This window comes from Melozone crissalis, unplaced genomic scaffold (assembly GCF_028551555.1).
Source record: "Melozone crissalis strain CALT ecotype California unplaced genomic scaffold, PUWL_Pcris_2 ptg000045l_1, whole genome shotgun sequence".
NCBI lineage: Eukaryota > Metazoa > Chordata > Aves > Passeriformes > Passerellidae > Melozone > Melozone crissalis.
In genome coordinates, this window is record NW_026535823.1 from 11,968,351 (window position 1) to 12,112,529 (window position 144,179).

At 40.0% G+C, this 144,179-nt stretch overlaps 1 protein-coding gene and 1 long non-coding RNA gene across 2 annotated transcripts; one reads left to right on the forward strand and one right to left on the reverse strand.

The window, feature by feature from the left end:
* The first annotated feature begins 14,558 nt into the window (after positions 1–14,558).
* Positions 14,559–98,777, forward strand: NR5A2 (nuclear receptor subfamily 5 group A member 2). The gene is made up of 8 exons (XM_054286061.1): positions 14,559–14,622; positions 24,232–24,369; positions 26,725–26,843; positions 28,055–28,196; positions 30,919–31,565; positions 63,007–63,126; positions 74,007–74,154; positions 98,530–98,777. The coding sequence occupies exons 1-8, from the start codon at positions 14,559–14,561 to the stop codon at positions 98,775–98,777; spliced, it is 1,626 nt and encodes a 541-aa protein (XP_054142036.1).
* On the reverse strand, positions 66,810–68,682 carry LOC128943204 (uncharacterized). The gene is made up of 3 exons (XR_008483679.1): positions 68,613–68,682; positions 67,843–67,931; positions 66,810–66,893 (listed from the first exon to the last, which is right to left on the reverse strand). It is a non-coding gene; the product is annotated as an uncharacterized LOC128943204 (long non-coding RNA).
* Positions 98,778–144,179: the final 45,402 nt, after the last annotated feature.

Here is a 144,179-nt window from a genome sequence, read left to right on the forward strand (position 1 = left end):
TGGGAAATGCTAAATTTCCTTGCATGGGTGCCAGCCAGCACAGCTGCTAGAACAAAAGTTAATGTTCAGAACAAAATCACCATGCTGTGACCTCATTCTGAACATGGCCCTTTCCAAATTGAAGGAATAGATAGACAAAAAAAAAAAAGTCAAGAGTAGCCATAGGTGCTACTAGTAGCTACTATGCTAGTAGCCATAGCCTGCTCCCACCTCTGCTCTGGGTGAAGCAAAACTGTGCCTGCTAATCCAGATTAAAGAAATCAATGCCACTACACATATGGACAAACCTGAAAACAGATTTTCCTCAGCTAAACTTATTCCTGTAGAATTTTAGGAATAGCTATTGCAAGCAGAAGTAATCCTCAGAAACTGCATATATACCAGCTTTTACCAGTTTAATTTACTTAAACAGAAACCTTGGGGAATGCTGGCACGAGAGAAAAGTGCAAATACAGAAACTTAGGGGCAAGAAAAATATTTTGGCAGAGTTGCCTTTTTGTTTGCTCACAGAAAGTTTTCCCCAATATTTCTGGCTTTTCCCCTTTGACTCTAATTGAGATCACTTCCTTGTAAGGGTGACTTGGTGCCTCTTTATCTTTAGGAATCCAAAAAAGACAAGGAAGTCCCTGGTTAAAGAAGCCTGGCAGTTAAAATCATGGGCTTCCTTCCCCAGCTTGTCTTATACATCACTTAATGTTTGACAGTCTTGTTCACTGCTTCCCTTCCTATTATGAAGTTTTCAGTGATTTAATTAAGTGTTCACCAAGCTGTTTACAGTCTTCAAATCAAGGCCCAAAGATGTCAGTTAACAACTCTTAATGGTCAGGGTTGACAAGGATTTGTTTCATCTTGTCTCTTTCAATAAAATCTACATCAGTGACAAGACAGATACATTTCCACTCACCTTGCTTCAACTACATTGAAATAAGGATCATATACATAAATACCATTTATGATACTATATGCAAATGAAACAGAGCTTGTTTCTAACTGCAGGTTTTGTTGCGCCTTATGTAAAACAAGCAATTCTACATTTCTGCAAGAGCCTCAAATCAATGTGAGGGATTTTCACTCAGATTCTGTTCTGACTGTATGCACAGGACTACGTAATGCTTGTTCCATACTCTAACAATGCCTAACAACAGCTCAGGTGCAATGAGCCACAGACATTTGCACCTATGAGTATCAGCTGCTACTTTTAGCTAGAGAACACATTTCTGCCCCGTCAATCAGCAGGACCCAGCAGGACACACACTTGGATTGCACAAGACACCTGCACATGCCCTGTGGAGCCAGAATGGTGAAATCCCAGCAGACAGAGATAACCACCCAATGGAAACAGTAGCACATTTAAAGCCCTGCCTGCCTACGATGAGGCAGCTTTATCAGGGAAAACTGAGTTTTTGCCAGGACATCCTAGAGCACAGCACTTCCCACCCCCTCATTCCCCAGTTTAACTTCTGCATGCCTACACTTTAAGGACCTCAGTCAAAGATCACTGATGTCAATAAATTAGAAACAGAAAATTACTTTTCCATGAAGGATCAAATCACATCAGATATTGAACCACCACAGGTTTGCTGTTGGCTTTGTGCACATATAAGTCAGTTACACAGATCAGCTGTTACAGTTTGCTTTTTCCTGAGGTTATGGAGTCATACATGTCAGAAATCAAAGTTTTGGCTTTCATTTAATGGTCTCAAATACAAGTTCTGCACAGTGAACTTAAGCTCCTGAGATGCAGTCCACATAAATCAAGCAAAATTGCTCAGCTCTTTCCATACCTAAGGCATTATTCTGACATTGGCTCCTTCCACTTGGACTCTTTCTAGCTTTCACTGTCTCCTCACACGTTACTCAAGAGCCAGTTTTCCTTTTCCCAGACAGCACAAGCAGGCAATTTTTACCCCTCATCAGTGTAACCCTCTCAGCCTCTTCTTGCTCCAGTGTGTATAGACTAGCAAATAACAGCAAGCAAACCTCATTGGAACAACCACACAGATAAATTCACAAGTTACTTAACAAACAAAACATTCAAGGAAGGCTTTTCCATACCTTTAATGGCACTAGTCATTCAGACCATAATAATATGATGTTAGCTTTTATTCCTGGGCCTTTGAACTCCTTCTCACCCTATTTGTCAGATCAGTAAGCACTAAAAAAGATCATATTGGGTAGCCCTTTTTTAAATTTTTACCTCCTTAAATCTTCAGTTCTCATCTCTTGGTAAAATCCATTTAAACAGGGCCCACAAGTTAATAGTTAAACTTGTTGTTTGTAGTACCATTAATATAGGTCAAGCAGCACAATAGTTACAACTGCTGAGGGGGAAGGTACATAAAGACACAGTAAGCAGTTCAGGACCTTATTACAACATGTCTATCAAATGCACGGTTACAAACAATGTGCCTGATTCATCAAAAAGATAACTTCTGCTGACAGGACACGCTGTTCCCTGGAGTCTCTTACACATGGCTCAAAAATTAAAATTGGAAATGTAAACTACACAGACACATTCTTGCAAATGTGAGTATGTTTCAGCACAGTGAGCGCTTCTATGCAAAATAACAGATACAAGCAGTGGGATGAATTCAGCCCTCATTTGCATCACCAAGCACTGGAGAAACCAGCAACAGCTATGACTTTACTCTGCATTTTCTCTCAGGTAACCAAGGGAAGAATTCGTCCCACCAGATTCAAGGACACACATTTTTTACCATGGGATGCACATGCATAATGCCTACAAGAGGGATTATCTTACGCTTTATTCAAGAATATTCAAAAGGACAGACCTCTATGTCTCAAAAGTTAGTATTTCAGCAGTACTGACAGTAAGTACTGTTTCAAAACTGATGGCACCCTAAAGTTTCACTTAAGCTCAACATCAGTCATGCAATCTCTGCCAGTTTAAATACACACCATTCCTGATTTGGGTCCCAAGACCCCTGGCCAAGGTTCCCAAATTAAATTCCCAGGTACCTCGCTGGGGCAAAAGCAAATAGAATAGCCAAGTTTCAAGACTGACAGCACTCACCACGAGTGACACTGAGACACCTTCCTCTTCTCAATGATTCGTGTCATGAGAGCATGTAGAGAGATCAATGCAATTTACAACATGAGGTTAATTTCCCCCAGGAAAACCAAATATGAAATAAACAGCTTTTCTGACCAAGTCTTTGGAAAGTACAAATAGCATTTCAAACAGTTTTTCACTTTTCAACAGAAATACTTCTAATGATTAGACTGAGGCAAAAGAATTTTAAAAACCTCTATTCATGCCCAAAATCTAGTAACTACAATTCCAAGAGGACAAGTTTGTCTATTGTTAATCTGGAATGGAGAAACCAAATTAAATTTAAGCAGGATAATTTACTGTGTATAACAATTTACAGAACTGATACCACACAAACAGAAGTTATTGCATATTGATGATGTACACAGTATTTTCTTTCAGATTTCTGTGTTTTCCATTGTTAAAAACTGAAGACAATTCTCTTCCATTTATCTCACTGATGGAATACTTTGCGTTCTTGTGATACCTGCTATCCCTTATTTCAATGTACTTTACGAAAATTGGACTAGATCTTCAGCAAGTGTGAATCACCATAGCTCAATACTGAATTTCATAAAAGTGTTTTAAATCATGCTACCTGTAGAGTGAATAAGTGATGTTGCACCCTCCTGTAGACAGAGAAGGGACATATCACAATAGCATGACATTAAAGCAGCAAACCTCAGGCATGAGGTTACGAATATTTTATAAAAACATCCTGTTGAATTGCAACTTTAAAAGTTTTAAACTTAAAACTTTTAGAACTTTAAAACTGATTAAAGTTCACCAGAAGTATTTAACAACTTTGTGGATTTTATAGACTATAACGTATGGGGTGTTTTCCATTAATTCAAATTACGTCACACAGTTAAAAATGCACTTTTGGCACTTTTCAAATTAACTCCACTGCATTCTATATATACACTACATAATAAAGACAGACCAACAAACCACTCTGCCTTCTCATTTTGTTCATGCTGGTAGGGCAGCCCAGGTTGTAAAATTATTTGCCTCAACACAAATTCCAGCACAATAAAGGGATTGTTATGCATTCATCTGGCCATCTTTTCTATTCCATATTATAGGTTCTCTCTAATAGCTTCATATGTTGCACTCACTTTGGTGGAATGAGATGTACTCCACTCTAGCACAGATGTACAGGAAACCCTGCTACAGAATAGCTCCTATTAACAGAGCTGAATCCTTTCTGTAAAGAAATTGTTTATATTAATGAAAACACCACTGCCTCACACTATTGTCTTTCCTGAACATCAATAAAGACTTGATTGAATTCATTTGCTAATTAAAAAAAAAAAAGGAGAAATAAAGCAATGCAAGGTAAAAAGAAAGTTCACAGAAAGTTAAGGATAAGAAATGTAAGAGTCCAGAGAATGCAATGTAATTGCCTGTAAAAACACACACTGTAGGAATATGACTGCTTCTTTAGGTACTCAAGGGATCTCTGCCCAGTCAGCCAGGAAGCACGAGGCAGCTGTGCCCTGCTGATGTTCAGTTTCCTAAGGGAAGAAGGAAGGGGTTTTATATTCTCCCACAAACCACCACAACTTCACCTGAAGTAGATATCTGCTGAATTTCAGCTAACATTTTATTCCATTTAAAATTGAGAAATAAGGCGTTCATAAATCCAGCAGAAACTAATTTAGCTAGACCAATTCTATTAGCCTCTAAAACATTGTTCTGATAATGAAGATCTGTGTTATATTTCAGTGAATTTCCCTTTCTGTTATAGTAACTGTCCTGTTTAAATGCAGTTTTAGGATGGATACTACTTAAGCTGTTGATGTTGCTAAAGCATTTGGTAAATGTTGACAAATCAGTACAATTCCACAATAATACTTTCAATTAGGTTAGCTGGGAGGACAACAATTCACTATAGCCCTAATTTAACACCACTCTTTTGTGAAACTGGTGTTAAATTCTGAGGACCATTAAACCCTAATTAAACCATTTAACAAAACCCAGTTCCTTATTAGTGAATACATGTACCCACTTCTCTAGCAGGAGGACAGCCCTGGAAATGAGACACTTGGCTGTGAAGAAATGCAGCATGTACTGGTGCTGCCTTACCCAAAGGCACATGCACACTGTGTGGGGAGGGTCCCAAGGAGCTGCATCTCAAAATCATAGAGTTTAGTAAGGATTCTCCTCTTGGCTGGCATGCTTGAAATGTGAGAAACCATTCCAAAACTACAAGTAGCAAGCTATCCTTTACAGCACTTCAGTAATATGGTAGGACAATAGGGCCTTTGTGCTTCAGAGTGACTCTAGGGCTGAATCATATCATCACAGTGGTTCAAAACTCTCTAAATGGCTTCTCAGAACAATTAAATGGCTTCTCAGAACAATGGCATAAAACCATTTGAGGCTTAAGGAGAAGCACCAAGTACCACACACTGCAGATGGCTTTCAACATTGTGAGCACTGAAATCAAATAAGATAAAGTGAGGATCACCTCTTTCACTAGCCAGCCACCTGGGTCTGTCTGCTTTAAGGATGGCTCTTTTTACCTCCCACAAGCAGAAAGCTGCAGGCTTTCAGGTCCAGCCTGTGAAACTCTGCCAGGTCTTAGATTCCCCTGTATATGCAGAGGTCTTGCATGAAAGACTCAATTTTCTTGAAGGTTTCATTTTAACATGTGTAACTTGCATTTTCTAATTAGCTCATATCAAAGATGATTTGGCAGAATCAAAAACAGCTGTGGTACTTGTGGGGTGCTTAGCTTTTGTACAGGTTACTCAAACTGCCATACAGGCCATTAGATGTATTGACATGGTTGTATTGAGTTGAAGACTTCCTCAACAACCTTTTGCTAAAGGATCAGGATTAGTTTAAAATCCTATAAAAATCTATTATTTTTATATAGGATAGAGAGCTAAAGCTTTCTAGCATTGCTGTGGAGTTTGAGATGTTTACCAACCAAAAAGTTGTTGGTTATTGTAGAGTTTTTTTTAAAGCAGGCCAGGGCCTTTCTACCTTGCAAACCACTCAGGCTGTAGCGTCACAAACTGTTCTGCTCAAACAGCCCAGACCAGGAATGGGGTCCCAATACCCTCAGTACCCAAAGTAGTCAGAAGGACTTGAAAACCAAAACATCGTGGATTTCATCTTTCCAGCAGAACCAAATGCCATACTGCAATTAAGGCAACCACAGGAGGTAAAGGAATATACTATAAATTCAAAGGTTAAAAGCAATTCTTACTTTTCCAGACTACAGTGCAAGAGCTCAGACTTAGACTGCTAGTACTGCCTATTGTAGTATTGCATATATAGACTATTTACTGTACCTTTTTATATAATCATTTCTAGTAACAGCAGCAGTGCTATTACTGCAAACAGCAAAAAAGTCTAACACAGAAAATCTTCAACATCTGTATAGCAGAAGGTTCTCTGTGCAGGTACCAAGATTTCAGACATATGGGAAGCAGCAGCCAGAGCAAAGCTGTCCACAAGCAGAGATAGTGACAGGCTAGGCAAAGGGAAAAAAATAACATCTACAGCCAAAAGGGAGGGGGAATAAAATCAAACAGCAACAGAATAAAAAAAGTAAAGGATTAAAATGTTTGTGTTTGAAGTAACAACCTGTGCTTTTTATTCATGCTGTGGAAACATTGTTAGCTAAAACTATTTCACTTGAATTCTGCAAGTTTCTTAAGTTTGCTGATACTACAGGAGAAATTATATTAGCATTCCACTTAACTTGCTGCCAAAGTCCTAGGATCTGTTGCAAAACTACAATAATTTTGCAAACTTCTGAAATTTCAAAACAATATCTCATCTCTTCCCAATATTTTATACAATTATAGTGCCAGTGACTTAACTAAAACAGATCTTACCAGGATAAGTTAGAAAAGGATTCTAGGTCAATATTTCTTCTTATAAAGAAAACCACAGAGCTTGTTGAACTCTCCACAAATGAAGCCAGTGTCTCTCTGTACTTGCCTAAACACTCATCTCCAATCAGAAAGAGCTTCCACTCTATTCCAGCCCTCTTCTGTTATTCATCCTTTGCCATTTTCCTCAGCGTGTTTTGGTCAAAAAATTGATAAAAATTTATTATTTTAAGCTTAACAGATGCTTGCTCCAAGACAAAAGCCAGCAGAAACATACACATATATTATAGTTTGGTGCTTTAATGAGAGAATCCTATACAAGGTAAGAGTCCAGGGAAGGCAAGGAGACTCCTTCCACAGCCAAGCAGGAATGTCTATACTAGCATCCTACCCTCACTATCAGACTCAGAGCTTGCCATGCCGTTAATATGAAATGAAAAATCAATAGCTATTGTTCAGCCACTATCTCCCATCAACTGATGCCCATGTCAGACATGGCAGTGGGTTAATGGTAAAACAAGGCACACAAGCTGCTTTTCAGAAGCTCAATTGAGCTGCACATTACAAATGTCCTGGCCCTAGCTTCTCACCTATCAAGTGCTCTGTCCCCTCTTGGGACACTAGTGAGCAGCTAGGATGGGCTATGCATCCACACAGCAACCACCTGGCTTGGAGCTACTGCCAGCTTTTCATAGGTAAGATCCTGTGAGGGTCAGTGGGTGTCCTGTCCAGGCTTCGCTAGAGGGAAAGAGCACAGCCATCTTAACTGCCTCTCATTGTGAGCTATCAGAGCAAAAACTTTCCCCCTCAGAAAAGAAAAACAATGAATTAAACAGAAAAAAACCCATATAACTATATATCTATAGGAAGAAGCCTAAGACAATCCAACTGCTCTGAAAACCCTCCACATTCTAACTGAAAGCCCCCAACAAGTCCCTGTCCTTCCTTATAGGAGTACCTTATTGCCAGATTGTAGGAAGAGATGAGGAGAGCACCCACAAAAAGCTTCAGGGGAAAGCAAGAGGCAGTTGCATCCTAAGAGGAGGCAAACTTGGAGCTAAAGGCAACAAGAACATAGACTGGGCAGGGAACTCACCAACGGAGCACAGTCCCGCAGCAGGAGAGGCACAAAGGAGAGCAGCACCAACTCCTGTTGGTGCTCCTGTGGTCATTATGCAGAAGCAATAAAAGCAGCCAAGGTCTGAAGTCATCCCAGAAAATCCACAAAATAATTTTGAGAACACACCCTCAGCCAGCACAGCTCAGAGAAGGAGCTGCGTTCCCAGCTGGAGCTGAAATGAGCAGGTGGCCCCGTGGGCAGGAGCTGTGAGGGGGACCCAGGTGAAAGTGATCAGGGCCATCAGGGCCCATCAGTGACCTGGGGCTCTGACAAATCTTCCCTTCTTTTAGCACCCTAATGTTGCTTTAGTAAAGATCTCTCAAGTGCACACACATCTTTGTAAAACAGTATTTTCCAGAGGCTGTGAGCAGTTCTCCCTCTTAGCCATATACGCTGTTGTCTGGGCCACTGAAAAGCGCTTCAGTCTCATTGGACTGTTGGCAGCAGTGACCATAGGAAAGAGTAACAATTTTAGGATGACAGTGATGTAAGTTTGTGGTTAGTCCGGGTACCTGAACATCTCTTCATTTTTCTTTCTGAGATAGAAGTACCCAGAAGCCCCAGTCTGAGACACAGAACTTGGTGTAGGCACTATACAACAAGATTTGCATGCCATTGCAAATGCATTAACAGTCCAATTTAAAGCTGGATTCTGAAAGTCAGGACTTGTCAGAAGTCCCAGGTGCTACTGCTTTCCCCAGGATTACAGGTACTCCAATTCCAGAGCCATCTGCTTTTTTTTTAACTGTGATCTAAGCACATGAAATAAGTATACTGTCCAGCAAACTGTGAGCATATTGTATAAAAGATACAAAAAAAATTAATGTTATACTAATCTATTATTCATTTAACTGCACTAGGGAGACAACGTTCTTGAAGGAATTAGTATTTCTCAGATCTTAAGTCTACTTGGTCTGTTTTGTAGGAACTGCAATATTTACCAAAAGTGGTGCCTAGATGACTTGGAAGACAATGAAATAAAACATGTTATTTCAGTGCTATATATGCTCCTGAAATATATCCACTGGACAGAATATATACAGCCTTCTATTATGAAGTTTACATGTAAAGTCGTTTTCGTTCAGATTTCAACACATGCCTCCAGAAACCAACCACCTTAAGTTTCAAATTGCCAAGAGACAGACTAGTGCTCTGTTTAATTATTAGTGCTATAAACCAGAACAATATTTACCTGCCTATAACAGAGCTTAGGAAAATCCACTTATCTCTCTTGCCAGTTGCTACAATTCTCACAGTTATTAATAAAATGATCAGAAATCCTTATTTCTGAATGGCCTTTACCCTACTTTTCTCTCCTGCCCAGTGTCCTTCCTGATGAAAGTCAGCTTGGAAATTGGAACAAATTCTGCACGTGCTCATTGGGAAGACAGAAAGAAGTGGGAGTGATCCTGCACACCAGATCTGAGGAGCCACTCAAGCCTTGATTTCTCCTCCCTCTGGCTGGAATGACCTGTCAAGTGTGTTACATGTGGTTCTGCAGTTCATCAGCCTCCTGACATCCTTCTGTTCCTGGTGCAATAAATGAGTTTCAGCAAGGACACCCCCTCTGCTTAGACATGAAATGCCACTGAACTGCTCTCCTCTGCCAGTCTTTCACCTTTCAGTAGCATTCAGCTTGCACTTACTTCATGGTCTGAAGCAAATCCAGTCTGTGTGGTGAAGCATTCATGCAGCTTCCTTGAGGAGCAGAAATTTTTCAGAAACTCATCAGAGCACTCAGGGTTTTTCACAAATTAGTTTCCTGATGTAAGACTCAGTATTTCCATCCCACCTCCAACTAAGGTTTTGGAAGGTTTTTGTTGTGTGGGAACAGGGGTGGAAACAGAGTTATCCCTACATCCTCTATATATATCTTTTAAAAAAATATTTATCTAGATACCAAGTTCAGTAGGTTTTAAGTTCCCCTTCAGATTCACTTTAAGACTCCCGCTCACCTCTTTCTCCTCTCCTCCTTTCAAAGTAATAAATTCCTGATATTTTATAAATAGCGTTTTAAGAAACTGTTGTCTGTTCCTGAGTGCTGTGTGAGATGATGGATGAGTTCACAACACCTGTTACTGCTACATACATGGAAGTCATTTCCCCCTGCCTGTTTCACTGAAATCTGTTCTTTTCTCACAAACACTCTGCTCCCATTACCAGTAAATATCTCCTAGATAAGCTTTGTAAAGGTCCATAACTATTTAATAACTTTCTCTTTGTACACCAATAAGATAGATTAGTGGAAAAAAAAAGGTGTACAACCAATTTAAATTGAAGCTATTCACACAGATAGACAGACCAGCAGATGAAACTCCTCATGCCATGAAAAAGTTTTATCTTTCAGTGCAGAGAGTTAGCACTAAATGTGAGTCCTAACAAAGCTCATGCTATTCCTATAATTAAGGCTAAAAGAGAACTTTTGTGATCCACAACAGTATACTTCCATCTGCACAGAATTGAGTTTTCTTTCTAAGCAATCCTGGAGGTTACCTGATTGCTCAATTAACCTTAAAAAAATGTTTACAAATGTCTGTACTTACCTCCTCCTCTAGACTAATTTATCATCAGAAATATTCACTGAAATAAATTTTGTAATTAGTAAGAAAAAATCACAAGAAGTAATTTTATAATTCCTACATTTCATTATTCATCTCCAAATATGGTTTATAATAAATTGCATTCATCTAAACAGAGAACAGAAATATGAGAGACTAATATATACTGATAAATGTAATCGAGGAAAAAAGTTCATATTTGGACACCCATAAAGAAGGCACCATACAGAAGTTTCTCCAGAACTCCTTTCCAATAAGTTGAAAATCTTGAGTAAAGGAGTAGCAGACACTGAAATGTATTTTAATGCAGTTGCATTCGACTAAGATAATAAACATCGTGTGTGAAATACATACAAGTAAAAAACCAAAACTACCAAGATATTTTAATAGTGCAGTTGCACCATAAGACCAAACAGGAACTAAGGATCAGCTGATGAAGATGCCTTAATAAATTAAACATTCTATTTCAGTACTGTAACCACTGAAAAATGCAAAGGGTAAAGAGCATCAAATATATCAGATTCTCACAATTTCTTTTACAGAACTACTAAGGAAAAGGCATAAACCTGCATTTTAATGACTTAGTTTTGCATATGTGAAATGAAATTCATGAAGGCAGAGAAAATACACTGAAGCATCCAAAAGAATTTTAAATGTTTGTGATAGATATGGAGGAACACTGGAACAACTGAAATAGAGAAAAGTTTTAAACGAGTGATTTCTAGATCAAAGAACAGAGTTTGCAAATCTCTTCCCACGTATGCAAAGCTCCAGCTGAAACCAACTGGACTACTCTCAGGACCAGAGAACTCACGCCTGGAGGGCACCATGCCAAGATCAATGCCACGTTTGCCCTGCACTTTAAGTAGAATGAGAATCATGTCCCTCTTTTGACGAGTGTTGTGCTGAGCACATATATTTCTGAGTTGTATGGATAATAAAAACAACAATACTTTGACATGGTGTAGAAAATAACAAGGAACATGCCGAATTCAGATAAGCAATATCCAAAATGTTACAGGAAAATTACAAAATCATGACTGAGCTCACTAAATTTACACTAAGTTATACAAGTCGAGGAATAAAGCTCTTTGAAAAAGTAATTTTTAATTTCAGTCAGTCCATTTTCAAGGCTTATTTCTTAATATTCTTATGTGCCCAAATGAAATGCCACCTATGGAAATGCCCATGAGAAGAGAAACTCCTTTTGACTACATTTTTGTGGTAAATGGTTGCAAAATAATTTGATGTGCAAGAGTCAAAGGAGGGATTGTTGCCAAGCTTTTGAAATCAGAAACAGTTTCTTTGAGGGACATTTGTTAGAGGGACAAACAAGGGACAATTTCATCACACAAGAATTGGCTAAACAAGAAAGAAACTAAAAGTTTATCAATTAATTATCTTCCTGAAAGATCTGAGACAGAAAAGCATATTTGAAATAAAATTAACTCATCTCATCTTCTCAGGATGAAAAGGGGGAAGGAAAGGCAGAGGGAGTACTGAAAAACAGGGAAATACAAGGTGAGTCTATAATGCTCCAGCCACAGCTAGGAAAAGCTGTTCTGGGTGAGGTTGGTGGCTGCCTTAGCAGGGACTTACTCGTGAAAAGTTACAGTTCCAAATTCCTGACCAAGCAAAGTAATGAGCCGTGAACTCAGGTACTTTGGGGGCACAACTCCTAAGCCTCATTATGGATTCGTTTCACTTGGACTCCAAATGGATCCCTGCTAAACACATCGAGCTGCTGGATCACAGGCTGATATAGGCTGTCCTGGAGTTTCCTTAGGAGTTTCTTTTCCCCTACTGGACTAGGTATAAAGAAAGGCAAAGCAAGTCTGTCTGGTTATGCACCTGGCATACATTCCTCTGTCCGTGGAGACAAAGTATCAGAAAGGGAAAAATAGAACATTTTTCAGTGACCCTGACATTTGATACTGATGCAAAAAAGGAAAGGAATTACAGTGTTTGAAGCCAAAAGCATGAAGTTTCTCTATATTTCCTATGATTTAATATCTCTCTCCCCCACATATGGCAGATTCCTTTATAGAAGCTCTTGAAGATGGGCCAACAGTGCTCCAGCAATGTCTCTGATGATACAATGGAAAGTTTCTAACCACAGTATCATTTGCAGCATTTCTCATTTATTTTATCCCCAGTCCCCAAAGACATGTCTTTTCTGATAGAATAAATGTTTCTTTCCACTTTTTATGAATAGAATTGAAAATCTATTTGATAACCAAATGAATTAAAAGAGACAGAGTCCAATTATTTAGGTCTATATGAAATCTGTTTTAAAAGCTGGCTCCCATCTTTTACTCAGTCCAAAAGATAAAAAAATCAGTGATGCTTAAAAAACACAGTACCTGTTTAAGCAGATTTGTAAGTTTATTTTTTTTTCAGTGACAAATATGAAGGTAAGAATTTGAGACATCAGACCTTCCCTGTACAGCCTGTCCTCCTTACTAACAGGGCCTCTACAGGAGGGCACTACTGCACAGACCAAGCGATAATTCAGGGTTCCTGGCTGTAAGGTCCAGTCACTGCTTGGTTTGCCACACCAGCCCCATTTTCAGACCAGCTCTCAAGCTCTCATCCTGGCCTAGAGAAGCAGTTCAGTTTGTGCAGGAGTTAATCTGTTTGCCACTGTATCACCAAAATCTAACCACCATGACAAAGTATATAAAAAGGCACATGCTGCTTTGCAGCCCTCTGCAAGTTTAAAGAGAAAAAAACTCTCACTGACTTCAAGAGACTTCAGATCTAACCCACAGTGGAACAGCTTCACTCCTTTTTTCAAGAGAAATGAAATGTAAAATATCATCTGATTATTCAGGCTTGAGTCTGATCTCACAAAGAGTATGCAGACAATCTATTGGGCTGGAGCTGCAGAGGCTGGCGGTGGCACTGCAGAGCAAGGCACACTGTGCTCAGGCTGGGAGCTGGCATGCCCTGCCCTTCCTCTGGACAGGAAAGCAGAACCTGACCCACTCCCAGCTGAGCTGAAGCATCACCCAGTCATCTGCATAGATGCTCACTTTCATAAAAATTGTTTAAAGCCAAACACTTGACAGCCATTTGACATGCTGTGGGTAGGGTTTGTGCCTCACAGCCTTAGAGGTGAGTGCAATACTCTACGTATCATAATCCTGGAATATCAATGTTTAACCATGTTGTAAAGCTCTTTAGTGAGAAAGTAGTATATGCTTTCAACTAAATGGCTACAACCTGGAGCTACTCTCCAGCCTGAGGACTGGGGCAATAAAATGGTTTTGTGTGACAAACTATCGGGAGAGATTTGCTGGTGCTGTTAGTCAGAGTGCAGAATGCCCAGTGCATTCAGAAGCCTCCCTTAAGGAATTAATGCTTGATTGTTTTGCCATCCAAAGAGTGTTTACAGAAGCCAAAACAACCATGCTTGCTGTCCACTGTGCAAAGAGGTGATGACATCAAGAAGACAGGTCACAAGTCTGAGTTTATAGACATTACACTCATGTTGGTATGGCTTTTCATCCACTCAGTATGATCTTATGACCCCACAACTTTACAACCTTCCCCTCTCTGGGCTTCATAGCACCTCTCCACTCTAGGTTAATCATTTCTCTGCCATTATCTGCCAACAGTTCTTATCTCTTTTGCTGTCACTTTATAACAGGGTCTCTTATCAAGCTGTACTAAATCACGTGATGGTGCCAAACCTATCACAAGTTGCAATTCTTCTGATTAGAGACTATCATGAAATGGGATACATGGTTTACAGCAGGTCACTAATGCTGGAAAAAGTACAGAGTCCACTCAAAGACATGCTTGTTACTTTCTGAATTCTTGGATATTTTTTTTGTTGTTGTTCATCACGCCGACTTTCACTGAAGGCTATCATAGCCTGAGTCTCAAGGCCAGAAAAGTTTACAGGCTGCACCTCTCCTGTACTCAATGCTGTACCCCTTGTACCCAAGGGTACAGTATATTCACACCTAATAATGTCTTCTGGTTCTCACACAGCCACCATACAGGAATCTATAAAACATGGACTTACATCAGCTGGTAAGTAACAGTTTTCTAACTGTTTTGAAGATTCTGTGTAAATATATTAGATTTCTGGGTATCCAAACTGAAAAAATCACTACCATTGGGTGAGCCTATGATTAATTTGCACATATACTTAGGCTAGAGAGAATATTACAAAACCATGTAAAAATATAAGAAAACAGATGATGATCCATAGAGTAAGAATTTTCTCTAGAGATAATGCAATTATCAAATATATATAATTAGATAATTAACAGTATTTTTATCCATTATGATTTATAATAACTGTGAAATTGTGCATGTGCATGTAGAAACATTTGCAAAAATTAGATTTAAATTGCTTCTGGCCAGATAATTCATATTGAAGAAAACCACAGGAATGGTTTTGTCTTTGCAGTGATACTGTGGTTTCTGTCAAATGCGGATTCTTTCTTATAGCTGAAAATGTCATTCAGTGGGAGTGGGCTGGGTAATAGAAGTCAGTTAAGACTTCAGAGCAGCAAAGTGAATACTTTCAGTAGCATATGGAAACAGCACCCGCTCCCTGTCAGAAAGCCATCAGGCACAGGTTGCTCTGGCTTGCAGGCACAAGGGGCATTGCACAGCCAGATGTCCCAGGCTGTCCCAGGCTGTGGTGGCTGTGGCCGAGCCCCAATGGGTGTATGTCCCCACCACCTCCCTGCCCTTCTGCACACATTTCCTGTCTCAGGCCACTCTGTCTCTCACCACACACCTGGAGCGAGGTGTCTTTCCCTGTCCCACCAGGCTGTGCCCAGGCTGAAACTGGGGCCAAGCATGCCTGCAGAAGGCTTACCAGAGGAAAACTCTCCTTCATGGAGCAGAAGGCACTTCACAAGCCAAACTAGCAGTGCTGCAGGTTCCACAGCCCAGGGTTTTGCAAGGCTGTGCCTCAGCACAGCATTTCCTGGCAGGGATGAAAGAAGGGATCTTTGGCCCACAAGCGGAATCAGGGCACGCTTTCCTCCTCTTGCCCCAAAGTGCGTCATCACAGGGCAGGTGAGGAGTTCACCCTGATGCTGGGTGTGATGTGGGCACCTTGCCATCAAGGGAGGCTTTGGGACCGTGGGGATGGAGGGCACAGCAACAGCTGCAGGAAATTGCCTCAAACATAACTGATCTTTGTCTTCTGGGTAGAGCTGCTGCTTCTCCCAGAGAAGGGCTCCCACTTTGGACCCAAGCGTGTTTCAGCGAGATGTCCCCTCAGAGTCCCTGTGCCTCCCTACAGGTGTGGGGTACTCCTCTGCACAGCTCTGCCCCCAGAAACACACGGAAAAGGTGGCAAGTCAGCTTCCCCTCCAGGTCTTTCTCTAACTTTTCCTCTTTCTGGTTGCCACAGAGGGCCCCTCTGCCTCTCTTTCCTGAGGAATAGTAAAATAATTATACATCTCATTTATCTGAAGAGTGGTTACTGAGACAAGGTTTCTTAAGGTGAAAGGATGAAACCCTAGGAGAAGGGAAAATAAGACACTCACCTGTGATATTTAGACCAATTAAATGCCATTTTCATAGTTTCCAGAAGACTGGCAGGTCTCAGTTCCCAAAATCATGTGGATATGAGAAATGACATTGCTACAGGCAGTAGCAGAGACTCTTGTCACCATATCACTAATACATGTGCTGTGTCACAAAAATACCAGGACAGATTCATACAGCATGGCCCAGAAACAAGCAGGCCTAAATCTTGGGAAACTTTCAAAAATCCTGTGTACTCTGATTCAGGGGAAGGATTCTGTCCTTCCATGACACTGCTGAGCCAGAACCCATGGTAGCATCCCTGAAAAACTCACCTAACTCAGCATTGTGAACTGATCACCACGTACCTGTAAGGGTTAAATGGAACCCACACCAAGGGTTGGGTTCCATTTAACCCTTACAGAGGGCCTCTGCTTGGAGCTGGGGGAACCAAATAGGAAGTAGCCAGATTCTGTTCTTATTTGCGCTGGAGAGTAGTTCTTTAGAAAAAAAAGCTGTCCTCCCAGGTTAGACGTACAATAAGCAGCAGGGTCACAGGCTCGTAAGAGTAAATCCTATCCCCAGGCTTTTGCTTTTGTCCTGTCCTTTCTGGCATTCTCCTTCACTTTTCCCTTTCTAACCAAGGCAGAGTGGATGGGTTTCTGAGAGGCTGCCACAGCCTCTGCACCCTCATCCCACCAGCCCCTCAGGGCAGGTACACTTGCTGCTTCCCACCACAGGGGCTGAGTCGCCCTTGTCAGGGAGCATTCTGTGCATTTCCCCATCTGGCAATAAGTTAGTTTTTGTTATAAACCACTGACATGTCACAGCTTCCTCCCAGCAAGGAGGGCATCTTCCAGCTCCCATGAATGCAAATCAGACTCCACTGGTATAAATAGCAGTGGACCTCTCCCTTGGAGGGCAAACACAACCAGCCTGGATCTGGAGTGTGAGTGATTGTTGACACCTGCTTTTAGGTTTATAGTCATACAATCAAAAAGGCAACCAGAATTCACAAAATCTTAATGGTATATCCTATCTTCCAGATGACAAACACCATATGGACTTATAAATGGTTTTATGGAAGTGCCATGATTTTTTTTCTTCTACCAGATTCTGAGGCAATACAAAGATACTTGACTAGTTTTATTTTTCCTCGAATCAGCCTCTTGTCTTAGCATCATCAGGGACATTATGCAATTTTTAAAAGCATTAGCTATGATTATTTAACAGAAATAACTGTTTCATTTACTTTTTAAAATGGTTATATAAGAGGAAAAATAATCTACTTGTAGTTTACAACTGTGATATTTTTCAGCTTGTAGAATACTTTCTGCCGTCTTCATTTTAATGTATGTCCTCAGGCAATTAATAGTATTCAAATTAGGGCTCATGAGTTTGGCAAAGTTAGTTTTTATGTTTAGTAGTAATAGGAATAGTAGCATTTTGATGTGATTAACAAAGACAGCATATACGATCTTAAAAAGTTTGGATCAGGATTTTGGCCAGCATTTATGCAGACAAAACTTTCACAGAAGTGAACAGTTTGAGCTGTGTGAGGACTGTAAGATATGCCATAAGTTGTTTTCTTCTGTCATTGGACTTTTGCTGTTACTCTTTTATCAATTTTCTTCCCACTTTTCCTGTCCTTATTTGCTTATACTGCAAATGAGCTATCTACAAAAGGAGCAGCATTTACATTTACATCCAATTTTTTTCTGTTAGTCTGATTTTAAATACCACAGTACATGACGCAAAGATGATGCCTGTGTGAGGGATCGCTTCACTACTGACAAAAGCCTCAAGCTTCTTCTCTGTGAGGGTAATTTAAAGGTCAGCTCTCAAACTTGTCTTATATATATAGGGTGAAAATGAAGAAGTGTCTGCAGGAGGATTTGTGTGCATCTGTCTTGTGGGGAAACCCATTAAAACTTCTCATGATAGATCATTATTAATGTCTAGAGTTTACTCACATATTACATGAGTACATATATATATTTATAACCTTATATATTAACATATATTGTTAATACATCCTTATGTGCAATGAGCAGACATGCAAATGTACACAATCCTTATCAAGATTTCTCAGTGTAAACTATGCCTAGTTTATCTTCTCATAGTTATTATTTTACATTATGTGCGGATAAATCTTGGGACAAATAGCTATGTATGAGCTTAAACTTTTTTCATTATAAAGATCAGCTATAAAAAATATTTTTAAATAAAGTTTTCCAAGCTTTGAAACATGAAGGGAGGGGGAGGGAAGAAGCAGACCTAAACCATCTCTTTTTTCCACCAGCAGATCAAGGTCAATTGCCTCAGCAAAAGAAATTTCATTTTTAAGCCTGTCTGTGCAGGATAGAAATCAATTATCTCTTATGATACAGAGACCGGCGCTCAGCCCTGACGGGAGCCTTGCGGTATATACAAATATATTTGGAGTTCTATTCCCAGACTAAGCTCTAGCTTTTTAACTAGAGGTTCCACACTCGGCTCCAAAAGGGTAGCACAGACAGAAACAGAATCGCCTCATCAGAACCGTAATGATCAGTGCTGGGAAGGGGCGATGGGATGGCGGCGGAGGGGAGCGTGGGGATGATCCGGGCAGTCCGTCGGCCGCCGCGGGCCAGCGGCTCCGCTCCCGGGCGCGGAAAGGAGCCCCGCTGATGGATTCGCCTCCCCGCCTCCGGCTGCGGGGGAAGCCGCCGCCCCCGCGGCAGACAGCGGCGATCAGCGAGCGCGTTTCCCCGTCGCACCATTAGCGGCAACACCATTGCCCAGGCAGTGCGGAACTAAAGGCGTTTTCCATACAGAATTCATGTCATTTCGGGGCGGGAAGGGGAGGGGGGAATTTCTAATAGACTCCCTGCTTGCAAAACTGGATCTTTAAGTGTTGAATGAAAGAGACCTGATGATGGGATCGATCCAGGGAAGCCGTGCCGCCAGCCCTGAGCACGGCTCACCCCGTCCCCAAGGGCGCCCGGGCATGCCTTAGCCCTTCCACGCCTTCCAGTTAGTTCAGCACAATGTCGGTGGGAAACTGCCTTGCAGCAACAAGTGCCGGCCGCCCCTGCCCCCAGGCGTGCGGGCCGCCCCGCGGATGGGAGCGCGCCCCGGGCGGGCGATGCTCACCGGGCCACGGCGGGGCCCCGAGCCGGGCGGGAAGGAGCAGACGGCGGCAGGACGCGGTGAAGTGTTACGACACCTCACTGATGACTCACTTACCAATAAAAGAAAGGCAATCAGAGCGATGCTTTACCACCCACTTGGCCCTGCTCGCTCCTCTCTCCGAAGTCTCCTGTCATTCTGCAGCACGCTGCTGCCAGGTGCTCATAAAAGCAGTGCATTCCGACGGGCAACAGGAGCTTGGCCGAGCTTGAAAAATGGCTTTTCGGTCAATAATTGACCGTTTGGAAATGGCTCTCTATGCCGGACCAGAGCGGAACGACGTCTCTGTAAAGCAGAAATGAATGATTAGCTGTATAAAATGAAGGCAACAGGCACAGACGTGGTCCTCTGTGGCGTGCGTTTTACTACAAAAATATTTCAGTCTGAGGCATTCACTCTGTTTTGCTGAGAGTGATCAAAACCAAACTAAACAAACAAACAAACAAACAAACAAAAAAGAAGAAGAAGAAACTGAAAAAATGAGGGGGAAGTGGGAAGTGTATTTTTGTGTTTGGAGTGGGTTGATTTAATACATTAGGGATCTTTTTTTCTGGGTTGTTTGTTGTTTTGTTTTTTTCTAGAAGGCACAGTTCCTTTCCCAAAGCCTGAGTTGGAGGCACTAGCAATCTCCATTTAATGAATCCCAAGGAACTGAATGCAATATCGCCTGGGCAAAATGATGAAAGGAGATCGTTGGCTATGAGGTTCGGAAGGTTTTGAGGTAGTCTGCTCTTTGTACTGTAGGGATGATCTGCTTATGACAGGAGGAGAGGAGAGGAGAGGAGAGGAGAGGAGAGGAGAGGAGAGGAGAGGAGAGGAGAGGAGAGGAGAGGAGAGGAGAGGAACTTTATTTGCCATGCTTTTCCTGATGTAAATAGTCTCGTAAAGTTGGGCGTGACAGGTGTGTGAGGTCAAGCAGCAAAACCGCGTTCGGAGCTTCCCCAGCTGCACAGATCCCGTGCCGGCCGCACTGCCGCACGCTGCCTTCGCCGGGGCGCTTCTCGAGGCAGCGCCACTGCGTGCCCGTGGCAGTGACAGCCTGTGCCCGACGCTGCGTGTCTATGCCGAGGACAGGATGCGTGATGCTGACTCCTTCCCCGAGCCTGGCTGAAGTCACTGTTTGCACTGAGTGATGGCTCAGAGCGGCTCTGCACCGGCGGCAAACGGGAATGTTCAGCGGGAGAGAAAGGGAGACAGGATGAGGATTTCCCTCCTTAAATACTTCCCTTTAAGTCTTTTTGATTGGTTTTGGATTTAGACTTCCCAGCGGAAGAGTTTCAGTTCTCCGCTTATTTATCTATTTCATTTGTTTCTGGGAAGTTTTTCTTGAACATCCACCACCCCGCCTCCCCCGCTCATCCCACCCCACAAATGCTCTCTTTCGCTTCTTTGCTGGGAAGGTAAATAAAACCTTCTCCGGGACACCTCCCGACACAAAGCTGGAAGAGATCATGCTATTTGTTTTTCATCGAGATCACTCCAAGCTGGAAATGTCTCTGCTTAGGGAAAAAGACTTGGAAATTTGCTGAGGTTCTGTGCCTTCTTGGAAGCTGTAAGCAATCGGAGCTTGCCTTGAAATATCATCACACGGAAACCTCTGCTTTGGAAACAGAGGTGGAAAAGCTGCAGATTACTTAACATTACAGAATGGGGTTTTTAAAATGTAAATGTACATACATTTAAATAGGGAAGTATAAAGTATTCCAGGTCTTGCTCCTTGTACTAATCAAGGCTGCTGGAAGCTCCCTGAGCCATCATCTTTTCTAATTATAATTACACGCGTCAATCAAGACCTTCAGGCAAAGTCAGAACAAGGCAGGCAAACTCAGGAGAGAAATCGCATTAAAAAAAAAAAGTTTGGAGAACTTGGTAAGGAATGGAGAAGAGATTAGAAGAAAGGGTAATTAAGGTTGCTCAAGGCAATCGTGAGAGCTAGAACTCCATGTTAAATTAAATGTAGCCACAAGGGACCAGGTATCATTTATAACATGTACTGCCCTAAACTGTTACTTCGGAGAAATGTGGATGTGTAATAACCACTCCAAAGTATTTTCATCCATAGCGATAGCTCGCAGAGTTACTTTGCCATGTACAGTTGGAACTCCCTCCAAACAATTCCCTGGCAGAATGGCACTAAGCCCCTGAGTAGGAGGGAAGAGCCCGGGGACCGGTGCTAGGGCCGCGCCCGCGGGGGAGTGTTGCCCGCTGGGGCACTTAGCCGCGGTGCCCGCGGGGGCCGCGGCCCGCCTGAGCTCCGCAGCACTCGGGCTGGTTTCGCCTGCCCTGTCCCGGATGCGGCGTTTCCTTCCCCGGCTTTTCCCCAAAACGCAGCTGCCTTCCCGGAGCAGCAGTAACGAGAGCGGCAGCAGGGAGCGCCCCGTCGGGGAATCGCCAAGCGGCGTGACCCACCCGGCGGCGAGCGAGAGGGAGGGGACCGGTTGTCCCCGATGGAGCCCAGCGGGCTGCAGGACCCAGGTCCGCAGGTGTCCTGATGGTCTGCTGTAAATGCGCTTGGAACTGTGCCCTGATGACTCTTCTCCTGCGGGGCAGGGCTGCGAGGAGATGCCGCTCCTCTGCGAGCCGCCCCCGGAGCGCTCCGGCCGCCCGTCGGGCCCAGGCGGTCCGGCCGCAGCTCGGAAGGCCGGAGGGCCGCGGCCCCGCCGCGAAGTGGAGGCCCCCGACCCGCAGCCCTCTCGGCGGGCGCCCGAGGGAGGGAGCGGAATCGGCGCTGTGCTGCTGTCGCCGCCAGTGTTGAGCCGCCCGGGATCAGCGCAAGGCGATGCTACACGGTGGCGCCTGACAGAGGGAATGTTTGTAACTAATGCACCTGGGAATAACTTCCCAAGGGCCGAAGGAGGGTCTCAACTCGAGCTACTTCTGCCCAGAAACGGGGTCATTCTCTCTAGATGGTTTTCAGCCAACCCGTCTTAGCCGTCGAACTGCTCGGTCCCGCATCTCGCCATGTTGCTGTCCTAAAACTTATTCGCAAAGGGCCTGTTTAATTGTAAAATTATAACTTGAGTAATAACGTGTTGGTATCGTTCGCCCGCTCGTGCTCCCGCCCGAAGGCGAATGGCGGAAGGTGAGAGTGGAAGGAGACAGAGAGGTCCGGGCCTCTCTGAGCGTTGGATCCATCCTCCAAATATCAAACGCTGCACAGAGAAGGGAAAAAGACATCTTCTACGCCGGTGGTGCTGACGTTGGGTTGGCTAGGAATTTGCGTTGAGTTAGCAAAGGTGTCCCAGCTACTGGTTGCAAAAAGTTAAGAGCACAGCCGAGTTCGCTCTCTGCATGTGGAGCGCCTGTGCCAGCGCGGGTTCACCCTGCGATCATCAGCACTGCTAAATAAGTTACAACAACCGCCAGTTTTCACTATCGCTCTCCCAGCCGATGGGAAATGCCATACTCCGCGATGGAGATACTTCCGCGCCTCACTTTCCATCGGAAGCAGTTTTCACCGCCAAACATTTTCAGCTTCTCCAACACTTTATACAGATTAAAGAGTCAGAGGAGAACGGGCAACCGAGCGCTCGGACGAAGGGCTCGGATGCTTTCCAAGGTGCAAATATCGCTCATCCCACACCATCAAACCTATGCGGCGCAGTAGGAACGGCGCGGAACCCCCCGGGCCCTCCCGGAGAGCGGGGCGAAAAGGCCAACGAGGGCAGGCAGACCTCCGGCCCGGCTCGCCGGGCGGTCGGCACCCAGTTGCCCCCGGAGCCCCCGCAACGCCGCGCCGCGGGACCGCTCGGCTCTCGCCGCTGAGGCACACACTTGCGAGAAACGAGTTCTTTAGGACAACTTGGAAAATAATGCCGCTTGCTGCACTGTGAGCCAGGGAAGGGGGGCTCAAGCGATGACTCTGCCAGGGCTTTGGCTTCTGTGCAAGGGAAGAGACTAGCACTGACCGATTTCGCACGACGCTTAGGGAAGGGAGACCCAAAAAGCCTGAATAAGCACAGCGAGCTCCAACACGGTTCCCGCTTGCTTGTTTCAGACTCCAGGGCTGCGCGGCGGCAACGTGTCCGCAAGGGCAGAGGTTTCCGCTGTCCACCCCCGCCCTCCCAGAGGGAGGGCGAGGGCCGGGGTCTCCGCAGCCGGCGCTGGCCGGGCGGAGGCATTGCCCCACCGGCCCCAAGAGAGATTGAGCGTGGCTGCCCACTGGCAAAGAGACACGGCCGCTGAAGGCAGTGCAGGCTTAGCCCGGCTTGGCGAGGCTGGTAGCCCGTCGGGCTCCGCTGGGGTTGGAAGGGGAGGCAACAGGCCAGACCCTCACACCGCAGCCCCGTTTAAGAACCGGGTAGGGGTGACTGCGCTGGGCCACTGTGTGTGCTCTGCACTGTGTGCGCTGGGGGTGTTGCTCATCCCGCCTCTCCCTTATTGGCTGCAGCGGCAGTGTCGGGGCCCCCCTCCGCCGGAGTCCTCGCTCCCCACAGCCCCCGGGCTCCCGGAGCGCCTCCCCGCGGGCCCGGGGCTAGAGGTCCCGACTCGGCACCTCCGCACTTGTACCGGGGGGAAAAAGGGGAGGAGGAGGGGGAGGGGAAGGAGAAGGAGGAGGGAGGGAGGAAGGGAGGAGGGGGACGGGGGTGGGAACCCTGGCCAGCAGCACCAGCGGCGGCAGAGTGCTCCTGTGCACTGTGCCGCTCCGCATGGATAGGGGCGCCGGGCTGCCGCCGTGCTGAGCCCCGGGCGGAGCTGCTGCGGGCTCCCGGGGTTCCTCCTTCCTCCCCAACACCCCCTGTCTTCCTCCTCCTCCTCTCTCCTCCGCCTCCCGCCGCCTGCAGCTCGACTACCACTCCGCGGCTCCCTTAGCCGCGGGCACCCGGCAGCTCCTCCCGGCGGCCGGGGCCGCTCGGTACTCCCGCTGCAACTGGGCAAGGGCTGGCGTGGAGCAGAGGGAGGGAAAAACAGGAAGAGGGGGAAGAGGCAGCAGCCGCCGAGCGCCCCTTGCTCCAGCTAAATCTGTGCTGCCGTGTCCAGGTGCTGGTGTCGCGGACGGACACGGAGCCCCCAGCCCGGCCCGCAGCCGCCTTGTCATGCTACCCAAAGTGGAAACGGAGGCCCTGGGACTCGCCCGGTCGAATGGGGAACAGGGGCAGATGCCGGAAAACATGCAAGGTAAGGGGGGAGACGCAGGGCGCTCCCCCTCCGCGCACGCTCGGGTTTCCCTCGGCAAAGCGCCCCTTCGTCCTGCCAAAAAAGTTTGAGGCAGTTGCTTGCGAGCTGCCCCGTCACCGCCCGCTCCGCGCCCCGCCGAGCCCCTGCCTTCCCGGGCCGGCTTTCAGGGCGGCTCGATCGAGGACAGGGGGCCGGGCTGCCAGGACCGAGGCGACGACAAAGCCCTGCTCAGAAGGTGCAAACGGGGCCGAGAAACTGCCAAGCATCTGGCCTGCGAGAGCCTACCCTGGGGTGCAGACGTCCCGTCGGACGCTGCCCGGCCCCGCTGCAGATCCAGGGGATCTCGGTCTAATCCCCATTCCGCGCAAAACTGCCTCGAAGTTTGTGGCAGGTGGAGGTACGCGTGGAAGTTCTGGCGAGCACCCTGCGTCTCACACGCCGTCCCGAAACGGGACCCGAGGGCTCTGTCTCGCGGGTGAGGCGCCCACAGGCACCGTGCAGGTGGTAGCGGCGGTGTAGCGAAAACTTCTCAGGAGCTCTGTGGCGGATTTGCGGGGTACCCAGGAAGGCAGAGGGATGCCCAAGCTGGGATGGTGCTGGAAATGTCTATGTCGGGCGGCGGGACCGGGCTGTTCCCGGTGCCATACTCGGGGCCGGAGCAGTGCGCGGAGGGAGGCGGCGCAGACCCCGCTGAGGGTCGGCTCCCTGCCTTGGAGCCCGGTATGGCCGCCCCGCCCCGCGCGACTCTCCCGGGGCAGAAACTCCCGTCCCGGCTGCTCTTTAGAAACTGTCCCATCTCCTCTTGGGAGCCTGCTGGCAAGGAGAGGCAGGGTGGGCCGGGGGTTTCGGAGGTGCTGGGAGCGACCCGACCGCCCCTTTTCTCTCCTGGGGAGGATGCTCCGTGCAAGGGCGCGGCGCTCGGAAAACCCCTGCTTTCCCACTCTTTCCTACGGGGAGGACAACCTCGTCCCAGACCCTGGAGCCGCGACCGCGGGAGCAGAGGGGAGGGCCGGGCCCTCCTCCTCCTCCGCCTGTGGCCGCCCCGTGTCCGCCCCATGCCGCTGACAGGAGGCGATCCCCGGCCGTGCCGAGGTGGCTCAGGAAACGTTTTGCCGGCAGTGTGACGGCGGGATAATGCTCCCGGGAGCTCCGGGAGCTCCCTCGAGCGCCGGGTGCAGCTCCTTGCCTTGGCAAGCCGGGCCGGGGGCTTCGGGCCGAGTCTCATCGCCCCGCTGCCCCCGAACTGCGGCAGCCGCGGAGTTAAAGACAAAGAGGCGACATCCTGAGCGGTCCCGCGGCGATGCTCAGCGCCTCTCGTCGTGTTCAGGAATCCTCCGCTGCCACAGTGCTTGTCGAAAAGGTGGGAGGTTTAGCGGCAGGGAAGGGGAAGGAAACCGGCCGTGCACTGACCAGCAAGGTTTTTTCTTAGAAGTAACCGGAGCGGCTGACCGGGCTCCTTGTGAGGGTTAGCCTGGCTCGAGTGGGCACGCTCCGGGCATTCATTCCGCATATTTTAGCCCCCCGTTCCCTCCTGACCGCCGGCTTCTCCCCGAGCGGCAGAAACTTCAGGCGGCGCCGGCGTGCAGGTTTCACGGCAGCCCCCGGTAGCGGGGGACGCCGGGTCCGCCGGCGGGGCAGAGCCTGAGCGCGTCCCCCGAGCACGGCGGCCCCGGCTCGCGTCTCTCTGCCGACACGGGAACAGCTAAAAGGCGTTTCCCCCGGACCGCGGAGCTGCCGGCTGCCACAGCCGGGGGTGCCAGCACGCAGCGCTTGCCCTGGCCCGCAGGGGTGGCGGTCATCCCGAGACTACGGGCTTGGGAGGCGCCGAGGAGGTGGTTTTAACCTGGTTTCGCGAGTAACTAACCTGGATTTCATACGGGGCAAAAGTGCTGGGGCCGTGAGATACAGCTTTAGTCTAGCTAAAAATTTGCTGGCTGATGTTGAAAGAAAACTTTAACGGAAAATAATTACTTTCAATATACAAGTGACAATCTTTTCGTTCTGCTTTTTTAAAGCTTACACCTGATCATTTTCGGATTTAAATGAATTCTTTCAGTTTGTGATTCCATAAAATAAGGACTAGGCACTAAAGGCACTCTATAAGTATAAATACTTAGAACATAAAACTTAGAAGCTGATGCATTTTACTACACTTGCTAAGTACCGTGCAGATTTGCTGATGATGGGAAGTTGAATGTCTCCATGCAATTTGTTTTTTTTAAATAAAACTTTTTTCTCCCTCTTTTCAGTGGTGTTCTTGTTTAAGTAAGCTTTGTCTCTAGATAAGAAAGTTGCAGAATATTTGAGTTAGTAATGTAAATTCTAATTGAATATGATATTTCTCCTTTCCCCCAGTGTCTCAGTTTAAAATGGTGAATTACTCTTATGATGAAGACCTTGAAGAGCTGTGTCCAGTCTGTGGAGACAAAGTATCTGGGTACCATTATGGACTTCTCACCTGTGAAAGCTGCAAGGTTCTGTACTAATCAGTCCATAAACACGAGTATAGCAAAACTGTTTCAAAGAACAAGCAGAAAAAAAGGATAATAAATAAAACAGATGTATAATATTTTGGGGGGTTTTTTATATGTTTCTTAATACATTCACGTTAAATAATTAACCACCAAAAAGCTTTAGGATGCAGAAGTCTCTTTGAGAGAGACCTCTGCACAAATGCAAATAACTGGGACTGTTTTGCATTGTACTTTTGTCACTGTTTTTTAGTATTTTGCTGTCGTGATGTAGTTCTAGAACAACTTTCATTGCTAACTGTGCTAAATACTGGTTTTAGTTGATTTATATTTCTTTTTCTGGAAGATAAAGTAGGAAGATTATCCTTCATGCAGATCAGCTTTGCAAAATCTAATGGAGCTTTCTTAAGATTTTTATTTTCATTCTTCACTATTGCAATGTCGATCTCTGTGATTATAATGACCATGCGCTTTTTTTCATGCAAACTCTGTCACTTTGACACACAAAGTCAAGTAACCAATTAACACATAGAAAGATGAATATACCTGTGTTGGTCTATTGTGCTATAAGGTTTAAATAATTGTGAATTTATGTCAGATTTTTCATGTAAAAATTTTTAAAGGGTATTTACAGTTACTTAAGCAGTGCAATGTAAGTGGAGTTCCTTTGCCAGAACAATGCAATTTAAAACACTCGGTTGCATGGAAAAATTAACTAAGCCCACTATATTTTCACTAAAAAAACAATCAATGAGAAGTGAATGACAAGCACGTACTATCCCTCCAGCATGCCCCACTGGGATGTAAAATAGCCAGAGGTACTCTGTACTACTCTTATCTTTGCAACTACTTATTTCATGTAAAACTACTTGAAAATGAAGACTTTAATAATTCTGCAATGATTTAAGAATGCGAAAGGAAGCGGTCAGTGTCACTATTTGTGCCACTGGTGTTAGAGGCATGGAAGGCTACAGCCTCCTTAAAGTCTCACCAAGCTTTGATATTAAGTCTATAAAACATAGCACTAACACAAGAAAACCTCCTTTGCAATCTGGTGGCTATCTCCTGGGCTCAGCTGGCTAATTTAAAATAAACTATGTAACTTTGTAAGTGCTTGAATGGCTTCTGAAAATTACCTTACAATGAGTTCCATGAAATGCTGAATGAAACACACGTTCAAGCAAAACAGGCTAATTTTTGTGTCTGTCATACAGGGATTCTTTAAGCGAACAGTCCAGAATAACAAAAGGTACACATGTATAGAAAATCAGAATTGCCAGATTGACAAAACACAGCGAAAACGATGTCCTTACTGTCGATTTCAAAAATGTCTAAGTGTTGGAATGAAATTGGAAGGTAAGAGCTATAGTCTTGTTGATATCTTCAACTATACTATAAAATTATAGGATAAGATGTTAATGCATTGTATTTTATATTAAAAAGTTATATAGTTATGGCTTTGAAATGTTAACAAAAGGTTACTTTGTATGGTCAGTGAAATTGTTGCTTTATAAAAAAAATCTAATAAGTAAATGGTAGATTACTACCATTAAGGAAGCAGTCAAAACCATAGTCCATTTTGTCATATAAGTATATAGTTTGATATTTCAGGCTTTTCAAGTTCGTGAATTCATGGATGTAGATTGAATAATTTTGCAGCTTTTAAAAAAGACTTAATTTAGATTAAATATAAAACAACTGTCCAGATTAGAAATAAAATTATTCATTTGCTATGGAGAGTGATCTGATTTTATTTGCATTTTATCTAGGGTTGGGTTGTTTTGGTTTTTTTACATATATTCTTCATATGTAAAAAAACCAAAGGGAGAACAAAAAGAAACAGATAAAATAAGGGTTTTTCTCAGACTGACTTGCCTTTGAGATTAAGGAGCCAAATAATCTCTAAAGTTGTGTCCTATATTTTTGTGATGCTGTACCTGCAAGGCTGTTGTGATTGAAAGAGGATAAGGCATTTTGAAGTATACTTTTTGACTTCATTTCACTTTGTCATCTACAGAGAACAATGAAAAGTGTACAATACCCTTTCAGATAACCAAATGCAAAAATATCATCAACGTGAAGTTGCGAATCATGCATGGTTCATTCTAACTTTGATATATAAAATATTAAAATTCAGATTTCACAGTAGATGGCATTTTTCCTTGACCAAGGACAATTTCTTAAATTCCTTACTGTTACGACTGTATGAAGTGACATTCACCCTAGACGCTTAGCCAGAAAAAAATCAGGCCAAGGAGGAAAACTGCAAGCCATGAAGGGAACCTGAAAGGACAAGAGGCAGTCACCAGGCTCTGGCAAAGGGAAGCTGTTGATACAACTGAAGATAAACAGAAAAATCAGCCTCCTGCAGTTTGATTGATTCAATAGTGTTGTATTTGCCCACAAGACTGAGCTAGCACTGACACACTGCACTAAACATCCTGAATCATTGCATGTGCTTCCAAATTCAAACAGTACAATTACAGGACATGTGGAATCCTTTTGTCATTGTTGGCATTATGAAGAAGGATAAAATACATTTGTCTACTCCTACTTTCAACTCTTCTCACTTGCTGACAATGATACAAGACTAAACTTTGTCTTCTGTCATTACACAAAGTTCACCTTAAATTTAAGTGGGATGTATACAAAAGCACTTCCTAATCCTATTTGGCTCACAGCTTTTAATTGCAGAGTACCTGTGGGGATACTGTGTATACAGATTTAAAATTAATTACATTTACTAGTGATAAAATTAATTTAATGCATTTTGTTAAAAGTCAGCATTCAGAAGTAGTATTGGCAGCTCATTTTTCCTACAAATTCAAACAAAACACCTGTAGTTTTAAAGGTACTGCAGAAAATGTACTTTAGCTTTCTTATCTACACATCCATACAACTTCTTTTCCGCTGTTTAGAAAATTGGAAGAACATGTGTTCTCTTAATTGTAAATACTTGTGACATTTATATATGTATTTCCCTGATAGTGATATATAAAGCCTTAAAAGTCGAGTTCATAAATTACCATGAACCAAAAAAATCATTAAGCGCTAAAGTCCTTACGTGATAAGGTACAGTATTATGCGTATCTAGCATTCATAATAAATTTTTAATGTCCTACTAATCCCTAAGATAAAAAGCTCAAGAACTTAACCTCCAGCAATCTCAGCAGTCTCAACATGTCACCAGGCTGTCAAAGGTTCCTCTTTCAATCTAATTGCCGTTGGGCAAGGTGGGCTTGGTGAAAGCTCCTCACTAGTCCATCACATATATCCCATGGTGACAGAGACTGCGGTGACAGAGACCACCAGTATGACTCCCAAGGCAGCTGTTAAGTAGGATTTGTTTTAATTATTTCTAATTCCAGAGATATTATAAGCCAGAACAGTGTCAATAGTTTCTGTTTCACTTCTATCTTCACGTAGAAGGCAGCAAGCTGACAGCTTTCTCTCTGCACATTCCAACTGCAGCTAAACATTTCCATAGAGCTCAGCTAACTAGAAATCTCAAAGTTTTACACCAACCTGGACAGAATCATCAAAAGGAAATGCTTCCCTTTTGCCAAGAGAATTGTATTCCTCTTTGTGACTACTGAACATTTCACAATTTACATTTCAGATGTTTTGCTGCGGTGGAAGGCAGTAATGGAATGATTATAATGAGACAATGTGGTCTGCTGGATACGTCTCAGACAAATTCTGGACTTCAGCCCTTGTTTCTTAATGACATATTAGCTTGATATAAACCCAAATGTACATTGAGATTTCCACATGATCCCATAGCAGGTGTGAAATTCCTGTAGCCATCCATTGTGTTTGTCCCTGTGTCCTAATCAATGTACAGAGAAGTCCTTCTTTGTTAGTAATATATGCATGTGACATTTAAATCACTAGAAAAAATTGACATTTTTAAAGTCAAAATAAATCCTTTTCCTTAGGAACAAAAGTGCAACTCTGAATTTGGAAAAAAAAAAAAAGAGTTAAATTTTTACATTTCTGCTCCTTCCTAATATCTGTTTGATTACAAATGTCAATTCCAAGTGTTAGTAATGATTTACTTCCTCCTTTCCCCTGACAGCTGTGCGAGCTGACCGAATGCGTGGCGGTCGAAACAAGTTTGGACCAATGTACAAGAGAGACAGGGCATTGAAGCAGCAGAAGAAAGCTCTTATCCGAGCCAATGGACTGAAACTGGAAGCCATGACTCAGGTGATCCAAGCAATGCCAACTGACCTGACAATATCCTCTGCAATCCAGAACATCCATTCAGCTTCTAAAGGCCTACCTCTGAACCATACTGCCTTGCCTCCTACAGACTATGACAGGAGTCCCTTTGTGACCTCTCCCATCAGCATGACAATGCCGCCCCACGGCAGTTTGCAAGGCTACCAAACCTATGGCCACTTTCCAAGCCGTGCTATCAAGTCCGAGTACCCTGACCCTTACACCAGCTCACCAGAGTCAATAATGGGCTACTCATACATGGATAGTTATCAAACAAGCTCACCAGCCAGTATCCCACATCTGATATTGGAACTCCTGAAATGTGAGCCTGATGAGCCACAAGTCCAAGCTAAAATCATGGCATATCTGCAGCAAGAGCAAGCCAACAGAAGCAAACATGAGAAGCTCAACACATTCGGGCTTATGTGCAAAATGGCTGACCAAACCCTCTTCTCCATTGTTGAGTGGGCGAGGAGTAGCATCTTCTTTAGAGAACTTAAGGTAGGTAACAATTTTACATTATATTATCATTCAGTCAAGAAAAAAATACTATTTCTTACAATCTTGTACTTCAAGCAGGAAAGCACGAGGTTTTTTTTCTCCCCCCCCCCCCCCCCCCAGCATCTCATTCTTTATTTATTTGGTTTGAAGTATGCAAGCTATTAGAAGGGAAACTTGTTGCTGACTTCCACCTGAGCCTGTAATTAGCTGTAGCAAAGAGATTCAATATTCAGTTCAGCTTTTCTGTACTTCAATATTTATCACAACTATTGTTAACATCCACAGGGCCTCACATAATCCTACTCCCTCCCTGTCAGCATCGCTCACTGTCTGGCTTGAACTCAGGGTTGTAAGCACACCTGTTCCACCATTCCACATTGATTTGTGTAATTATTTCATTACCTTATTTAACATATGGGGGAATGCCATTTCTGTCCACCTCCATTCACTTTATATAAGTCCATATTTGGACTATTCAGTTTCTCAATGGGATATTATTTTATACATTCCCGTGTATCTTATTAACTGCGCAGGCTGAAACCTAAGCAGGATACACACGGAACAGAAAGCAATGTGGAAGTAGATACCTCAAGGACTCCTTTTGATTCTCATCACCACTGATACATGGAGGATTCCTTTAGTCTAGGCTGCTACAATGCTCTTATTTTTGCTGGAGCACCCAGGAAATCCTTCTGCACAGCTTTCTGGTGGACAGAAATTCCCCCATTTACGTTTTTCAGGCTTATTGTTAAAGCAGCTTTGTGGTCTGAAATTTCAAATCAGAAATTTTAAGCCAGAAATTTGAGATCAGACAATAGGTATGAACTACAGTTTTAGCCACTGTTTCGATACAAAAATCAGCTCTGGAAAGAATAATCTTCAGTCTCAAAAACACCCTCAAGATGGTGAACTAAACTCACATCTGAGTTTCCCTGTTACATTACCAGGTACTGTGTCTGTCTGCTACAGAGAGATATTTTTGCCACATTTGCTACTGATATCTGTAAAGTTTTGTGACTGCCTGTAATTTCTGACTACTTTCAAACTAAGAGAAAATAACTCAGCTTCCAAATATAACAATTACTGTAGGATTTCACTGTGAATTGAATCTACTTGAGTTAAGAGCACAAAAGGAAGATCCATTGAAAAGCTGCACTCAGAGAGCTTGCCACAACAGCATGTCTGTCATGACCATAAGGACATGGACACATGACATAAAGTCAGATTACAAGAAAAGCAAGCTGTATATGCTGCATATGCAACTCCAGCTTCTTGCCATTTTTTTGGGAGAATGGTTGCAGGAATCACTGAAAGCTCAGTCTATTCAAAGAGAAAGAAGACAGGAAGTTTACTTAGAGAGGAAAACCAAAATGCCTTAAAGACAGTAAAAGACTCTCACATGTTTGCTATCTCAGTTGTATACCATTTTGTAGTCAGCTATAAGCCATGCTACTCATTTTAAATAATTTAAAAGTTGAAATTAAGAACATGTTATATTTCCAGTAGACTATGTGGCAAATATCTGAGACCAGATTTTTCTGTCCATACACTGGGGAGTATTTTAGTCTAGACTAAGGTACTCTAGAGTTAAAAGTGACTATCTTCTATATACCTTTCAGTGTACAAACTTTTAAGTTACAATCTACCCTAAAATTTCATTTATGATTAAAGTGATAAATTTTATAAGCATTCAACATGCTGTACTGGGAACGGTTTTAAATATGACTTTCACCTCCAACTTCAGCCTGGATTATGTTCTTCAAACAACCTATGTTTACTAGTATGGACACAAAAGATGCAGAAATTTGTTTATGAAAATGCTGACCAACTTCTCCTGGTTCTGAATGTATTATACATTACCATGTAAACACAAGGTTCTGAAAATACACATATTATAAAAATTTGCTATACAGAGCCTTTGGCTTATGAACTGATTTTCACACATTTGTAGAAGGCATTGCTTTCACCTTAGTGTTGGTACCCTTTGTAATTTGGAAGCTTCGAATTCAGACAGTCTCATACCTTCTGAAATATCCTGATTATTTTTTTCAGCTGGACAAGAACAACAAAATTGCACAGCATTCCAGAACAATAACAATTCATTAAGAAATCCATCCACATCCAAAATTTAGGGACCAGACTATACACAATGCTAAGAACTTTAAGCTTTTCAGTTTCAAAAGCATATTTAGATCAGACCCTACTTTTTTAACAGCACTGAGTAACAAAATTTCTCTTTTCAGTTGAGAGGACAAGAACAATATTAAACAAAAGATTTCCAAACCTTTCTTGAATGCAGTTATCTTCTATCCATCCACAATTTCAGGTTCTTCAGATCAAGGTAGCAAAAGCAGCTATTTCAGATTTCTCCACAGGACATGAATACCTGTGGGTAAAAAAAAGCCACCTAAGACTATGACATATTTTAAATGCAGAAGGAAGGGGAGACAATTGTGATAAAAATGCAATTATATTTTCAGAACAGCAAACTTTGTTCCCTATCTATTCACAGCTGAGAAGTAGGTATTTGCTCAGAACTATATTTTACTCTTATTCCTACCTGTCTAAACAATGGAATATTGAGATGTCTTTCAGATAAGACAGGTGCATCAGCAGATTTCTGGGACTAAAAATTTAAATTACTCAAATAATTAAACAGTACAAAATTGTAAATGTGGTTTGTGTGCAATTCATCTTGGCTTTGTCATGATGAGTGATGCCTCGCACAACTGGCTGTTAGTTACTAGGAGCATGTCTACAATTATTTACTGTATCTTTTCATTATAAATTTTGTCTTACACTCTCATCTCTTCTATTAATATAAAGGAGCAATCATTTTCCTTTCTGCTAAATGCAGAGATCTGTGGTTAGCAGAATTCAGGGGGAGGATATGATAAAAAATGCTGTCCCAGTCCATCAGTGGTTTAGGCCACAATTACCCTGGAGATAACAACAAAAACCCACCACTGAGCTGCAGCTTTTAACCTTCCCTTCTTTCTTCCCTTTTGACTGCAGATTTGGGTTTTATTAAAGAAATCTCAAATGAAAAAAAATCCATTTTAAAACTTTCTGAAGCTTTGACCAGTTTAAGCTCATCATAATCTTCTCACTTGTTGATCTACAAATTTTCATTGCCTCTTTTGGAATATGTTACAATTTGAGGATGTAAAAGGGAAAAATATGGACTGTGTAGAACTACCCACAGCATGTACTGCATTGGAATATCACCTGTATGGATTTGAGTATGTAATTTAGGGGTAATTTCCACACTTACTGAGGAGCAGATCCTCTCATCTTCATGTAGGATATCAGAAACTAATGGAAAAATTAAAGAAGCCAACTAGTCAGGATTAATAATCATTCAAATCAGCCAATTGCAATCCAGTAAATTTGAATTTAACATCTGCTAAAATCTCAAACATCCTTACATGTCATGTGAAGTCAGAATACCTTGTAAGGAATAATTAAGACATAAATTCTGGGGGTTAATGTTACATATTACTTTTTTTATCCATAAGGAGGTATATTTCTGTTTGGTTCTTTATACACAGACGAAATAATACAGAGGTTACATCCCAAAAGACTCAGGATAATAGTTATAGTAATAATAGTAGTAGTAATAGTAATAGTAATTAATAGTAATAGTAAAGAAGGCCTTTGTTTGCTATTCTGGAGTTTTTGAAAGATCAGTAAATATAAAAGTAAGATATATCCATCTTATCCTCAGCTAAGAAAACTCAGGAATGCCCTGGGGATGCTAGATTTGTCGCCAGCTGTCTTAGTCAGGTGAAAGGTCTTTGTACAAAGCTAAAAAGAAAATATTGCAAGAGTTTCTAGAGTCCAAAGGCTGCCTGGCCCCAAGGAATGATGCAGGCAGCTTCTCTGGACTGGTCTTTCCTCATCAGCCCACATCAGGGAAAATTCAAAGACTGCTTCCAGAGCTAACTATTACTGAACCCATAAAAGAAAGCAGTCTCTGCCTGGAGCAGGAGAAAAACAGGACCTGCATTGAAAAACAGTCCTCAGGATACTTTCTTCTGGCTGAAGATCAGAAAAAATCAACTGAGTGTTAATAGCTACAAAAGGCACTAAAAGAATGGTGACTCACAAAAAAACTACCTTTCCTTATTTGGCTGTTTTAGTGAGGATGTCATAGGTCAAAGTACCATGTGAGCACAAACCTTGTAGTGAATGATTGCAGGAAGAACCAGCGCACTTCACGGTAAAGAAGCTCATGCTACAATTATTCACTGAGTTTGCAAATCTAGACCATTCACTGATGTCAGACTGTGTCAGTCCCAAGCCAGATTTCTTGCTGTAAGTATAAATTTGCTCATGCTTACATTAGCTGTAGCCTTCAAACAAACAGTGGTTTATCACGTATCTCCAAAGGACCCTGTCTATAGAACTTGCACTATAGATATTTTGGCAGCTCATAAACTAACAAAGGCCTAGCTTTGTCTTACATATTCCCCAGAAGTGAAACTATATTATCAGAGTTTCAACTTATTTCTGTAAGTGCAAACTTAATGTGAATAGGATTAACAGAACTCCTGGAGGCTCTTAGTTTCTTCTGTGAAATCAATTTACATAGATGTAATAATGTAATTCTTATATACAAGCTTTAATTTCAAGTTTCAGTCCATATGTAGTTGAGTACCAAGGAATGCATAGAAAGTAAGGAATTATACAATGGAAATCCAACAATTAAATGGAATTACCACAGAATAGCAAAAATTAGTTTTGGGTTCTGTTGGGGTTTTGTTTTATTGAGAAAAATATCAGCACTGAAATACCTTAAAAATTTTCAGGATGATGAAAGGTTGATACGTTATTAAGACTTAAGTAATCAAGGGCAATTTGATAACTTGAAGTGCTTTTGGACTTTGTAGTGTGTGTTTATCAGGACAGGAAATGCAACTCACATAGCTGATGAAATAAAATTTCTGCAGTGTTCTTTCGGTTACGGAAGCTGCCAGAAACTGAGGTGCAGGAATACACTTGATTCCAGTAACCAGACTCGTTAATATGTTGGCCTGTGTAACTGCTGATTTGTACTCTGGCTTCAGTGTGTCTGGATCTAAGAAAAATATTCCTCAAACACTTAAAAATATAGAGGAACACATTGTTAGAATAAACTTCATGATGATCTGGCTCTTCTCTGGAAAAAGGCAAATTAAACATTGTATTTCAGCATGAGGGCATGTGATTTTGTAGCCTTTCTAAACAGGTTGTTCAGTGCTGGCACGTTTTTTGGGCATAAAGAAAAAGATGACATTCTCTTATGCCCTTCCATGTCAGAGCTGGTACTTTAGTTTCACTCTGGTGTCGGAGGTTATCACCCCTGATAGCAGGAGACTGTGTTTAGTCTCTCTGGATTCAGTAATTTTCTATCTATTAGCCAGTTAGGCATCATGCTGTGAGTAAGAATCACGTTCCATGTAGGTGTTTTTGGAAGCACTGCCACTTCTGCACCTGAGTGCACCTGCCCCCAGCACTTCACCAGCAAAGTTACCGTGAACAGCCGTGGTGCAGTAACAAAATTTTGTTACTTACAGAGAAAATTTGAGCGAGAAACCATTCAAAAAGCTGCCAGCCCCTAAGTAGAGATGCAACAGCCTGACATATGGACACCACGAATTACATAGCTACAGCCACTCCTGCTACAAATCCTGAAGCAGACACTGAGTTAATCTGAGTTTGAGGTATTGGTTACACAAAACAGAAGTTTAATATTACAGTTTAATTGTTTTCCTTCAAATTTTAAGCTTCCAATTAAAGTTTGACAATTGCCAGCAGTGACACAGAAAGATTACTTGGGTGTGTTAGCAAATGTATATCACATTGCTGTAGGGCGAGATGAAAAACCAGTGCTCTTTAGATCTTGCATGCTGAGTAGTCCAAAGGGATGTTAGAGTTAACTCCAACAATAACTCCTGTACTAAGAAACTGAACAGGGAATGCTCAGCCATGTTGACAGACTGTTGTATTTTCAGGCAATTTTTAGCTGTTACTTTCTGCTGTGAAGGCCTGATAATTTTGCCAAAAGATGGAGAGCTTTACACATTGAAAATTAAACAATTCCAATCTCTTGGAAAAATCAGATACATTGCCTCATTTCACCTAGTACGGTCACATTTTTATTGTCAGAATGACAGAGCTTCACTTGCAAAGATCTCCAGTTTTTGCAAGATTTGCCCAAAAGACAAATCCCAAAAAGAGCTGTTTTTTCATCTGCAAATTATGATATTTTATATAACCAGGCTGTAGATCTTAAAGCAGGAAGAGAACTTGTTCCATTCCGATCCAGAATTTTTGTATGGTATCTGTATCATTCAGAGCCAGCACTTGTATATTGTTATCTCTATCATATTTCTAATCTATGAGACGGCTCCCAGTTACAGTGGAAGTTTGCCTCTATAAATTTATCAAAGCTGGTCAGATTTAAGGATGTTCTTCTATCAACCTGTAGCCTTTAGGATCTCCTGCAGTAAGGATGACATCCCAGCCATACTGAAGTCACTTACAGACTTTCTACTAAGCCCTGCTGAAGCTGCATCATATCAATGGATGCTCTTCTACGTAGCCATATGAAAGCCTTGTAGAAGCACAACATCTGAACAAAACATACCTAGGAGAGCAGGAAACTGTGTAGTTCCTCACCATAAATGTTGGTGCTGCCTCTAGTAGCACCACAAATATGTTTTCCACAGCACTCAGCCATCAGACTCATTATTGGAGAGAAGGCCTAAAGCCGTGAGCTTTCAAACTGTGCTGCAGATCACAGGATCACTCAGAGCAGGTTGGACACCTTATAGAGCTGTATAAACACAGAACATACTAAAGGACTTAAAAGTATTTTTCATTCCAGCACAGTTTTATTCAGAGCTAATGCCACCTAAATCACAACACACCATCTCAGCCTATTACAAAATGGATTTGAAACGTTTTCTCTCCATGTGCCACAGAAACCGCCAGGCACAGCAGCACCATGGCCTCAGCCTCACTGAGGGGCAGAGCCGCCATCTTTCCACAGGACCATCCCACCCCACCTCCCTCCCTCCCTCCCTCCCTCCCTCCCTCCCAGAGAGCCTTGGGAGCCAAAAGGACATGGCAGGACTGGAAGGGACCAGACTCGGACACATACCTGCAGTGAGGGAGCCCAGGGCCCTGGCTGGAGCTTGAATGCCGCCGTGGGTGGGGCCCAGGTGGGGCCATGAGGGGGTGTTGGGGCTGACAGGTGAGGGAAGGGCTGTGCCCAGCGCAGGCATCAGCAAATAACACGGGAAAAAAGCTGAAAAAAGCGGCTAACTCGAGCCACGGCTCTGCTCCTCTGAGGCTGCCTCAGGACCGAGTGAAGGGGTCGGGGCTGGCAGCCCGAGGTGCCGCCCGCAGCTCTGCGCCCCAGCGCCGCTGCAGCGCGGGCAGGGCCGGGCAGGGCGTGCGGCGGGGTCCGTGCCCAGCCCCGGGCTCCAGCCTCGAGAGGCTGAGGGGCTCCAGCGGCTCCCCCAGAGAAGGGGCCGCTCACTTCCCTGCGTCCCCCCTGGAGCGGCTGCGGCGGGCACCGTGCCCTTGGCCAGCCCAGCCAGGGGCCCCTGTGTGAGGCGGGGACCGCACACGGCGGCGGCCCGGAGCCGCCAGGTGCTCTCCCTTACCTGAGCTGTGCGCGCCTGACTGCGGCCGCTTCCAGGGACGGGAGAAGCCTTGCTGCTGAAAGGTGAAACACCAGCCAGTCTTGCTCTAACATTTCCAACTGCTGTCAAGGAAGTTGAAAGGCATGCATCAGATTTTTCCCTAAAATGTTCTTTATTTGCCATTTTGAAATAGGGACTGACAGTTGTTGCTACTGGCATCACTACAGGCACATTTTCAGTGCAACCGCACAAGGAACAAAAGGGCAGATTTAAGAAGGAATGAAGAAAAACTAAGCAAGTGATGAAATATGATGCAGGTGGGAAAGTGAAGATGTAATTTTCTGTAGATGTTCTCAGTGTCTTTTTTCCACTTCTGCAACCTGTGGAATTTCAGTTATAGGTGGTTAGGAAAACATCAGGCTAGTCTGGTAAAAAAATATTTAACACTGTGTCTCAGAAACACGCCACTCATTAAAGCAACCATTACTGACAAAATTACTCATTACTGACAAAAAAGGACAAATTAGTAAAATAAAATACCAAGTAACCATACTGCAGTGAAAAAAGAAGTTTCATTTTGTCTGATTCCAGAGTTTTCTGTCATACTTATCACTTGGAAAGGGAAAGAAACTAAAATCTGTGTTCGGAAATTCAGAAATAGAAAAATGCTTTTTACATCTAAATACAGCTCTTGCATTTGTTGAAAGAAAAGTTACTTTGATTTTTGTTGCTAAATAAAATCTTGGATCAAGTAAAATTAATTTTAAAAAATTAGTTAAGGCAACAATAAACACAGGAAATATACATGAATAAAGTGTTCTAAAAGTCAGGCAACTCTTTTAAGACTATAAATATCACCTAAGCAAGGCCACTATAATTAGCAAAGGGTGAACAAAAGAAGACATCCAGAAATAGATGGGGAGGGGGGAGGCTGGGAGGGTGAAATGTCTTGGTTAACCTTATTTGAGTGTTCTTTCCATAGCATAGGAAATGGTTCCAGCTAGCTCATGAGTTCTATTGGCATTAACTGATTTTAAAAGGACATTTCCATGTTGTCTCGATGCCAAGGAAATTCTTTTACTGGCGTGTTTGCTGAGTACAGGAAACATCACCCTGACTAAGTGACACTGAATGTGAGGAAGAATTGTTTCTTTATTCTGGTGTTACAGTCAACACCATCCCTTTGTTTCATCTGGATACCTTTTGGTATTTATTGGGGAATGCTTACTGCAGTCTCCCAGTTTGTCCTGAGTAATGAGCACACTGGTGGTGCTGAGTCATAATCCCTCACTACTCAAGAATCAGCTTTCTGCATCTCTTGTGCAGCTGATTAGTCTGAGGGATGATCCAGCATTTTAGGGGAGGCAGAGACAGGGCTGTCTGGTCACATCTGCTTCATCCCTCTTCAAGGTATGAGCAGAAAAGACTAACACGATAGGAACCTTCCTCATCTCCATGCTATGGCCAGATTTCACTGTGCAAGGAAATAAATATGTACCTATAACTGCTTGCTCTCCTAAATAGAGAGCTGAACAAATCAGCCTTGTATATAGAATTTTTCAGTCTAAGTCAGGCTGTGCTTATGGACCCAGTCTTATATTGCATATCAGAAAAAGCTTTACTGTAACCAATAAAAATTTTGTCCAAGTAAGAAGTGCAAGTTAAGATCTTGAATACTGTATTTCCATTTTCATCATAGCATTTGCCAGTTTTCTGTTTTCTTCTGTAAAGCTGCTCGTGCCAAGCATTTAAGTTTCATTTGCCACATTACTTCTAAATTCCTTATTTGTTACCTACTTTATCTTCTTTTCCTTTCCCTTTCTTGGGAATTGTGCTAGTGCCATGCCCACTACATAGGCTGCAATCATTTGTGGCTTTGGGGTCCACTGACTTTTTCCTTCAATCAGTCAGTGGTTTCAGCAACAAGCCCTCAAAATCTTTGTGCACCATTTCTGGAAAAGGTGGAAATATTTGAGAAAAAGTTTCATGGTATGTGGATCATAAAGGCCAGCAGTCATCATATTGATATTTCTAGAGTTCAGTAAAAATCACAATAAAACTACAAAGTTATTTAATTTTAAGTATTAACTTTCCTTCATGTAACAGCTAAAACATGTAGAAAGAATAACCGTTGCCCGAAGTTTCTCTTTCTGCTCCTGTTTGTCTGTGCAGTGGTTTTAGGGCAATAACAACCCTGTCCCACAATCCTTAGAATTGTGGGAATGGCAGGGATGTATTAGACTGGCTGCCAGGAGACGTGAGACTAAATTAGGTGGTGGTGCAAATAATCCAGTGAGCAAGTGGAAGCCAAAATTGATGTGTGTAGCTCGCACCCAGGTCACTATAGCATAAAATAGTTTCAGTTTCTTTTTTGACAACTCCACAGTCACTGAGGTACCTTTAATCTACACATGGAGAGAAGAGCAGGACATGGAAAGCCAGCTGCTTACAAACAAATTCTACTGAGTATTGTTTGGGTTAGTACATATCATACTCATGAAAAACAAGAATAGGCAATTTTCTGCATCTGAGGCCAATATGTGCGTTGTCCTAACACTATTTGGAATATTTGCCATATTGCTAGATATGCTAAGATTTTACCTAGAATTTCAAGTCTTTGAGAAACCCAAAATTGCTGTAAGTACCACTGCCTTTCTGATGGCAGGACTTGGAAAATAATGGTTCTTGCTTTTAGAACAGTGAATAAACAATAAAAATTTTAACAACAGCAACAATAGTAACAACTTTAACTAGAAATAAACACATGGCAATTGCTTTACATTGTCCATGGCTTGGAACTATCATTTACAAGATAGGTTCTCATTTGGCAAGTGTGGTCAAGGACAATGCTGTCTCCTGACTAGGAATGAACTTGCAGGGAGAGTGTTCCCAGTAGGAAGGGTTAGACCTCAAAGTGTGTATTTACATGAGTAGTTCATTTGGTAAAGTTGAACCACATTTATTTTTAATTTGCATGCCTCTCCTTTAAGTCATACCCTTCTCCTCTTGACTTCAGTGGGAGCTCCACATGTTTTGCCTTTGATTCCACTGCATGCTGGCAACTCTAATTAGTGTTAACAGGAGTTCAGTGGAATTTCTTTCTCTCCTTTCTCTGTAAAAAAGTTTACAGATCAGTTATCCAACTGGTCCATGGTGCCTATCAAGAATGTATCTTCTTTTCTTTTTCCCAGCCAAAGTGGAACTTAACCTTTTTCTAACAATGGTGGTGTAACTATGAGAAAAATAACATTGATCATTCTAACAAGCTCCCCTTAGTTTCAAAAAAAATGCTTAGTTTTGGCTTCGATTTTTTCAACAGGTGTAATTTCAGCTAGTTAACACAGCCTTACTGTTTCAATTGCTACCATAGTAAATTGGTGCCGTAAATACGAGTTAGAACAGCTCAGTTCTCTGGGGCTAGAGCCTGCAATTCAAACTAAACCTCAGTCTGCTCTGCCCTATAGGAACTGCTTTGAACTCCAGAGGTATTCTGTATAGGGACACTGGTACGTATTGAGCAAGACTGGGACAATCCAGTCCTTTTTTGCAGTGCTGCTGGTTTTATTAAGAATAAACACCCCTCACCAAACCCTCGCCATCAAACATCGCATCTTGAAAACTGAAATACTGATCCATTTTGAGATTTTAATCTCAGACATTCATACCCATGTGTATGGGCACACACAATGAACAGGAGCCACTTTTCCCCTTCTTCCTAAGAACTGTCGCATGTGGCTTTCTGCGCTCACATAATCCTCCTTCCAATATTTCAAAAGACACAGACCTTCCCAGCATGATGATAAAGTTTTCCTGTGTTCCAATAATAAAAGTTGAATGTACCAGTAATTTCCAGTTCCTCTGTGGTTGGGCAGCCTGTGAAGACTAAATCAGAAGTAGCCAACCTGCAATATCAGTGTGGGAGTCGGAAACAGATGTTCAGCGCACAATACAATTTGTTGTCACTGTCGATACTATATGGCACTTTTCCCAACAGAAATTGTCTCTAGCTGGAAAGGAATGTAAGGAATGATTCATGCCCCAAATTATTATTATTTATATTACTGTTAATGTTAAATACTTCTTGCTTTACTTTGTTTCAAATGCCTGAATCAGAGAGGCATAGCCACTCAAAAATACAATTAACTGGGCTGGTAGCATGCATGTACTATGTAAACCAATTATTTTAAGGCTTTTTTCCTCAAGACAAGATATTCTGTTATAATATAACCAAGACTCAAATTCTCTTCTTCAGAATCAGCATAATTTAACCTTCAGTTTTATAAAATAGCTCAGCAGCTATTTACACAAAAAACACGTGGCAGGAGGTAAATAAGACAAATTATTTCATGTGAATCTGAGTGTGTATCTATAAAAATTAAAATTTACTATATCCATATAATAGTATTTTTATACATACAATAACATTTACAGTAGTTTATGTCTTGGAAATTCTAATAGGCCATTTGGGCATTCAAAACAGATCAAACACTCAAATGAGCAAAACCCTCTATTAGCATATGATGGTAGCATATGATGCCTAGCCTTGATTTCCAGATTTCATGAATATTACAAAAGCAGATGCACTAGATCATACTTACTGTAAAAGGAAATGGATTGGGTTAGGTGCTTTTGAAATTAAATATTAATTTTTTCAGGGATACATCAAATATATTAAAAAATGCAGAAAGCCTAAGTGAAACCAAAATTAAATAAAAATTAATATATTCAGTAGAAGTGTAAAAGAGCTAAAGATTTGACTGCCAGAAAATTTGATTATAACACCACTGTTTTACACAAAAAGTAACACTAGGTATTTTCAAAAATGAAGACATCTGGAATTTGACTTGGAGTTCAGTGAAACTGGTGACAAAACTGACCTGTAATTGCTGACTGTTGTGTCTCTGACAGACTTTCTTTAGAGATATTAAAAAGAAGAAAATGTGTGTTTAATCATATGGCCTGAACCAGAGCAAAAGATTGTAGCATTATAAAATCAAACAGCTGTCTTATTTTTACAAATGCATGTGGCAACACTTCAGAGTAATCTTTTTGCAATACTAATTTTACATTTACTGTGTTTACTGTTGCAGCATTCTGCACAGAGTGGTTTACTGCTGTACATCATGTTTTAGTCAACGGGAAACGTGAAATGATTTTCAGCTGTGTGTTTCTTTGTAACTGCTGCACGATTTAGCCTCAAAACCTGTCCATTGTCCAACTTTTCTATGCTTTTAGATGTAGTGAATTTAGATATATTTCAATAGTGGAACGCAAGGTGATTTTGAGAAAGAGTGTGAACATGGCAAAATTTTCCAAGTCCGCATGAGATGAAGCAGGATGAAATAGCTGATAAGGTAACACTTGGCACACTTGTAATCAATGTGCTAAATTTCTCTGTGTGTCTGTATATTTTTATATACATTCATGGGTTAAACTGAGTTTTTCATCAAGTAGATGTTGGCAAGTGCCAAAGTGATTTAGGATTAGAATGGGATTTAGGCTGATTTAGCTACAGTTGTATTTCTCATTTCATCATCATGCCAGGGATACTGTGACAGTTGTGGGTTTTCTTTAATTTATGAAATAGACAAAATTAAATGTCCATACCAGACATACCATTAGGTTACAGGGAGTGAAAGAGAAACACTGCATTAGGCCTTACTCTTTTGTCTGCACCCAGCAGAGTCCTGAATGTACAAAACAGCTGGGAGACTTCCTATATAGAACACAGCTTGAAAAATGAATTCAAGATTTTTTTAAAAAAATTACTCTGATTTGGTTTATTTCAAGTGACTGTTATTCTGATTCTGTAGTATATCTCTTTGTAAAATATTAATAGGTGCAGAAGTGTGCTATCTGGGTCTATTACATAATTTTAAATACTAACTCTACTCTCATTTTTACTGTCATGAGAGTTAAATCCCAATAAATGTTTGAACTTTGAACACTTTTTATTGCAATACTAGGGACATCATTGCTCATACAAAGTTTTAGTACTACTTAAAATTTCAAAAATTACTTGATTAAAACAGACCTATTTACAAAGGTGACTAATCCACTCTTTTCAATTATGACACATTTTTTTCATTAATTTTTATCCGCTGAATGACACTTTGCTGTCCCTCCTTGTCAATTTAACTATCTTTTTTGAAAAAGAGGGGCTTCAGAAGGAGACAAATGTTGATGTTCAGGTTACAGGAAAGATTTCCAAAGAGATGAGAGAAAAAGAGATTACTGAAATTAGCAGCAGTGTGTCTCGCCCGCTAGTGAGGGAGCGAGCAGCACTGGGAGGAGAGGAAACCCTTGGCCACCGCATAGCATGGCTGTGTACACCAGAGTTACTTAGAGTGCTCTGAATCTCATCTTTTGATCTCGGGCGATATTTTTCTCTGTTATGTCACAGAGGTCACCTGGCTCATGTGTGACAAACTGCCTGCATAAGTCACAGTGCCAGTGGCAGAGATTTGTAACCATGTCCCTGGTCCATTGCCTTTGAATTATTTCGCAGGCCCTCTGCTTTACATTTACACTCTGTCGGAAGATGAACAGGGGAAGGGAGTAAAATCAAGGGCAGGGTCTCATCCTGAAGGACAAGGGGAAACAGGTGGAAGGTTAATGGCCCTGGAGCGTATCCACAAGCCTCTCAGGCTTGATATATGGGCCTCAGGCCTAAAACGGGCATTGGCTTTCAAAGATATATTATTTCATTTGAGGAGAGACATTCTGGAGTTCCTGCATTTGTCTGCTGATAGATGATCCTCTGTCCACAATTGGTTATGGCGTGTGAGTTTTCCTTGGGCCTGCTCCCGTACATAAAAATTCTGCTGAGCTCTCCAACCTTTTGCATGCCTGTGAGAATGGGACGTGTGCGGGCCTTTTGGCAGGCAGCTGGATTTTTGTGGCTGCTATTTTTGTAATTCCTTTTGAAGCGCCAGGCAAGTGGGGGATGAAAGGCACTTCTGTTCATTCATACACGGCCGGGCAGGGGCAGCCTCGCGGGGACAAACACGGGGCAGAAGAAGACGTCAGGGACCCTAATGCACTCCTATGTCTGCAGCCCATGCAGAAGTCCCTCCTGCTAACCCTGCATTTCATCCTGGCACATGCCTGCAGAAAAATGAAAATGGGGAAAAAACTTGCATAATTTTTATGACCTCCCTTGGTTTACTGCATTAAAGTTCTGCTAGGGTTTTTGCATGTGCTGCAGCTTATGGGAAAAAATTAAGATACAAACTTCATATCTTGAAATTTTTGTGTCCTTTCTGGAATGTTTACCTCAGGCATCTCATGAAAATGTGATGCTACTGCCCATGTCTCAGCAGAGCACCAGAGGCCCCAGAGGTGGTTGTGCTCAGTGTGACAGGACTGTGCTGTGGGCAGGGCACAGTGCTAGCAGGGCCTGGCCCTGCCCCATCTCTTGTGGCCAGCTCAGAGGGGCACCTTGGTGTGCACAGAGAAGCGTGGTGGCAAAGGGCTGCATCCAGAGAGGGAGCAAGTCCCAGATTCACTGCCACAATGGCATTCCCATGGCATCTTCTGTCATTGTGTGACTGCCATAAAGTGTGGAAAATCTGTTTAAAAACCAAAGTGCTTGACAAAAATCCCCAAAATCTTAACATATATTTTTGTTTAACATAGCCTATATAAAAACTTGTTAAATTCTCTTAATTTTTATCTGATTGTTACTGTTACAGGATTGTGTATCTAAGGCCTATTACTCCACGACAGCATGATTTTAGCAAAATTGGGGTATATACTTTTACTACAAAAAATATATTCATTAATAATTGTTTTAATAAAAAATAACTGTTCCGTTTCAGTAGATAGAATTTGCTTGAAATAATTTGCATTAATTATACTTAAATATCTCCTGGTTCTACCTGGTTTTATTTTTTCCTATGCTACTAAAAAAGCAAAGTAAATGCAGGATATATGATGTGTCAATGCAGTTTGTTTGTTTTGTTTTTGCAACAGTAAAACTTGTACTTTCATAATTTGTAAAAGCATTGTATTGGTACCATGTTGTTTGAGTAATTAGGTTCTTCTTTTGCTGTCACTGAACTCAGTTGCTAAACTCTCAGCACTCCAGTGTGAGCAAGATAAGGCTCATTCTGCATTTCAGTCAGTTCCTGTAGAAAACGTGCTGGTGCAGTGCAATTATTCTTTCTTCCTTTAGTGTTCTGCAGAGTTTAAGTTAGACAAGTGAGCTAGAAACTTGAGAGATATTTAGTGTCTCCTGCAGCCGTAGGAAGGAAATCTGAGGACTTGTTAAAAGGAAAGATTTAGAAATTCTACAGAGAGAACAGAACAGAGTGTTAGCAGGCAGGAGGATCTGCTTTTCCACTTGTTGCTTTGATAACGGATAAAAGGCTGTCATGAACTGCAGGCTACCAGCTGGGAGCAGATAGAGTAATCCCAGCAGAGGGTTGGCCCCAAACTACACAGGCATTCTTTTAAATCTTCAAGACCATAGGAAAGTTGTTTTTCCCCTACCATTGTCATCATTATTCATGATGATGTTTTCCACCCTAGTTTAAAATGTTGGTCTAGTAAATCTACCTTACAATACTTTTATGTTGGAATTACAAGCAAATATAAGCAAAAACCACGTAGTCAGAAATATTTCAGCTATTTCATTCAACTGCCCGAAGATTCCCAGAATAAATTCCAGAGAACTGGATCTGGATGTGCTGTAAGAAATCTCTGTCATTTGATTGTAAAGGTATACTGTGCCCAACATGCAGATAATCATAGGAACAATTTGTAACCTATGTCTTCCTCGTAATCAACACTTGTGATAAATGAAATCCAGAGGCTGTGTTACTTGTAAGAGAATAGCAACAGAATGTCATTTGTTAGAAAAGAAGCCTGAGTGACCCCTGCCCAGTACAAACACAGGCAAACACAGTGACAGACAGAGCCTGGCAGCCCCATCCATGCATAGCTGTGGTGATGTGCATTGTGCCACCAAGGTCATGTTACCAACATGCTTAGATACATGCTTGGCTGGGCCAGGTGCATTTGTAAGCATGTTACATATGCTTGACAAGATGGGGTGTTTCAACCTGCCTTATTGCAGAGAAAAAACAAAAATATTTAAGCCCTAGTTGTCCTTCTATACTGTTCATTTTAATTATATATGTAGGGGTCTAACTCACTTTGTATTCTTATGTGTAATTACCCATATAAAAAAACACTACTCATTAGTGTTCTGTTCCACTGACTTAATTATACTCCTTAATTAAATCTTGACTAACTGGGGGTCACTGCAGTGTCAGTGGGATTTGTCACTGTTTGTCAGCAGGTGTCTGGTCACATCTATTTCTGGTTTCCCTGTTGCTGTATGCTGTTTAAGAGCATGGTCTTTTTTTAAATGCAAAGGACAATTATGCCTTATTTTGTTGTGGTTTGTGCCTTAAAGAAACATAAGTGAATCCATTCTGTAATACCAGTGCTGTCCCAGGCTTTACATACAGGAGATGGGTAGCAAGTAAAAACCTTTTCAAAACACAATTCATTACCTCACTGGTGCTCATTTTCAAAGGCTTCTTCCTCCTGCAATCAAAAGACATGGTGTTACTAATTTATCAGATAATCTTGTGTTCAACAGGCATAAAAATATATTGCAAATATCAATCCAGAGATACTAGTCCTTTTCCCTATCTCCCAAACATGAAATGAATTTGAAACATGACCAGCAAGAATGAGCTAAATCAATATTACATGCATAACAAATACTACATGGCATGTGCTGCTATTGCTGTGCTGCTCAGAGTCAGAAGATCGAGGCTCCCGATTCACTGTTCCCTGAATAATTCAGTGGGAGTTCTGCATGTGCAATAAGGGCATAATAGTGCCATTTCTGTCTCTTTCAAATTTACATGTTTTGGGTTTGTTATTTTAGAAAGTTACTTAGGGGAAATATAATTCCCATGTTTACGCATATAATAGGCACCTAATGTTCATCTGAATAATTGATTAGTCAAGTCAGGCTTTCATAATTAGCTATTGGCTTTCCAGTATAAGCCCACAATGCACTTGTCAATCTACAGGCATTTTTAATTTATTAATATATATGTTATCAAAAGAGCTGCAGTACTTACCTAGAAAGCATTATTTATTCTATCGAGGCTGGGGAAGCATTTAGATTCTAGACATGTATTTTGAATCTATTGTAACTTTCCCAGAAGATTATTTTTCTGTTCTGAAAGTTTTCAGAAATGTTCTCTGCCTATAAGCTCTTGCTTGCAGTGGAAATTGGAGTGGGTTTTTTTCAATCCATTCCTGTGTTACAAAGAACTTAGTAACATGTCTTACTGACTATAATGTGTATTTCTTATTTGCACTCAGATACATAACAAGCATCTAGATAGATGCCACTAGCAGATACCCCTAATGCAGCCATAGATTCTGTGACCAGGCAGATGCATCTGTTGATAGCACATGTGTGACAGTGATATTGCAATTATGAGTTGTGAGACTGTATGGTAAATTGCAGAATCGTAAGATAAATTGTATTTCTCATTAACTTCACGACCTTGTTTGAACTCTAGCACTATTCCAGTTTTGCTTCCTTGTATTTCTGACCAGTTTTCAAGTGGTTGTTTTTAAAGGGAAAAGATAACTGCCTTACTCAAGACGTACATTATGAGCCCACTGGAATGAAATTCATAAACCAAAATATTTGATTGTGAAATCCAGAATGAAAATTGTTCTTTTCTTATGAGAGGTAGGTTAAAACAATTGGACTAGAAATTCTATAGTTGTTTTATTGGGAAACAAACTTTATGTTTGCATTGGGAGGCAGCATTTACTTCTAGCACTTGTTGAATGTGAGGCACTGAATCTTAAAAAGCTAGTGTTAATATTATTTCTGGAAAAGGTGTTTTGGTTCTGTATATGCTATAAACTTACTTACCCTTGGCCCTGCTCAGGAGAATTGCTTTCATTTTAGTGAAAATATTTAATCACCAGCTTTCCATCAGGGAGTAAAGGACAAGAGCTTTGCTGCATCAAAGTCTTTCTGAGACTTGTACTGTTGGGTGTGTATTAGCTTCCTTGCTTTATAAGTGGAAAGATACAAATATAATATCAGGATTTTAAACCCCTTCTAGATCTAAAACCCTTCTATTATAGAATAGCTTTTTAGTTTGTTTGGAAAGGACATGATGTAAAAACCACAATTTAGTGGTAGGAAAAAGTATGCCCATTTTGGTGGTGAGATTTATGTAACTGTGGCTCACCACTATGAATTATGTGGTCTCACAGAATTCAGACAAGTTCTTGAGCAGCATCTTGTGCACCACACATGTTCTGCATACTCTCAGTTTCTACTAGAAGGTAGGAAAAGTACCAGAATCATTCTCTTGAAGTTTGGTAACATACCTCCAATTGAAAAAATGCAAATATGTTACTAAGGGTGCCATTATAAAGTCCCTCCTCTCCAGTATATCCTGTACTAATATAACCTTCTGTTATCTATTTTTATATCCATTCCCAAATAATCAAAATATAAATGCTATGTTGCAAAGATCACATAGTTAGTGTCTCTGTAGGATTCAGAACCAAGTTTGCAACTGCCATACAGTTTTCTACATGACATTTGTACAGCATTCACATTTCAATCAGTGTTATACCAATATGAGGATTTTCTACTGAGATATCTTTAAGCATAGTAGTTTCTACCTGAAAAGTGTTTAGAATTTAGGCTGGTGTGCTCATTAAGGATTTGAGCTATGTGAGCATTGAAATGTTCACATTCTCACTATTAATGTGCAGAGTTCTCATTGGTTTCTCTATCTGTTACCCTGAGTCCAGAAACATTTCCCAGTGGTATTGCATTGCTTGGTTCTTCCATTTAGACTTTGAAAGAGCATTGTTTTCAGTAAGTGTTTTACAAGGGGAAATAGATGTGTCTGCTAAAGAGATTCATATTTGCTTCGTTAGACAGGTGTTCTGATCACAAGGTGGAAGAGAGATCATATACATAAACAATGAATTAAAATCCTGAATAGGATTGCTAGGGCTGTTTCTCTAGGTTACACTAAATGAGGGCCATTATGTGGGCTTTCAGATAAACTCACAAAGCTCTTATCTGTATAAACCTGATAGATCTGCCATTATTCTCAGTGACTAACAGAAGTTATATCATTTAGTTTCATTAAAAATGCATTAATCCTTTTTTAGTAATCTTTTCCTAATTCATTGATTCAATTATACAATGAACAATAAAAATGTTTGGTATAATAAAAATACAGTATTAAAAGTGTGTTATATACATAAATGTTTCATTGCAATGAAATTATTCAGAGTTTAAAAATATTAACAATATTAATATCATGCTCTGAGAAAAAGAAGTGTACTTCTTTTTCAGGATCTCTGAAATTATATATGAAAAGAATGAGTCTTTAAAATGAGATGCCCAAAATGGTTGCTTATAGTACTACATGTGGTCACTTCATGTACAGACTTCCTGCAGAGCTGCTGATGTTTACCAGCACGGGTTGATTGGGGGACAGCAGAGCATTATAGAATGTATGCACATATTGCTCACGAATTTTGTGAACTAGGCTCCTCTGATCAGATCAATTCTCCCCAAAGTCACTGGCCTCTGGCCTTACTGAAAGCAGACTGACTCCCAGGGCTGGACCTCAAGTTAATGCAAGTATAGGGAACATTTTGCTGGGTGAAGGAACACTCAGTGCATAGCAGCACTACGAGCAACTTCCACAGCAGTGGCAGCTCCTGCCATCCCACTTACACCAGCTAAATAATTCAGACCACCAGGACTCCAGTCCAGCTCTCAGTCTGGCAGTTCAGCCAAGACTTTAAGTGATTTTGACAGAGCTAGTACTTGTTATCCTGTTGTATTTGGTTTCTGGAGAGCACACTCTCAGAGGCTGTACTGAACTGTTCTCCCAAGCGCCGACAGCCCGGCCTGGCTGAGCAGGTGCCTGTGGGACACGGCCAATGCTGCTGGCTGCTGTGATTTCTGCAAGCATACCAAGACTAGGGAAACAGAAAGCACTTCATATTTTCATTAGTCATCCCTTTACAGATTTACTTTTAATTCTTTCAGCAAAGCAGATTATTAAAAGCAATGACCTGAGGTCTTCATTCAGATCTCAGACTTGCAATCCTGTATAATGTGCGCCGCAGGGCAGAGGTCACGCTGACAAGTCTGTTAATGTAGTCACTCTGGGATAAGATCAATCTCCATACTTCACCATATTGATCTAATAGCTCATTGGCACTTCCCTCTTTGAATTGATTAGCTCATGTGTGAAAAGAGATTGATGGGTTTGTGACCCTGAGGAGTCTGTCAGGGGCACACCCATGGCAGGGGAAGTGCATGTTTTCACTGCTTCATTTGGGTGGCTCATTATCTGGGTGCCTCACGGGGAATAAGGGTCATAACATTGTTTTATGAATTATTTACAACAAAATATCACATTTTTCCTTCATTTGGTGCTCTGCCTGTACTGAATCCATGCTAAGCAGAACTGGAAAAAATACACATAAATGGCCAAACGTACCAAATATTTGTGTAAGGGGAACCATGACATAAAAGTGACCTTAAAAAGTAATTTTACTAATATAAAGTAATCATAATAGATATGAGGGTAGGAATAGACTTCATGGGTCACCTAGTCCATTCTCCTTATGCAATGACAGAATATTGATGATATCTAGAAATTAATTACATTTTAATCGCATATTCTGGATAAGTACTTACAGTGAATCTAGTTCAGACATCTCAGAGAACTTCATATGCACATTGCACTGTAGAAAGAGGCAATTTGAATGCAACATGTGAGCTACAAACTAAACTATGCACATTCTTCATTTGCTAAAAGTAACAAAAAAAACCCCTTTTCAACTCCATTTATCAAATAGTCATATATTTGCAAAATGCATAAATTTGATACAGTATATTGGATTTTGGTGCAGTGTGTGCTCATGCAAGAGGAAATACAAAAGGAGCTGTCTTATGAAGCTGAACGTAGAAGTTGGCTTATGTTAGGGTGTACTTTAAAAATGTGTGCAATATCAAAGGCTTTACAGATACAAAGCAATAAAAGTTAGGACTGGCTCCTGGAAGCCCTTTGTTGAAAGCCAGGCATTTTTGTATTTCTGTCTGCATATGAATTGTAGAATCAATATTGAAGACGTTCATAATGTAAGAATTTCTTGTGAATCATCCACGCTCAGGATTCTGTATAATGACACAACTATTGGTATTTCATGGTTACATAGGATGTCAGGTTATATGATTATGCCACAGTGCAAAAATTACTGAGCAAAATATTCTCGGGGTGTTGTTAAGCTGATGGTCATATTTATGTAAGGAGTCAGTGAGTTTCACTAATAATATCTTGTTGCATTATATAACTGGACATTGTGTGTTTGTTTTGGAAGCTGGCAGTTTAGATTGAAAGACTGATAATTTTATTTACAGAGAAGTGTCCATGTATGTTCCATGCAGTCAGGCAACCCTTTTCTGCTATTTGATTTATGGTAACATAGACAGATACTGCCCAAAGACAGTAATAGGCAGCCCGTCCCTAAAGACCTTATACTCTAAAAGAAACAGACCCTCAGGCAGATTAGCCAAAGACAGAATTCATTCCATTACCTGTCAGTGACCCAATGCTGAATATTTGTATAATCTTGCATTCATTTATACTTTTAAATCATTCAAGCTATTCTATGTACCAGGAAAATTGCCCTGATATAGGTTTAAGTAGCCATATTTTAAAAAGTTCTAATACAGCTCAGAAAAACTTATTAGAGGCAGAGTCATCATGCACTCTACTTTGGTAAAATTGGGCTAAACCTGGGAATAAACAACAAAACTTCTTACGTTTGGGTGTTATGGTAATCTTTTAGTCATGTCAAACCTTCAATAATATAATTCATATTAAACCTAATTACAAACCAAAGTAATTGATTAATAGCAGATTGTCAGATACTTGCACATAAGCAATGCAAAAAAAGATTTTTTTAAGAAAATGTTTCCATTTTATTGGAAGCTGTTGCCCATTGGCCAAGCCTCTCCCAGTCTGAAACTTAGCTCCTGCAGCAGAGGTGTGTGGTGCACTCATGGGAGAACAGGAAGTAATTAGAGCAGCCTGATTTTGTTGTTCATCATCCCTGCTGTCATTCAGAAACAAGCTAAGAAAAACCCAGTAAGTTAGATGTACATACTCTCTCAATTTTTCCAAACACACTAATCAGCTAATCTTCTATTGCATGCAGACATGTAGGAACCCAATTTAGAGACTCACAGTTTGTATACCTGCGCCTGGCTGTGACAGCAGAGAAAGTCAGGCTGACTGATTTGTGTCACAGTCTACTGTCATTTTTGCTTATAAGGTTCCTACTCATTCTGTGCTCTGTACTGCAAAAGTTCCTCTCATCAACATACCAAACAACCCAAGTAAAACCAGTATCTTCAAAGATATTTTAAAAAATTAATATTAATCCTAATTGCAGAGCTAATGACAATATGGGACCTGAGCAGAGCTGTGACAATTGTATTTTAATGATACTTCAGAGATTTCCAAATTAGACTACAGGAAACAGGAAGTAGAATAAATGAAACAAAGCCAAATGAAAGGATGAATGGAAAAAAAAAAGATTTTAATACACACTTGCCTGTTCCTTAAACATTCATTCAATCAGGACTTCCTGTGATTTTTAATAACATGGCTCTGTCTGCTCTTTCACACTTGGCTCTGTTGGGAAAGGAGGCAATATTTTGAAGGCAATGTTCCTAGTTAAAAGGATTTAGCTAGATGGTAGCAGCTGCGTGCTGAGAGCCTCCTGCAATGCTTCTAAGATAAAAAGAGAAGTAGTAAGTGTTTCAGATCATCCCTGTGTACCTTGTTGGATCATGCATCACTACACCTCCACAACCTTCTTGGATGACTTCAGCTTCCTTTGGTGGTGCTTTTAAGGAATTTTTTCTATCAAGTCAGATGGATACTGGTTTAATACATGACAACACCCATTCATAAGGCTGATTTTTCTTTCATTTTCTCCGTTAGCATTGGGTCTTCTTTCTCATTTAATCTCTGCCCCAGTGACTTACTGTTACTGCTGCAGCCCTCAGGATGTAAGACAACATTTCTGTATTTTTTCTTCATCAGTATACCATCTCCTCTCACATCTTGACTGAAGATACCGTTTCTCATGATTTCTTACTGCTTTTGCTGTGGCTTTTTCTGGCTGTTCTACTACAAATCAGAGGAGAACACAGTGGAATACATTTGTATGGCAAGTGCAGTGTTCCACAGTAACACCAGCCTCTACTGCCAAAGTGTATTACAGGTGACTCTGTGCCCAGCTCTCAGTCTGGAGACCCTACATCCTTATGTTTCCCTCATTCAAGTATGGGCAGAAGGAAATACTTGCCTTTCCATAGCTGGATGTCCATCAAAAGTTTTAAGAGGACTATGAAACGTAAAATATAAACTAACACATTTTAATTCCTGAAAAATACCACAGTGCTATTCAATCAAAAGATAAGAACATTTAAATAAAAAACTACTGATTTGCTGATAACTACAAATGGTATGAAACATTAAATGTACTGGATTCTTTGTGTGGTTTGTCAGTGTCCAACCCTCACTGTCACTAATACTCACCCGGCAAATTGTTCTTCTCTTACTTATGGTGCTCTAACGTTAAAGTAACTTCTTTTTAGTCATGACTTCGGAAAATTATTTGCATATTCCCATTGGTGTGATCGTGAATACCGTCCCACACTGTGTATACAAACCAACACTGTAGGTGTCACCTGTTAAAAGGGAGTAAGATTACTCTTCACTTATGACTTGCCTTTTTCCCATACTCCACACCCACTTAACAGCTGTACTGGAAATAAACACTAACCTTGTTAAACAGAAGAGTAACCACATAGTGTAATTTAAATGAGAGCTGATTTAAGTAACTATTGTTTAAAACTCATGCAGAAAACAGTGTTCTGAGGCATGCAACACTTGAAAGAATGGGACCCTAAGTGTGTTGAGAAATTACTCTGGTTGCCTGTTATCATATTAAAGATTGCTTTCTGAAATAAGCATGTGTCTTTTGTCACAAGTTATAAATATTTTCTATACAATGCCTACTTGATTGAGTTTTAATAGAGTATTTATTTTGTCCAAAAAAATATTAGTTCTTACCAGAACTTTGTCTTTTAACATTAATAATGTACCCCATATATTGTATTGATCTCTGTTAAAATTTGATGTTGCTTATATCTAAACAATATTTAAAAATGAGAGCTAATATTGGAGTTTACCTGTAGACTCTTAAAATAAGTTTCAGCTGGAGTAATACACTAAGAGTAAGAAAAATGAAAACATAATTTAATCAATCACCAAACAGGAAAGGAACATTATATAGAAATTAGACATGGAACATTATATAGACATTAGAGATCCTCTGAGGTAATGCTAAAATATATGTGACTTGGAGAAGACCACAGAGACTTTAATCACAGGCTGCTCTACAATAGAGTGAGATTGCTGACTGAATATATTAAGAATACATTCACCAGCAGTATCATAAAGTTTACTGGACTCAGTTTTGTCTTCTGATTCCCCAAGGGAATCACTGTGCAGCCTAAAAAGCAGATCAGACCCAAAAGGCTAATAATTCATCAGGTGGGCCTATTTCAGATTTTATTGCAAGTCAATGAACTGATATCCATGCAAGTTAAGAGTTAAGAATATGGTCCAACACAATTTTGTAGTTAGTTTGTTGACATCAGAAAAAAACAGGTGTATTTCCAGAGAAATTTAAGAGATCAACACAGCTCTAGCACCAAAATTGCTGCATAAACTACATAGCTTTATCTAATTCTTTTAAAATACTAGACCCAACTATGCATAAGCTTAGGCTGCACTAACATCTGCAGAAATACCCACAGGAGTAAGATTCTGAAGGTAAATTCTATTGGTCCAGTGCTAAAGAAGGTACATCTACTCTGTGAAACAGATGGCAAAAATAATTAATTTTGCCTTTTCCTTATCTTTCTATGCACTTTGAGAGGCAAGAAACATTGCATTGTAAGCAAAATTTTCAGGGACTAAAAAGAAATACTTCTCTTATTTTCAGTTAAATAAAATAAAAAACACAAACCCACAACCACCCAAAAAAGAACCTAAGAAAAACACATTCATAATTCATCAGAAATAATGCTGACTGTGAAATACCAAGTCATTTTCATGCAGTTTGCAAAGAGATAAATGTGAGGAAAAGGACAAGAAATAGGAGCGCTATGCGTCGCATTTGATGCCCTATATAATAGATTTATATACACAGAAAACTTATTCTAACAGCCCTTTCACCTGATGCTTGTAGAAGTGAGATTGGTCATTTACCTTCTCCTTAATAGATGGGAATACTTTCTAAATGGAGTCCAGAGATCCATAAGAGGGATCTTATTCTTTAGTAGGATGACCATCTGCTGCCCTCCCCTACTCCTTCAGCAATCTGAGGCCCCCAGACTCAGGCACCTTGTGTTCCACTCCTGCAAGAAAACAGGGTGAGTGTGAGCTGATGCTCAAGGCTGCACTGTTAAAGAATTTTGACTCTCTGGAGGATCAGCAATGAAACTGGGAAATGTCTGGGCAGTGCTGCTTTGGTCCCCTCTTTCCCAGTGATCTTACAGGGAGCTGTCCAGGGCCATGTGAGTGGAGAAGCTGTGGCAAAGCCATTGCTCTCCCTGCCCACATTTCCTAAGCAGGAAACACTGCACACCTTTCAGAGCATGGGCACCCCACATGCACCCCTCCACAGCTTGGAAGGGTAAAACAGTGTGGGACTTCTCAAATGTTATTTTGTGCTATAAATTCTTTGTCTATGTCCTTTAAAAAATTCCAAAGTAATTTGATATTCCAAATAATAATGGCTCCATAAGCAAGGAACTAATGAAGCATTTTAGCCCTCCTCTCTTCCTCTTTCTTACTTCCCTGCTGTTGAATAAAGGATGAGTACATTAAGCTTTCTTTCAGCGTGGTATTCAGCAGTTACTTTCCTCTGTGTGGACACTGATTCAAACAAAGCATATAGAAACTTATCTTGGATAGAAAAACTTCCTGTGGAAATATTCTGGGTCTGACTGGTGGATTCAGGAGTTACTAGAGAAAGAGTTACACACAGAGGCACATTCCAAGTACAACTGCGCTTGTGTAAAAGCCTCTGTACAGTTTGCAAAGGAGCAGGAAAAGGCACACACTGAAGTATTTCTCTATTTCTTTTCATTTTTAAATCAAGACATATGTAAAGCACTACCAAACTTGAAAAGATTTATACTCCCTTTATGCTAGAGCTAGATGGAAACAGGACAGTCATTTAACCAAACACAGACTTGTAAAGATCACTCCCTGCCTTCACCTAGAAATTTTTATAACCCACAGGTTTCTAGTAAAGAACTGGAACAATCATAGTTAATATTAAATCATTTCTTCTTGAACTTTGTAGCATTTTATTACTGAGATTATAGGTAGTAATCACATTTTATTAGGGCATTCACTGATTCTGAAAGTTATGTGCATTCACTTCTGAAATCACATTGGCTGTTACGTGCTGCCTTTTGACAGCAGCCTTGCACAGGTTTCCCTCTGTTAGCAGCAAGCCATCTGGAGAGCCCAAATCCTTCCCTACCTATATAATGATTTGGAAACCATGCATGCATTCAGGAATAAAAAATAGTCTCTGGAGTGCACTTGTCTTATAAAACTTTGATTTGGGGTGATTTGCACCACTATAGCATAAGAAAATGGAGTAACAACTCAAATTATATGTCTGCAATGGCTTGTGAGTGATCTCCTAACTGCATTTGAAAGAAAGTTCAACCATTCCTTGAACCGATGTGCTTCAGGCTGAGCAGTTCAGACAGATGTTTAATCACTTCATAGTCACTAGGAAATGGATATTCAATGGCCATAGAATTTAAAAGTGGCACTATGAGATGAATGCTTCATGTTATTCCATATTTGCATTCCCTATTAGAATCATAAGTAAAAATAATTCAGCTGAATCCAACACAGTCTTATCACATAAATTTCAATTATTGTGGTTTCTTTAAATCATTAGATACCCTTTTAAATTTTTAGTAGCAGAAAAGCCCAAAGCTACTGTGGCAAGTTGATGTAAATGAACAGAGATGAAAAAGGATTCTCCAGCTTCTGAGAAAAGCAGGTGTAAACTGGGTAAAAAGTGAACACATTGTTTAACTGAATCTGCAGCAATAATTATAAAGAAAATATTTAACTTAGAACAACAAAAAAACCCCATGACCCTGAAATTTTTAACAGGTAATTCATCAAGTTTCAGGCTGAAAATACCTCTTCAGAAGAAAAATTGCAATAAATCTGCAGTTGTTGGTTACAGCACAAAATATTGTGAAATACTTTCCTAAAAGAAAGACACAGTGTGGTTTTGATAAGATTAAGGTGAATTTCAGCAAAGCATACACATTATTCTTCATTTTACTGTTTGGCAATTTCAGTGTTGTTCTTCAGAAAAAACAAAAGTTTATAATGATTAACGTTCTGTGCTGTGGGAAGCATACACTCTACAACAATACTACTCTTGTGTCACACTAGCCTTCCTCATCTATAACATCAGCACAAATAGTTTTTCAGATGAGTAACCAGCATTTCTGAGATAAGTCTTCCCTTTAACTATAATTGATAAGGGGTGATTGTGTATTTCAGTGTCAATAGAGGTCTCAGTGAGACTTACAAACTTCCACTGAATTCCATATAAAAGCTCAGGGCCCAGCTGAGGGGAGGCCAGGGTTTAGCAGGCAGATGTGACACTCCCATTCCTATCTTCTTCTCCTGCCAAGAGATAGTGTTGTCACCACAGTGCTCAGGGTTAGACCTTTCCTCTTCAAACTGAGAATCCATTTCCTCCACTCCTGGAAACACTCTATGTAGCTGTCTTGGAGACAGAATCTTACCTCTTCTCCTGCTTACACTGCTAATGGCAGAGCAGCCTTCTCCAGCTTTGGAGTCAGAAGACTGAAGTCCACAAGAGGATTTTCCTTCAGAGGACCTTCCTCTTCAGAAGCAAACTTGAGTCTCTTTGCCTTCAGGATCAGTTTCAGGCACATTCAGTTTAAGGCACATAATTGTTTTGGTCAAAGGCTGATTTTGTCATTTTGACAGATAACATGCTTCTGCAACACATTTATCGACATGCCACAGAAACACAATGGTGTTTGTGTTCTGCTGCACTTACACACTTCATAAACTTTACCAGCTTGTCCTAACATAAGAAGTGGTGCACTACTGGTTTTGTTCAATGTGATCTAAATGCTTTTCCTCATCTACCTGTCTTTCAGAAGTAGGCTGGAACTGGTCATTTGTGCTACCTTTTAGTAATACACAATCCTCATTAAAGTCATGTTTCTTTTTTCCTTCCTAGGGCAAACTGGAGGCATCTGCTGCCCCACCATCTTTCTTAAAATGGCAAAAGCAGCTGGATCTAATAATCTTCTGCAGGCAATACAGTGTTTGGGATGTGAATAGAGCTGGTTATGCTATCCATTTTATGGGCTTTCACTAGTTAAATTAGAGCGAACACAGAGGAGTAGATTTTGTGAACCACTAGCAGATGTTCACTGTGCTAGTTTTGTCAGGCTTGTAAAACAGCAGGAACAGACTATGTGCAGAACCATTTTTTGTGATTTTGCCATCTCGCACTGTTCTCACAGCACTGGCTCAGTAATGACAGGATAGAGCTTGGGAGGTAAGCTTTGATTGTGGAGTAGCTGCTATCAGGATCTTCAGAAAGCCAGACCTCTAAAGTGTGGTTTGTTTTCAAAAGCCTGTGGCTGAGACAGCTGGCTTACACTGGAAATATATAGTCATTTATAGTCCAGTCAAGTGCTTGACACCTTATTCAGGTAACAGGTGTTATGACATGGATGCTGAAGGTTTAACTCTCTCAAAATTTGTTTTCTTTGGATGTAAGCTGTGATAGCTTTTTGTGAAATTCGGGTCACATTGTCCTGTTAACATGATGTCTCTGATTTTTGTGATTTTTTTCAACCCCTTTCTGTTCAGAGGAGAAAATTATCAAAGAATAGTTTCATGTAAAAAACAAGAGTAACAGAATCTGTATATTTCAAATATCGTTTTCTAATAATTAATTAAACCTGGCTCAAGTGTATCAATGTGGTGATTTACAGTCCTCTCTTGAGCCAACAAATCAATTGGTTGAAACAGAACAGTTTTGTGGTCAAATACATGTTGCGGGCAGAGCAAGAGATTTTTAATACTAAATCATCCTTGCTCTGTATCTGTGTGGGAAAACACGAACAGCAGCACACAGCCTCTTGTGCCTTTGAAAGGAAGTTATGACAAATGGAAGAAGCAAAGATTTCACTGTTTCAGATGTTGAAGTCTGAGCTATGTGGCAAGTGATTGGAAAGAGAGAGACAATAGTAGGCAACTTTCACAGGTGACATTACAAAAATCTACTCATAAGAAATGTTACTTCCTTCTCTACTACACAACTAGAAAGCAAGCCTGAAAGAACAAAGTTCTAAAATTCATTAGGTCATATTTGATAAAACTTGAAAACACCTACTGCATTATCTAATTCAGCTCATGCAGGATTACTCTTTGTAGTGTGGTTTCCTGTGTATTACAAAATCTAGTTTTAAAGCAATTGAAACTAGATTTATAGCATTTATAGCATTTTTAATTTGTTCAGCAATTGCTGTCTATGCAGGTTCTTAAGAGTCCTTTCAATTACATAGGTGCTATTACTACCCTGAATTGTAGCAGGACTAATTTATGCACCTCTCAATTCTTTCAGGGCACCCATTTAAAGTCAAAGACTTTGATTTTAAAAAGAAATCAGGAAGCTCAGTAAGAATAGGTTCAGAGGATATTGATGCTTACCATGACTTAATTTCATAGTCTACCTTCCACTAATTTGTGATATTTTTTTCCCCCATTTCCATGGAAATCCTAATTTTTTTCAGTCTTTAAGTGAAGAAGACTGAATACAATCTAGTTGCATTTACAGTCACTTTACGGATACATTTCTTTGTCCTCTAAGACATAGATCCCAAATAACTTCAGAAAATCTTAAAGTAGGTTCCTTGTTCTGGGTGCCCAGTATGTTCCTTCTGTTCTCAAATCCACTCATGGATGAGTCTCACTGCTCACCACTGACTCGTGCATTGCCCTTTCTTGCCCTACCAGTGACACTCAGAGCTGCTCAGCTTCTGCTTATTAAGAAGTGTTCTCTTTTCATAGCACCACAGCCATTTTTAGAGAGTTTTTTAACATCTCTTCACTTTTTAATTTGCAAGGGACCTGTCTCTGACTTGGGCCTGTTGAAGCAATAACGCTTGTGGAATCTCCAGATTCCTTCTCATTTCCAGAAGCTAAGGTTTAAGATGGGGAATAGGAGAAAGTTCACATCAGCATTATTTCCTGCTCTTCTTGTTTTGGGTAAAAATAAAATCCCATTGCCACAAATATACAATTATTACTACTTAGCATAACAGTGCAAAGGTCTGCTTTCTTAGAATCTAATTCCTCATTCTGCTTTCCTAGAATCTAATCAGGAGTAAATATTGAGAACATTTTACAGATAAAGGCCACAGCAGTGTTCTGTTTAGTCAACTGCAAACAACAATTTTGGGCATGAATATTTCTACACAGCACCTCTGTTCTCCTGTCAGCCAGCTGTGTGAAGGAGGGCTGCCTCCCTAGTGTGATGCCAGACTTACTCCCAGAGTGATGTCACCAATGTTTGTGTTTCCTTTACAGGTTGATGACCAAATGAAGTTGCTTCAGAACTGCTGGAGCGAACTCTTAATTCTGGATCACATTTACCGGCAAGTGGTACATGGGAAAGAAGGCTCCATCCTTCTGGTTACTGGGCAACAAGTGAGTATGTTGTCTGAGAGAAAGAGTCATCTCTTGTTTTTATAATAATTTTCAAAATACCAGGAGTTTAACTAGGTCAGAAGCACCACTGTGTTCTCAGAGATCCTTCACAAGTAGTGTAGGTAAAATCACTTGTGCACTCTGTTTCTAGTCTGCTGATTACAGATAAACCTAAAAAAGCAGATATAATCATAAGCACTTTGCTTTTCAAATACTTCAGTAATTGAAAAGCAGCAGATGAGAACTGTTTTTCAAGAAGTAGTATTTCCTTGGGGCTTGTTTCTAACAACAACACTCCCAAACCTAATGTTTAGGTTTAAGCATGTACAGTTTTCTTCCCTTCAGAATTGTGATTTACTGAAAAGAAGCAGTGGCTGGATCAGAAAGCTAGAGAACCTGCTGCTTACTACCTCAGAAATACCTTGCTTTTAGAGACATATGCACATGTGTGAGAAACTGGGCAGCTGAGACATCTAATCACAGGAAAATTATTCTGTCCATAGGCTATAAAAGCAGATAGTGTCCCAGAAACTGTCTCAGGGTATGCACCCTGCAGTTTCTGCCTAGCTATCCAGGGGTAATTTTCTTCATGTGTCAGATACAAGGATCTCCCAAAATGCAAGAGCTATAATGTAGCAAATATTAGGAAAATTGTGAGAAAACACAAAAGAAAGTTTTGTCTCCACTATGCTTTCCAAAGCACAACGATCTTGACAGTAAAACAAGAACCTTATTCCTAAGATTGTTATTCTGCTTTTAACAGAATGAAAAAAAAAAAAAGAGAGTATCAAAGAAAAGCAAGGTGTGCCTGTACATTATGTTTCTGTCTTGAAGTGAAAACAAATGATGGCTCTTTGGTATTTAAGTAGCTGCAAACTGAACTGAACTGCCTCAATTTAGACACACATGGGAAAGAGCTCCTTTTCCTGTGCTACACCATTTGTGTCTGCAAGTTGTGGAATCTGCTTACAGCTTTAGCTGTAATTTTAAAGATGCAGCCATTTCTTAACACTTAGAATAAATGTTTGCAAGAATCAGAAGGATTCTGATTCTCCTGTTTACATTTATGATTAAGAGGTCTACAATAGAAAGGAGAAATTATTGACTTGTTCAAGAAAGGAATTGGGAAAACTCAAATTCTATCTGTAGAACTGACTCCTGCAGTTCATGGAAAGTCACTAACCTCTCAGATATCGTTCTACTCCCTAATTGCATTAGCAAAAGTCAGTTCAGTTGCATGACTCTTTATTCATAGTGGTGCAATTGAGAAAATTTCATGGTCTGCAAGATAGACAATTTCACTGGAAACTATTTCATTTACCACACAGGATGCTTGTTTATCAAGCTATAAGTACATTGACAGGTTTCTGTTCCTGAGAGAACTGCTAAATTAGTGTCTCCTTTGTTATGTGATTAGCACTGTTTTAAAGGTACTGAGTACCTAAGTCCCACTGAAATCATTAGAGGCATCTAACTACCCTTAAATTCTAGCCATTGTCCCCATTTTCACACAGTAGTTATTCTTACCTCATTAGCCACTTTTATCTTTTCTTGAAAATAAAAACCCCAGCTGTACATGATCTCAAGGCAAAGCAGAGCGTTTCTTCACTGCTGGACAACAGGTAGCAGGATGCTTATTAAATGTACTGCTTGCAAATCAGCAGCTGGACTGGGAAGCTGTGCATTTGCAGGCAGTCTCCAACTAGGATAAAACCTGGCTATGTTGGAATGACTGCATTCATTTTTGCCCATGTTTGTAAAGTAGTTTTTAATACATCCTTCTTTAAATCCAATTTCCCTTTCCTACGTCAAAATTAGTCATTTTGAAGTCGGTGCAAGCACCCCCAGAGTCTCCATCACCTTCTTTACTTTCCTCTTTGCACTTAGGCTAAGAGCAGGAGCGATATCACTACATCAGCAACAAGAACTCTACAGCCAGTCCTTTTTCCCATTTCACAGTTCCTAACAGCTGCAAAACATACTCCCATGGATGTGTCACAGATTCTCTTTGAGAAACAGGGAGACACTAGACCTGAACTACAGAGTCTCTGGCTGCTGTTTCTGAAATCTCCCCTAATGCCTCTGCTTTGTCCCAGTTTCACTCAGCTCTGGCCCCAGTGGCTCCTCGATGAAAAGCCAGATTGCTTCCAGGAGCAGGCGCCTGCCCCGCCTGGCTGTGCACGGCACACGTTTCACACTAAGGCTGCTGCTGGTCGAGGTGCTGCAGCAGTGCCAGTGCTGTGCCACTACATGGCTTGTAGGCAATTTCTGCATCAAAAGCATTTACTTTGAACCAGCATCTTTTCATGGGTTAAAATAATTCTTGGAAGAAACACTTTTGTTTAGTTGGACAAGGCTGAGTGAGCTAAGCAGAAGTTTTAAAATATCTAGAATTGTCAGAGCCACAAATCTTAAAATCACAGGATAATCCAGACTGGAAGGAATTTTAAGGACCAGTCCAAACCCCTGCTCAATCCAGATTTCTCAGAGCTTTGTCCGGTTGGGCTTTGAATACATCCAAGAACGAAAACTGCAAAACTTCATGTGCAGCCAGTACCACTGCCTGACAATCTCCATGGGGAGAAAGTTTTTCCTTGGTTGTCCTATGAAGTCTTTTTTTTTTTTTTTTTTTATTCCAACTTACACCTAGTGCTCATAACTCTCCTCCTCCTTGAGCCCTGATGCAATACACAGAGTCCAGGACATCTTGTAAGGACAGACTGAGGCAAAGGTAGCACTGAGAACCTCAGCCTGGTCTGTGCTTGCTGCCACAAAATCACCATCTGAATCCAGCTGCAGTCCCACATCTTCCTGGTTTATCCCAAACTAGCAATTCAACATCCCTTGCACGTTTCAATACAGCTGAACCCTTTTTTAACATTATCACTCCATGGCAGTGGACATGGACATGGATGGTGTTTCTGCATCACCCATCCTGAGCCACTCCTGGCTTCAGCTGCTGTGCACTGCTTTTGCACATCCCTGTTCAGTAGTGAGTTACTTTGTTAGACAAGTTGATCCAATACAACTGTCTCTTTTCCTACCTGTCAAGGTAAACCATCTTGGAAGCATTGACTCAGACTGTTGCACTCCTAGACACAACATCTGTTCAAATGTATTTATGAAAGCACAATTAAACTGTGTCTATATCCTCTGTAAAAACTGTAAAATAATTCTGGGAAGCCACACTTCTAGACCTGGGCATTATGAGTCTTTGCTAGTGCACCATTCCTGCATGCTTTCTGATTCCTGTCCTGATCTTTTCAGTTCCCACAGAAGAGACAGGGAAAAACCATGCCACCATTTCATAAAAATTAGTTGATTAAGGTGTGGAAAGCACTCTGACACTTCTGATGAAAAGTGCTGTAGATGTTTTTATTTCTGCTACCAACAAAGCACTATGAGCAAAATTACAGTCAATCATCTGGCTTTCAAAGATAATAACTTTAAACTGAGGACCTGAGCTAGACTGCCAACTTTATTACCTGAGAGATCAAGCTTATTGTCACAAGTTAGCAAATTTAAGACCTGAGAAGCCTCACTCCTCGCTTTCCTTAATATATCCCTCCATAAAAGCTACTCATAAACACTGCCCTTTTTACAAATCACCATCAAGGTGGAAGCTGTAAGGGGGGAACTTACCATCCCTTAATTAGAGCATACCTGCTCTCTCCACTTAGAGTGCACAGCCTCTGTTCCTCAGACACAATAGCCAAACTTTATCCAGGTCCCCAGGGCGGTACCACTGTCAGTGCTGCACTAGGTATCTAAAAGGGGATAGTAGTTAGAAGAACACTTGATAATTTTCAAACACACTGGCTCAAAACCCATTACTTTAGGGCACTCCTATCACATTTCCATATATCTGCATTTCCCTCAAGCCACTGACTTATGGGTTTTACTCAGTGTCAATCCACTGTTCCCACTTTGATGGGGGAAAAGTGCAGTCAGCAACAAACTAGTAATCTCTGGCCCTTGTATAAAAAGAGACTGTGTTTTATTTTATTTTGTTATTTATTTGGGGTTTCATAAATGAAACTCTTTTGTGTGTATGTGTTTCAAGAAAGCACTTTTTTCAGATCATTACAATTCCTCAGCAGTTCCTCAGAAACAAGTTCCTCCCTGTGCTGCACACTTCATTTTCTGCACTAAGTACTGCCCCTCAGCAGTAGCAATTACCATTTCAAAAGGAAATAAAGTAGCACAAATGCATTTTACAACTCTCAAAATTTCATAATAGAAAACAGCTAAGGAGTGATTTGCAATGTGGTGGTTAATTGTAAATCATTGCCAATATGCTCTCCACATGCTGAGTTTTGTAGACTTGCCATGTGCCATGTAATTTTAACAGACCATTTCTAATTATAGAATTTTAATTCCTCCAACTTCAGCACTTTCCTCTTGTATCTTCTACAAGACCAATACACTGCCAGCTTCCAAGACCCAGCACACATAAGGTAGATGCTAAAGCTCTGCACAGAATATTGTTACTTGTGTATTTTCCTGTAACAGTTAATGCACAACATGTGAATTGTAGTTTCATCTGCTCCTTTTATTCATACCTTCACTCTACTGCCAAATATTCCCTCTGCTGAGCTTGGTCAAAGCCTTTCCAATTAAATAGGCCATCCAAAAATGTGCCTAAATCTCAGATTTTTTTGAGACTGTTGAAACTACTGATTTAGTTGAAGTCACCACACAAATGCATCTTTATACCTGGATTTCTATTCTAAAGCATAGCACCAGAGAAAGAGCATGAGATCTTGATGGTGTTGTTGAGAAAGACCACCCTTGCAGAAGTATCACTGAAATACAAAAGCACAAGAATGTTAAGAGGAGTGGCTGTAAAGGACATCCACAAGTCATAGTTATAGAAAGCTCAGGGATATCTAGTGGAAACTTATTACTTCTTATGTTTTTGGAAATTAGCAAGTATCTTTTTCTCATTCAGTTTGTGTTATAGTCAGTGAGGCTTCACAGTTGTGGTGGGCACAAAAGAAGTATTGGCATTAGAGGGCCAAATCTGGAAGTCCTTACATCAGCAAATAAACACAGGATTTGATTCAAGGAGGATACAAATGAGGTCAAGCAATCATTATTTCACTATTCAGTACCGTATTAGTTTTTTTGCACAGTTCCTTACTCTAGTGGTTTCTGCCTAAAGGAAAGTAAGGTTGTGGTAGTTCTTAAAAGGGCCTTATGAAGATATGAAAATATTATGCTGGCTGCTCCTTGGGGATGAACTAAATGTGCTCAGTTAAACTGGGTAAAACACATCAAAATGCAGTTATAACCATGAAGTGCCCTGAATTCAGGTTTTTAAAATATTTGTTACATATTTTGAGCCTTTCATGTAGCTATGGACATACCTATGAACAACCTGATCCTAATTCACATATGCTTTGCTGTGTAGCCATGAAACCATCATAGCACTACATTTTTAAGTCTAAAATCCCTGTACCAGTAAAGTTTCATGGAGAGAGCACCTCACATGAATACTTGAACACCAGTACTTTCATTTTCCACATGCTGACTGTGTTGTCTTCATGGGAAACACATTTCTTTTGTAGTTCTTACACATGGCTCCTGTGTGTAAGAAAGAAAACAAAAGTTATTTGCCTGGAGTCTGGCAGTATTTCTCCAAACCAGTCCCATGCTAGTGAACTAATCTGTCAACACAAACTCAGGAAAAATCCCTTAGCTGATTTTAAGCTTGCCCAGAAGGAAAAACAAAGTTGTTCAGAAACTCAGTTTGAAGAAAGCACCATGCGAGTCTGTCCCAACTGCCTGTTGGAGTAGTGATAGTGATGGGATCCAAGGTGAGTACAGCCAGTCTTGACTTCCCATTGTGGGAAAGGAATTAAACAGTAGAGCAGAAATTTGGCTAAAATAAGAGGGTCTAAAGGTGGAATGAACTTACATGGTTCATACCTCCTGAAGAAGCAGTTTGAGTTAACGCAGCCTTGTGAGATGTTACCCAGACATTCACAACATTTTTTCCAGCGACTCTCTGTCTTCTGATCAGCTTTACTGAATATGAAACACAGCAGTGATTTTGTATAATCTCATCTCAATATTACAAGAACAACAGAAGTACATTATAGCACTTCGTAAAGAAATGGATTCTATTGTACTCTGCAGTACTTTGGAGTGTTACTATTTGCATATTATAGTTAATTATCAAGCACCATATCATCCTAGGGGAAAGGACCACTGGCAACTTAATTCATTATCTTCTATTATTTGTCTCACATTAAAATGACAAGCATCTTATGCTGCATAAGTCAACAAAATTTTAATTAATATATCCAAACCTGATAACCAGCAGATACAAGGATATCTGTGGGGTTTTTCCATTCTGAAACCTCCTCAAATTTTGTATGTAGGCGCCTCTTCAAAGTGTTTTCCATGTTTATTTGCTTAGAAATGTAACAGAAGCACTGTTTTTAATTAAAGAATTATATTAAAAGCTCAAAATGAGTTTAATAACCACTGCAGTTTCCAGTGAAAGCTGTATCTCAGGAAACAGTGGAAAGGTTGCAATAGTAAATGAGCTTGTTTGCTCTATACTGAATGCATGCTTTTGAGATGAGGCTCATCCACCCACTGAGCATCCACTCAAGCAGGGTCAGGGCTCAGAGACCCAGGGCAGGTCAATGATGGCCAGCCAGGCTTTCAGTGCTGTTTGAAGCCTAGGAGGGGGTGCTGGGGAGCAGCCCCCCAGCAGCCAGAGGTGCTGGCCAGGGTTGCACCCCACAGAGCAGGGGGAGCAGGATGCTCCCTTTGCTGCACCCAGGCACTCACTGCCTCTGCCTTCAGACCCGAAGCTCACAGTAGTGTAATTTACTAAATCCAATATGAAATCAATCTTTTATTAATTTGGACTGCCTTAGTCTACTAGACTATACTGAACAGAGCTACAGCAGGGGCTTTATTCATTACTTGTGCAATTCCTGTCTGGATGGAAGGAATGGCATTCAGGGACAGTCAGCACCTGGCAACACCATCAACAAGTAAAATCACTCTAATCATATTCTGGAGACAATTTCAAGCTTGCTGAAGCATTGAAAGGGATGGTGCAGTTCCACACAATATTTACCCATGATACCACATTCATACTCTAGAATAATCAAACACTCCTTAATTTTAGAAGAAAAAGTGAACTTAATTCCACCATTAAGTGTTAGACTGTTTTGTGGGAATAGAGAAGGTGATACCAGAAGCCACCACCTGATTCCACCAGAAAAATTACTATCTGAGCCCAGTAATTTTTCTTCAAAAATCTTTTGAATTACCATGAAACACCATTTGCAAAACAAAACAAAACAAAACAAAAAAAAAAAAAAAAAAAAAAAAAAAAAAAAAAAAAAACAGGTGTTCCCTTTATTTTTGGCCTTCAGCCACAGCATTTTTTGAGCCCAGGGTACAGGAGGAATTCACACTTCTGTTTGTGCAGCCATAACTTCAGCTCATTGTTGTACTTCCAAATGAGGCTATGCAGAAGCTCTGACAAAGCTGCTGTTTTCAAAAATGCCAAATAACATCCTCAACATCAAAAGCAATGTGAAAAGTAGTAGTATTGATTGGGATGCAAGAATATTTTAGTAATGGATTTGATTTTACTAAATGAAATCAATGCACAATATGAAGTAAAATGCACAATACAAAGTAAATGCTCTGACTTCATTATGCAATTAAGCATTTTGCACAAAATCCAAGCTGGTTTAATCTCTGTCTTTTAAAAATGCTTTTAATCACGTTGGAAGGTAAAAGAATTAATACACATTTTCGTATCAATTTCTGCATAAAGGACCAAGCAAGCAGAACAGTGTAGTCTTTAATGTGACCACTTTTTCAGAATAGACATTAACTGAGGCTTTTTCATGCACAGTTGCTTTTGTATAAACTGATTGACACCTTTGGGGGTCGTCTTTCCACTGACTCATAATTTTGCTCACTCTTGAAAAAAGCCTTCTGCACACCTACTATTCTCTAGTTAAAGCTGAAAATTCAACTCATCATATTTACACAATTAAAAAAAAATCCATTCTGCGTTGTTTTTAATTGCAAATCCTACTCAAGGGACCAATTCTCCTGCTTAGGAGGCAGCCCTGTGCCTTCTACTAGAGAACCAACTGCAGTCAATTATGGTAATGAAATGTCAATAAATATAAAAATTTAATACAGCCTGTTCCTGGTGAGTGGCAGATGAGGACTTGCCTCCCAGACAAATTTGCTGGTGCTGCAAATATTAAATGCACCTGAAAGAGGAGCAGGCTGCCTGAGAGCTCTCCAGTAGAGGGATGCTGGGAGATCCAGGCATCTACTGGGTTTTTCCATTATGGCATAATCGCTGCACTAAGGCCACTGATATTCTTGACATTCAGACATCTTAACTTCTTCTTATGAAGTGAGCAGCATATTTTCCCCACAAATTGGAAGCTCAGTAAGGGATTTGAAGCTTTTTTCCCCCCACTCTTAACAATTACAAAAGAGATATTAAGTTATGAAACTTCATATTTATATGTGACCAGTTTCTCAATACAATGTAGTTGAACCAAGTCACTACATTAAACTGGTTTTTAAGTAAAAATTATTTGAGGTATTTCACTTAATATTTTCTTATTATTTATATAGGTATATATACATAAAGAAATATGCATAAATGCATCTATAGAAAGAGTGATAAATAAGAGATGAACTAGCAATTAGTTTTTGAAAGATGGACAGGCTAGGGTTTCCAAAGATCAGATCGTAGTGCAGCCACAGATTTCTTTGGCCCTGAGTAAACAATTTATTGTCACTACTTCAAGTTTCCCCAGGTGTAAAAGAGAGCAATAACCTACCTCACAGGATTCTTCAGCCTAATCCACTGATTTAATTGAAGCATGAACTCAACTCAAACTGCTCCAACACTGCAAAGTATTATTATTCTTAACCTCCATTCAAGAAGTGTAACCTCATTTTCTTGTGCAGTTACCTCCAATCAGTTTATAGAGTGCAATAAGAGTATATAAATGAAATGTCTTATTAAAAGTCAATAACTTATTGATTATATTAAGGTCATTACCAGGAAAAGTTAATTTTAGCTTCTTTCAGTCTTCTTTCTATCGTTCCATGCTGCAATTTTGTCAGGCTAGGAGTATTCCAAGTTTTACTGCTGTTTATGCTTGAGCAAAATCAATTCAGCAGTTTTAAAATAAAATAATTTTTTAAAAAATAAAAAAATCAAAATACATGTTGCTTAACATGTTTTTTTTAAAAAACAGATTTAAAGGGATCAGAGCCTGGAAAAACAAAATTTTGCAGTATTGGTTTGTTTCTTGTGGTGATACTGCTCCATTCTTTATTAACTACTTTATTATGGGAAACCTTAGAGATGGGTTGAGAGCACTGATTCCATTAAACAAATGACTGACCCAAAGCAAGCACTTACCATTGTGCTTAGTTGTAATTTACAGCCAGACTTCACTTAGATGAAGTATGATTAGCAATTTCCCTGTTGTTCTGGAGGCTCCTACAAGAGAAAGGTGAAGGTAACTAGAGCGTTTTGAAATTGTACCACTGACCCATTTAGGTCTCAGCCAGTTGGCCAGGAGTGGTTCTGTGGGGAGCAGCAGCACAGCAGGCCATGTCCATGGGACAGTGGCACTTGCAGGGGACGTGGAGCACTCTGATGAGAAGTGGGCTGAGCTCTGAAGCTGAAGCTGCTGCTCAGGTCACCCCAGTTCTGATAGAGCAGTCACACCCTGCTCCACACCAACCGTTGCCCTGTCCTGGAGCCAGCCCACCCCAGCCCCTCCCTTCTCCTTCCCATCACACCATTCCCACAGGCTGTGCCCTTCCCCACTGGTCAGCATCCTGTGACAAGCAGGCACACCTTCAGAGTGGCAGGGGTGGGGCAGTCTCTGCATGGAAACATCCCCACAATGGGACTGGCATCAGCCAGAACAGTTTCAGCATGCTGGGCTTGGGGAGGTTGCCCAAGGTTCAAGGATCACCCAAGGCTGAGTCAGCAATGGCAGACCTTAATCATCCTGTGCTTGTGAATTTTCCCTTTTTGAATAAATGTATTAACTCCAGACCTCCATTGGATCTCTGCATACAATGAAAGCTCCCAGGCAGGTGAGCCTGCCCTGAGAACAAGGGACAGCATGACCAGGGCAGCAGAGGCCAGCACCACTAATGTCCCCAGCCCAGGAGCTCTATGCACTGAGGTCACTGCTGGGGACAGTGTGAGGGCAGCTGGGCTGTCACACACCTGCCACCCCTCCTTCCCCTGCAGGGCAGCACTTGCCAGAACAAGTGAGTTCCAGTCAATTCCAACAAATACAGGGATTTTGTGTAGCTGGGGAGAACAGCAACCACCCACACAATACCTGTTTCCTGTGGGAATACACCGACATTTCTGGGCCTGAATAGATGTTTCTGGTCAAGTTTGGACACAGGACTGTTTCTCATGAATATCATTGTGTCCCTCTGGAGCAATACAGCCAGGGTAGGCACAAAGCTCACTCCATCAGTTGTTCTCTGCAGGATCATATTATTACAATGAGAACAGGAGACACCAAGGGAACAAAACTGAGATGTGGACAGCTACCTGTGTCATAGGCAGGTATTTAAAGCTTCTAAAGAAGCTAATACAGGCAAACCAGTACTCACAATGATGTCACGTACCATTAAGATATATGGTTTAATGTTATTTTCAATATATACCATTGGGTTAAAATTGGTTTATATATAAAATCATCTTGATTTGGTAACATCATTAAATTAAGAGTGATTTCTATGTCCAGGAGTATCCTGGTTGCATATTGTTGCTTGAAACATCCTGAAGTGTGGGCAGGACAACCAGATAGGAATATAATTCTCTTTTACAGGTGGATTATTCCGTAATAGCATCCCAAGCTGGAGCCACCCTCAACAATCTTATGAGCCATGCACAAGAACTGGTAGCAAAGCTTCGTTCTCTGCAGTTTGACCTACGAGAATTCGTCTGTCTCAAATTCCTGGTGCTGTTTAGTTTAGGTAGGTACACTCTACTCTTCATACTTACTGTTTTTTCTAAAAAACATTGAAAATATTTTGCTTTTCTTCAATTTTTCATGAAACATATGATTATGAAATATGTTTAATGAGGTTCACAGTAATCTGAGGATAATTTTTTAATTATCAGTTGCAGGGAAATTATGTATAAGGATTAAAAGTGTGTTTCCATGGAAATTACTCCTAAAACCTATGGAATTTTGTGGAGTATTATAAACCTTCTGTATTTTGGTATTTGAACACTGAATTTTCCAGAACAAGGATAAAATTCTATCAGACATCCTAGAGAACGATCGAAAATACAGATTGCCATGTTCTTCTATGATATTGAATACAGTTATATAAAGCACATGGACTGGGGATATGGTTGAAATTTCCCTCTTATTCAAGGATGTCTGCAGTAAGTATAAACAATCTTCTTTGCATATGATGGCTGTCACACTGTAACCCATAAATCAGGAATGTATCTCATAGTTTTTTAAAAGTGAAAGGAACTCCTTAAGTGCAAATTAATGATAATAGCTTTAGGAGAGATCTGGCTAGGAAATAACCTTTAAAGGGAAGATTGTTTTGTACTAGTGGAGAGGACAGAATGGGAAAGATACCTATGCAAGACAAATTAGTTAAACCAGTGCCCTCCAATAAATCAGTTGAGAAAAATCACTGGTGCCAAGAATAAAAAAGATCATAGGGAGATGGATTCCTATTGACTTCATGGGAAGAGATTTTTCTGCCTGTCCTCTGTCTCAGGTTTGCATTTTGTTGTAAAGCTGGTGTGAATGAACTTTGCCCAAGTGAGTGGCTTTTTTCCTGGCAGAGAGTTGAAAGGAGAAACTTAAAAACATAAATAAGGTCAGGCCCAGCCATTCCTCCATAGCAAAACCTCCTGTTTTACTGAAAAGGTGGTTATGTCTATAAAGAGAGTAAGTGAGCCAAGGACACAATGAAAGATATCAGCAGTGATGACATTTAATAATGCCCTCCTTGCATTTTTCAGTTTTTAAAAAATTCTGTAAATGAATCAAATTCTAAAAATAAATTATTGTGATACAACTGCAAGTAGACTAAAAGAGGCACTTTTGATCACACTGTAGATCTCAATTACAGTCTTAAATATGTCCCTCCTAGGTGTTACAGAATTTGAACCTGCTTGAAAAAAATTTAGATAAAGTTCCCTTTAAATGTAGGGAAGATAAAAGATCAGTCCTTCAGAGGTACAGGGGACAGATCATGCAGAAGATAGAAAAGATTTTACAGATTATAATGAAATTAGAATGATGCTAACAGGAATGGATCATTCTGAGGTATGTGCATTTTGAATCCTAGGAAGAGATGATGGATTTCCTTGGTAACTATTAACATTTTGTACTCAGGCCTTCATTGCTTGAATATCTTAGATTCAGAGAAGCAAAAGCAAACCATCTGTTGCAGAAATTATGTTTCATGAATTAATATGATGGATAACAAGAATTCATATTTCCTAATTCCTCATAAATAGGTTTTTCAGTCATTATACAGCGGCCCAAATAAAGCCTGTAGCTTTCTTCTTATAAAATATTTAGAGAATTCATGTCAGTTCAGAAACATTTTAAATTAGCTGAATAAATGAAGTGCATTTGGAAAATTCTCACATTCAGGAGGGTTTTTATTTAATGATTTTCATCAGCTGTTCTGGTACTTTTCACTGATTTAGGAATCATTCTCACACCTCTAGCTCTTCTATTTCTGCCAGGTACTGTGCTCCTCCACTTCTGAAGCACTTGGGCAGGAATAACCTGCAAATTTGTACCAAGCCAGGTTAGCCAGTTTCTCTCTAATTTCTGCTAATATAAAAGAAGCTAATTTTGCTGCTGATAGGAACCTTGTATTCACATTACTTGCATGTAAAAGTCATGTAGCTAAGACAGGTCTTAGTTACACCTTTGAAATCCACTAGTTCATTATTTAGCATACTGCAAATTCCATTTGCTAATAGTCACAGCTAGATGTTACCCTGCAAAGAGTAAAATGTAAAGGTTTTACCACTCGACCCAAAGGACAGAGGCAAATACTTAACGAGAATGATGACAGGATTGAAATGAAAAACACAGATACCTTTTCCAGCTTAGCACTTAAGTTTCTGCCCAAAAGAACAAATGAATCATGTAGCTGAAATTAAAAAGACACCTCACAGCCTAAGAGCAAGTCAGGTTTAGAAGACATTGAAGAGTCTAACAATGCTGGTAGGCATTCAGCAGGGCTGTCAAAAGTACCTAAGCATCAAATTCTACATAAATAACTGGGAGCAATTATTTTACCTAAGTATCTAGGTACATTTAGGACATATCTACATCTCTTAGGCATCTCTACAGAAAACTGGTCCTAATGCAAATAATGTATCACTTAATAAAAAAAAATTCAAAAACCTCAGCTGTTGAAAATCTGGCCCTGTAATGTTTAATGGAATAAAAAGTGCTTCAAGGCATAGCCTTTTTACATTTCTGAGAATGTTCATAGGAGTGTTAACCAAGCCAATGAAACCTTTTACTGTTGTTCTTTAGTCTAGTGCTTGATTGGAAAATAAATGTTTGCTATAAAGCCTCTCAAAGGCAATATGAAGTCAATAATCCACAGAATTAATTTATTGAGAAGAAGTTGTTTCATTTTTTATAACTGTATAGATATGAGACTGTCTTATAAAGCTGTTTGTTATTCGTGGCTGTACCATCCTGTCTGTCTATCCAAAAGACAGCTATGTCCTTTAGGGCAAAGAATTTGGTTCTGCCTTTTTTCTTAACAGCTCAGAAGTGATTATCTTAGCATACTAACAGTAAAGCCATGTTCAAAACCCAAAGTACTTAGAATAATTTTTTAAAATAGAATTAAACTATATCAGTTTTGCTTGCAAGATTTTAAAGAGGTAATTGTTCGTTATCTACTCATAAGGATTTGCAATGGCTTTATACAGGAAAATCCTTTTGATTTTCAGCAGCATTAAAGAAGACACTGCTGAGGCTTAGCCAGATGCGTATTATGTGTAGCAGTTGTGGCTGGCAGCATACAACTCCTCCTGCAGTCACAGCCCCACCTCGCTGCGTGGGACCCCAGGCACAGGAGCTCTCGTCCTTTCTCCAGGGCCACCTGCTCTGGCTGGGACCCTCTGAGCAATACTGCCAGCTACAGAATGGTACAGTTCACTCAGCAATTATTCAATATGCCAGAATAGTTTGGTAAATAGTCTCTTAAGTGTGATGTCTCTTTAGTTCAGTGCTATAGAATAGTTAAATATGAAGAGCTACATAATTTTTAAATTTCCTCTCTCAGCTGTAAAAAGCAAATGTCTTTACAGGTAGCTAGTTCTTACCTCTGTGTACATAAAAGTCTTTGATAGCAATTCCCCTTGCCAACACTTCTTTGACTGATGTTGACACTAGATTTGCAAACTCCAAAGAAAGTCTGTTTTCTGGGGCATCATCTCTGTGATTTCACATATAGAGATATTCTCCCCTTAATTCCACCTTAGGGAGTGAAATAATCAATATGTCAAACCACAATTTAACTCAGGTATGTCCGCCAATTGTTTTTGCAGCCTAAAGATAGGTGGATAAAAAGAAAAAAAAAAAGAAAAAAAAAACCAACCCCAAAAAAACCCCAGCAGCTCAAGAGATATACAAGTATGGATTTCTTGACTTCTTAGTTGCATTGGACAGGTTTCCTCCAAAGAAGAAGAGCCAACATGGATATGATAATGCAGCAACTGTAGTCACACCATTGATAGGAAGTTAGTGGCCAGGCAGAAATTGCTAAAATCAGGAAAAAAAAGGAAATCTTTGACTGACTTGAGTGCTAAATCTATTTTTAACACTACCTGATGAGCTCATGTCCAACACATGGAAAGCAAACATCTGAGAAAGATGCTGATCACACAGTTCTGTTTATCAGATTTACTACCAAATACAATAACCATTTCTAGCTTTCTGAAAGTTGGCTAAATTGAGGATAATGTGAATTATTTACCCTAGTCCTGAGTAAAAATACACCTAATTTTTATATAGCATATAACCAGTACAGCCCACTCTACACATTATCAAAAAGTAGACCACAAACGAAATATGAATTATTTGTCTGGCTTAAATCAAGACACATTATGGATAACAAAAGCAAATGTGTCAGTTTATCAAGCTCTTTGAATTTTCATTACCAATTTGACATTAGTTGGGAAATGCCTTTCTTTCCTTGTCATAAATCAGAATTAGAAATAAAACAAATTTTAAAAAGCATACAAATCACCCCACATGTGCTGTTGAATTGCCTAATTCTGGGGCTGAAATAGATTCATATGTTCCACTGGAAGATGCAATTTTGACCTTATTAAAGCCAAGAGAATTTCACTCTTTTTTTATTGGAGTCAAAATTTGCTTCCTATCACAAAAAAAAAAATTTTCAAAAGAAATTTTCATCAATTAAATTTGACAAATTACTAAATTTAAATGATGCTTGAAGAATCAAATTAGTACCTTAAATGGAATGTTTTCCGTCATCTTCATTCTACCGTCCAGTAGCTTTATGGATTAGTCATTTAACCTAAAATTGTTTTCTCTTTAGCAAAACTTCCCATTTGTCCTGCTAGTTTTTATTATGTGAACTCAGCAAGGATGATTTTTCAAACTCCCATCAGAGCAGTTTGTAAAGTGAAATGTCAGTAAGAAAAAGTTAGACATAGTTTGACCCATGTCTAGGCACCTGTTGGTTGTAGAGCTCAATGCTGGACTAGGCAGCAGCCGACTGGTACTGCTCCCTTATCATTGTCAGGACACAGACAAATGTACTTCATTTGAGAAATGAAGGCTTTATCAATGGACAAATTGCAGAGCCACTATTGATCTTACATCCCACTTAACATGAGACAAGAGGGTCCAGTACAAATAATAAACATTTAATTGTGGTAGACATCAAACAATGGGCTCTTGCTTAAGCAACAGAAAAAAACCTAGCAAAAAAGAACTCAGTTTTTTAACAAACCACAGTCTTACTTAATCAGAAAATTCAGCAGAAGTTCATCTAGATCTGCAACACTCTGTTCTCATTTCTGTTTAAATGAGAGGAATATTAGCAAGTTAAGATGAATATTAGAAAAGGAATCTTTCCTTGCTTTTAGTCTCTGTAAAGTGTTAGAGGTGAGATGGGAGGAGGTATTTGAAGTCCTAGGCCCCAACATTTGCACATATGGAAAATAAATGTGCCTGTTAAGATCCTAATGCAGATGACAAAGGCTGAAATGAAGCATCTTCAAGGCAGACTCTACCCCCAGCACTCACAAGTCTAGAGGGTGTTCCCTTCAAACACACACTTGGGGAGCACCAGCACAAAGCCTGCCTGTGCTCGATTCCACCTGGTGCAGCAACTCACATCAATGCAGTTACACAGCAATCTGCAACTGAAAAAAAATAACTGTTGCACTTTTTAATGTACTTTATGTAACATCATTTTTCTAGTCATTTTTCTAATAGAACAATTTCTATTAGATTTACAGACCAGCAAAATCTCTGCCTCAGGGAGCTTCCAGTCTAAATACACAGAAAAGATTAAAAAAATACAGCAGCAAACTAAGATGAAACATGAGGTTGTCAATACTTTTACTTCCATAACTCTTGCTGAAGGTTTAATATCATACTTATGCAGACAGGAAAATAAGAGGATAAGCATCAGCTGGAGGTAATATAACAGGGAATATGGACTAAATTTTTGTACTAACTACAATAGTTAAGAACATAATAGGAGGATGAAATGAAGGAATTATGAGGCAGGGGTTTTATCAAACCAAAAGGAAAACAGGAAAGGAGACCAAAAAATTAGATAAGAATCAATTAATGCATAATTATAGATAACTAAGTGTGCTACAGATATAAAGATATACCCTGGTAAATTTTGCATTTAGATATTGATTGAATTAAAGATGAAGTAGGTGTTGTGAATTTGAAGTGGGAAGCATTACATGACAGTCTTCCTTGGCAAGCCAGTACAAGTCACTAATGGAGAGCTTATCCAGGCATGGGCTTGTCATTACAGATGACTTCTCTCTCACAGGGACAAACAGTAGGGTTTAATGCTTTCTCCAAAGCGGTCACTCTCGCTGTTTTTACTTTGGGAGTTTGTAAATACACAACTATTTTTAGTTAAATAGTTAGGTCTTGTTAGACCTCCAAAGGTCTTGTTATATATGTGATGTTTATAAAACACGTATTTAGTTGGGCTGTAATAACGAGGCAGTTTTATTTTAACCATTGGAAGTTTTCTTAGATTCACCCATTCTGCTACCCAAACAGAATGCCTGGTAAATACCAAGAAACCAGCAGTTGAGGGGTTCTGGATAGCACTCTGGCACAGCTTTCAGGCTTCCCCACATTACATCTGAATTTAGAAAAATACTTACTGCATACCTGTCTGATTCAGGCTGTCTCAACCCTCACTCTCAACCCAGAGTATGTACTGGAGGCTAATACTGGCAGAGAAACACTTCCTAAACTTTATGGAATCATTTGGAATTCAGGAAGGACCGATTAGTATTCCAGAGTTGCAACTGCTCAATATTTATACCAGAGAGACTTGGCAGAAGCAAATAAAGGTACATAAAGCTGATGCTTGTCTTAATTAAGTGCAGTATAATAGGTGTTGGGGGTATTTTTCTTAGTGAAGAGAGCAGTTTAGAAATGACCAGATATAACTCATTCTGAACTTCAGAGTTTAAAGCTAATCAATATGTATTTATAACAAGGGAAGAACTAAACATAATTTATTATTAGCTGACAACTAACTAATAGATAAAATCAAGTTTTATTTAAGTACCTTTTTCCACATACCAATTTCTGACACAAAAATTGCTCCCTTGGATTCTGATTGGGTTTTTTGCATCATTTCAAATAGACTTTTTAAAATTATTCTCTTACATGCAGACTGCCTGGGAGTGAACCCAAAAAATGGAGAACGAGACATCTTGCTAGGATGATCCTTTCACTATGGCAAACTTAGCAATAGGAGCACTTCCTAATTTTATGATGAGGAATCCTTAATGGCAGGTGACATTTTTAAATGCTCCTTTAAAGTACACAGTCTCCATATGTGCTGATGAACAGGGGTTGACTGGCACACAATGCAGGGATCACAGGCACAGTCCCAGCACACCCAGCCCAGGCTTCCCTCAGATGTCACTACAAAAAGTTTTGAAAGAGAATGAAGAAGGTGAATAAATAGATCTGGCATATTAAGCCTGAGAGGCAGAAAAGAGAAAGTGGAAAAGGATTTGGTCTGGAAAGGTGGTGGGTGGGAAATGGAGGTGGCATTCCAAGCAAGTCCAGGGCAGGAGGTGACCTTATGACACTGAATGACTGATGACAGGTAAGGCAGGAACAGCCACAAGGCCTTCAAAGTGAATGTGGCAGGGAAAGGAAAGTTGCCAAGACAGGGAAGCAATGAGATAGGAAGGGTGCCTTGGCAGCACTGTTTGCCACTGCCAAAGGATGAAATGCTGGGGCACTGAGATGTGATCTGCTGAAGCAACGTGTGTCTGTTAAAAAATTAATCAGCTAAACAATGTCCCCTGTGCACATCCCACGGAAATCAGTGAGAATACATTTGAAGGATTATCAGTTTGGGATAAATTGCATTAGGAATACACAAATTTCAAAGTGAGGATCACTGTCTTTTGGAAGATATCATCTCTGGATATAGAAAAGCTCTGCTTCTTTAAATCTGAAGTCAAGATGGTGCTTCTCTAAATTATTATGACAGAGCTCAGTCAAAAGTTACAGACTTGATGCCCAACCATTGCAGTGAGCAGAAGATTGAAAGAGGTAATAATGATGATTATAGGGGTCCCTAAATAGTCAAGCAGTTGAAATTTATCATGCCTCCTAATTTCAGGTTTTACAAATATTTCTGCATTTGAAAAATTCAAATTTGGTAGCTTTTAATGTGAACAGTTGCCAGCAATCTTACATGGCCCCTCCCTGCTGTGCGCTCCACACTGCCTTGGAAACCAGGGATCCATTTCTTGCTAGAGACGATGAGGGCCAGCAGAACAGTTAAACAGCCAGCCTGCTCCTGAACATTTAACTCTTCTCTGGATCTCAGGCAAAGCAGCCAGGCTACTCCACTCTGGCACTAGAAGAGCTATTCCACTTTTCTACTTTAACCCTCTGGGAAAGTAAAGCAAATGAATATGGACAAAACCTCATTTCAGAATAATCTCATGAGGGATGTACTCCTTTCATGGATACAGCATTGCTCAACAGAGAAATCAACCCTTTTGTCTTTAATTCTGCTTCTCACTCCATTACTTTGAAGTCTCTAAAACAATATCTCAACTATGCAATCTGGTAAACAAAAGCAATAGTTATCTATCTTTGTAAACAGTGGTGAAATCCAGAGTATTAAAGATACTTGGTAGAGTAGATGCAGACTGGAACAATACAGTTTGAAATCTCTACAGATTTTATAACAAACAACATTTTAAAATTAATCTGATTTAAAATATCTTGATGAAATTTTGAGAAAATTGGATCCTTTCCTTTAGAAATCACTTAGCATGAAAGTAGTTCCTTACTGCATTTTCAGGGTCTAAAACTTTGACAATTCATCTTTTGAGGGCCTATTTTAGAAGTGTATTTAGTACATGCAGGAAAAAGTGTTGTGAGGTTTGAGGGTTTTTTTGGGTTTTTTTTTTCCCTGGCTTTTATTTCTTTATGGAAAAAACCAAAAAGAATGACATATTCATTTCTCTTACCTGTCAAAACCCATAGCAAAGCCAAACAATTAAAAATCAGTCCCTAAATTTCTTTAAGATGTTAAATGATATATAGAGTGATGACTTTGACAAACAATGTTTTGCTCCTAAGAACATTATTTCAGTGAGCTGGCAGGTTTTAGTCCATCCTCCTATGCAGGTTGCACACAAGTGCAGGCAGTATGAAAGAAATTAGGACAGTGTCTGTCTTCCAGCTGCCTGTCTTAATGAAATCTACAATCAATGGTTTTGGAAAAAAAAGCATGTAATATAAAAGGAATAAAATACAAATTCTGGAGTTATGAGGAACAATTCAAAATTAAACCAATATTTTTTAATAAATAAAATTTTAATCATTCATCTCAGCCCTGCATGTAGGAGTAGTGAATGATAAAATTCTTCCAGGAATCCCAGAGAAAGCCTTCTGTTTCATGGCTGATTGAGCTTTTTGAATAAACCACACTAAATTATAGAGGAAAGTTAATAATTGCTGTTGATTTGTTCCTGATTTTATTTCATTAAATGCAATGAATGCTGCAAATTCATACCTCATGTAACTGTTGAGTACAATGGCATTATTTGAGGCATGAATTTGATTCAATCTGTTCATTACTTGGTTATGTTGTCTGCTTGTCTGACAGCTGCAAGCCATGGAAAAAAGATTAACCATCTTCCGCAAGTACTTTTTCTTTTCATGTCCTTTTTTTCTAAAATGCATATTTAACAAGGTTTTGAAATAACAATAGGATTAGATGCTTGAGAGAAAATTAGGTCATATATTTGTTAGATACAAATCTTGCAAGTAATTAGAAACATGGGTATCAAGCAATATTTGTATTCTGTATGGTTGCCTTTGTGTGGAGACAGTGGGGATTTCAGAATAGCCCAATCAGTGTGCTCTGCACTTTTTCCCCATTACATTTATAGAATAATAGTAAGGATGGCTTTTAAACACCTCCTCTAAGGAAGAAAATTACCTGCATGTAACCCACATTTATAGGTGTCTCTACTTTTGGAATACTTTTACAATTCCTTACCATTTTTAGATATTTAAGTTGCAAGTTTAAATGTACTATACAGGTAACAAAGGAAATACAGTATTTACATAGAATCTTTTCAGCTGCTGTTGGCAGAAATCCTTAGCATCAGTGACTCCTTTTCTTAGTCAAGCAATTAGCATAACATGGGAATAAATGGTTATATATTAAAATACAGATAAGTGAATGAATATCCTAAATCTTGGAGCCAGTAATACTACCCTATAGTCTTAATTTGAACATAAGCTTAAATGTTTCACTGAATGAAATTAACTTTGCAGTAGTAACAGACAACAAACAAATTCTGGTTTTAAATACTTTTAAAACCAGAATACATAGACTGAAAACTGCCTCATGTATTTATAGTTTAAAAAATACATTGCAGAGGCTCTTACCTGAGTTTATACATAGGTAATGTTGGCCATTTACTGGAGATGCACTGTAGACTATAGCAAATTTCCCTCTTTGTCCTGCCCCTTTGCTGCTTGTGCAAGATTGAGCACTGAATGAGAAACAAAAGCAAAGTCTATGTCTGAGGGAATTAAAATAGAGAGGTGAAATACTCTAAAGGAACAAGGGAATTAAAATAGAGAGGGGAAATGCTGTAAAGCAACAATGAAAAGAAATCACAGGTGAGAAAAAGGTTCTGCAAGAGGGATGGAAGAAGAGTGGAAGAGAAGAGGATATCTGGGCAGATCAGGAACCAGGAGTGATTGATGAAAACAAGGGACAGCAGCGATGCGGACCAGAGGAACAGAGAGAGACTGGAGGGCTTGAGATAGGAGTCATGAAAATAGGGGGAAAAGGCCAGGAAGGAAGGAGAAACCACAGAACTGTGATCAAAGTCAAGTCAGAGGTGGAAAGGGAGGAAACAGAAGCAAACAGGAATGAAACAATGAAGGAAAATTCAGAAATAAACTTTATGGCCCAGCCTTGAACACAGCTGGAATGTTGAACTGGGAGACAGAAGGGGACTGTGCAGAAACACTTTCACAAGCTTGTGGCTTGGAGTCTGTCCCAGATGATTTCTGCTGGCAGGAAAGGGGCAGGGAATGAAAACTGCAATTCCTCAGGTTCTGGCAATGCTGCTACCAAGACTGGATGAACCTTTCAGAGCAGGAGCTCCTAGTATTGCCCTGGTCCTGTGCAGAGCCATTTAGCATGGGACAAACTGAAAGAGTAAACCTCAAAACAGTCCATGTGGCATGAAAAAATTTAATTTACACATCATTCTAAGAGCAGTTTAAGAGTCTTCTTTATAGGTTTATTCAAAAATTATTAAGGAAAATCCTACATTTAATATCATCTTCAGTACTGGGAGGGTTTGATGAGTATTATAAACATATTACACAACATCTCTGCTTGCCAGGTGAAGGAAAGTCTCATCTCAGCAAAGAGAAAGATTTCAACAACAGAGTGGGGAAGGAGACTACAACAGCATCTTTCCTCCCCAAGGCCAAAAATTATAACAGAGATCAGCAAACTGCTTGGGACAAGATAGACAACACTGTCCAGTCTTTCACCAGGGAAAAACCTACAGCCTAAGCAGGACAGGTGTCCTTAAAGGCTGGTTGAGGCAGGTTGGATAGGTGGTAGCTTGAAAAAGTCCTTTCCTCTGGTCTAGGACCATCCAATTTGGGACACATTTCTCTTTAGAGAATGGACTCACCAGCAAAGGTGAAAAGGGCAGGTATCAAACTCACATGCCCTAAAAAAAGTACTGGAAAACAATGCTGCACAATGAAAATATCTTCCAGAGAGGAACATTGTGAGAGGTGACTGTGGGAGCAGTGTCATCCAGATTGCACACTGTGCTCCAGCTGGCCACTTCTTACGGGCGGCACCTCCTCACTTTCTGTTTTGAGACAGGAAAAAAGAGCCTCACGATTAATTAAAACCATAGATGAAGCTACAGAGATGAGCCAGGGAGTAAAGAGGGAACAAAGCAATTAAGAACTTTCCTGTTAAAAATTCACTAGGCATACTGTAAAATTCAGAGATTGTTATGCCCCTCAAAAGTGCAGCAGAGAGAAGCAGACACTTAAAAGAGCTTTCATTACTTACGTGCCTTTGGCTCCCTGTCAGGATACTGTGGAACTGGAAACAGCTACAGTAAACGTATTTTCTCTGCATTTGCCTTTCTTGACAAAACACCTCCAATATTTTGATCTCAATAATAATCAGCTCTTTTGCATTTCCTTTTCAACTAACTGCAGACTTTTGCAAGTTAAAAATTAATGACAACTTCTCTTCCTCTTTTATTTTTTAAACAAAACCCTTTTGTGCTCTTTTCTGAAAAAAAAATGTCTTTTTCCTACAACCTGTAACTATTAGTGTAAATGGCATTCCCACCACTCTTTCTCCCTTCTTTGTGGTAACACACAAAATGAATTCCACCACAACCACCTGGTTTGGGGAAACCATTATTCTGGAAATGAAACATTGTGTTGTGTCCTTTACCACTATTATGGGCAGTCAGTCTGTTAGAACATATTGGACGATTATAGGTTAGTCTTTTCAGACAAAGCCATGGGTTTCAAGTTAGCAGTAACCATCTATCAATTCTTGAGATTATGCCATGATTTACTGTCACAGCATCATGTATTCTCTGATTTTCTGCCTCCTGTGAAACATTGTGCTTTCCTTTTCTATTGATGTATCAACTATAATAGTTACAAGCAGCTACAGAAAAATCAATAGTGAACTTTCATTACTGTGCACATAAAGAGTACCATGCTGTGAGAGCACCTACTTCTTAAATAGTCACCAGCAGTAAGGTGCACTGCTGATGTCTGTTATTTTGGTCTAAATGAAGAATGTCTGAATTGAAAACAACAAATATCTAAGATTTTTGACACCACTGGATTCTATGTCAAGTTTTCCAGTACGCGATTTTTTTTCCTGAAGTGTCAGGCTTGATCTGTACTTTCTGTACTCTTATCTGCGCATTTTTTAATACAACTGACAGATGAAATTAATACCAAAATAAATTGCCAGGCTGTGCTTAACTTGGTTGGACAGAAGCAGTAAGAATTGTGTTAATCTTTGTTGAACTAGTCTGTCTTATTAGTCAAAGCAAGCTGACTGGTGAACAGATCAATAACCTCTGTGTTAAACACGAATAGCATAGAGTTGAAAGAGGCAACACAGTGTTACCACACACTCAGAGGTGCTCCTAGGACTGTGCACTAGGAAGAGCACTGAGTTGCTTTTCAACACAAGGTTTTCAAAAAAATAGGGTGATTTTTGGTTTAAAAATACTTGCCCACCTCTGGGAACAAATTAACTTCCAATTTGCAAATATAAATGAAGAAAGGCAAGAACAGTAAGCATGTGAGTGGACTGCCTTGAAGGAGCCCAAGCCATTCAACGTTTCAGGTCATTTCCCCAGCAACTGGGCAGGAGCCTCTGCAGGGCAGGTGGGCAGCTCAGCTGCAGGAGTTAGTGGTAACTTTGGCATTGTGAGACTATGGTGATTTACAGCTCTAAATGCAGTGCTTGATGCTCAGTACCTTAGATTTGAGAGCCTGTGGATTTCCATGAAACTAAAGCATGAGAATGCACATGTGTATGCACATCAATTGTATCCTGCCAAATGCTTATCCCACTGTCTGCCATGGCTCCAAGGCTACAGGAAAGCACATTTTCTTGGCTAGTGTGGATCTGGAGCCCCATAATTCATGCTCCTCCTGTTAAGCCTGTGACTATGTTGTCTGTGGAAACATCTCATCCATATCTGACCAAAATATTTCAGTCTGAGCTGAGCAGTGAGCACAAATCTGCAGTTTTCCTGCTGCTGTTTCTTACTGAGCGATTGAAATGTTAAAAATGTGCTGAGGCAGTCCCTCACTGAGAGTGTCCAGTCCTTTCTGACCAGGACTTCCAGTCAAGAAATCAGAGGCAGCTGAAAAGTAAAACTCTCCCTTAAGAGCTGCATGTTTGAAATGCAGGTGTAAGAGTATTTGCTCTATTCCTCACTTCCCTACCCTGTTTGATTGATGAGTAACCATGCTGCCAGAGGGACTTTCAAGTGGGCTTTTCTTTTCATATCTGTATGTTTAAAAGTTTAAGGAATAAGGATGAAGAGCACATCTAAATCTTTGCAAAAATAATCAGCACACACTGGGTGCCTCTCCAGTGTTTCCTACAGGCAGCACTGACATTTGAAGTGTAGTTGGAGGTGTCCCTATTTGGGCTTCTGTTGTCCCATTTGCCAAACCATTTCCACAACTAAGCTCAGACATCTGGGACAGTAAAAAGTGAAATTTGCAACTCCCTCTCAGATCAAATGTCAGAAGCAATGTGTTCTGAAATAGTGCAGCAGAAAATTATGTCTTTTAGTAGTGTTCATTGTCCAAAAGGCAATACTAGCAGTACTCCTTTGCACATTTAAGCGAATTCATGGGCTGCTGCAATCAGGTGTGACAGTGATCTGGTGACTGCTACATTCCTGTACATACATGACATTACCAAACTTGTTGGCTCTTTTCATCTAAGCCAGTGTGGTTTTTTGTCAGTGCTAATTTGATAGGGGATTGAAACAGCACCAGCTTCAGTGTACCATCAATGTCTTGTGAGCTGTCTGTAGCTACATTTACATAGAAAATAACTGTAACTGCCTAAAAGAGAGTCCACTTCTCAATAATAGCAGAATTCAAGTGTTTGGATAACAGGCATCGTGTATTTGTTTCTACTGTAGTGCTTCCAGTACTGAGCAAATAAATAAAAGCATTTAATTTTATGTTATCTCAGCACAATTATAAAAGAAAATAGTTCTGTTACTGATTTCCACTTTCTGTATCTTACACAGGCAGAGGTGATTATCTTTTTCATGTTCTTTCTAAACTAGAATCAGCTTCCACTGATGCAACTTGGTTCAGTGAAAAAAACCTCAAACTGTTAGTGCAAATATTGGCACACAGAACTAGTAAAACCATGTCTTGAAAAGTCTCAGAAAAGGGTAAAAAGAGGTTTTTGAAATCAATGACTAAAGGACAATTAGTTCTCACACTAAGCCTTCTCTGAAAATAGTGCAAGAGGCTTAAAACTCTGAATTATTGGTCAATTATGTTGACAGAAAATCATAGCAGAGTGCTGTACCTCTTAGATCAGCACATCACTAAAACACCTTTGCTTAATTCTCCTTCTCTCAATGAGAATATATTATTATAATTTTTGCCCCTGTGGGAATTTAGATTTAACAAAAGAATAAAGCCAAACAATATTCAGCCAGTAATAAAAATCTGGTATGAAGTTCAACCATTATCTGGAAATCACTATAATGATATAATCCAAACTGGCTGGTCTAATATTTTTTAACCAAGTTGAAAAAGTTTGAAATATAATAATTAAATGCAAATACAGTTCTGATCCCAAAGACCAGAAGAATGCCTTTAAGCTAGTATTTATAACAAGAGCTATTCGACTGAGCTCTCTTGTAAATTTTATCATACCTGAGGCAGTTTTCCTCAGTCGATTAGCTGGAAAGCTGAATATATCCTGAGGCAAACCAGACATCTAGTACAGGCTAAATTCAACTACTGGAGCTTAAATTTGGCTTAATATATCCCCACTTGGATCTGCCTGTTTAATTCCCTTTCATATGATAACGTTGGTTTATTCATAGTCTGGACTTGCCACCTGAACAAACTGTACCTCATATCTTATTCTAATGGAATAGGAAAACTTTGCAAAAACCACAAAAGTTCCTGACTGAAAATCTAATGCAAATTTGGGATTAAAAACTGTTTTGTGAAGTGACTACAAGATTAGTACAGAGAGATTTTTCCCCTAAGGAGTACTGCTTTTTATGATCATGCATTTTTTATAATCTGCAGAGACAGATGGGCTTTATAAAAGGATAGAGCCTGATACTCAAAAGGGTTTCAGTGGCAGCTGCATTTCTGTGTTTTAACCTCAGTAGAAATTTATACACTATATTTTTCCAGAAAATATTTATATTTCTTCTTTTTGGACTATATCACCCCTTGGTCAACTTCCAGTGGCAGCAGCATAAGTACCTCCAAGATTAATCTGTTGCATTATTCCTATTTTAAACAGTACTTGAGCAGCAAGAGAGGGATAGAAAGGGAAAAGACAGATAATGTGCCAGCTTCTCATGAGACCAATAAAGGCAAACATTCAGAAAAGTTACAAATGTCTAGGCAAAAGCAGAGAAAAATTTTTCTAGGTAAAAGCAAATCTCTCAAAAATTTTCATTCCTTATTTTCTAAATATTCCACTTCTTCTCACCTAAACAATAGACTGGTTTTTGGTGTTCTTAAAACTTTACCACACTATTATTGCAATTTGCATATAACACCCTTTTTGCCTCAGTTTGTAACTTCAAGGACTTTGTATGATGTCCTATCACCATTCCCAGGAACTTCATAAATATTTATGACTTCTTAAACTATTCACACCCTACAAATTGCAGGCATTGACAGATAATTCCCTTAAAACACCAACAACTCTGTGTGCTATTGAAGATTCAAAGGACGTTGCAGAAATTAACTAGGGAAACTCTTTGGTTCAATAAATTTCCTACTTAGTCTAATTTTTTAGCTCATCAGAAACCTAATTTCTGCCTTTATGAAATTTTATACTGTGATACTATTTCTCTGGCAGATTTGCCTGTATGTAAGCATATATATATACAAAAAGCTTGGTGATAGGATAATTAGCACAGTAGCTTTGTTACCAATGTTCATTCTAACTGAATATTCAAAGACTAAAACATTTATTGCCCAAACATATATTATGGCCCTGGAATGAGGTGAGGAGTTCAGAAAAAGAATGAGTTTTGACTCACCTTCTTTCTTGGTTTATCTGCGAGACCTTCATTAAATCATTTCTGCCCTAGTTTACCAATGTGTGCTCACATACAAATATGACCATGCCTCCACAAGACAGTGGTTACAGATTTTTTTTCCTAGAAAAGAGAGATTTAGATTGAGACATTTTTTCTAGAATTGATCTGTCATTTACCTTAAGCAGTAACTAGATGAAACACACAAACAAGCCTAGAAGGAGGAACCAGAAAGCCACATCAGCCCAGGCAGGTTCCCTTTCCACCAGCCTACAAAGGCAGGCAGGAAATTTGGGCTTTATCACATGGGGATAATTTTTCCAATGCACCAGCAGAGCTTCAACCTAAAGACTGAAGCACACTTTCACTGAGAACAGCCTGTAGCAAGCAATACCAGAGATCACCCATTGGCATGGTGAGAGACTCCAGTTATTTGGGGATTTCCTTGAAGACACAACACAACAACTGCTCTCCAAACTCCTGTTCTTCTGTCATGTCTTCAAAGAAAGCAGCAGCTACTCTTTTATATGGAACATAATCCTATCAGTGAATGCTGAAGCATGGACTAAAATACCTACAGAATAAACCTTTGGGCCATGAAAGGGCTGCCCTCAGTCCCAGATGAGCAAGAGACAAGAAACGTTTCACTGCTGACCCACAGGGCAGGAGCCAGGCTGGGACTCCAGCAGGGACAGAACTGCAGGCAGGGAGGGAGCTTAGGAAAGTGAAAGAAGTGAGGTGGCAGTGGAGTTTAAGCGTGGCAAAGCTGAAATGCCAGCAGTGGAACCACTGTTTGGTGCTGTGTTCTGTCCCCACATCTCCTGGGCTGGGGCACAGTTTCATCCCCACTGGTTCCCCATACCCCTGGCTTGTGGATCTACCACCCCTGGCTTTGTGGCTGTACCTGGATATATTTTTAACTCCCAAGCTGCAGTGAGAAATGCTGGACTTTGTATTTAAGGGTGTAGCTGGCTGTGGAATTTGGGACAGGATCCGTGAGCAACTCTTCCATCAGAGGCCTGGCAGGATCTTGTTTTATTGTGTTTCAATGGCCACAGTATCACGTATGCTTCATGTGCAAGTAATAAGGATGTCGGTTCCTGGGGTGTCAGGACAAGAAGTGAGTGGAAATTTTGTTTGTTTAACTTCCAAGAGAGTACATGCAGCCTGAGCTGCTGAAAGTCAAGCTGTTTTATTTTCCTGAGTGATGACTCAGTAATTACACCAGTCATAAAGATTCAAGAAATCAAATTAAGCTTTGCCCTTTGTCTTTACTGGTACTGTAAGAAAAGAAACAACTGAAATGTAGTAGCCTACTTCCACATTCACACAAGGAGAGGAATCCACCTTTTTTCCCCCATGTCTCTCTTCCAATTGCAGAGGTAACAGTGCCAAAAGCAATTATAAAATTACTCACAAAATCAATAAGCATGGTTTTTAACAGACATCAGGAGCTTCTCAGTAAGAATCCATCATTTTACAATCTTTTTAGAACAGAAGAATAGGTGTCAATATTTTAAATAGCATTAGAAAGAAGCCTACCACTATAAAGCAATATGAAAATATTTCAGTTGAGTCTGAGTTCTTCTGAAAGAAAACAGAAGTCAATCAAGATTGAAAACTGAGGGAGTGAAATAGGATCCAGACTAGGAATTGCAGCTTGTTCTCCTAAGTATCTTGTTCTCACTTTAAAAATATATACAGTCTTACCCAATACTTGGGCATGAATGAAACATTCTGCTATAGAAGAATTTAATTAAGATTTTCAAAACAATGTGCCCTTTATCAGATGTTACGTTCAACTGAAAATGAAAATTACTTTATGACCCTAATAAATAGTCAGAGATCGACTGTTGCACTGTTACAGACAGCCACTGCCAAAAAAGAATCATAAAGACAGGAAAAGTTTTCTACACATTCAGTTTGGACTTGGGAGTCTTAAGAAAAGTGCTTTTTGTTTTACACTGTAGAGGTTTTTCAAGGTTTGGAAAGTGCTAAATATATGCAGCTTATCACTGATTAAAAAACATCTATCAAGAATTGTTTCCCATGACTTCTAAGTGAATAATATTCAGCACAGTCCTGCTGTAATAAAATTGAGGGGAATTTTGTAGTAAGGAGCTTATCTTTACCATAAATCTTCCTTCATTACAGCATTTTGTCTGTCAAGAAGGCTTAGCTATAGAATGGCATGCATCTGCCTTCATGACAGATGTGCTATATGGAACTGCTGCTGTTGCCCTTAGTTTCAGTGAAGGAGAATTGTGGGTAATTTTCAGAGATTGGCACTTTATCAACCATTAGTACACTTGCCTTCAAAAAAATGTTTGCCACATGTCAAAAATCTACCTGTGTTTTAAGTCCTATAATGCACAGATTTTGCAGGCCTAGCAGAAAGTAGGGAAAAGTAGTACAAAACTGTTCAAATAGAGGGAGTTTGTTAACATCACCTCAGTCCTGGTTAACTCCCCTTCTCTGAACTATTTTGGGGTAAAAATCTTCATCAGAACTAACATATTCCATCCTCAAGCTCTCATGGGAATTGGCCTCACCCAAAAGGCCCTGATGAGAGCCCCAGCCACGTGAGGAGGTACAGTGTCGCTTTCCCTGATAAAACAGAATGTTTGTAGGCAGAGGCAATGCTGCTTTTCAAGCCGTGCAGCATGGCTGCGAAGAACGAGGCAAACCTCTCAGAAGGCAAGCCTGGAGGCCATCCTGGCCAAAACCAGCCTTAGCAGAGTTTGGAAGATGTAACAGTTTATCAATGAGCTAATCACTCCTTGCAAAGAGCTGCTAAGTGTTAGAGGCACTGGGTTTCAATAAAGCCCTTAAATGATGGGGCTCATCAGCCCCCTCGGGTGAGGAAGCTCAGGCCAGGGCTGGTAACAAGCCCTAGTGCTCGGAGTATCCATGAGACTGGAAGCAGCCTTGTGAAAGGGAGAAATCCTCTTTCCCATGGAGAAACCCAAAATCTTATTTTGTCCTTGCAATGGTGCAAAACGCAAAGAGGCAAATGAGCTGTGTTCACACCTCTTCATTGCTTCATGTAGAAACAGCATTGAATAAAAGACATGAGCAGTAAAATTTAACCAGCTTTCTCTGGGAAATATTTAGTGCTCCCAAGGAGTTACTATTTTTCAAAGTTAAATCTCTCATTCTGTTTCATTTTTCTTTTTAAAATTCCCAGACCAAAGGAAACTCTCTATAGATTAGTACATCCCCAAATTTTCAGTATTTCATGTCTGGAATATGAGAGGGAGAAAATCTCTCTGAAACCTAAATATTTTTCCCCTCTAAAGACCAGACCCATTTTGGGGGAAAATATGCAAAAGTGTTCTCCCTGGGCTGAATGTTGTGTGCAGTTTCAGCTTAACACACGGTTTTATGGCAGATATGGAAAATAATCAAAATGGGGGATATCTGGGAATACTGGCAGATCTTCACTGTGACTGCAGAGCAGATCCTGACACACTATAATACTGTTTTTGTCTTAATCGTCAAAAGTAAGCTATAGAGAACAAAAATTCTTTGTTTGACAGAAAAGCAATTGCTATTTCTTGTAAAACATATAATATATTCCAGAAGACCTAAGGGTTTACTTTTCAATAAGGATAGAAAAAGATGCGCGCCCCACTGTGAGCTCACAGTAAGGCTGTTTCATGTAAAAAGTTGGTAATTAGTCCCTGAGTGAATAAAGTAGAAGAGCTAAGAGACTGATACTTACTGTAGCAACACAAAACACTTTTTCTAGCTGCTAGGATTTAAAGGGTGTGTGGGTGGGAGGGGGGGGACCTACTCCTACTCATTTAATTTACAAGCATCTAAACTTCAGAAAATGATTTCTTGCATTAAGCTTAAACATGTGTACTTTAAATTGTTACTAACCGATGTAAAGATCAATAAGAGACATTCCAGTTTAAAAAAAATATATAACAGGAATGAGGAATTATGTGAAAGGATAAGGGATGCTGTGCTGTACACATCAGTAGCAGATTTCATGCTCATTGTACTGACTGCCTTCAGCACTTACACCAGCATTGCTTGGTCTCTCACCAAGTTAACTCCTCAGCAGTTTAAGGAAATACTTGTAAAACCAAATCTGTTTGGCCAGAGTTCCATAATAAACACCAAGCACAAAACCAAACTCAAACCACAGGAAAACCATCTACTTAAACCCCAACATTATTATTTGTATCCCTGCCAACCAACACTAAGTACCACCAGTGAAAACAGTACCATTTCTTGTTCTACCTGCATAATTTGAAGGTACTGGAAATAACTTAATATTCACATGTTTGCCTTTGTTATTACTCATCTTAACCAGAGCTACAGTTTATGATTCTCTCTCAAAAAAAACCATATAATTTTTATCGCAATTATGGGTTCAGCAACGTATTTCTGACAACATATAAGTATCCCAGGAGAGCTTGAGAGATGACAGTGGAGTTTTACACAGTGCTCTCAGCACATATCCTTTGACTTCTCTCTGTTCAGATTGTATCATTTGGTTTACTGCAGCATTCACTTGAATATGAGATAAGAACAGACATCAAAAGTCATATGCAGAGATCTTGGTCACTTCACAACTTCGCAGAGACTCACCCCAAATCAGGTTGCCCCTATGTCTCTACTATTGTAATTGCAGTCCTGAAGACATCTACACACAAATGAATTATGTAGTGATGTCTTAAATTGTGATTACTTGGACTGTCCCTGATTCAGTATAGAAATTCAAGAAAATCTACATATTTCCCCTGGTTAACTAATAACATCTTGTTTACAAGCACTGAGCCTCACCACAAATAGCAAGAACTTGTTTAGAGGAAGTATTTATCCAGGCTGAATGTGGCACAGGAGCCCAGAACTACTTTTGTTTACTGTTATTATAAACTGGACTTGTTTCTAAATCTTGGCTGCAGTGCTTATTTTGCCACATTGAAGGAACTGTCCCAAGATGAGGAAAGAGACCAGCAAAGACCTTCCCCTGCAGTTCTGCAATGCTCATGGGACTCCCTGAGGCCACAGAGCTGACAGGGGTACAGGAGCACCTCACACTGCACCCGTGCACCCACTGCCAAAAGCCGCTGATCCTGGGTTTGGGGGTAATATATAATACATAAAATATGCCTCCTCTTGTCTTGGAGTATAGCATCAATTCAGCTAAAACCAGAAGAATAAGTGTCTCTAAAACACATATTAAACTTGCTGCTTTTGTAGAAAAATATTAAAGTTTGCAGTTATCAGATTTTGTTTCTTCTTTATCTCTGTAAAAATTTATCTTGTGATTTTTCAATAAATATATAATCCACGCAATAACATTTAAACAGGGAGTAAAAATAATAATGAACCTGGTTTTCCAAGAAAACAGCACAATCTCATACACAGTATGGCTCAAAATAGACAGAGAGTAACAGAAAGATGCCCTTTGAATTTAAAGGGGGTTGAATAAGATAACGGTTTGTAAAACTTCCTGACTTTTAAAGTTATTTTTACAGAGGAAAAAAGTTCTAAATACTGGTTCTGAAATCATCATACATTTTACCTTGCTGTTTCAGTTTAATCAGTAAACAATTCAATCTCTAGCATAGTCCCTGTTTTCTGTGGGAGTTTTTATGTTCTAGCAATTCATTCATGACTATATTTTGCATCTGAAACAACCTATTTAAGCTAATTGTGATAGGTGATACTGTTTCTTTTTTAGCTTTATAAAAATATGCTTAGAACACCCAATTTTTAAACCAGGTTACACTAGCTATAAAATACCTTGGGAGTTTTCTGTAGGTACATAAAATAATAAACAGCTATATTTTATATGAGAAAATGTCCAGTGTAGTACAGGAAAACATGATTATCCAAAGACCTCCAGAGACACTGGCAAAAAGACTTTGGATAAATGAGTTTGAATAGCTAAGGGACCAGGCATAGCAGCTTTGAAGTTTCCAGTCCTCTTCACTTGGGATAATGTAAAGTTCAGATGATTCTTGCTGGACAGCCATCACAATTTCAGTATTACTGGCAAGTTCCTTAAGTCAACTAACTGGTGGATGTTATGTCCCCAGTTCCCAACCAAGCAGCACAAATCCAGGAGTCACTGGCTTCATTTCCACAGTGAAACTGGGACAGGAAAGAGGCAGGCAATAACAAGCCCAGCAGGAAGCACTGGCCCCGGTTCATGCAAGAGGGAATCCAGTGTGCAGCTGGCAGCCAGCACATTCCAGAGGGGCTCCTGCTCACAGCCTGGAACTCTGCTCGGGAGGCTCTGTGTGCTGCCACCGGCTGCCACCGGGACCCTTGGCATCTTTCCTATTCTCTTGTTCTAAAGACAATGTTTTTCTCCTCCAACCATTTCCCTCATGTTCCAGCACAAAGTTATGTGCAGAAACCAGTATTTGCTCTCTTTAAAGCACTTCTAGGAAAAGCTGCAGTGAGACCCAATTTACACAGGCGCCCACGCTCCCAATGGAGCAGGTGACCAATGTGTGTTCCTGTTTTGCAAAGGAAAACACTCATTTCCCCACAATCAGAGGCTGGCATTTACAATGAACCAAATTCTGCAAAATTCTCCATCTCCTGGGCTCCAAAAATATCCACAGATGAACAGATTTGTCTTTATACAAAGTGAATAAGCAGCAGAGTTGTGCCCAGTAGCACCATGCTCTAGCCTTACAAGAAATTACTGCAGTACTCTACTGATGGTAAAAATGATCAAACACAACCAAAACAAGCTCTCCCAGCAAGTGCTCTCTAATCAGCTCCCTCTTCCTGCATTAGAGCAGCACTCTAATTTGCAAGCTTTAGAACAACTTCTGCATTCACCAGACATGTTAAAAGACAATTTCATCCGAGTGGTTTTTACACAGGGGAGCAAACAATGAGGAGATAATATACTGGCATTTATCTCTGACCAGCATTTCCAGAGCTTGAACTTGCTGTATAGGAACAGAAGATAATCAAACAGAGGCAGAGTGAACAAACTGTACCTGCCGCGCTGATGTAAATGCCCTGTTGTCCAATACCAGAAAAAAAAATCAGTGTTGGATTTCAGAAACCATATGCAGGTTAAAGGGCACCATTCTTATCTAGTATTCTACCCAAAGGACAATGATTTCATTTTATAAAGATCATTAGTCAGTGAAATATATATTTTAGAGAGTTTCTAGTAGGGAATATTATTTTGGCAGTCACTGGAGTGTACCAGATGGTTCATTAACATAGGCTAGACAAGTCAAAGGCTTTCAGAATCATTTTGAAAATGTCAAACAGAAACAAGAGCACTGTCACTTTTTATTAGAATTAACTACATCATACCCTGGACATAGATTTCACCTTGGGTCAGAAAAATTAATACAGAATTGTATGAATTGTGTAACATAGTAGGTTAAAGATAGGGCTTCCTCTTGGGACTCATTTGCTAGCAATATATTATGGTCTTCTACTTTAGGAATCCTCAGCCTTTCTTTTTGTTAGCTATGAAAAGAGCTGACCTTGCTCAGACTCCATTGGTGTCTAATTGATTTGAGGTATATGCAGAATTTCAACAAGACACTCCACTAAAGCTCTTTTGTGATCATTTTCCCAGGAAAGTTGGCAAAAGAGTTCACTGAATATTCAGCAGCTTGTAAAGTATGCTTTTGTCAGGAGGCAAAAAAATACATCCATTTAGTGAAACACTGACTTCATAAACACAAATTAAAATGCAACTGAATTGTTACCTGGGTTTTTTTCTGTCTTTTTTTTTTATTATCATTCAGATGTCAAAAACCTCGAGAACTTCCAGCTTGTGGAAGGTGTTCAGGAACAAGTGAATGCTGCTCTACTGGACTACACCATGTGTAATTATCCACAGCAAACAGACAAATTTGGGCAGCTTCTCCTGCGACTACCAGAAATCCGGGCCATCAGTATGCAGGCCGAAGAATACCTCTACTACAAACACCTGAACGGGGATGTGCCGTGTAATAACCTTCTCATTGAGATGCTGCATGCAAAGAGAGCATAAATTATACCCATTAGAGCTTCTGCTTTCAAGGAAAAGAAATTATTCTGAACTGCTCCAAGCAACATTAATTAAAACGTGGTTTTAAGACTTTGCAAAATGGTGTAATAATCAAATACTAATAGTAAATAAGTGATGTATCAGGGTATTTGTATTGCAAACTGTGAATCATATGCTACACATCCCCAAAGGAATCTATATAGGACTTTATACTGGAGTGAACTTACCAAGTGGATACCATCACCAATGTCAACAAGAAAAAGGACAGAATGATCATTGTATATTTAACTCTGCTGATTGCTAACATGAAGAAACCTAGGTGAAAAAAAACCTGATCTGTATTATTGAGCTAAGATGGTGGGGAATTTGAGTGCACTAAATTCCTTCACTGCATAGAAGGACTCGTAAAACAGTTACAACAGATGCAAAACTGCATCTACAGCATCTTCTGTCATCCTTACAGGGACCCAACACTTACTTCTTCTGTGCTAAATGATGTGGCATCCATTGAACAAGCTGTAAGAGAGAGCTGGCCTAGGCCACGTGCTGTGGCCACCAAACCCTTCGAGGCTGGGCCTGCCTGTGGGGTCTGCAAACGCTCCTAGGAAGAGTCTGGGATCCAGTTAGCTTGGCATTCTTAACTGTGCTCTGAAGTTTGTTTTGTCACGTATTCATGTTGTTCTACCAGGCAGTATCCCTCTTCTACTGCTCTTATCAGATAGCTGTTAAGCAGCTAAGGAAATATTCCAAAATAAATTAGCCAATTCAACTGCATACTCAAGATGGCTCCACTATATATTCATGGTTGTTTCCAAATAAAGAAAATAGAGATATTTCAGCCATCCCAAACAACACTTTCTTTGACAAGAAAACAGAAATAAGAACACCAAATACTGGTGTTAAGAAACTAAAAATAAATTTTTAAAAGAATTTTGTAATAAAAGAAGTGACAAGTGAATTGTACAACTGGATGATGCCAGGGAGCTTATTAAGAAATTAAAATTGCCAGTCGTTTGGAAACTAAATTTCAACTCAAACATCCAATATCTAACGAAACTTCCTGTTTTCAAAGTTAGGTAATATACCTATTTTACGCAAAGAAAGAAGAGTGATACTGCTGTGTCTATGTAGGCCAAAGTCTGCTGCAGAACAAATATTAGAAAAGAACAAACATTTCTCTCTCTGTCCAAATGAAGATATCAGTATTAACATGTAGTGCCACATTTATAAGTCTTGCCTTATTTCATTACCCTTAAAGGTAACTGCGCAGGTGTAGATCAACATACATTTCAAAATAAAGTATTAATCTCTAGCATTAACAAAAACATAGTGTTTACATTCTTTAGGTCCCGTGGGGAAAAACTGTGATAAAATTGCAGAGCAGTGATTTCCTTATTATTTCTTTTAAATTGGTAATTATTTTACCAGTACTTAATTACTGTATGTCGTGAGACACTAAAATCAATAGGGGTATTTCATTTTTACTTTAATTTTTGAGATTATTGGCTGTACAATCACTTGTAGAAACTGTATAAAATCCTAATACTTTAATTTTTTTCATGAAGATTGCTGGCTTTTGAATAGTTTATTTATATTGTATATGATAGTTTTCACTGTAGACAATTATGATGCTAATTTATTGTTCTTTGGTTTCATCTTTATATAAGATATAGCCAGAATGAAGAAGCCAAATATATGTGTTTACTGTAGCATGTCTTCAAGTTAGTGGAACATAGTTCAGGGACACAGAAGGGTCTTTACAAATTAAAATCATTCACTTGATTAAATGTCTGTAAATCTTCATAATCCTAAATGTAGTTTATTTAAATCTATTGTAAATTATGTGAGTTGTAACTTTTTCTGTTTCATGTGAACTTGAAAAGGTGCATTTCTCTCACTTTTGTCCAACCGTTCATCCATTGTATACCAAAGACATCAGTTACTACATCTGCATTAGTACGAAGCACACTATTTAACTGCCTGTATTAATCAGCTCTAATATTCTGTCCATGCATAGGGTACCAACACAGCAAAGCCAAGTGTCTGCAACTCCTACATGCCTGTCTTGTACCACAGCACACACACACTGTCCTACAGACCTGGAGCAAACCAAGCTCAGCCCCTCAGCATCCCCCAAGGCAGACGGAAACATTACTTAAATACCAGTGCTCTCCCTCAAACGAAATTAACAGAATAGTAAAGATTGACGTGGCTGTGAAATATACGAACAAGATAAGTATGGTCATTCTTTCCTTTCAGAAAGAAAAGCAAAGCATTAATTCAAGTGTTTGCATTCTGTATTTTCTCTTTTTTTTTCCTGTTGAAATGCTACAGTGAACTTCACTGAATATTAAGGAAAATGCTGAAAAACTATTGCTAAATATTCATAGCACCATTATCCATATACAGGACAGAAGAATTAAAATAAGAATGTAGAAGAAAGGAACAATTTAGGCTCATGAAAATGCTCTCAGATAACTGAACATATATTTGCCCCCATGCGGGGTTCCAAGAATCCCATCGTATTGCCCGAAGTACACGAACAAAACAAAACAAAAAACAAACCACGAAAAGAACCCGCTCACGTTAATTGTTAACTACTTTGCAACCAAGCATTTTCTTCTGACTGCCTTATTGATTACAGGATATATTAGTAAAAGCAGACTAAAATTCAAAAAGGTTTAGCTTTGGCTGGTTTATTATAGTTGTTCTGTGTTTGTAAACAGACAATCTGTAAAGTCTGATTATTTGTATTACAGATGTTCTGCAGCTGCCTTGGATTTAACTCTTAGAATGTGCAGTGAGTTACTTGTTGAAGTTGAAGTTCTCTTACTGTATCAGTGAAATACATATTGTCATGTCAGTTCTTGCCAAGAGTTTCTCATCACCAATGGAATTATTTTTTTCAGTATTTCAATAAATATTGATATGCCCGTGCTGATTACTTCATAATTGTCTTTATAATACCATCATTCCACTGAAATGAAGCATCAGTCAAAAATCAGTTACTCAGAAGAAAAGAGTAAAATGCAGGACAAATATGAACACCAAAGAGAATTTGATACAAGTGGAAGACACAAGTGTAGAGAACAGCACCTTCAAAAGCTCAGACAGCAACTGGGACATTGTCTAGGCTGAAGCCAAGTAAATACAGCTAAAACAGTTTAGAAAAGCTGGATCTCTAACCAGAAAGAAATTTACTGCTTAATACTTTCAAATTAGTACCTTTGATCTCATACTACTTTACACGTACCCACAAAGAGTTAAGCAGCCAAAGCATCAGGGAGAGAAAATGACAGAACAAAAGAAAATCAGGTAACAGGATCCAGCAGAGCTCAGGATAACCTCTCAGCAATGTAAATACATGGCAGGGCCAGGGGCAAACCCACAGCTTCCAACATAACTGCCAGTGCAGGCTGCCAGGGAGACAGATGTTACTGCTACTAGAGGAAAATATTTTCCTAAAGTTGCCCTCTGGCTCATTTGACTGCTGTTCTGAGAGCAGGAGGTGAAGTGGTTCAAGAGAACTTGTCAGCTGTACCCTCCTGTTCTGAGACCCAGTCCAGTGCTTCTCCTGAACTGTCTGGTAGTTGAAACAGGGCTGTTCTCTCAGGTGCCAAATGTTAATGTTTCAAGGGAAAAAACAGGGCTATAATTAGTTATTTACAAATCCTGCACTTGAATGAAACAAAGCTGGTTTAGTGTAGCAATAAAAGCAGAGTAAAACACAGAGGATTTGATGGCTTACAAATGAGGAAGGATTATTTTAACTTTTAGGAATCATAACAGAAACCCATGGTTTTGCAGAGACCCAGGGGAGATTTCAGGGTTGATATATTTTAGATAGTTTTCCTTACAAGAGATACATTTTGGTGAGATATATTTAGTATGCACACTACATGTTTAAAGTATGAGGGGATTTATTTTTAACTGAGTTTGACACTGCTTCTGGAAGAATCTGCTGTATGTTTTTATTGGAAACATGGAAAGAGTGAGTTCAATGTAACACAGGTCAAGCCAGTACAATACTTGGTGATCCTGACAATTTCCTGGAATACTGAATAACACTCTATTAACCCCTACATTGAAGTCCACAGTCTAAACACATCACAAGAGTTCTAACAATATTTTTACCTTCTCTGACAGAGTTGCTGTTTTTTTCTAGGGAAATTCCATATAGCTGCATCTGTAGGAATTTGGGATGGCAAACAGCATTAAACTAACTAGCTAACCAAGAAAGTTGCAGATAAACTTTTAGGGGCAGATCCCAGAGCTGTATTACCCTATGATACTGGCATGAGCCCAAATACTTCTGTGACAGTCAAACAAATTCAGCTGCACTTGAGTAGAAAAAAGATTCATTTTCTAAGGGCAACTTGCCAACAACAAAAAAATTTCTTTAATGATAAGGGTAAAAGGGGACCTGACCCTCAGATGGAGTACACAGCTGATGCCTACTCTGATGCCAGTGGATATCAGCAGAAGACAGCAGCACTAGAAGCTACTTGATAGATACAGTCTGGTCTGGCACACATTGGTAGGACAAGATGTAGATTTTCTGCATCAAACACACTTTGCAAACCCTTGGGTTTGCTCCAGTACATAACAAAATTCTCTCTATTTTACTGACAGCTTTGAAGTCTGGCAGGCAAGCTTGAGCTTCCAACAATAGGTGAGTTTTCGCCATTGCCCCAGGAAGGCCCTGACCCACTTCCATTTCACTGTAACTTCCCTAAATCCTATTTAAACTGCTGTAAACCTGTGAACGTCCTGTGTGTGCCCCAGGAGATAATTCAGACTTGAGGTAAAACAAGGTGGTGGAGCACAAGCTCCTGATGCTGTCTGTATTCATGGAGGCCTAGACCACTGCTGCCCTGCCTCAGCAAGGACTGCAGGGTTTACCATTAGTTGCTAATAAAACAGAGGCCAAAACAAACAGCAGTGGAATCAAAATTGTGTCCATTGACATCTTGCCCTCCCTGTGTTCAGGATCAGGGGGTAAACGGGTGAAATGCCTCTCAGGCTGAGGAGCAGCCTGTCAGAATGCTTCCAGTAACACTGGCTGCTTATCATGCTGCTGCAGACCAGAACCTTCACAGAGCAAGAGCCTCCCTGTGCAGTGTTCACGTCAATCACCCTGCCACTGATGCTGCTGAACATTTGCTGGATACAACCAGTCCAGGCTGTCAGTTGCAATTAGCCACCAAAACAGGGACTCTGCAGCAGAGGGAATAAAGCCTGTTTGTGGGAAGGACCCCAAACAAGCTGCTGTTTGTACAACAGAAAATGCTGACGGCCATTCAGTAACTGCTGGCATGCCTACAGACGTGTGCACACCCCCCATGCCACCTCTGGGAATTCCTAAAGCATGCTCAAACATCCAGTACTTCTGTTCCTATAGCAAATATTTTATGAGGCACAGCTCCCTGAGGGACATTGAGTTTCAGTCATAGCACAGCTCGACTCCTGCTTCGCAGTGGTGTCCTCCCACTCATACAAGCAGAAGAGTGCTGGTGCAGAACAGCACAGAAGTGAGGCAGGCATTTCAAATCAATACCCTGGTGTTTATACCTTGCACTACATCACAACAGCTGTCCTGCTCTTTACAACTTGATCTTGATCAACATGGATCAAAGCAGGGAAGTTCTGCAAAGAGCTCTGCTTCGTGTACCAAGGCAGCACACTACAACTGTACATTAAGGGAAGGTCTGTAGGACTGCCTGTGCTTGAACTCAACAGTAAAAAATACAGAGTATTGTGAATGTCTATTATGATCAGTGCATAAACTATAGTAGAGAGCAAAAGAGATAATGGGGGAGGAATAGCTCCAAAAGTAAAATAAAAAAGGAAGCACATGGATGTGGAGAATACATGAGGATATTTATGTTTCAAAATATTTAATATTGATTCACTTTTAATCTAAAAGAAAAAAATTAAATAAAATATACTGGATTATTATAATTGCTTTGAAGTATTAACAAGGCCTGAATAAATTATCATGTATATGTTTTAGGGAGCTGCCACAGTAAGCCATATTGGTTTTAATTTTCATTTAATAAACTTTGTTTTATTTTTCATTGTATAAAAATTTCAGATAAAAAGCATGACATGGAATAATTGATTGATTTTTTTTAATCAATTCATTCAACTCATGCTGTGAAAACAGAGGCTTATTATTGGAGTATGCTTTTATTTAGCATCAAACACTACAGTTGCCTAACAAACTGTGTCAAATTGTTTTTTCAATTCACAAATGCAGTTGAAGAATTCCACAGCAATGTTCTACTCTTCCAAAGACCACTTTCCTATGAGTCCCACAATATCTGGATTTGCAGTTGCAGCCTCCCCCCAAGTCCTGCATGCTTTTGCATACAGAACCTCAGATACTGACACTCAGTGGTGCTGAACCCAAGAAGGTGGGGCTGGGACACATCTCACAGTTTTTGTTTCTTTCATTGTGTCAGTGTCCCTCCTCCGCTCACTTGTGTTACTGAACACCCAGCTGATGTTCCCCACACCCTCCCAGCGAGAGCCCCCATTCTCCAGGGCACCCTTCTGTTGTGTTCCCACTCCTTTTGTACCACTCAGGTTCCCTCTGCCACATTTCTACTTTAATTTTCCTTTTCTTTGTTTCAAAACCAAAACTCATGAGTAAACTTTACCAACATATCAGGATTTTCAGGAGAGTTTTTTATATGTCAAGGAGTGGGAAAAGTCAAGGACATAACATTGTCTACATGTCTGAAGCAGCAAAGTGACCACCAATGTCAAAACAGGAAAGTGACTGCTGGGTCTGGTCACACCAACCTGAAGAAGCTCCAGCCAAAAGCAAGACAAGGTCACCAATCAGCCCTCTGTGTTTTGGCTTACAATGACCAGTTCCACAGACCCAAACAACCTGCAGTCCTTACCAAACATTGTTTTCAGAGAGGAAAGAGGAAACATCCCAGAATTTCAGTTAAAGAACTGCACAGAAATATTAATAGACAAATCTAAACAGAGCAGTGGCATCTGGGCTAGGATTAAACTCTTTGAAGACAATGCTTTTTTCACTAATGACATGCTTAGCAATATGCAACATAACCAAGAAAATAGCCATTGACAAAAAGAGGAAATGAAGCCAAATTTTGCTTCATTTCATGCTTTTTTGTTGTGATTTTTGGATTTTGTTTGGGTTTTTTGTTTTGGGAGGGTTTTAAATTATTATTTTGTTTTGGGGGTGTTTTAACTATTATTTATCAAACTTTGACCCAACTTTGCCCCTTGGGCATCTGGCAGAGGAAAAAAAAAAGAAAAATAACTACTTTCACTACTTTCTGTAGTGAAACATTCAAGACACCTTTCCTTGCTGTCAGAAAAGCTGGCTGGTACCTCACCTGGTGTGCCAGAGTCCTGAGAATGTCCTGCAGGGCAGCATCAAAGGTGTCTCAGTAATGTCTTGGTCAGGATGGAACAGCAACTCCAAGGAGACAACAGGGGCACTCACTGGAAGCAAACACTGCACAGCCCAACTGCTCCCTGTGCCACAGCACATCAGTGCCAGAAGCTGCCAGCCTGGAAACAAAGACAAGAGGGAGATTTAGGGAGATTACCTGCAGTTCTAGAACTGTTTCCCCATTTATATATTTGGAAGTAACAATCTGTTACCTGAGTGGTAACAGATTCACTGTTTGATTATTGCCTGTGGGAGCTGTGAAGAAAAACAGAATGTTAGTAACAGGTATTTTCAGATATTTAGACTATAATTGATTTCTTAAAGGATCACTTTACTGAGGCTGTTAGCTTCACTCCTCAACAATTTTTTTAATTTACATTTTGGCTCTGTTAGGAGGCGGATTTCATGCAACCAACTACACACAGAAATAATATACACAAAACAAGAAAAAAGCTCCAGAAAGGAAGTGATCACTTCAGGGTGATAAAATTGAGGCCAAGAACACAAGAAAAACCTTGTTTTCTTCCTGGTAGTTACTTTATAGTTGTTCTGCTTTGTTTTAATGCCTTCTCATGAAAGCTGTAAGTAATACAATACAAACCAACACAGCCAGGAAGAAAATGGTAATTTGTTTGTAGTTTAAAGAACTATTTTAGAAAAAAGTGTATATACAGACATAATTGACATGTTCCAGAAGATGGATAAAAGAGCAAAAATTCTCTCCCTTTTAAAAATTATTATTATCATTACCATGATTTTGTATGCATAATTGTGTATATATAATTATATATATATATACATAAAATTCTGTTCTGTTTCAAAAGGCCTGTCAATCGTGACATATTTGGACACAGGTCTGTACTTCAGCTTGTATGAGAGTTGTCTTCTGGAGATCCAGAGCACACAACCCAGGAATTCATAACTCTCTTCATTCACAAACTCACCTGTGATCCCTGAAAATGCCCAGGATGCATTGACTAAATCCACCCACCTGCAGGACACAGCCAAGGCTGACCTACATCTTGTGCTGTTCCAGAAACATGACAGTCTCAGTAACATCTCAAACCTGCAACAAACACAAAAAAATAGCTGCTAAGTGGTGTCAGGACAGGACATCTCTAGTGTATCCACGCTGGAGGGATGCTGGCTGGCTCCAGAGCACCCAGGCTGCTCTGGAAGAATGGCCTTGGGAACCTGGATTTACCCAGTAGTTCTTGTTTGCATCTCCCTGCACACAATAAAGTGTGGCTTTGGAGATGTTTTATTGACAGACTCCCCCTGTCCCAAGGTATTCAGAAAGGAAAGAGAAAGAACCAAAAAACGAGGCAAGCTCTCCTGGGAGAAAACACAAATATGGACAAATTCCCTCTTTCAGTTTCAAAGGAATTTTCTTCAAGTTATTTGATATCATTTTTGTGAAATGTAAGCAGAGATTTCAACATATTTCTTCTGAGAGTATTAGTCTCTCTGACAACTCTCACTCTGTCTCTCCTTGGATTTCCCCAAACACACAATGTGCAGTCGTCGGTGTGCTAAAGTTGTGTTTCTCCCTTAAGTAATTATTTCCACTCTTTAATTGTTCTTTTAACCTTCTGTAGTATCATTGTTATCCAGACTGTGTTGGTGCTGCTTTCCAAACACAGATGAGTAACAGTTCCTGCCCTTAAGAGTGTATATTCTCGAAATAAACCTTCCAATTCTCCACCCAAGACAAAACACACCAATTACAGCTGTAACAGTCTTCAAAGGTTTCTCAGAGTCTGTGAATTCCTGTTTCTGACATGAAGCCAAATACACATCTTTTATTAACGTAAAACTAAGCAGGGCCTTTTCCAAGAAACTGATCTTAAGGATGTGAACTTCCCCAGAAATAAACCCCTTGAGTTTCAGACCTTTGCCATGCCTCATTTCCTAGGCACCATCTACCTCTGGAACTACAAAGGGATCTCTGTGCCCCAGCCCAGGCTGTTTACAAGCACACTTACATGGCATGTGTAGAATGAGTACAACCACCAAGACATTGCTGATGGAAATCTTTCCAGGATGCTAAAAGGTAGTTAGCATACCTGTTGCACAGACCAGAAAGACTGGAAAAGATAAAAGGCAAGGGTTAATGAGAAGCTGTGCAAAATCACAACAGAAGTGCAAGCAATGTAATTATTTAAAGCAAACCAATTAGAGCAAATAAAGTAGCTGAGAATGACTCAGGGCAGTCAATTCACTTTCTTATACCACAGTTTATTTCCACAGCCCATTCACATAACAGAGTTTATTTGGTTTCTGTCCCTGATACACTGTAAATTGGAAACCTCCCAAGCTAATCCACACAAGAGTACACTTTTGTGCAAGGAAGAGCCAGGAGGGAGGATTGCATTGGGTCATTAAAAAAAAAAGAAAATTGGTTAGGAATGGGTCTCATTCTGTATTTGTTGTTGAAGCTCTGACCACAAAGATGTGTTTGGTGATATCAACACACTGTAAAACCTCTCTCAAGCAAACTGATCTTTGATCATTACTTGTAGGTTGATGGCTACTTATTTTCCTGATTTGTTTTGCTAGTATGTAATTTCTTCTAAACCACACTAAAAAATGCCTACTCAAGCCATGAGAGAAAATTTTCACAGCACTTGATTTGCAAAAGTTTTACTGCTGAGCTTTCAGAGGCACTTAGTTTACCATGCAGCTACTCACTCAACTGGGCTGCTGAACTGTAATAAAAGACATCATTAAGTGAGAGTTGATGAGGGGACTTGGCTCATTGGGCCCGTGGTTACAGTTACAAGGAACTTCTTGTGAAGCTAACAGAGAGAAAATCTATTTTGATTTCTCAAATCAGCATCTCTTGTCAAAGAAATAAACATGGCAGCTTCTAGTAATACACATGTTCAGGAAGATCACATTTGCACGCACAGCCAGCACTGACATTGATAAATTATGCTACAACACTTGCTGGGATCCCACATTGTACTATTACAATGAAAGTTCTGAGAGTTCCACTTATTGTTAAGAATTTACTCTCCAAATCCGTTGCAACCTTGCAGTGCAGCCAGACAAATTCATTGAAACATTTCATTCCATTTCCAAAAGCAAGACAACATCCCTTAAAAGTTCCTAAAAATTTGTTCCTCATTACTAAGGTACATCTCCAAGGCAGTAGTCACAGAGCCATCAGACTCTCCTCTCTGCCCCACCTCCTCTGCTTTGGAATGTCCCCCCAGGAGACTGCCTGGCTGTCCCTTGCCAGAGCTGGTCAGGACAGCAAGCAGAGCAGGACAGTGCCCAGTGGGAGGAAGTTACCACACACCAAACATTTTAGAAGCATTAAGCCTGTGAATACAGAGTAAAAAGTACTGGTTTATTTTACAATATTAAAGCAAATGTGTCAACAATGTAGTAACTAAATTCATCAATAGAAGAAGAGACAGGTTCCTGGAACACAAAGTCCAAGTTTCCTTGAAGAAAGCAGACAAATCTGGAAATACATCCCTCAGAAAATTCTGCTTTGGACCTCCTGGTTCAACAACAGGTGAGAGTAAGTCTCCTTTGTTCTTTGACTCTGCCAAGGGTTCAAACTACACAACTCCTGGGGAGGGTGCCCACGTGCTTCGTGTTCACAGGTTCCTCAGAGAGGAACCACTGTCCCAGAGGGACACTTAACATTTCAAACACACCATAAGGACTGCATCAACCATAGGAGCATGTGATTGGTGGCATATGATTTGTCAAAGGTAAAGCCACAGAGCACAGCTATTACAGCTCTTCCAAAGAGTGCATTTCAAACACTGAGAAGTGTGTTCACACTCCAGCTCTGGCTGATGCAACACACAGGAAGTATGTTAAGAATGAGAGATTTTTCTATCACCTTGCCTTAGCAGTGAGTGCTTTTGTGCTCAGAGAAGTTGAAATACAGCATGTCTACAACTGAAAGGTACTGCTCTCTAATAATATCACTGATATTACCTCTATGATAGTGTAAAAAAACCCCAATTCTAATTAAAGAAAACTCTAATATCATCCATTGCACAGGAAGCTGTATGTTAATCACTAGCATTACAAAGCTCTGAGCTGGGGCTGAGTCCCTAGCTACTACCATAACAGGCATTTGAAAAAGTTTTATGCTTAATAAAGGAATGGCAAGCAACAGACAGCCCTGCTTTCCTACTTCTCTCCACTACTACCCTTATGAAACAGTTCAGTCACTTTCTTGACTCAGACTCTACTACTTTCATTATTTTGCCACCTCCTGTCTTAGTTTTAATCAGAAAAACTAGATAATAATCACAGAACAAAAGGCTCAGTTTTCTGGGAATCCATTTACCCATCTGCTCCAAGTCTGATGACATGCCACTAAACTGTCATTAAATAATTGCTTCTAATACTAGGTTATACATGACTTCCCAACCAAAGACTACAGCAACTTGTATAAAACACACTGCTATATGGCAGGAACAAAGCATTGCTTCTCAAACAATTCCTTTACTACTTATATAAATTCCACAAATAATGCAAATTTAAGGGATGGAACCTACCCAGGGTGTTTTAAACGGCACATTTCTGAAAGAAGGGCATGGTGGGTCTACTACTGATCTTATTCTGTGGTATCACCAAGCACAAATGGCTTTCACAGCCCCTTTTTACACAGTCATCCCTAAAGAAACAGGTTCAGACAATAGAATTAAATTTCTATCATCAGAGAATAGTTTGGGTCAGAATAAAACTTTAAAGGAAGTCTAGGGCATCACTGAGATGATGCCAAATTACCATATCATGCAGGGATGCCATCTAATCCCAGACTTAGTCACTTGGTATCAGTTCACACCAAGCTTTGAAGCAGAAACAACACAGAAATTACTTCTCACAACCAGCTTCCCAAGATTTTCTTCAAGCTCTACACCTAGGCTTTCATAAATAAGAATACCCACTATTATAATAATATCCTGTCCTTACGGGCAAGAGTGATGACAGGATCAGAAGAAATTAACTACCACAGTAACTATTGCAGTTCTTAAGAGAATTAAAAGCAATCAAACAAACAAACAAAACAAGACCCCAGCCAAGACAAAATGCAGTCTGAATGCAGTCTGCTAATCACTGTGAATGCACTGTAACACAGTAGCTGGCAAGTCCATGCACAGTGTCTTGCACAGGTTATGTCTGGGGTTGCTGCAGGTACAAACTCAGCTCTGCACAGGCAGTGCAAAACCACCCAGCAGCAGGAATCTGCTAAGTAGGCTGGGTCATTTCTGCACTGACTGTGCAGCAATCAGTGAAGGGTACCTGAAAATGCAGCACTTGGTGTGGTCCTAACTCTGGGAACTTGAGGATTTTCTTGTCTGATTGGGCTTCTTGAATGGCAGGAAAAAAGATAGGGGCTGTTGAAGGGTTTGATTATCCTCCATCTCCTCCCCACTTACACTAACAAAGCCAATGCCACCTAGTGTTCAAGGTACTGTGATGTAAAAAGTGGGCAAAGTTGTGCAAATATTGTGTGCTGTGAAACCTGACAAATGAAACTTTTTCACTGGATATTTTATGCCTCTCATCATAAAGAGCAAAAGAGTAATTTATACTGAAAATGTAGATTTTTAGTACCCGGAAATGTTCCCACACTTTCCTCTCTATAGATTCGGCAAAAAGTGGTATTTTACATCTGCCCCTGCATCCTTCTCTTTCTAAGCATGGCAGAGGGAGGAAAAAAGTCAGCAATGGGCAAATCTTGCACCCAGCTCTATGAATGGCAAAAAAATCCCCAAGAGATTAATTAGATTAAACAGCAATATTCAAATTTAGCAAATGTGTACCATTGCAAGACCAGAGCAATTGTGAGCTGGATTTTAAACAAAATCAGGCAATAGACTCTATTCAAGGACATACATGCAGTCAATGACATCTGTAACAAGACAATACAACACATTTAAAAAAGGTAACAGAAGGTTTTTAAGTATAAACACACACTACACAAGGTCTTTTTATTAGGGAACAAGGTGAGTATCATCATCAGTATTTAATGTACTTTATAAATGCCTTTTTTTCAAGTTTGATATCACTATCAGGGTGAGGGGGATTTATCAGTTTGCTTCTCCAAAGCCTGTCCAAAGCTGGCTGTCTGGAAATGTTGTATAAACAAACTTTGTTAAAAGACTGCTTACCAGAACTTATCTTGCTTTCTTCTCTGAAACCAGAAATAGCTGACATATACAACAAAAAAAATTGATTAATAACAGCTACGACAGAAGTGTTTATATCTGCATAAAACCTATTCAACCTAATTTTCCCAGAAAATATGATAGCAAATTGAAAAAATACCCTGAAAAACCTTGTCAAGACATTTTTGAAAAATGCTCAACTTGTTCATGTAATACAGCACATACCATTGTACTCTTTGAAAGGGAATGAAAATTTGTCGTTGCTTCAGTAAAGGCAATTCCTTCTTCCCTCCCCATGTTTTCTGTACCTTCAGAGATTTTGCAAGCATACAAGTCCAGCCTCAGCTTTGGTCCTACACAGCTCAACCCCTCTCTTTAGAAGCTCCTGACTTTCAGGTCTTCCTAACTTTTCTTGCACATGAACTTTTAGGTAGAGAAAAACTACTTCATACACACCCATGCTTGCATGCTAACCCACGCAGCTGGTCATGTTTGGAGTAATGCATCACAAGAGCTATGGCACCCTAACGATGCATTCCATTAATACATCATCAAAGCTGTGACACTCTTATGATATATTAGACTAATACATCATGGCAGTGCTGTATCTTGGACAATGGATTACTCCAAAACATAGCAACAACCAGAAAGCTCTCAATAGAAGTTTTGTGAGGTTTTCAACTTATTTACATTGTATCAGTTTGGGTGGGGGTTTTTTGTTGTTGGGGGCTGGAGGGGGGTTGTTTCTCTCTTTCTTTTTAATTTCTCATAAACAGGCCTTCACTAGGGACAGAAGGTCAAAACATAAATATTGATATAGCTAAGAAGCTATTTCACAGTCCACTACCTAACCAGCACAACATTCTAACACGTAGTGTGGATCATTGTGCCAGGGAGGAGGGGAGTGCCCTGACCCCCTGCACACAGTGCTGGGGCATCACCCCTCTGCAGTCACACCCAAATGCTGCAAACCACCAGCTCCTCCTCAAAGCCACCAGCAATGGCTCTGTAAAACGAAGGATTTCTTACAGACAACCTTACTCAATAAAAGTATTGGCCAGAAAAAGGGTGGAATTAATTTCAAAAGAACTCACTAATTTAAATCTGTGCTCACACTTGCAGTGATGTATCAAAAAGTCCACCAGAACAGTGAGGTGTGCTACCACTTATGCACCCAGCACTACCCACCAATCTCCCTTTTCTGCTGGCAACCTATGTAGGAACTTAACAAAATGAAAATTTCATCTTTTTTGTAACTCGTTTCATTACATGGAACATAGATCATAGTGACATGTGCGTTATACTACTAATAGAGACTATTTACAGAAAGATGAGGGAACCTCTTAAAAAGAGAGGACTTGCATCTTGTTTCAAATCCCTTAAAAAAAAAACTTCAGCTGATCATCTGTATCATGTGTTTCCATGAGTTTTAGACACTTTAGTCAGTGCAGATAGTAACACCAATCACCTGATAACACAGGTAACGCTGGTAGAGATAAACCACTCTTTAATTTCTCTGGCAATACAGTTGCATTTCACTGTTCACATAGAATAGGTAACTCTGCTCTTCAGTGATTTTGCATGATTGCCAAAATCACACCAAAACCAGTCTGATCAATGAGTTTATATATCCACAAAATAAAGCAGATTATGAAGGCAAGCATGTTTTGGGAAGGTATATTTTGCAAAAATTCAAGGTTAAAACTAGCCTACACACTGGAACATAACAGAAAGAGAAAGTGCAAAAATTTAAAACTAAGTGCCTGCAGCAAAAAAAAAAAAAAAAAAAAAAGGCACAAAGGAGAAAACAGAAATATAATCTGAGAAGTAAACAGAAAAAGTTAAAAAAACAGAGAGAAAAGGAAAAAAATCCTCACAAATAAACTGAAGAAAACAAAGAAGTGCCTTCCTCAAAAACCTTCCAGAAAAACTGTACCCAAAGAACATCCACAGAGGAAAACTTCAGCCCCTGTGATTCTGTTGTTGTCACTCCTCTAGCAAAAACAAAAGCAGAAACCAGAGTGTGGATAGAGGCTCTCAGACACATCAGTAACACTGAATGGTGTATCTGAACCTCCCTCTTTCACGTAAAGTCTTACAAGCTTTCAGGTATTTTGGTATTTGCTTGCCTCCATTTTGAGGGACAAACAAAGGTTTTCTCCCTCTCTCCTAACAGACCTTGCAAGGCATGGAGATGGCACAGGAGGCAGCAGAGCAGAACACCAAAAGCACGTGTCAGGCAGGCTCAAAGCCTGGTGGCAGGAGGGAATTCTGCACACAGGTTGCATGAGGAAAGGTGCCCATCATTTCACAGACTACTGCCCCAAACCCTGACAAACCATGAAAATTACATGGTAAAAGGGAAATGATAATTAATGACAGCTACTGAGTTGTTCTTTGGGACTACAGAGCCTAACACACTAAGGTGAAAGCCTAAAAGCTCAGTGCAAAAATATATTTATGGCCAAAATTAAGTCTTTTCTCCTATTATTTATTCATACATTTTTTCAATGATTTCACTTAAAGTACTTCAAAGACAATTACTACCAAAAACAACAGTAAGATACACAAATCTTTCAGCTGCATTCCCTTTCCTCAGCCCCACATTCCTTTTCTGGCACCAGAAAAGTTAGCTTAGACACCAACCCTCTGCATTTAAAGCACTGCCCATTTCCTCAGGGCACAGCTCTTCCTATACAGGAAACATGCGTACATTTCATTTTACAGCACTTGGCTGCAGTTCCCACAAGCATCCCCACAGCTGAGGCAAGGCGCATCCTCAGGGAGCTTCCCCCACTGCTCAACACCATGGCATGTCCAAGGCAGCACATCTGTGCCCCTAGAGAAGACACAGCCTATTCCTACACCCCCACTGCTTTCCAGAAACTCCAGGCTCTCCATGCTCCTGCAGCTCCTGCTGCAAGAGGTGGCTGCATTTGGCACACAGGTCACTGCTCCTTGACAGCTCTCTAGGGTTACTCCCATGGCCTGTGTGGTGTGTGCTGATGTGTGGGGATCTCTTGCAGCCCCTCTGGGTGTCCTTTGTCCCTGCTTAGGGCAGTAGAGTGGCCACAAAGGCACTGAGAGAATGGCAAGAGTCCAACATTGTCAGTGTAGCACTCCTCAACTTGGTGGCTCCTGAAGTGCCTCCACCTTCAGACAGCCTTGTGGAAGTCAGCACCATGTCCTGGCATTAGTGCCCACCTCCCTGGGCAGCTGAGCTGACCTGAGACAATGCAAGGGGAGCAGGAACTGCCAAGCAGGGAGTCATAAAACAAAAGGAGCATGGCACAGAGGGCAGAGAAGACAAAAAAGAGACAAGAAGAAAATTCAGAGGCCTCTGACAGAAGTTTAAAGTTTCCTGAGTGTTAACTGCAGCTCTGGTATCATCTGTACATAAATTAGCCAATTTTATGATGTCAACTTGTTTTTTCTGGATTTATCACTAAGATTCTCTACATTACTGTTTTCCAATTGTCAAGTACAAACTGTAAGAAACACTGTTTTCCCTGCCTAGCACACCACATTTCTTACTATTCACATGCAGGATAAAGTACAGCATTACTAAACTACAGTTAAGTTACTTTCTATTAAATTATACTTGTGCTCATTCTAACAATTGATAGGCAAATGTGAGTCTGGATTCAGTTTTCATTTCCCTTCATTTGAATCCATTAATATTTTTTTATTTCTCTCCTACACAGCATTCTGGTTTTCCCACAGTGCTGAATCCTTCAGAAACAGAAAATATAAGTAGTCAAAGCATTACTGGAAGGGAGGGGAATAAATGCTACTCATATGCATTTGAAAAGTCACAAGTCTTTGCAGAGAAGGAAAAAATAACACACATTCACAGAGCAAGAGAATCATAAGAAAGTATAACCAAGACAACAGCAAAAAGGTGCTTAATGTTCAAAGGGTAGGAAAGGATTAATAAAAATAACTTTTCTCATGTCTAAAGTCAATGGCCACATAACAGAAAAAAAAAAAACCAAACAGTTTCATATAAATACAGTCTCTTTTCCCAGTATGTCCAAAAAATATTTCACCTGGATGAATCCCCTTTACAGCTAAGGCAGGGGGACACACAACACCAAAACTTATCCAAGTTGAGTGACTTTCAGGAACATTTCAGAGTAATTTGGGCACTGCAGAACAGGAATGGAAAATAAACAGCTTCAGTATCCTACCTTGTCCAGCATTCAGCATAAATCACAAGACTAGGTGGGCCATAGGACCCTGCCCATCCAGCTACACCTGAGAGCAGAGCTGGAGCAAATGCAGGAGGATGCAGTTGAGACCTGTGCCATCCACCCACCAGTGGGCAACCAAGTCCTGTCCTCCACACCTTTTTCCTGGGTCCATCCCCAGATCAGAAGATGTTTTTTCTTTGGTGAGCCACCTTGGCTAAAAGGTCACTTCTCCATTGACTTTTGAAACCTGCTAACTGTCTGCAGGTCCCAATCTTGCCATAAATACTTCCTATCAGAATAAATACTAATGACAACATAACTCAAGACCTATTTGTGTGGAACAGATCAGATGCTGAGCTACTAACAAATTACTGTGTCTTAGAGCAACCGACAACTGTGCAAAGATCTTGAGCCTGACATATACACTGGATAAACTAAAATTATATGAAAACATCTTTTAATTATAAGATACTAACCATAAAATATAAACACCTAAGTGATTTGCTGGACTGCTTTTCTGAAGGCACTGACAGGAAAGGTTATAGAGAAAATAACCAATTCACTTGAAGAACTATAATTCAAAAAAGAATATCCCCCTCCCTTAAACATGTACGGAACACAGAACGCACAAATTTAATAGATGAACAGAAGGATTTCTATTTAGTTTTTAGAATAAAAGATGACCTATAAAGAAAACCTAAACATTAACCCAAACACAGAAATAAGTTCTGCACATCAAGGGTGAGTGCAGAAATAACCTCTGGAGAAGAGGGAATTTATAGCTGCTGCAGAATCCTCCCCCCAGTTTTGGGTTCGTACTTGACACTTTGAGTGCATCACGCTGGAACGCGGCTGTTGCGCTGAGGCAGCGCATAAAGCAAAGAACAAATTGCCTGTTTTTTCATCTGTAGGACAGCAATGAAGATGATAATAGAAAGGAACCTTTAAAAACTGTGTGCCATACCAGAAAATGCACAATTCTTACTAGCGACCCTCTGGGACATTCTAGTACATTAGGGAATATTCAGGTGTCTTTGGTGTCAATAGCAAACACTGAATTAGCTAGAGGACTTTATAGGAGCTATAAAAATAATGCTTTCCAGAGGGTTTTGGATTCATGCACTGAATTCTCCCCTCCTACACTGGCCAGCTAGCAAGGGAGCACAAGGCTCATTTTTCAGTGTGTTAGATCCATATGAAAGTTGGCATTCTTGCTTATCTTAAAAGGATACTTGCCCCATGCCACAAAACCTGTGGCCAAAACTTACTAATATTCTTAACAAACTATATTTAATGATTTTGAATTTGAAAGAAAATTCTACATCTTTTCATGAAGCCATCTATATGGCACATATGACACCAAAACATCAGCTAGTGATAAGAAGAATTTTACCATACCCTGTGAGACCTCATGTGATAATGCTGACCTGAGGACTAAGTTAAACATGGTGCCTTAATTGTAATAAATTCTATTCTTAGTGCATTTGGGAACAATGCACACACTAGAGGTTCTCAGGACCCACATCTACGTCTCTGTGCCAAGGTACAAGAGGTGCTTCCCGCTAAGGAGCTGTGCCCATCCTAAAGGATTCCCTCTTCAGTGGGAATGGTCACTGTACATACAATAAACATCCTGTTCCTCTGCAGTCTCAAAGAACAAAGTTAAGCCATAAAAAGGTTTTGCTGCTCATGAAAGATTCATGTCCTGAGGGATGACACACCAGACTGACGTGGCCACTGGTCAGATCGTGACTCTGGCCCGTGGCCACAAGCTCAGCAGCAGCAATGGGCCATGCAGGGCTTCCCCCACTGCAGTCACAGGCCCAGACCAGCAGAGAAGGGGATGGGGCCTGGGGGCAATCTCCAAGCTCCTGCAGAAGATACTGAGGTTTTCTGCATGGGTGTTCTCTGTATCGTAAGCCCAAAGGACATCTGTAACTGAGGTACCACTGGCTCCGTGTTTTGTCCAGGCAATTTTCAAACATGACCTAACTCATACAGCAACCAGGTCAGGGAACCTATCAGTCAATTCTGCCCAGACTTGATCAAAAATTGTAGTACAACTGGAACCTCCTCCAATTTGAATGGATTCATGCGATGTTAGTCAACTACTAGTTAGTCAGTTTTAGTGGGCTCATATGTAAATCTGAGGTTTTCTTTTTGGGAAGCAATTAAAGTATTTTTCCAAGATCCTAGTTTCCTACTGAAGCATTTATGAGCCAATCACCTGTAAACAAATACAAAACATAAACAAGGAGAGCCATACAATGGTTATAAAGCTCATAATTTGAACCACAATATTCCAAATAATTAACCAAAAGGTTTCAAGTCCTTGTTATCCTCCAGGTAATTCAACAAATATTTATGCATGTATTTATCCTCCATGTAATTCAAAATGTATCTGGTGCCAGCTCTCCCCACTGTCTTGTTCAGATCACCACAAGAATTTATAACAAATTTTGCAATGCTTTTGACCTGTATCAGCTTATTAAACTTTTATGAAAAATCAATAGAGTTCAATCATGTTATGAACTGTTCTTCACACACATGTCAGTGGCAAATGGAGAACTCTATTTATCCCAAAGTCTAGAGAGAAGATGTTGAATTGGATACAAGTCTCCATTCATATGAACTTACAAATGAAAATATAAGAGAATAAAAGATAGGCAACACTGGAGAAAAACAGGAGACTGAGAATTCAGAATCAGTGTTTTTGAAGGAGAGGTGAGGTACAAGTTAGAGAAATGAAAATAAATAATTGCATTAGAAGAGGTTGCAAATAGCCACCCTAACAAGGTGAATTTTGATTCAAGGGAAAATAGGCAACTTGATCACATCACCACATCACTGGAAGAAAGGGAAAAGAAGGTGGAAGCATATTTTCCCCTTTTCTTTCTCCCTAAGGCAATCTTTAACTGCACAAGCAGGGGATATGTTTGTGCCCATGTCTGGGCTGGTTCAAAGGACAGTGCTCTCCTGGCACACACTGCAGTTCTGCTTGGGAAAAGGAGTCCAAGCATCTCAGGAAAGAATTGACAAGAGTGAGACACCTCACACATTGAGAGTAGGAGGAACATACATGTCCAGACAGCCTGGTATCACCTGTATCTGCCTGGGGAGCCCCATAAACACCAGCACCTGCAGGGCTATAACAAAAATAAACCAGTAAACAAAATGTGTCTCCAAAAACTATCACCTCTTAACTTGGGCTCTGGACTGCAAGGCTACCATTGCTGACTTACTGCTTTTCCTCCCTGGAGTTTGGGCACACAGACAGACTAGCAGTTTAATTCCATGTTTCAGCTGCAGACACTGAAATAAATAACTAAAAGCCAAATTCTACAGAAACTCTCCTGCAGAAGTTTCAATACTTTAAGGTCCAGTATACTGAATATCCAGGGCACAACACATCAAGCTTTAACAGAAAATATAGTGTCTCTTGTTTGTTCTATTTCTTTATTTTTCTTACCTATTGTTTTGTTTTTAATTTCCGTGAGTAAGCAGTATTGGTATCCTGCTGGCTTCCTGCTTAGCCACAGGAGAAGGAAGGGGAATTTTTGCAATAATTTAAAAATACACTGAAAGTATGAAAAGGTTAAGAATTCTGAAGAAAAAAAATAAACTAAACAAAAGCAAAGCAACCTGGAAAAATTAGCCTTTATCAAATGATCAGAGCAGATGAGAATTTTACAAAGAGGCTGTCAAAACTGTGTCCTTAGTAAAAATATGCCTATGATATTTTCAAACAAAGCTGTGAACATGCCTTGTTTTGTTTTCCTTAGTTATATTTGGTTGGTTTTTGAAGTAAAATTGAGTGGTCTCCAGCAAGCCATCCCGAGGTGCATAGAAGTGAGATTACTATTCATGATTCTCATAATGCAATATTCTACTGCAAATGGAAGAGAAATCTTTGTGCTTATCATCTTGCCAAATCCACAGGCTGTTTGCTTTTATGTCAGTCAATTTTTTTTCCAGAAAGAGACAGCCAAAATGCTTTTTGTAGGCAAAAATTAATTTTGTTGTAAGTAAAAAAAAATAGTGCAAAACAAAAGAGAAAAACAAATACCATGTTTTAATACCATTTTCAAAGATTCAAGTATTTCTCAACACTGCTTTCACCTCCAAAATAAAGGAAGGCATTAGGCTCAGATTTATATTAATTCTATTAACTAAACCATCTGGAAAGCCTATTTGCATACCTTCTATATTTCATCAGAGCCCAAGACCTTTCCTGCTGCAAGCATACCTTAGCAAAGACCTGCAGGTTAGCTCAGCTGGAGTGGACAGGGGTCAATAGGCCAGCTTTGACCAGCAGCAAGTCTGAAACTCAGGAGCTTTATGCAGAGCAGCGCATTTTCATTACATTATTCTGCAGTCTTGTATTTTTTACCTTGGTTGCCTTCACTGTAGGAAACTAAGTCACACTAGAACATATTGCAAAAGGAACTATTAGCAGAGCTTAGCCTTTAACAAAGGTTGAGTTCATGTTGCTGCTGCATCCTCTGAAGGGAATGCTGTTTTGCTGTCTTCAGCCCTGATTACTATGGGGAAAAGCCCTAAATGGGATATTCTTTTGGCTTGATAGACAAAACATGTGTGTTGATGCATCTCACAATGTGAACACGGTCACCAAGGGAATTGCTGCTTAACCCTTCTAAAGTTAACTTGGGAACTGCAGGGTGTTTTCATGATCTTACAGGTACTTAGAAGACAATTCAGGAAAAGCATTTAAAATGCTATTTTCTGCAATTTACATCAGATATATCCATAATATAAGAAGCAAACAATAAATGATTATAAAACAGCAAAAGATAGACAAACAATACTGATATTACTCAAGATATAAATACTCTCATCAGCTGTTATTCAAGAAAATTTATCAAGACAACAGGGAATGTCTGGAAAGCGCCTCTGACCACACTTTTGACTTCAAACAACATAGGAAACAAACCTGATTGCATTTAGTGATTAGTTTAACATCCATTAAAACTAAATTTCTAAATCTCATCTCTACTCTGTCATTAAATATAAACAAGATTTGGGAGAAAAGGAATTCATTCAGTTGTGCACACGAAAGATTTTTTTGTGTAATGACTTTTCCAAAGCTGGCTTGTGGATTGGGGTGGTTTGTAGGGAGTTTTTTGTTGCCTTGGGTTTCCTTTTTGTGGGGAGAGGGAGTTTTGAATGGGCACAAAGTTCAGAATGAAGATTTCAGGTGTGAATCTTTGGTACTTAAGTTTCTAGGAGGAGTGGCTGAGCCTACCTCAGAGCAGGAAGTGGAAACACCAAGGAATTAAGATGTCTCAAAGAATCTTACACTAAATTACACAAACCAATGCATAAAGTTGCTTAGTTTCAGTCTCCTAAAATGGGAACAACGAGATTTTTGTGCCTTATGGTGGTATCACTAAATTAAAACCCATTAATCCTTGGGAAATACTTCAATACCATACCAATAGGAACCATATTAATAAGCCATACCAAGTTTAATGGGGTTATGAACAAACTAGGAAAAAGTGATCAAAGGAAGAAATTCTTCATTTTCATTATGGCTGCTATTTTTGCCAGTCTTTATCAGTATGTCAAAGGCTATATTATTTGATAGTGTATAGGCCAAAAGGACCATTAACTTTGAAATGAGGCCGACTCCAGTTGAAGATCATGTACAATTCTGTTCCTACCAAGTACTGTGAAAATATGGCTCCTCCTAATTCTGTCAAATGTCTAGATAAGCTGCAAACTGCTCTCTTTTTCCTTGCAATTATGCTGATTCAACATACTATGACTTTTTATTACACATTCACTCTGCTCATGCCATATATTAATTATTTTATGGCAAAGTTCACTGTTAAACTAATAAAATCCCTTCAAACTTTGATATGGTTCTTTTATATCAATCAGGGTAGCATGTGATAAAGATCTAATTTCTAGCTACAGTAAAGCAACAAAAGAGGTGGAGGGAGGAATATGTAGCTCATTGTCAGTCATTCTATCACATTTGCTTGGAAGTAAGGCCTAGTTAGCAATCTCCTTCCTCAGTAACAACTCTTCTTTAGCTTTTAAGCCAAGCATACAGGCCATTAACCAAAGCTCTTTGGTACCTATTAAGAAAGCTCATTAAATTTACTAAAACTTTACCTTTAAAGAAAAGCATGACTTAGCCAATGCAGAACAACTCTGACAGCCCTAACCTGGCTATAATAATTTTTTTTCTCACTGTGCTCCAATTTAAAGGGAAAGGACAAAGGACCATGAACGGTCAGATCTCTTTGGTTTCAGTCCACTTTATTGGATGGGGGAATTGAAAAAAAAAAAGATATTACTACTTAGGAGCTATACTGCTGAACAATAAAAAATTCTTACAGTCTGTCAGTGGAGGAGCTTTGTAAATATACCAAGCAAACGGCTCTTCTAAGAATGTCCCTTTATGCTGAAACACGTTTAATCTTATGACAGATGGAAAAATGGAAATGTGTAATATACAAAAAGCTTATTTTTAAATTACTAGACCAGGTTTCAATTGCTGATAACCTCAGGTCAGATATACAATAGGCCAGTCCTCTGTGAAGCAGTAAACTTGGCATCAGTTCTCTACATTCAGGCATAGGCTGACCAGATTTTGTTTTGCAAAGGTCATTTAATTAGTAGTATCAGTAACTCTTACTACCTTAACATTATCTTCCTTTAGCTAATGACACCGTCTTGCATGTGTTAAATAAAACAGGAATTAACAAAATTCCAATGGCTTACTTAAATGATAAATAACAAACCATTTTAAGGAAGAAATCTCCTAGGGAGTGCGGAAAAACCTGCAGCTGAAGGCAAGCGAGTCAGGATGTGTAACTCTGCACAGGCATAAACAGGAAACGGAGCAGCTTGCGTTTGGATTGACAATCTGGCTCCAAAGGCTCATCTACACTGGGCACAAAGCTTGACCCCTGTCAAACATGAAAACCAGGGCTTTGGAAGAGTTTTCTGTCCCAATACCTCTCAGGGTTCCCTTATATAAAGTAAAATTTTTTTTTCTCTATCATTCAGCATAGTCAGGAAAGGTCTTGCTTAGAGAAATACTGAAGATTAATGATGTCATCTTTATTGTAAAACATTTCCTTATGCATCCACTTCCTACAGTTTTGGCAATAAACTCCCTGGAATGGAAACATCAGAGATTAATCATTTTGTAATGCAGAACAATATTCAGTTCTTTTATTGTCATGTTGCAATGTAACATAGGAACTAGCCTGACTTTCCAGGAAAGAAATCTCAAATGCTCTGCCTTCAGTTCCACCAGGACTTAACGCTACTTGTTCTATATATTCCATAATTCTGATGCACTGACCCCGTAAGAATTGAACACTGTGCAACCTCATTATGCAAAACCTTTACCCTGGCGTTTCAGTGTGTCCTGCACACAAACTCACCGTAATGCTGGGAGCTGATCTCTGTGCAGAGAGTGCTGTTTACCTACCAGGACAGGAAAATGACCAAAAACATTCAGGACAATAAGGTGAATCACAGACCTTTCCTGACAGAGAGATGGATCAGGTCCCTTCCATTAGATTCCAGATAATGATGTCTGTAAGGAGTCACTTCATCTCTGAAAACAACAGGAGCATTGTGGAACTGACCGGAAATTCAGTAACAGCAGTAACTTCATACCTAAGGATGTTAGCCAACACAAGGATTTGGTCTTTGTATGACAGAGTATGGAAAGGAGATCTAGCTGTGCAACAAAAAAATAATGAGAGGAACATGAAAAAAGTGGAGTTTGTTCTGGTTCTCTGCAACACTTTAAGGAGTGTGAGGGAAACTCCTACAAACAAGATTTTCAAACAGCCTAAAGTTAAATATTTCATAAAGCTCAGAATGAAATGGAGCTAATTTTAAAAAGTTTTGCAAATCCAGTTTGAATCTGGGAATCTCACATTCAAAGCTTCTGACAACAGGAATTAGTCTTGTATCAGTTAGAACACAACAGGAAAATTCAGTCTTTGCCATATCCCCTTTGCAGCTAATAGTGAAAACAGATAGTAAAATTTTATATTATTTACTTACACTATGGTCACATGCTGCTGTCAGAAAGGAAAATAGTTCTGTAACACATTACATTCTATTAGAAGTACCTCTGCTTTGTCAGATTTTAAAAACACCAAGCAAGATTCAGACAGTTACAACTGTTCATTCATACATTTACATCTTCAAAGACCTTCAAACTATAAACATCTTAGAAAGAATATTGCTAGCCTACCCCATATAAACCTTCAGAACATGTTTGCAGTAGCTCTGTTATGGTGCTGAAGAGCTCTATTTATTTAAAAACCCAGAAGTGTGATGGGATTTCTTTCTCAGAAGAAATAAGCATGTTTTTGTCCATTTTGTGAAAGTTAGTTCTACAACTAACGTGCAGGTGAATGACATATGCTGGGATAAACACCACAGATATTATAAAAAGGTATATCACAATATACCCTAATGTCAATATTAGATTCTTGTGGTCTAAAAATGTTTTTCAGGTTCCTTTTTTTCTATTTTATTATTTTTAGCATGGTGACCAGTAACAGTTAAATGTACAGGGTGAAAACCAAAGAAAAAGATCTTACGTGAAAATTGAATTTGTTCTTCCCTAATGCTTTAATCTGGTGCTTGTGGGGAGAACAGAAGACTAGTCAGATTTAGTTTTAAAATTAATTGAAAAACCAGTTGTTTTTTATTTTGCAAACAAATACTCCACACAAGGATAACAGCTTGCTAGTGATCTTTCACTCATATATTTGAAAGAATATTATATCTCTTTAATTCTCTAAATCACTGCAATTAAGGGATATTTTTAGTGCTCTAAGCACTTTTTGGTCCTTTTTTTCAAGAACAGTATATGATCAATCAGAAATCACACTTGCAAAATATAGCACTGTCATTCACAGTCTCCCTAAGAATTTTATTGCAGCCTCATGAAAAACAACAGACTGATCTAAGCTTGTGGCCCACCAATTAATTTATTTCAGCAAGTAGTGACAGGGATGTGGATTTCCAGTAAAGCAGACACCAGGAACAAGGGTCAGAGGAAGGAGGTGTAAAATGTCCGTTTGTCACCTCCATGTGTTGGTCACTAATAAGACAGCAGGAGATGCCTCAGAGTGCCTCAGGGATGAAAGCAAACCACACCACACACCAGCACCTCCATCAGTTGGCCAGGGAGCAGTGGGGGCACCCTGTGCTGAGGCAGTGACACAGCCCAGCCTGGCAGCCACCAGCTGTGTGCCCGACAGGCACAGCACGGGTAGGACATGCATGTGCAGGGGGAAGGTGCTGGAAGGAGGCTACCGGGGGGAAAAGCAAGGGGAAATTAGATGGGACAATCAATTACAATATTTGAAAGCATGCAATTAGCATACAATGACCAATTTCCTATTTAAAAGGGAAAAAAAAGTTCAGTGGCATGTATTTAAGGCATATTCAGAATGTTATTTTAACACATAAGCAACAATAGTTTAGAAATCCCTGCTCTGAACTGAGGATGGAGCTAAGCACCCCAGTAGTGACACAATATAAACTTCAGCACATGAAATACTGGAAGTTGATGTAAACAGCTTTTAATAGCAGTGAACATTTGTTGGCTTTGTTTAGACCATCTGGATGTTCCATTGTGTTCAGTGCAGCACCGACTGCCGTCGGGTGACAGTTGATATATGTTAAGTACAAGCAAAGTGCCTCAGCCACTCCAGGGACCCCGAGGAGAACTTTGCAGGGGTTGTGGAATACGCTGTCAGCCCGCAGCGCAGCCGCCTGCATCCTTAATGGCTCGGGGCCAAAGTCCTCTGGCTTTTTTGCCTTTTTTTTTTCTTTTTTAATCAAAGCAGGGTTTTGCTTTTACTGTTTGAAAGGTTAGGAAAACTATGCCAAAGTTCTTCCAGGCAGCTTGGAGAGCACCAGCTGACAGGAACGATTTTCAATACAGAGCAAAGAATAAAGAGACCTACTAATCCTGAGAGATTCCAGATTTTACTCATTTTACATGCAATGTGGCTAACAGCCATGGGAATGCCACAAAAGAAAAAAGTTACTTATAAATGCACTGATGTAATTGTTCTGAAGATAGGAAATCAACAGTTAGAAGCATGGAGATTTTCCCATGCCTATCCTATCATATACTACATTATATACTGCCTACATTTTGCATAGTTGGCAATCAAGACTGTATTTCAGGTAATCTGGCCATTTCACATTTAATCACTGACTGTGATGAAATTGTGATTGTGAAATGCTTTGACTCCTGAAATTAAAAGTAGAAACTATTTTATTTTTGTTGTTGTTATTACTACTACTGTTCTGCATCTTTACATAAACCCCCCTTCAGATCAGTTTTATACAACTAATACTTTTGGAAAGCAGAAAAGGCAGGAATCGGAAAGATTATTTGGATGAATTCACAAATGAAAAAAAGTATTTTCAAATCTTGGGTAAAAAACTGAAATTGTTGCACTCAGCCTTTTCTTATGGTGGTGATCATATAGCGCAGAACTGGTTTTCCACCTGTGGAAGTACTAGTATTCACTAAATCACATAAGACATTTGGCACACCCGTTAAAATATAATTTGATTTTTAAATCTCAAACCAACAGGCACAAATGTATTGAAAAAACATGAGGAAAAAACCCACCCAAAATGCTCTTAGGATATGATCTTCCCTTCTTCCTCTTTCACTTATATTGTTATGTCACCTTTTTTTGTCACTGGCTTTTTCCTGCCAAGTTTATCTGTTACACTTATTTGACTCCTACAAGCTGCTACAGTAGCCTATTTATCCACCAGAAAGGTAGCACACAAGCAGTAACACTCCAAGGTTTCCACATTACACCTCAGCTCTGACAGGGGCTGAGAGCACAGATTCGTTTCCATTCTGCTTTAACAGCCTCCCGAAGGCTATTCCAAAGGGTACCAAGCAACACTGGCTGTTAGAGGTATCCATGTTAAACCATCCTGCAAGGATGAATCTTCACTTGGAAGCTACCAAGCAAGCACTGTGTGCATGGCAATTTCTGTCTCTGCAAATAACATCCTCTTCCCTTTCTTTCAGTCTAACCCAGAAGAAATCATAGGAATGGAAATACTTTATTCTATAAAAATTACTGGGAAACCCTCCAAATTATATTTGAAATCTACAGAAAATTGTCCGGCAAATTATATGCATAATGTTATCCATTTCAAATGTAACAAAAAGAAGTAATGCCTGTGAATAATAGGTTCATTATTTAAAGAATGCTCTACAGAACTTCAGGAATATCCACATCTTCCAGAATCAGGTCAAAAATATACGTGATCAACACAGTCTGCATTCAAGCTCAAAAACATTATCAAATTACAACATTCAAATATAGACCACTACTACTGCAAAGGAGTCACTACAGCTGGAGTTAATAATATTCAGCTCATTTACAGTACTCACCTAAATCAATGGGACAACTCAACTCATCCAGCTGGATTTCTGCTAGAAGACAATACACCCACATTTCCAGTGTGTAGGTAATTTCTGAACCTTCTGTTCCACTGCTGCAATGTGCTAGCTTTTACAATTCTGCAACAAGAACAGTTAATACAGGATTGCCTGTTTTCAGTATTACTTCCATTTGGGACAGATTTTCAAAAGCATAATGCACAGCCAATTAATCATTAAGAAATTCCAATCTCTTTGTAATTTGAATTTACAGTTATGCTAAAACTTCAAATAATTTATTTAACATTAAATAAGTACTGCAAAACTAAGAACTGCAACTGCAAACACTAATTTTTATCTAATTTCCAGAAAGATAAAGACAGGCACAGAGAAGGCAACTTAGCCAAAGGGCATATCATGTCTACCTGGCTCCCTTCCAGTGAACACCTATCCCAGACACTGCTTGTGACTACCTTTTTCGAAGTATTATCTCAAGTATGTATTTTCTTTCATATCCCCCTCTTTTTTCAGTTTAAAGCCTCTAAGGCTCAAACTGACATGACAGTTCAAGAAGACCTGGCCTGAGCTACAAACACATCACATAAGCTTCCAGTTAGTGACAATTGCAACTCACCTGTGATGTTAATGGCAGCTATTTATTTACAGAGGTTTATGATCACATATTCTGACCATTTCCCTCTGCTGTTCCAAACAATATCCCATCCTTAATTACATTACATCCTTTTCTTAGCTTTTTACTCCTATTTTTTCCCTTACACTGCCTAGTTGACAGAATAGCCCTGCACAGGCTTCATAATCAGTACCACAGGCCATCCTTGTACTGTATAACACAACTACAACACACTGTTATTTTCTTAGCATAATATTAAGGTTTAAAAAAATTATCAAACAATTACTATTATACCAGACAAGAAATCTATGGTAAATTAATAAATCACGAAATAATTTGCTCTTTGAAAACCAATATAATCAATAGTTCTCATGCTATTTTATACAATGATGTAGTTAAGCAAGAGAAAAATGCAGACATTATTAAAATATCTTATCTCAGAAAATGTCAAAGTTTCTGCTTTGTTTTTGAAAGAATGCAGTGGGCATTGCAAGTTTATCAGCATTCATGCACAAAATACTCGAGTATTTAATTCTTTGTATTTTTGTAGCAATGTAATATTACAATAGAAATTTCATTTTATCAGATTCAGAAGAAGTTATTCTATAAATGATAAATGGATGTACTATAAAATGTAATGTCACCTAGTTAAAAAAGAAAAGAGAGAGAAGATGCTAATTCTGCTGATGAAGATATTGTTTTTCCCCTCTTGTGCCCTATTCATTATGCAAGGCTGCAGAATATGAAGTACAGTGTGTGATCCGGGCAATCTAATGATCTCCCACACCTGCTCATCTGGTACAATTTTAATTAACACTCCAAGGAGGTTTGTCAAGAGTAATCAAAAACATTGTCGCTTATAAAGCTGTGGCAAGAAATCAATAGTTTTCATCAGAAAAGGTAAGGTCTGGCATAACTGAACCATTTAATTGCTTCATTCCAATAAACAAAAACTGCACATTTTAATGACTTGATTTTGGAGATCAATATCTAACCACATATTGCATTGAACAGCAACATGTGGTGGGATATTCACAGCCATTTTAATTCAGAATGAAGCATTCCTCTCTTTTTATTTCATCTGGAATGGCAATAGGTTGCTGAGCCTATGCAGTGCTATGATTTATATCAAATGAGTGACCTCTAGGGCCATAAGACTAGAACGGGTGACTAGTTCTCAATGGTAAGCTACTGGCACTTGACAAAGTGCATGAAGCAGAATGAATTTACTTCTCTTTTCCTCAATCATCAACAGGCTCTGCCCTGACCCCCATACTGACTCCTATAACAAGATCTCCTGTCTCTGACTGAAAAATTTACTGTCACGTCTACTTTTCATTGAGCTCAAGTGAGTACTTCTGTCACCTTCAGTGAACTGAGTCCGTAAAAGATTTAACTAAACACCAGTCACACTTTAAAAACTAAGCAAGAACAACTCATATAAAAAATAACACTTTTAAGCACTTCTATTTCTTAAAAGTGCAGGAGCTGTGCCTTTTTATTAGGGTTCTGCTTCTTCAAGTGTCTTTCATTAATCTGTTAAAAGTGATTGCTCCACAAAGAAATGAATTAAAGACCCATGGTATCATTCAAGCACCATAACATTAGTAAAATCTATCAGGACTGGAACACTCCTCCTGGACACAAAGGCAGCCAAAGTTTAAATGCTTGTGAGCTATGAGAGATTCAACATAGAATTTTATACATGGAGATAACACCTATAAATCACACCATCATTTAAATTAATTATCAAATTTTTATACAGTGTACAGCATCAACATGCTCAAAATATGTTTATGTATATTAATGATATTAACAAAATTGTTTTATTTAATTTTAAAGCAGTATTTGCAAAACATTTTTTCCACATACTTTCAATAATAACAACATAGAATACTCAATGCCTAGCCACATATAAAAGCAAGAATGGTATATCTTAATCATTTTAACTAGTATTTTAACTTTATAAACTAATAAAACCCAACATTGCAAAAACCCTGTCAACAATAAGGCAATTAAAAGAATGACACTTGATGGTTTATTCCAACATCTCACTAAAGCCTTACACAAAATTTTCACTCCCTCTTTAATTTTCAATTCTTCTACCCTCCCTGCTTCACAGCTTCTGGCTATTGGCTTTTACAATCTGTCCCTAGGGAGCCAGGAGTTATTACCCCTGTCGATGGAAGAGAAAGGGATGTTATTCCCCTGTCACCCTCTCCAGCTCCAGCAGATTCCTAGCTCTGATCTATAGCCTTCATTGGAGAAAAGCGTCTGACATGCTGTTAGTTTTCAGCCCTGTCAGATCCATCTACCCATGCTACTGGCATTACTTACTGGAGTCAGAGTCACAGGAGTCAGACCAAAAATTTGAGAAGAAAACACTATATCCACTTCTATTTGAGTAAATATAAGAGAGAAATGCCTACTGCAAAGCACGCAGGGTTTCAGGAGGCACTATGTTCCATGTACACTTTGAATCTGAGCTTAGAAACAGCTAAAGTAGTATCTGAAATTATTTATGACTGCAATAGAAATATTGTATAAACTAGGTGGGATCAGATAGACCCAAAGGATACAGAACAGTCAGTGAGATGGACTTAAGCAAGTTTAACACTTCTTTCAATACTGTTTTAACAAACTACTGCTTAATTTTTTACTGCTCCCTTTTAATCCACATTCACATGACTGCTACATAAAATGGGCAGGGGAGAGGCAGCATGAGATGGCTGTGACTCGCTTTGTGTGCTGCCTGTCATCCCACAACACAAATCTATACACCAGCATTTTGCATGCATCGTTTTACAGGACTCCAAGAGTAAATTAACTTTTAATTGTAATCTATAAGATGACTGCATAGATAGCTCCTTTAGTTCCTCCTACACATCACATGCACAGCAATACAAACTGATCTCTTGCCTCAACAGCTGCCCAGCAGTGGAGGGCTGGGCTCTGATCTGCACTACCTTCTCTGGTCACTTCTCTCATTAGGCTACAGCCAAAAACATCATATATGACTGTCAAGCAAGAGATGGTGTTTGATCCCAATACACAGCTGTTGCTCATACCATCAGCATTGGTGATACAGGCAAAGCTGGAAATTGGAAGTCCTGCTACAGCAGCACTCAACACTTGGGCAGACAGGTGCCATCACACCCTTCTCATCACCAAGCTCCTCTGGGAAGAGCTTCTCAAGTGCTTGTTTGCTCTCTCCCTGCCCTGTTTTGCACCCCCTTCTCCTTTCTTTTTTCAACAAGGCCATGGAAAGAACAGATTTGCTTCTCCTTCACATTTTTTAGAGCACAAGCTCCTACCTTCCATATTTCACCATAACCAAGGAGGGAAGGTGCTGCTGTTTTCACTTCCCTTCTCTCCCCTATAGTCCATAAGAAGTAGGAGTAAGTGAGTTATTACTAGAGCAGATAAGGGATTGGAGTCAAGGCAGTGACTGTAGCTGGTTTGGGATGAGAGCTACTGGACATTGTCCAGGTGGCCATGAAGACCAACAACATCCTGGCCTGGATCAGCAATAGTGTGGCCAGCAGGACCAGGGCAGTGATTGCCCCTCTGTACTCAGCACTGGTGAGGCCACACCTCAAATCCTGCTTTGGGCTGCTCACCACAAGACATTGAGGGGCTGGAGGGTGTCCAGAGAATGGCAACACAGCTGGGGAAGTTAACAATGACTGAGACTGAGCTGCAGGTAACCAGAACAAGGAAAGAAAAGGCAAGAGAAATATGAAAAGTTGTCAAAGGAAATTTAAATGTTATCAACATGAAAATACAAATCTTCAAATGCAGAAGGCAGTCACAGAGAAAGCACAGGAAGAAAAGGTGAGAATTTGGAAGAATTATTGCAGAGAAGACTGAACAGGAACAAGTAACCATGAAAATTAAGGAAAACATGCAAAGAACAATATAAAAACATTGACTGCAACCTGGAAGCCCAAGGATGAAAGTTTAAAAACAGAGAGAATATTGTTTGTATTTTAAAAAAAAAAAAGTGCCAAAAAAAACCCCACCTCAACAGACCAAGCAGGTTTTGCCTTGAGGAACCTGTTATTGACTTTATTCAAGAAAAATGTGGTGGTGGTGAAGAGAGAATCTGACTATTCACCATGCAAAACTTACCAAGAGGAGAAGCAACATCAAGTGCATCAAGGAAATAGGAAAAGTATCTGAAAGCGTTCATGAGGTCAAGAGATTTAATTCTTTTGGAAAACACCAATTATACTTGAAAGAGCATGGAAATTCCCTTCCATTAATATTATTCTCCTTGTAAATCCCCTCTTATATTACTTTAGCATAACACTGGAAACAACAAAATCTTAGAAAACACCAAGTATTCAGCCACTTAATGGCTGGACACAAGGCAAACTCAAACTACACTTTTGAAAAGGTAGTAGAGATCTCTATTTCTCCCATCTAGACAGTTTTCTTCCATTTGAGCTTAATTATAACCACTTCTGGGGTTTCTCTCCTTATTTTAGTTCTTACTAATGAACTAAAACAACTTTTATACATTCAACATTAGACATACATTACATCTCAAAGATATATCTCAGGTCTAATTGATTAATTTCAGCTACTCTAAACACCTAACAAATTGCATCACACTCCACTCTGCAGCAACACAGTGGAGTCTCTTCAAGAAGATGATCCTGACCAACCCCAGCTGTGCCCAGCTGCCATTAACATTACAGCTCCAGCACAGCTACATTTATAAAGAATGGGCAATTTAAAGCTCCCTTTTAAGAGAATATCAGGGCAATAAAATTCAAATCCCATATTCTAAATCCATTTCTCATCAGTCTTTGTAAATTACAAAAAGAAAAAAAGCAAGTGATTACAGTTGGAATTAAAATTGGGCCTCTTAATCCAGCAATAACCACCATATGCTGCATTATTCTAGAAGGAAGAAAGAATGGATGCATCTCAAGCTCAGCAACACATCATATTAACCAAAGTGTTTGTTTTCACTTTTTTTTACCTAAAAAGAGTACCCAAAAATGTAATTAATAGATGGCAAATATATTTTTATGTATGCTTGTTGGGAACCTTACTTGTACCTTAGGGACTACCAAATAAAACTATTTCTATCATTTCCACACGCATCAAATCACAAAGGCTGGTAACAAAACCTCTCAGCTTATTCTGTAAACATCACAAGAGACAGTGATTTCAAATACATCCTCCTTATTCAAGACCACAGAAAGAGTTTCACCTCAATGCAGAACCCCATAGCACTGCAGAACCAGCTGAAGTAATTGTAACTGTGGTAGGTGGATGGCAGAGAGAAGTGAGACAGATCAAAGCAGTCAGAAGGCAGAAAATGTGGCTTAATATGTTATTTGATATTTGACAGTGTATGCAGTGAAACTCAGGACACACGACTGAGAAATGGAGAAAGGAAGGCAAGCCTTTTTGGGAAAGCAATCTTGCCTAACACCACAGGGCTGGCATGTCTCAAAATGAAGTGTGGCAGGCAGCGCAAGAAACCCCCAGGACCTGCCCCTCCTGTTAGAACTCCCAACATGCTTCTGGTGAAGGTGAATTGTAGTGAGGTGTGAACCATCCCTGCATCCTCTGTGCCCTCACACAACTCCATCCTGGAGCACTCTTCTGCAATCTCTAGACAAAAAAATCACTAGTGGTTTCACTGTGTGTCAGCTCTTCAATAGCCCTCAGAACAGCCTGGGAGATTTCACATGAAATATGCATCCCTTTAAAAGGAATGGGTCCTTTGCTCCCCTTCAGAAATGTTGTTACCCTCAGATTACAAGATCTTTGCAATATTACTCCATAAAAGCATAAAATCTGTGTGATAGCTACACTAATTACCTTAAACCTCTGCCTAATGCTGCAACTTCCGTAGACAAAATTACTTTGGAAATAGTCTTTATATTTGATATTTTGGTGGAGAGATGGGACAAGTCAATCTATTACTTACAGTATGCTTATTTTCAACAAATTATGCAATGGTCTATCCTTTTTTTATTACTTTTTGATCAAGCAAGTAATATTTAGTGCTTTACTTATACGTTTCCAGAAAGAAAAATATTAGTATAGGGTGAAGGTTAAATTCAGCTTGTATACCCATGTGAAGAGATATTACTGTTGTCTCATAAAGAAGATACATAATTAAGCCTGTGAACTGCATGATCAGTTCCATCGTTGCAGAAGGGATTTCTGAAATCTGTATTGATTTTTGCCTGTGAATCTGCATTAGCCTAATCCTCATATACAAGCACTATGAATCCACAAGGGATTGATTTTTTTTTTCCTCTGGTCCACAAAAATCTTACAGCTGATTTTTTTTCCCTGAAAATTGATAACAGACCAAGGTGCTCTCCAAACACCATGTAAAAAGTACAAGTTGTAGGGGAGCTTTCTGCTGCAGATCCTGACTTGAATATGTGGTCATCGCTTCCAAATTGCTTTGTACAGACAAATCCATTTTTGCTTATGCTACTTTAAAAGAAATTCAAAATCAGTTCCTCAGAAATTAGATTAACTTTGAAAAAATGCTGGCAACCTCAAAATGACAGTAAAAAGTCTCTGACTAAAACAGGGACCATAAATAATAATAATGCTGGCTTCCTAACAGTAGCCTTCATACCACACTCAAGAATCTGAAACTGGTTTTCTAGAAGTCAGCATTTTTTACTCGAAAAAAATTGCTTTGGATCCAAAGTTTTCAATTTTGCATCTAAATACTTATCTCAGTCTATGTACACTCCTTTTCTGTCTCCCCACTCCATTGTTTTTTGGGGTTTTTTTCTTTTGGTTTGTTTTGATTTAGTTTTTAATACACAGGAGCTGACCTGTAACTACAGGGAGCCCAACACATCTGTGAGAAGGTTGACAAAGAAGGGAAGTCAGATGCTGTGATAGAAATTCATTTTGCAGTTCCTTTAGGAATCTAACTCCAAGAGGCAGCATGTGTTATTAAAAACAAACTACTTGCGGTAAAAATCTATTTCTGGGGATTGTTTACTGAAATGAAATGTTTATTCACTAGGGCAGTATTTAAAGCTCCACTGATAAGTGCAAACTGTTCCTAAAAAGATACAAGGTGTAATAAAATGCAAAAGGGAAGTGGTGGTAATATTAGCTTTGCACCAATTAATTCCCAGTAATTTCAGATTTCATATATGTAAATTAAAGGAAATTTCCAGTAACAGGGAAAGGAGGCTTGCTGTGTTTGCTGCAGTGTAATTTTCAGCATTTTCAACTTACTTCCTCACAGAAGGTTAGAGATTATTTTCAAGACTACTTTATAACTGAGGCTGAATAGACCAAATCATGACATTGAAAAATAGACTTAATTATTCCGACAAAAAAAATTCTTGACATAGGTCCACTTTGTATCAGCTTAAAATACCCAGTGCAGTTCTATTGGCAGGATCATATGTTTACAAGCACTGGATTACAGGAGTAACCACACCTCCAGGCTAATTTAAAACAATTTCTGCTAAATGGAAACAGTAGGCCCCGGGTTCTTTAATTTGGAAGGGGAGGAGGGGAGGAAAACAGCACAGGATACAAGAGGATATGTTGTTCTTATTATAACTCCCAGTTCATCAGAATATCGCACAATAAAGGGCAAAAGATCCATTTTAATCTGAGGTGATGCAACAAGACTTAATTCGAGTAACAAAGCTTTTTTTAGGCTGACAAAGTGCATAAAAATAGACTATGGTTTGTTAGGGAAAATCACCTCAGCACATATCCTCCTCCCAAAGTACTCACACCAACCCCTGCAAGTTATTCATTTGTCACAGGATATTTTTTCTCCTAACTAGGTACACTCCAGCAGCAATCTCTGAAAGTCTGCAAGTCCTGTTCCAGAATAAATATGTACTTACATAACTTAATAGTTTATATCTAATTTTTAATTTCTTATTGGAAATACTCATTTGGATGCATTTATACAGCATAGCAGTAAGGAGGAAAAGTTCTAAAAAGACAAGAATAATTAATGGGTTTTATTCTCTCAAAATAAACATGGTCCAGGCAAACCTTCATCAGTATCCCATATTGAATCTGGATTCTCATCACTTAGCCTAAGCACAGCCAGCACCAGAATTGTGATGAGAATCTGGATTCTCAACACAAACCAGCCTAGGCACAGCCTAAGCACCAGAAGCAGCACAGCCCTGTACCTGAGTCCCAGCAGGCTGAGATGCTGAAACACTGCTGCTGTCTAGGACAGCGGGACTGCTATCAACACTCAAATTATGCCAGACATCTCCCCATCACTACCAAGGACACTACAGCATGAAGAGTAGGAATTCCCAGTGTAATCACCTCTAGTAGCTGGGGTGGCTATTCCTCCTTCCCTTTTTTGCCCTGAATTACAGGAGACTCTACTACAGGCACAGTAAGCCTTCATAGCCATACTCTGATTAGAAGATACAAACTTCAAAACACTGAGTAGTTATTCCTGCAGTGAAAGTCTAAAATAAAGATCTCCCTTTGTCTAGCAGACTTTTTCCCTTCTCTCTCCAGCCCTTATTTTTGGGGTTTTTTTTCTTCTTTTTAATAACTCCTATTGACCATTGCACTACTGACTAATATCTTCTGCATCAGAAGGAAAAATGCTGAGGATGTTTGTCAGCCATACTGTCATGAAAGTCAAAAGCAGGTATGTAAGAGAAGAAAGATGATCACATTAGACATAGAAAAAGAAAGATTAACCTATGAGAACTATAGAAGCAGAAAGATGAGCAAGAAGTGGGGGACTCAATGGCTCCAGGGGATTGGTAATGGGTTAGACTGCCTTTCCCCTCTAGATCACTGGCTCGCATCCAGCCCACATCAGTAGTGACTGAGTGTCATTACCACCTGATGGATTTTTGGTGACCTCTGCAAAAATGAATTGATGGTTTCAGTCCAGCTGAATAAATGTTCCCATCACAGCAGGTACACCACTGTCTCAGCAGAAGCAAGGGAGCAAATATGGAGCAGAAAACTTACCTCTATTCCTACAAACCAGTTTAATACACAAGAAAGTCCGCTTACAAGAAATGCCACAGAGATTTATTCAATGCTTTCACAGCATAGGAGGACTTTTCTCTTGTGATAGCGCAAGACTTTCAGATGTCACATCCTTTCTTTCATGAGTGGCTTTCACTGAGCCAGACTAGATGGGATCATGCCATCAAAACAAAGAGAATTTTTACCCAGAACTGCATTTCACTGAAATGAAAAAAGAAGAATGACAGAAATTCCCTCCCGTTCCTCAAAAAACCAACCAAGCAAGCAAAAACCAAAAAAACCCACAAAACAACAACAACAACAAACGAAACCAAAAAAGATCAGGTGGTTTTAAGCAGAACTCAACATCTTTAGTTACATAGTTAGGTGTGTCTCTCCTAAGAACCTAACAGCAAGAACCCCAAAGTTCAAGATGTTGTTCTCTCACTGGTCCCTTCTCTTTCATCAACAAAAATACACAAGCAGGAGGTGAGAATAAGGACTTCTGATCCACTAAAAAAGAAAAGCCTCCATCACTTATCATGAGATCATGAGACTAAAAGGCTTGACACTTCATTTTCTTTGTCACTTATTCAAATGTTAATAAGAATTCCTGCTGCCTCAGTGACCCTGTTTCTTGAACTTATTCTGGTTTTACCCAAGGTAAATAAGCCCCTGTATTTTTCCATCTCATTACTTCTTCAGAGGCAGAAGCTTCTTCTTAGAGATGATGGGAAAAAATGTGTAAGCTGGTAGAGGAAAGCAAAACTGTTGTGAAAGAATTAATTGTGGTTTGCTTTGGGGTTGTGGGTTTGTTTTTTTGGGGGGAGGGGTGGGGAGGCTGTTGCTTGGAGGGTTTGTCTATACACTATTACCTGATATTGTGAGGAAAGATGGAGAGGAAGGAGTTTCCACTGATCTGAATAAACTGACCAGCAATAGTCGAGAGGTGTGATAAAGGTGTGATTAAGGATTATATCACATGTATGCTCAAGTACAGTTACTGCAAAATCTCCATGAAAAGCCTGAAAAGCCTTAACTTCACTATTTCTTCAAAAGCAGGTATTTAACTCTAAACTTCTATTAGCATTTTTTCTTTAACACCTGTACTTGGTTCGTCCCATTTCTTTTTCCTAAGAGCAGAAGCATTTTCAAGTGTCAAAACTTTCCTGACATCAATGTTGTCCTTCTTTAAATGAGAAGGAAGAAATATACCCCTGTTTTAACAAGTCTAGACAAACATTCTCATACAATGAAAAATTGCTGTCTTAAGATTCTTCCTTTAATACCTCAGAACCAAACAGAAAATACCAACATGGAAAAATGTTAAACTGTATACTTCTGTGCTGACTCTGTTTATGTGCAGCAAAGAGAAAATCACTAGCACATGTCTTTGCTGTTGCAAATTAAAGCTCAACTTTGTCACCCTTACTAAACCAAAGAGCAATTATTCCTGCAAATTAGTACAATGGTACTATTCATTCAGGTAAATACTGTTCCACATAAGGATTGCAGAATCAGGACCTGCAAGAAAGCAACACATTTTAAATTGCCTAGCTGATCTACATTTTCAAAGAGAAAAAGATCAGTCACTCAACCCGAGGGATGGAGTCATTATCTGAAATCTGAATACATATAGAGAGGTTATTGCAACTGCAAATTTTAAAATAGCTTCCCACCAGAAAAAGAATACACATATCATTATATATAAATAGATATTACATATAACTGTATATTTTATATACCTAGATAAAACATCTAAAGTAATATATTTGAACCTTCTTATTTAAAGCATAAGACCTGATAAATTTGTGTGCGATATACCTTCAGACACAGCAGAATAAGCAATTCTCTTGGGGTCTATAAGCAGCTAAGTAGCCTCAATTGTCTTGTCATACCTTACAGTCTCCTCCAACTCCTTTGTTCTGGTATCCACAAAGCTTTATTAAAGTAGAGTTGAGTCATTTGCTCACTGCAATTCCAACAAACTGAGCCAAATGAACCATGCTCAGCCATCTGGAACCCCTTCCTCCAGAGTTTGCTCCCTTTGGGCTGCAGAATCAGTCTATTACCCCTGCATGACACGATCCAGAAACCTGCTACCACTCCAGGACCTCAATTACAATTCCCAGCCCGGGCATTGCTGTCAGGGATTCTGCAATGCAACAGACACTGCATTTGTACCTCACGGTACTGCAAAGCTATTACAGCCTTTGCACTTGGGATTCATGGACAACATTACAGGGGCTGTGGACCAGAGGAGGAGTCTGCACTGCCTCAACGGGACTTCAAGGTGGCCAGAAGCACAGAGGAGGATGCACAGCTCTACAAGCAGATGAAAGCAAACAGGCACTCCTACCCTCCCAGCTTTTTTTACAGCCACTTACTGCCACAGAGGCACACAGCACTCGACTGGGCAAGGGAATCCATCATGGCAGCACTGACAAAAGGACAGATTAGGTAGACTATTTAATTAGACTTTTTACTACTAAAAAAAAAAGAACTTACGCCGGCAACCTGTCCCCTGCTTTCTCCAAAACACACAAGGCATTTCTAATGCTGGCAAGTCAATACCTCTTAACCCTGTCTGAGACTTGATTCAGAGGAAGGCACGTGGCCCTCATGGCTCTCCTGCTTGTCAGGAGCACACTGCAGTACACTGGACAAGGGAGGAAGGATGGCCCCAGCTGGAGAGAAGCTGCTGCCCCAGGAAGGGGCACAGGCTGCACTGCTCTGTCCTCTGTCTCAGAGTCACTTCTGTGTCAGCATGCAGGTCAGGGAACAAAAGGAGGGTACAGTACTGTGGCCAATATGACCACAGCATACATGAACAAAAAGGAGGCAACCTAAATACTGAACACACTCTCCTGTTACGGTGGAAAATACTTACTGACATCACTGCAAGCAAAAACAGATGGCATTATCCTGCCAAAACCTTTTCAGATGGAGATAAAAGAGAGGACCTTTCAAACATGGCCACTAAGATGTCAAAGCAATTTTCCTCTCCCCCTGTCAATATCAGCATCCCTAAGCTGAAGCTAATGACATGTATGTGTGCTGTTAATGCTTTAGTGTAAAAATAAGGGTTTTTTCCTTCCACTGAAGCTAGTCACATTGTTTGTGTTCAAGGAGAGGCCCGTTTATCCCCAAAATTCAAAGCTATGCTCGCACTGAAGTTTTGCCCTCACCAAACACTTCAAAGCTTGTCCTAGCAAAACATGTAAAATATGTGACATAGTCAGCAGCAGCTCTTACACAAAACCCAAACCCAAATCCCCAAAATCTATACCCATTCCTGCCTCCAGGGGCTTCCTCTCTTCTTACTCAGAAAAGCAAGGCAGCTGCCCTAAAACCTTTCTCTTCAAAGCTTCTCCCTTTCTACATTAAACAGACATTAAATAGTTGCATATTTTTTTTTGTAATGTCTTTTCATAGCATTTATAACCCTACAGAATATAATTATGCCTTTCACCTACAATTTTAAGTATTTCTATAGGTATGAGAACTTTCCCACACTGGTAACAAACTTAGTATGAATACTCTGAAGAACAAGACATGTTACTTCTTAAGCCATTCAACACATTCATTCAATATATAAATATTACAGGTCTACACCACGTCATTGGAAATTTGAATTCTACCAAAAACCTTATTTCACATACAAACACACATGTTTACTTCAAATAAAATACTTCTGATAAAGTGTTCATACAGGTATCCACTGGCCCAATCTTTCTCTACTAAGTCAAAGATTATGCCAACTTGAAATCCTTACAATTTCCTTCTGCTAGGAAAAATCAAGCATTAGTAGCATTAAAGGCTATTTTTTATTCAGTTTTCTACAGAATAGAGAGAGCTGTGGGTTTAATTCCCTGTGGGCAGGGACACCCCCACAGTGAGCCCGCAAACAATTCAGATAGAAGACAACTCTATTAGCTGAAAAATATCAACTAATTCTTATTTAGGATCACATAGTGCACTTGCTTTCTACAGCAGACTACAGAGTATTACTGCAAGCTGCAGAATATTTCATGCTTCACTTTAACATCAGGCTCACGGAGAGCCAAGATTACAGAAGATTCCTACTAAAAAAATAAAGTGCATGTTTGAAAAAATCTAAATGTACCATGTAGGTTCTAAACCCAGACAAAGAGTCCAAAGAAGCTGAAAATTATTTTATAGCTTAAAAAAAAATTGCTTTATTTCTGAGCCAATTCCATAATAATTTTTGTTGAATATTTGGAAGAAATACCAAGGGCCATCTCAATATTATATTTGCTCCGTACAGGATGAGGAACAGACCTTGTATATTTATAAATTTAGTTTCAGTGGTATTACATACATATTATTACAGATTTTCCATTTTATTATAAACATTTTATATAGAGAGAATAAATTCTTGCTCAGCAGAGAAAGAGAGGTTTAGAAGGAAATGCTTGTGGCTCTGCCCTGTTCCAAGGCAGGTGACTGTCAGTGTGTCCAGAGCATTAGCAAAGAGAGGCAGTGTCTCTGCAGAGAAGACCTCAGCCTTGCTTTGAGGACATGAGGACAGCAGCAGTTTGTGTGGACCCTGCAGAACAAGCCAGCAGACACAGACACATACTTGTTTTCCCAAAAAATCCTCAAATTGGATATTACCCCCCTCAGAAAGGGCTAAGATAGTCTGCAATTTAACCAAACCATCACCTCCCTATCAAAGTGCCATGTAATTCAGGATTTCAGATATGGCATGATCCTCTGGGAAAGAAGAGTTTCATTACCACACATGAAAGGACACTTGCTTCAGAGATTCCTCTTCACCCAAGATCAAGCCCTGCTGGCCTCCTGAAAACTTGCAACGCAATAAAGCATTGCCAGCACCACACAATCTTGGCACAAATCACCACCACATCTCCAACCCCACCAAATACCCCCACAATGGGGCTATTCTGAACCAGGAAGGACAAGCAGGAATTACAGCTGCACTGACATGGTTTGTCCCTCATAAGCCACAGCACTTCACTCCCTGATGCAGGGACTAGCAGGTGTCAGCTCTGAAGGGAATCAGGATACTCAGTAGCCCCTTACTTCAGCTGCACTGCAAAGAAGCTGGGCTCTTTACCAACACTAGGAAGAAAATTCTATGCAGAGAAGTAAATATATTTCAATAATGATACTAGGTAAATACATTTCAATAATGACACTCTTCCTACTTTTGCCCTTAGCTACATTTTGGAAGATGTTGTCCTTGCCATCCCCATTCTGCAGGTGCTGAGACCCACAACGGCTTCTGGCTTATAGAAATCATCTGTGCTAAAACCAAGTATGAAACCGATGTCCAGAATCTTAGAGCGTTGCTTTCACCTCAAGGACTATTATTTCCTTCCACAGATTAAGTTTTCATTGCACCTTAACCTATGAAATAAACAGAAAAATTGGATTCTACAAGTCCCTTAAAGTGTTCCATACTACACTGTGATAATCTCATTTACCTCAGACCCAAGGTAGAAGAATCAAGTGATATAAATTCTAAGTTCAACAAGGGAAATGCACAAGGAAGGGTTTTAGAGCAGAACCTTTGCAAGCTAAATTAAGGAAAGCAAAACATCTACAAAAGGTTGCAGAGAAGCTTATTTACCTGAAGACAACAGAATTTGATCCACAGTGATCACTAAATGGCAAAAATTCAGCCATGTGGCACTTTTGACACTGAGTGTACATTGGCTTTCTCTCAGAACAGCACACGGCAGTGGTATCAATGATGGAATGAGGTCATTGCTTACTGTGACCTCCTACCAGCAACAACCATCCAACAAAGACCATCCCTAGAGCCATTCCCAAAGGTCAGCCAGTACCCCATGGCAGCTACAGAAAGCTGGCAGTGCAGAACAGCTCCCACTCATCTCACCCCATCTCTAAAACCTCTTAACTACAAGTAGGACTAAATGAATGGCTGATATATATTTTACCATACACCCCAAAAGAAGCCAGGGATATGCCACCTGCAGCAACACAATACCTACGGGCAGAAAGTTTGCCTGAGAGTCCGAAAAAAATCTGAGTGACAAAATATTTGAAGCTGAACTAATGCTACCATGATACAGTGCTAATTTTCAGAGAGAAAAAAATATAACACAGAATTTTGTGTCAGACACTACAAAAAAGGCATTTACAACTTTCACTGATAGAAAAAGACAAGGGAGAATGCTGCATCCAGCTGCCCTGCACAGAAATAGCTGAAACAAGTCACTAAGCAACACTTAGCTGCATTTCTTGTGAACACAGAGGATTAATAGCACACTGGTCAAGTCTCATCTTCCTATGAAAGCACTATACTAAAATATCACAAAGGAGTATTTGAAGGGTGTTACAGTTCCATATAAAAACATGCTCACATGAAAAACAGCTCTTTATTATGTGCACAGACTGCTTTGCACATGATCTTGTCAGTGTGTTCTTGAGTCAAATTGCAAATGCCCAGAGCTTCCTGCTACACTCAAGATGCATATTTGGGGTTTCTCTTTTTTTTGGTTTTGTTTTCAGATTTAATCCTCTACTTCTAATACATATGAGAGAAACAAGATGGCTTATGGAACATGGGCTTTGAAGTC

Excerpts from the sequence above, each read along its gene's own strand:
- NR5A2 (XM_054286061.1), top strand. The coding sequence starts at position 14,559 with ATGTCTTCTGGTTCTCACACAGCCACCATACAGGAATCTATAAAACAT. Across the intron at positions 24,370-26,724 it reads GATGCCGGAAAACATGCAAG|TGTCTCAGTTTAAAATGGTG; the intron begins GTAAGGGGGGAG and ends CCTTTCCCCCAG. Across the intron at positions 26,844-28,054 it reads TCACCTGTGAAAGCTGCAAG|GGATTCTTTAAGCGAACAGT; the intron begins GTTCTGTACTAA and ends TCTGTCATACAG.